At 56.3% G+C, this 132,270-nt stretch overlaps 12 protein-coding genes across 20 annotated transcripts in view; 6 read left to right on the forward strand and 6 right to left on the reverse strand.

Annotated features, from left to right (window-relative positions):
• Positions 1-4,234: 4,234 nt before the first annotated feature.
• DHX38 (DEAH-box helicase 38) lies at positions 4,235-18,037 on the reverse strand. Its single transcript, XM_048515489.1, is given in 27 exon segments — positions 4,235-4,396; positions 4,477-4,598; positions 5,369-5,464; positions 6,003-6,128; positions 7,002-7,136; positions 7,324-7,479; positions 7,562-7,716; positions 7,809-8,017; positions 8,268-8,380; positions 8,476-8,583; positions 9,164-9,280; positions 9,376-9,486; positions 9,603-9,743; positions 12,296-12,336; positions 12,339-12,480; positions 12,579-12,765; positions 12,993-13,130; positions 13,209-13,330; positions 14,350-14,457; positions 14,547-14,708; positions 14,852-15,001; positions 16,249-16,325; positions 16,408-16,526; positions 16,706-16,868; positions 16,990-17,103; positions 17,214-17,380; positions 17,537-18,037. Coding segments are annotated over 27 exon segments (3,717 nt in total). The 5' UTR covers positions 17,890-18,037; the 3' UTR covers positions 4,235-4,311.
• Positions 18,038-20,287: 2,250 nt separating this feature from the next.
• On the reverse strand, positions 20,288-24,751 carry DHODH (dihydroorotate dehydrogenase (quinone)). The gene is made up of 9 exons (XM_048515490.1): positions 24,662-24,751; positions 24,335-24,550; positions 24,029-24,228; positions 23,849-23,931; positions 23,564-23,751; positions 23,007-23,120; positions 22,707-22,860; positions 22,458-22,617; positions 20,288-20,915 (listed from the first exon to the last, which is right to left on the reverse strand). The coding sequence occupies exons 1-9, from the start codon at positions 24,677-24,679 to the stop codon at positions 20,861-20,863; spliced, it is 1,188 nt and encodes a 395-aa protein (XP_048371447.1). The 5' UTR covers positions 24,680-24,751; the 3' UTR covers positions 20,288-20,860.
• Positions 24,678-43,664, forward strand: PKD1L3 (polycystin 1 like 3, transient receptor potential channel interacting). Its single transcript, XM_048515329.1, has 33 exons — positions 24,678-24,823; positions 25,278-25,322; positions 27,805-27,875; positions 28,441-28,539; positions 28,767-28,807; positions 28,945-29,451; positions 29,700-29,831; positions 30,002-30,178; positions 30,372-30,496; positions 30,604-30,736; positions 30,883-31,008; positions 31,952-32,183; positions 32,356-32,540; positions 32,905-33,135; positions 33,233-33,334; positions 33,577-33,755; positions 34,530-34,676; positions 34,964-35,154; positions 35,381-35,586; positions 36,234-36,402; positions 36,595-36,778; positions 38,543-38,777; positions 38,868-38,967; positions 39,113-39,259; positions 39,952-40,137; positions 40,270-40,564; positions 41,453-41,586; positions 41,707-41,831; positions 41,973-42,133; positions 42,305-42,515; positions 42,980-43,081; positions 43,201-43,332; positions 43,430-43,664. Exons 1-33 carry the CDS (start codon positions 24,678-24,680, stop codon positions 43,541-43,543), a joined length of 5,370 nt encoding a protein of 1,789 aa, XP_048371286.1. The 3' UTR covers positions 43,544-43,664.
• A 2,009-nt stretch (positions 43,665-45,673) lies between these two features.
• On the reverse strand, positions 45,674-50,259 carry IST1 (IST1 factor associated with ESCRT-III). The gene is made up of 10 exons (XM_048515580.1): positions 50,033-50,259; positions 49,618-49,726; positions 49,124-49,304; positions 48,952-49,039; positions 48,629-48,712; positions 48,345-48,455; positions 48,041-48,241; positions 47,807-47,899; positions 47,133-47,181; positions 45,674-46,662 (listed from the first exon to the last, which is right to left on the reverse strand). The coding sequence occupies exons 2-10, from the start codon at positions 49,703-49,705 to the stop codon at positions 46,475-46,477; spliced, it is 1,083 nt and encodes a 360-aa protein (XP_048371537.1). The 5' UTR covers positions 49,706-49,726; positions 50,033-50,259; the 3' UTR covers positions 45,674-46,474.
• A 260-nt stretch (positions 50,260-50,519) lies between these two features.
• Positions 50,520-56,045, forward strand: ZNF821 (zinc finger protein 821). 2 transcript variants are annotated; one of them, XM_048515578.1, is made up of 7 exons: positions 50,520-50,717; positions 50,807-50,881; positions 51,665-51,781; positions 51,903-52,048; positions 52,417-52,521; positions 52,763-52,929; positions 53,183-56,045. In XM_048515578.1, exons 2-7 carry the CDS (start codon positions 50,842-50,844, stop codon positions 53,835-53,837), a joined length of 1,230 nt encoding a protein of 409 aa, XP_048371535.1. In that variant the 5' UTR covers positions 50,520-50,717; positions 50,807-50,841; the 3' UTR covers positions 53,838-56,045. The 2 variants fall into 2 exon arrangements, with proteins under 2 accessions (XP_048371535.1, XP_048371536.1); XM_048515579.1 differs by lacking the exons at positions 50,520-50,717; positions 50,807-50,881 and adding an exon at positions 51,463-51,587.
• A 48-nt stretch (positions 56,046-56,093) lies between these two features.
• Positions 56,094-60,617, reverse strand: ATXN1L (ataxin 1 like). 3 transcript variants are annotated; one of them, XM_048515575.1, is made up of 2 exons: positions 60,469-60,617; positions 56,094-60,377 (listed from the first exon to the last, which is right to left on the reverse strand). In XM_048515575.1, exon 2 carries the CDS (start codon positions 60,314-60,316, stop codon positions 58,364-58,366), a length of 1,953 nt encoding a protein of 650 aa, XP_048371532.1. In that variant the 5' UTR covers positions 60,317-60,377; positions 60,469-60,617; the 3' UTR covers positions 56,094-58,363. The 3 variants fall into 3 exon arrangements, with proteins under 3 accessions (XP_048371532.1, XP_048371533.1, XP_048371534.1); XM_048515576.1 differs by having other exon boundaries at positions 56,094-60,378; positions 60,476-60,598; XM_048515577.1 differs by having other exon boundaries at positions 56,094-60,378; positions 60,473-60,539.
• A 669-nt stretch (positions 60,618-61,286) lies between these two features.
• AP1G1 (adaptor related protein complex 1 subunit gamma 1) lies at positions 61,287-83,691 on the forward strand. Of its 3 annotated transcripts, none has more exons than XM_048515573.1 (24): positions 61,287-61,420; positions 66,366-66,569; positions 69,009-69,133; positions 69,722-69,863; positions 71,217-71,313; positions 72,064-72,140; positions 72,536-72,544; positions 74,063-74,158; positions 74,338-74,418; positions 74,526-74,624; positions 74,761-74,816; positions 75,665-75,778; positions 76,910-77,050; positions 77,748-77,802; positions 78,732-78,854; positions 78,987-79,076; positions 79,219-79,346; positions 79,787-79,891; positions 80,363-80,504; positions 80,738-80,864; positions 81,484-81,573; positions 81,687-81,847; positions 82,179-82,277; positions 82,657-83,691. In XM_048515573.1, exons 2-24 carry the CDS (start codon positions 66,369-66,371, stop codon positions 82,756-82,758), a joined length of 2,460 nt encoding a protein of 819 aa, XP_048371530.1. In that variant the 5' UTR covers positions 61,287-61,420; positions 66,366-66,368; the 3' UTR covers positions 82,759-83,691. The 3 variants fall into 3 exon arrangements, with proteins under 3 accessions (XP_048371530.1, XP_048371529.1, XP_048371531.1); XM_048515572.1 differs by lacking the exon at positions 61,287-61,420 and adding an exon at positions 61,587-61,724; XM_048515574.1 differs by lacking the exons at positions 61,287-61,420; positions 72,536-72,544 and adding an exon at positions 61,587-61,724.
• A 4,480-nt stretch (positions 83,692-88,171) lies between these two features.
• Positions 88,172-91,251, reverse strand: MARVELD3 (MARVEL domain containing 3). Its single transcript, XM_048515330.1, has 4 exons — positions 91,055-91,251; positions 89,396-89,512; positions 89,230-89,297; positions 88,172-88,918 (listed from the first exon to the last, which is right to left on the reverse strand). Exons 1-4 carry the CDS (start codon positions 91,249-91,251, stop codon positions 88,305-88,307), a joined length of 996 nt encoding a protein of 331 aa, XP_048371287.1. The 3' UTR covers positions 88,172-88,304.
• A 7,885-nt stretch (positions 91,252-99,136) lies between these two features.
• TAT (tyrosine aminotransferase) lies at positions 99,137-108,626 on the forward strand. Its single transcript, XM_048515936.1, has 12 exons — positions 99,137-99,245; positions 102,666-102,902; positions 102,996-103,100; positions 103,485-103,552; positions 103,808-103,966; positions 104,286-104,424; positions 104,800-104,852; positions 105,405-105,557; positions 105,900-106,028; positions 106,556-106,639; positions 107,491-107,589; positions 108,065-108,626. The coding sequence occupies exons 2-12, from the start codon at positions 102,668-102,670 to the stop codon at positions 108,206-108,208; spliced, it is 1,368 nt and encodes a 455-aa protein (XP_048371893.1). The 5' UTR covers positions 99,137-99,245; positions 102,666-102,667; the 3' UTR covers positions 108,209-108,626.
• A 7,453-nt stretch (positions 108,627-116,079) lies between these two features.
• Positions 116,080-122,243, forward strand: CHST4 (carbohydrate sulfotransferase 4). Its single transcript, XM_048515331.1, has 2 exons — positions 116,080-116,117; positions 121,071-122,243. The coding sequence occupies exon 2, from the start codon at positions 121,077-121,079 to the stop codon at positions 122,241-122,243; it is 1,167 nt and encodes a 388-aa protein (XP_048371288.1). The 5' UTR covers positions 116,080-116,117; positions 121,071-121,076.
• A 6,221-nt stretch (positions 122,244-128,464) lies between these two features.
• LOC125443658 (TERF2 interacting protein) lies at positions 128,465-130,580 on the reverse strand. Of its 2 annotated transcripts, none has more exons than XM_048515914.1 (3): positions 130,470-130,580; positions 129,665-129,786; positions 128,465-129,136 (listed from the first exon to the last, which is right to left on the reverse strand). In XM_048515914.1, the coding sequence occupies exons 1-3, from the start codon at positions 130,534-130,536 to the stop codon at positions 128,696-128,698; spliced, it is 630 nt and encodes a 209-aa protein (XP_048371871.1). In that variant the 5' UTR covers positions 130,537-130,580; the 3' UTR covers positions 128,465-128,695. The 2 variants fall into 2 exon arrangements, with proteins under 2 accessions (XP_048371871.1, XP_048371873.1); XM_048515916.1 differs by lacking the exon at positions 130,470-130,580 and adding an exon at positions 130,153-130,275.
• KARS1 (lysyl-tRNA synthetase 1) overlaps positions 130,563-132,270 on the forward strand; it is a 9,916-nt gene continuing 8,208 nt past the window's right edge. The window contains exons 1-3 of one of the 3 annotated variants that reach the window (XM_048515912.1): positions 130,563-130,727; positions 131,276-131,399; positions 131,660-131,825. In XM_048515912.1, coding sequence (XP_048371869.1) covers positions 130,654-130,727; positions 131,276-131,399; positions 131,660-131,825 — 364 coding nt within the window. In that variant the 5' untranslated portion in view covers positions 130,563-130,653. The other 2 variants (XM_048515911.1, XM_048515913.1) reach the window with 2 other exon arrangements.

The following is a 132,270-nucleotide window of genomic DNA, read 5'->3' on the forward strand; positions in this document are numbered from 1 at the left end:
GGCAGACAACCAGCCAGGCCACCTCACCGCAATCCCCCCCTCCTCCCCTGCTTCCTCGGCAGCTAGAAGAGAGAGGCCAGGAGGTCTCCCGCTTACAGGCCGACCTCCAGCTCAGCCGGCACAAGGAGGCCCGCCTGGAGGAAGAGCTGGCCGCCTGCCGCAAGCAGACCCAGCAGCTGCGGAGCCAGACCCAAGCCCTGCAGAGGCAGCGGGAGAAGGAGGTGAGCAGCCCCCACGGCGCCGTCTCCCAGCCCCCCGGCCCTGCGCCTGCGCTCATGGGCTGCTCTTCCGACAGGTCTGCCGCTCTGAGGAGAGGCTGAGGGAGCTCCAGGGCCACACGCAGCACTGGCAGGATAAGCACCGAGCAGCTGAGCGGGCCCGGGCGGACCGGGACGAGGAGCTGGTGGTGCTGAAGGTGGAGCTGGCCACCCTGGAAGACAAGTGGCACGCTGCCGAAGCGCTGGTGAGCAGGCCAGACACTGGCGGGAGGCCTGGATGGCCGGGAGCCGCCTCCGGCATGGCGGAACAGGCTCAGCCTCTCCCTTTCCTCTGGGGCTTCTTGGGCAGAAAGAGGAGCTGCAGCCAGAGTTTGCTGTTCCCAGCAGGGAGGTCAGTGCTCGTCCTGGGCACAGCTGCACCTAGGCCGGGGCACCCTTCTCTGACTCTGCTGCCCTCCACAAGCCAGCTCCAACCTCAGGGCAGAGGCTGGAGGGTGGGCATCCAGAGCGCCAGCATAGCGCGGTGGTCAGAGACACACAGTTAAATCCCCACTCTTGTGGAAGGGGCCGGGTGGCCATGGGCTCATTGTGGTTGACCTTTTCCTGAATCAGTCCAAGAGGACGGGGCTCGGATTCCACCAGGCCCTGCTGCTGCTTTGTCGCTGGCAGCATCCCGTCCTTTGGGGAGTGCTTGTAGAGCTCCCGGGGGGTGGGTGGGGGGGGAGAGCTCTGGGACCTCCTGAAGGACTCTGTGGTGTCCAGCGACTGACCCCGTCTTCTTCTTCTGTGCCAGGTGGAAACCCTGCAGACCACCGTGGAGAGGCAGCATGCTGACACACACCACCTGCACCGAGCGAGTGAGCTGATGGCAGCCAGCGTCAGCCAGTGGGCCAAGGAGCAGAAGTGAGTGGGAGCCCTTGAGGGCCAGCTGGGCCGTCTTTCTCTTGCCAGGGTGGTGAGTGGCGGAGAACCTGGCATGGCCTCCGTCGGACGGATCACAGGGGAAGGCTGCTCTCTGCCCAACAGCCACCCCGAGCAGGAGGAGAGAATACAGAGCGCACAACTTCCCTGGTTCTTTTCTGTGGACGGGGGGTGGGGGGCTCTCCTGGACAGCTTCCTCCCAATCCCCCAACTTTTTTGACAGGCAGGTGAAGGAGAAGTTGGGCCACAAGATCCAGGACCAGATCAAACAAATTGCTCGGCTGACTGGTGAACGAGAGTAAGTGGGGCAGTGCAGCTCGTGTGTGTGCGTGGAGCCAGCTGGCTTGGTGTTAGACCTGCGGCGGCTCACTGCTTTGGGCTGGCTACGTCTGGTTTCAAAGGGGGAGCAGGTGCTGACCCAGGGGAGCAAGTGTGGAGGTTTCCGCCCTATGACCTGCCTGGCCTCCTTCAGAACGCAAGATGATGGCAAGAAAACTGGTGCTGGCAAGCGGCTTCCGCCACATCAGCATGAGGACGGCCGCCTTGCCCCTCCCGCGTCTGGGCTGTGCTTTGAGGCCGGGCGGAACCTGCTGGGACCACCGGCCCTTTCTCCAGCCCATGCTCTGAGAGTCGGTGTTGGTCCGAATGCTGCAGCAAAGCGCTCTTGGCTGTCCTTCCTGCCCTCTGAAGCAGGGGCTTCCTTTCAGTGGACAGGCTGCCGTTGGGGCTCGCAGGCCTCACTCTTTCACTCGAGGTGGACAGTCCGCCAGTTTGAGCCACAGCAGATGCCTTCTCATTGCTCGTCACAGAGGGGAATGGGGGCTGGAGAGTTCTCCTGAGACCACCATGTCTGCTAAAAAAAATAATTCCTCACAAAAGCTTGGGAGCCACCCAGGGGGGCCATTTCCTCCCTTCTGCCTTCCCACTCACAGATCCCACTGCGCCACACCAACCCCCTGCGCCAGGGCACCTGGGCATAAGGGCACCACTGCTTCTGAAGGGCACCCTGCTCCGTTCCCTCTGCTTTGGCTGCAGAAACGTAGCCTCAATTGGGGGGGGGGGTGTAAGGAGATTGCCTTGGGCTGGGTCTGCCCTTTCTTTGCCTGAGGAGGGGGAGGAGGGGGAGATTCCCAGAAGGGCCCGGGGAAAATGAGGGGAGCGCCTGCTGCTGCCGCTGCTGCCACTGAGGGCCCCCGGAGGCAGGCGGCAGCTGCTGCTCCAGGGCCCTCGTCCAGCTGGGAAGAGCCCCCTGCGCGAAGGAAGGACCCCCCACCCACCCGGCCCGGGGTTCCTTTAACACGCTCTTCGCATCCTAAGTTGTGTCCGTTTCTGAAGGAAGCTTCCTCTGCAGCCATTTCCAGGAATTAACAGATCGGCTCCAGCAGGAGAATAAACGGTTGAAAAACGAAGCGGATGAATGGCGCATTGAGCAGGAACGCCTCCGGGTGAGAGCCCCACACCCCACGGGGCAGCTCCTCTGCCGGGGACTAGCAGGCAAAGACTGGAGGCAGGGCCAGCCCCAGAAAGAGGCAGCAGCCTCACCCCCCAGCCCCCTTTCTCGGGGCAAGGGCGGCACTCTGGCCAAGGAGGCCGGCAGAAGCCAGCCAGAGCTCAGCACGCATCAAGTGGAATCCAGCTGCGGAGGAGTCCAGCTATGCCAGGCTCTACCCAGAAGCAGTTTTGGGAGCCAATTGTGAGGCTCTGGTGGGGCTGATGAGGGGGGGATGACTGGAGCAGGGCCCCCACCCCTTCAGGGAGCCCCACTGCTCCCCCACACAGGCATGTCTCCACCGCACCCAACAAACCCTCTTGTCAAATAAGGGAGACAGGCAGGCAAGCGCTGTCTCCCTTGAAGTCTCTGGTTCGCCACAGAGTCCTTGCAAGCAGTGGGGCAGAGGTGGGCATGGGCTACTGAAGAGCAGGGTCACTTGACCCTGTGGAGGGGGGCAGGCAAGACAAAAAGTGCAGGAGGTGAGTGGTCAATTGGAAACACCCCCCCCCCCCCGAAAAGCTGCCAACCAACAAGCTATACCTTCCACCCCACTGCCTGCCAGGGAGGGGAGCAGCAACCCCCAGGCCGGCTGCACGGACTCTGCCAGACCCCTCACCACCCCCACCTTCCCACCTGCTGCAGGCCCTCCACAGCAATGCTCGGGACCCACGTATGGGGCACAGACAGCCTCGGCCTGCAGACGGGTGAGTGTTCCCCCCCCCCACACGCAGGCCAATGCTGCCTTGACGGGCATGGGAGAAGGTCGTGGGCAGCTCCCCCCCCTTACCCAGATCAAGGGCAGGGGGAGCATCTCTCTTCCCCGCTCCCCCCTCTTCCCTTCCAGCCTTCAGCCCTGCTCATCACAAGGGTTGCTTGCTCAGTGGCTGCTGTCACCAGAAACCGCCAGGTCCAGGGAGGCAGAGGGGGCTGGGAAACCCCTAGAGCCAGGTCCTCTCCTCGCCCCTCCGGGGTGAAGACTGAGTACAGCCATGCCCAAGGGAGTGGGGAGAGGGACCGTCCTGCCACTCACCCTGCCACAGGGTGCTCTGTCACACCACTCTCTGTAAACGCTCCTCCTTCCAAACCCCACCTGGGCTCAGCCTGCGCTGCGGCCCCCTCCCACACAGCCCGCCTCTTGCTTTTCTCCTTGCAGCCCCCAGTGGCCCTGTCAGAGACAAAGCGCAGCCTTCACTGCCAAGTGGCACCGACCGTAGGCTGCCGTGTGCTGCCAGCCACCGTTGGAGAGAGGACAGAGTGGCAGCTGCCGGCCGAAGGTCAGGCTGGGCGGCTACAATCATGTGACTTGCAAAAAGAACGGGCTTGTTCAAAATTCCAGGCCCATATGTGGGAAAGGCGCTCGACCACTTTTCTGCAAACACCAAATGGCGTAACTGGGCAGGAGTTGGCAGGAGGGGTGGAATCACGGGAGTGGCACAAGAGGCACCTGTGAGCTGCCACACAGAGCAAAGCAGCTGGCCTGGCACCGGGAAGCAGGCATGCCACCCTCCCCGCCCGCCCGCCCTGATGGCTCAAGGCAACAAAACCAGACTGTTCAAGAAGCAGCAACGTTTATATAAACAATAAAATTATTCTTTCTCAGTATTCCCCCCCCCCCGCTTTTTCCCACCCCCCAAGATGCGCCCTGCCCAGCTGAGCACACAAGAGAGTCTTCTGTACAGATCACAGGCCGAAGCGAGCGGGGGTGTGCCGAGGAGTCCCGGGCTGGCCCTGCTCCTTGCGCCCTGGGGTGTAGATCCTTGTAGACCTGCCGAGAGACAAGGAAGAAGAGTGAGTGGGAGCCAGGCGAGCTGCCACCCACCACCGCCCCGACATCAGGGCACCCACCTGATGCTGCCCACGGGGTGGCGGCGCTCCTTCTCCTCCCGGCGGGCACGCAGCTGCTCTTCGGCCAGCGCCATCTCTTCCTCCATGGCAGAGGCTTCCTCCTTGGCCCGCCGACGGCTCTCCTGCGGAAGAAAGAGGCAAGCAGCCCCAAGGCAGGCTTCAGAGCCAGGAGCGCTTCACTGTGAAGGAGCAGGTCCACCGTTCACCGGGACAGAACAGGGACACGCGTGGCTTGCTTCTCCAGGCCTGGCCTGCGCTGCCTTTCCCTGAGCACCCTGCTGCAGCTCCTAACTAGTGTGTGAGGAGCTGCCTGGGGGCTTCCTGTGGATCCTGCCCTGACCAGCAGGGTCACCAGCCAGCCCTGGCTGGAGGCCTGGGAGTCGTTGCCGGCCTTTTAGCCCACCGCGCACGGCAGCACAGACAAAGCGGGGGCAGAGCCAGCGCAAATCTGCTTCCCTTCACCCCACTCATTCATTGTGATCTCAAGAGTAATTCGGGGCCTGAAACAGGGGGAGCCAGTGACCCAAAAGCACTTAGATACATTAAACTGCTGACCTGAACACACATGGGCCAGGCGGCCCTCAAAGCCTTCCTGGGATAGCTGCCTTGCAGGGAAGTAGAAGCCCCAACCCCTCCTGGGGGCCACACCACAGACACGGGGCAGCCACTGGAAAAGGCCACGCTAGCATTACTGCAGAGCACAGCTTAGGCAAAGGAGGCCCTGACACTAAACCCCTGCAGGGCACAGTCGTTCCAAGAATGTGGACCCCACGGCAGCGTGGACACCGTCATGCCCCAGGTGACTAACAGGCACTTTGCTCTAGCTGGAGTTTCCAAGTAGCCTCCAGGGCAGGGCCACAGAATGAACATGACCTGCAGTGGCTTCCCTTACCTGCCGTGACTTGCCAGCATGTTTGATGCTGTAGAACATGGGTCCCAGCTCCGCCAGCCACTCGCCATCCACAGCTGTAACGCACTGCATGTACTCCTGGGAAGGAAGAGAAGTGGAGTCTTTGGCACTTCCAGCCACTGGCCGCCCAAGAGGAGGAGGCGGTAACCCCAGACTTGCTCAAAGACAGGAATCAGTACTTCAGAAGTAGAACTCTGATTTTATTGATGACAAGCACAGGAACAGTTGATGACTATATCGTTTGAACTAGACAGCAACAGGCAAAAGATTATATTCCCCCAGGAGAATATAATCCCTCTCCAAAGGTGAGAAAACATTACACACACACACACAAACATTTCCCAGAGGGGGGGAGGAGGAGGGAAGAAGGCCGAAGGAATATGGTCACACGCACCAACACACACATTCCTCAGACAGTGACAATGGCTAACAGGTTTCACTCCATCCCCCTACAGCCGCATGAGATAACGGAGCACTGGCAAACATTCCCATTCGAGCAGGAAGCTTTCAGGGCTAGAGACATGGCAAGACCCACGCTCAGACGTTAGAGGGTCATGACAGAAGCCACAGTCCTCAACAGACCACAGCTCACAAGCGCTGTTCCCTCCCCACATACCTTGGTGGTCATAACGAGCTCGTGGTAGACGATGTAGTCTGGCGTGTAGCCCATGCCAAAGAGCGAGCTGGTCGGGTGCAGGTGGCATGGCATACCCGTGCGGATGTTGACATATTCCCCAATGCCCTGTGGAGCAGAAGAGGTGGCGTCACCTACCTGCCCAGCGGTGGCATTTTACTGCACAGAGAAGTGGCTAACACATTGATGGAAAGGATTTAAAAATATGTTTATTAGGGAACTACATTTAGGACAGGATGCTCCTCTCTTGCTAGCTAAGAGGAGTCTCTCACCCTAATTCCCAAGAAGCAGAATATCAGACCTGAGAGTGTCAGTCTGAGGACAGACAAGAGGTGACACAATATGGCAGAACGGTCACTAACATTACAGCCTTCTCCAGCTGACCAGCTGTTGGGTTGTCTTCTCAGTTCCTTTGCACATTAGACATTGCTATTCCCAACAACCTTTCTGCACCTGGTGGGCACAAACAGTGCCTGTTGCCCCGTCAGGGCAAACAAGTGGCCAGGTGGCAAGGGCCGACCCTGAGACAGCTAGAGCAAGGGGAGGGGGGGAACTTGCAGGCACCAGAAAAGGAAAATGGCCACCACTGAAAAGACGTCATCCTGATTAGCTGGGCCAAATCCTGACCCTGGAAGCAGCCTGGACAAAAATGGAAGCGAACCAGAATGGTCACTGACCTCGCCAGGAGGCCCTGGGATGCCGGGACTGGCACCCAGCCATGAGGAAAACTGGCAGGCAGGCAGGCCGGACAAGAGGGAATGCCCGGGCCCTTGACCGAGGCTGCTGTGGGGCTTGAAAGCCCAGATGCCTGCGAGGCTGCTTCAGAGAAAGGAAGTGGACCGCTGGCCTTTGGTGGGAGAGGCGCTTCCCCCAGGCCCGGCCTCTCCTCCAACGAAGTCAAGGCAGGAAAGCGGTGCAGGAGAGCCAGAATGAGCTGGGCCCGCCCCCGCCAGGCAGCACGTCAAGCTGCCCTGCCCTCACCTTCAGTTTGGCAGCCTGGTGAAAGTAGGCGGCACAGATACACTTGCGGACGATGTCCCAGTCAGTGCCGCACGACGCCAGGCTCATGCGCTGCTGCACCATGATGTCCTTCAGCTGGGCCCGCACCTCCCGCACCTGGAAGCAGAGCGGCAGCTCAGTTCTGGGGCCTCCACCAGGGGGCCGCCCTGAGCCCTTCGGGGGAGGGCGGGGTATAAATCGAATGAATGAATGAATGAATGAATGAATGAATGAATGAATGAATGAATGAATGAATGAGGGGGCCTGGCCGCCTGCTGCAGCCCCTCCCTTCCCCGGCAAGCACCTTGCGCATGGCCTTGGCATGGATGAAGTGCTCGTTGCACCAGAGCGTGGAGTAGCCGTTGTTTTTCCACTGCAGGTAGACGTTCAGGTAAGTCAGGTGATCACTCTCAGGAACAGCAAATTTCTCCCGGACTTGGTCACTTTCTTCCTCCCGTCCCTGAAGGGCAGGAGCAACATTCAGCAACGACACAGAGCAGCCCTGTGGGCCACGGGGGTCCCAGGGAAGGCCAACAACACACCTTGGGCCGGTAGAAGATGGCTGGCACAGAGAGCATGGAGACAATCAGCAGGATCTCTGAGCTGCACCCCATGTCGCAGGAGACGATCAGCATCTTGGAAAGGGCGGGATCCAGGGGAAACTCCACCATCAAGCGCCCCGTTGAAGTCAGCCCACCTGCGGACGACGGCACACCGTCACGGAGGCCAGGCCAGCTTCCAGCCGCCCTCTCCTTCCCCCGTGGCAGTCAGCCGCTGCCTCTCACCCACCGGTGTTGTCCAGGGCCCCGAGGATCCACAGCTGGTACATGGAGTTGAGCATGTTGTCTTCTGGAGGCGGGTCCATGAAGTGAAACTGCAGGAGGTCCTGCACCCCCAGGGATTTCAGCAGGAGCACCACGTTGGCCAAGTTCGTGCGCTGGATCTCCGGCACGGTTGTGGTCAGCAGCTCGTTTTTGTACGCGCTCTGAGTGTACAGCCTGCCCGGGGAAGAAAGGTATGGATACTGTGGCCAGGAAATGTTGGGGCAGGGAGGGGGGCAGGTGGACACCCCTGCAGTGTCTGCCCTTCAACATCCCTGGATCTTGTGACCACCAAATGTGTTGATCTCCCTTTACTGTGCAGATTTTTAAGCAGGTGATCTGCCCTGAGTCTCACCAAGAGGCAGAGACCATGATGGACATGAGCAAAACAAAGGCAGACAGGAAGAACTTTAAAAATGGCCCCCACCTGAAACACTGACCGGGGCCCGTCCTTCCAGCTCTGCCCGAGCGCTGGTTTGCGTTGGCCTGGCTGATGGGGTAGATCTGCAGGGCATCCATGCCAATCCGGGGGTTAAAGACCTGGGCGCGAGGAAGAGAAGCAGCCAGGGTCTCCCTCAGCAGAGCTGCCAGGCAACGAGCCTCCTCCACCCCCCAGGTGGCCACACGGCCCTCACCTTCAACTTGCAGTAGCCAGAATCTATCACAAACATGATCCCATCCACCGTCAGGGATGTCTCTGCAATGTTCGTGGCCACGATGCACTTCCGGACTCCGTCTGGGGCCTGACATAAATGGGAGACTTCTGAGTGCTCCCGGCCACTCACACCCCTGGCCGCCCACACCACAAGAGGGCCTCCAGAAAACTCCAGCTGAGACGCCCCAGAGCGGCACTTAGCTTGGCAAAGGGAAAGCTTCTTTCCCTGCTTCTGCTGCTGAACATCAGTTCAGGATTTGGGACTAGGCTGCCCCTGGGGACACCACTGGCCACGTCTGGACTTATGCCTGGCAGTTATACTTTGCCTCCGTGCCCCTCTGCCCGGCCCCAGCTGTTCCTGTTGCCCCAGCCCCCAGCTTCAACTTTTCCATGCCCCTGTCACTATTCTTTCTTCTGAAAGGTTTTTCTGGAGTCAGTTGGCATGACAACTGGGCTGCCTTCCCTCCTCCGGCCAATCCAGAGCTCCAGGGCTGGGAAAAATCCATCAGCTGGGTACCTAGACCCCTCCCCCAAAATCTCTGCCCTCTGCTCCGTCTCCTAGGGCAGAAGTTAAACGGCTGCTCTTCCTGTCCTGTCCTGTGATGCAACCTCCAGACAGACAAGGGGTCAGAGAGCGGAGGAGCACGCCCACAGACCCCTTCACCCACCTTCTGGAAAATCTTGGCCTGCAGATCTGAGGGGAGTTGCGAGTAGATGGGCAGCACGGCCAGGGCAGGGGCGTTCTCCAGCTCCTCCAGGTGCTCCACAATTTGCTCTGAGGTGACCTGCCACAAGAGGGGGAAGGGACGAGAGGCCACCGTCATGCAGGGCAGAAGGCGGCAGGAGGGGGCCCCAGGGCCCAGGTCCCCACTTGGCTCACTTCAATATCCTCCTGGCCAGGCATGAAAATCAGGATATCTCCAGGGGCACTGGAGAGATGCACCTGCAGGGCCTGCTTCACGGCTGCCTCCACGTAGTCCTCCTGGGGGGTCTGGAAGGGAGAGAGGCCGTGAAACACCAGGGCCCTGCCAGTCACCACCCCCACCTCCTCCTCATGCAGGCTACGGCCCACAAAACCCGGCAACGCTTCAAAGCTCCCCCACGCACCTTACTGAAGAGGACGTCTACGGGGAAAGTGCGGCCGGGGATGTGGAAAATGGGGACGTTCCCAAAGAAAGCGGCAAATTTCTCTGCATCCATTGTGGCTGAGGTGACAATCAGCTTGAGGTCTGAGCGCCGAGCCACCACCTGGAGAGGAACCCCAACAGAAAGGTCACACGGGTGGCTCCTCAGTTCCCACTAAGCAACTGCGTGCGGCTGGCTTACTCTAGGGAGGATGCAGCCAAACCTTCCTCTTGCAAAGTCACCCCTCTTGTAACACACAAACCCCCAAAACAGAAACCACCACTTGTGAGAAAAAGGACTGTGAGATACCAGTGCCTTCAATTCTGCTCAACACTCGCAGAGTACTAAGAAAGGCCTCTGCTCACTTTGATTTTTACAGATGAATATAACAAAAAAGCGCTCTTTGTGGCTGCAACAGCCGTCTTCTTTACCCAACTCCACAAACCAAGCAGATGGGGCCTGACCAGTTACTCTTCATTAAGACCTTGGGTTGGTTTCCTCCAAACTTAACAAGGGAGAGGCTCCCTATACGACAGCAACGTCACCAAGAGCACACTTTTCGTTAAAACGTCAATATGCAGCACTTTCAGACATTTCTGCTTCCCTTGCCAGACCCTGAACAGCCTTGCACAAAGCAGAAGACTCTGCCAGTGATAGAGGCCTCCCCTATGGTAGTAGCAAGTGCCAGGTGAGACACAAAACTTTTCTCCATCACTGGAAGAAAGTAACCCAGAGGCCTTCTGATCCTCGGATGTCCACAGGCAGAGCCAGGAACACTCTGAGATTCCACCAGTCCACTGCCAGCACTACATGCATGGATTTAATGGGGATGGCCACACCCACACACAATCTGAGGCATGGGGACACTGAACACACCGTGCTATAACTAGTTTCCCCACCTACAGCATGCCAGAACATAGCCCCACTGAACGGGCCTTCCCACCAAAGGGATGCCAGCTGCTGCTTCCTTAGAAAATCCACGGCACCTACAGCCTTCGACACTGAAACGAACCCCTGGACCAAGCCCTGTCACCGCAGTAGCGGAACAGTTGCCTGGACAATGGCCAGCATTTCAGGCTGAGTGCTGCAGGCTACTGGAGCCTCCCAGGGTGGCCGGCGGCTACAGGGCACACGGAAGGCGATGAGTGGACCTCTGAAGACAAGCCTGGTCTTTGGTTTTAGTTGCAGACAGCAAGCAGCCTGCAGTTCCATCCAGAAATGCCTTCTTGGACAGTGCTCTTCCCAGAATGCCCTCTTCCTTTACAGTAAAAGAAAGAAGGGGAAACCCCCTTCTCCATCCTGACCCAAGGCCCAGCCAGCACACACAGCGGTCAAGGAATCCAGACACCGGCTCCCGAACAGAGCACGGCGTTCCTTCCCCCTGGCATCTCAGCACAGAGGCGTTCCTCCCATTGGGCAAAGTGGGCAGTTGCCCAGGGTGCTCCCTTGTGGGGGGACGCAAAAACTGCAGGTTCGTTTGTGGGGTTTTTTTTTGTATTTTCAGAGTTTTCCCATTTTTGGCCTGCAGAGGGCGCAGTTTTTAGGCTAGCAGTACCACAATTTCAGGGATGTTTCGGGAGACTCTCCTGATGCTATCACCCAGGTTTGATGAGTCCAAAGGGGGCGCCCCATCCCCCATTGTTTCCAATGGGAGCTAACAGAAGATGGGGGCTACACCTTTGAGGGTCGATAACTTTGGACACCCTGAACCAAACTTCACCAAACCTGGGTGGTACCCTGTTTCCCCGAATATAAGACATCCCCTGAAAATAAGACACAGTAGAGGTTTTGCTGAAGTGCGAAATATAAGGCATCCCCTGAAAGGAAGACAGCAAAGTTTTTGTTTGGAAGCATGCCCAACGAACAGAAAACAGAAAAATAAGACATCCCCTGAAAATAAGACATAGCGCATCTTAATTAATATAAGACACTGTCTTATTTTCGGGGAAACACGGTATCATTAGGAGAGTCTCCTAAAGATGCACTGAAAGTTTGGTGCTGCTAGCTTAACAATTGCACCCCTGACAGCAGACACCCCCCAAATTTTCCTTTTAAATCCCCCCCCCCCACTTTGGCATGGATTTAAAGGGAGAATCTGAGGTCCCCAGTTTAAACGTTGAAAGTGATGCTGTTTGGGGGTGCATTCCAGCATCACTTGTTTAAACTAGGGAGCCCAGATTCTCCTTTTAAATCCACCTTAAAGGGAGAATCTGGGGTTCCCAGTTTATATAACATTGAAAGTGATGCTGTTTCCCCCAATTGGGAGGACAGGATACAACACCATAAAATGTTTTCATAGCAGTAATAAAACATTTTGAAAGCATTTTGAAAATGTTTTCAAAAGAAACTATTTCTGCTGTGTGGCATGGCCTATTGCTGTGTTTAGATTTTCCTTTTAAATGTTCTATAATTTGATGGTGACTTTGAAACGACCTGGTGTAAAAAAATTATTGCTTAGTCACAGTGGGGGATGGCAGCTGCCCATGCGGGGGGCGCCAAACTCCAGTTTGCCTAGATACGCCACTGGGCGTAGCTACAAGGGGGCCAGGGGGTGCGCATTGCACTGGGCATGTGCCTGGGGGCATCAAACTCAGGCTTTGCCCAGGGCTCCAGTTTGCCTAGTTACGCCAACGCAGAGGCCTAACTGAGGCCCAACACTGCCAGCTAACACTGACCTCCCGCAAGAGGCCAAAAAGCACATCTGTGTTGAGGGAGCTTCGTGTGCCTCGTCCATGATGATGGCGCTATAGTGGTCAAGATCTGCTTCTCGCAAAGACTCGCGCAGCAGGATTCCATCAGTCATGTATTTGATCACAGTATTTTCTGAGGTGCAGTCCTCAAAACGGATCGCATAGCCCACCTGTGGGAAGCAGCAAACACACCAGCAAGGCACGCGTCAGCACAGGCAGTGCAGCGGCGACTGCCCCTCCCCATCCCAGATGGACGCGCTGTGCTCACCTCTTCACCTAAACTGACACCCATCTCCTCACTAACACGCTTGGCCACAGACATGGCAGCCACCCTACGGGGCTGCGTACAGCCAATCATGCCATAGTCAGTATAGGCGTCCTCGTGCAGGTACTGAGTCAGCTGGGTGGTTTTGCCGCTGCCGGTCTCTCCTACCACAATCACAATGCTGTTATCCCTGTAAGAATGGGGGAAAGGAATTATACTCTCCTCTGCCCCTCCCAGAAAACCCCAGGAGGCAAGCGGGGAGAGAGAAAGAAAGAAAGAAAGAAAGAAAGAAAGAAAGAAAGAAAGAAAGAAAGAAAGAAAGAAAGAAAGAAAGAAAGAAAGAAAGAAAGAAAGAAAGAAAGAAAGAAAGAAAGAAAGAAAGAAAGAAAGAAAGAAGAGGGACAGGAGCAGAGTTACCGGATAACTGTCAAAAGCTCCTGCTGAACCGCAAAGATGGGCAAGTACTGCCTCTGCTCAGCAATTGACTTCTTCTTTGCAAACTCACTGCTGGCTTCGCTCTTTTCTTTCATGTGATCAGCAAACTTCTGCTCTGTCCTAAGGGGAGACATGTGGCGTCAGCAGCCCCTCGAAACCACCACCGCTCTGCCACCCCCTCGCCTCCTCCCTCCCTACCTGTAATCCACTGTGCCATCCTCTGCCAGGACCTGGCTCGCCCCCTCCTCCTCCTCCTCCTTCTTGATGCCCATGATGTTCCCCAGTTTGGTGCCAGCCAACTCCCAGTGCTTGTGCTGAGCCTGTGAATGCCAAAGACAGCAAGTCACTCTACTACTGTGCCTTGAGTAGTGAGCAGCAACATCAGCAAGAGCTCACCCTTCCCCACACAGTCAGCCACTTCTTTCTCAAAGGGGCGGGAGCCATTATACAACAGCCCACCTGCTCAGTGCTGAACAGATTAGGCGAACAGGGCCTCAAGAAGATAAGCCTATGCAGCTTGCAGCCTCACCAGCCAGCAGTAGTTCTCCACCCCCCAGGCACAGATCAAATCCTGGCACTAAAATGATGCCAGGCTCCACTCCAGCATACACTTTTCTGCTAGGTAAGCAAGTCTCCATCACAAATAATAAGCAAGTGGCGGTCCGTGCAACATAAATGGAAATAAAGTAAATGCACTACACACAGCTAGCAGCAATCACTGGAGAAGCTGGGAATACTTACAAGGTAAAAAACCTTTACAGAGTGTTCAGAGCAACATCCAGAGATTCTTGGGTGTCAAATAATCTATTTACAAGCATATGAGCAAAAGCTCAAGTGCACCAACACCGCTGCATAAGAATAATAATCTTTCAGAAGAGCAGTTTAAAGAATTAAGTACACTGGAGAACATGAGAATTCATCGTTAAGGAAATTTTGTACGTCTGAGTTATCCGGACACCGGGTAGGGTTAATGGGTACTCTTACCAATAAAGACAAAACAATCCTTAAGAAGGATTTTTCATGTTCTTCAGCGTACTGAGGTCTTCAAACAGTTTGCTTGAAAGAGCGTTGATATTACGCAGCACTGTTGGTGAACTGTAGTTTTTGCACACATGTTTCTGAATAGATTAGTTGACATAAGAATCTCTGGATCTCAATGTGGATACTTTTTAATGATTCTTTACTTTATAAATATTCCTGACTTACAGATAGCTATTGCTGCTAGCCACACGTAGTGCACTTACTTTGTATTTGGGTAAGCAAGTTTGGCTAGACAAGGTAAGTCTTCTGGCTACTGGACTTGAGCCCCCAAAGCCCCCAAAAGGAGAAATCCACGCACCTTCCTGCGCTCCTTCTGCTCCCGATGCTTGCGCACCAGTTGACTGCCCTTGCGGGCAATAAGCGCCAGGTCCGAAGTGGCATCTTTGACAGGGATGACTGGTTCTGGCTAGAACAAACACGCGAGCAAGAGTGACTCACTGGAGAGCAGGAAGCGGCCCTCGCCGGCACCTCCCCCACCTCCACTTGCCCTCTCACCTGTTTGGTGAAGACGATTCGTCCGTCTAAGAAAGGCGGCACCAGGTTGTGGACCAGGAGGTGAACCTTGGCAGCGTTGTCTTCCTCAAAGTCCTCATCCACCTCCAGACGGTGCACCACACCACTGGTCAGCATACGATTAGTCTCCCAGCGCTCGTTGTCCTGCAGAGCAGAAGACCATGAAAGGACACACCATCTCTCCCTGCCTGCAACAGTGGTAGGGACCGCAAACTTCCTGGGGGGATGGTGGCTGCAGATTTCCCACTGGCCGCTAAGGAAAAAGAAGCACCCCCCCCCCCAAATACCTCGTTGATCTGCCTGCGCTGAGCGGAGATGCGCTTCTGCTTCTGCAAGTGCTGCTCCCGCTTCCTGACGTATTCTTCTGATGAGGAGGCCAGAGGATTGTGAAACTCATCGTAGCCCTCGTCCATCATGTACCAGTCCCGGTCAGCTTGCTGGGCAAACGGACAAGCCGTGAGCAGAGCTGGCCAGACCAGCAGGCTCACCCACCTGCCTACCTGCCTGCTCTCCACAGGGGGCAACCAGTGCGTTGGAACAAAAAGCAGATGGGAACTGGCTGGGGATGTTGCGATCCCACCCTTCCTCCAATGACCGTAAGACAGCACATCTCCAGCCCATTGTGCACTGGCAACCCTGTGAGTAAGGCGAGGCTCAAGATGTGGCAGGGAGTTGGGAACCTGGCGCTCGTGAATCTGGAACCTGGCATGCTAATCTCAGCACCACCGCAGTTCTCCAGATCCTGGCAAAACAGCAGCTGACAGCCTGGCCTCGTGGCCACTCCACCCAGTCAACGCTTTCGCAGAACAAGCTCAATGGGCAGGGTGCCTGCCACTTGCTTTGATCATACAGCTGGATTTAGCCTGCTTCCTTCAGGCACAGTGGCAAACACGGCCCAGTCAGCCACTGCTGCTCAAAGTACATCTGCTCTCCATGTTCAGAAACTAACCTGAGTTCTTGTTGGCCAAGATGTCACGCACAGCTGTCTCTTTTCAGAGGAGCCTTGCTGGATGAGACCAACAAACGTCCACCTAGTTCAGCATTCTGCTTCATGAAGTGGCCGGCAAACTGCCCTGGGGGACAAACGCCCAGGGCACAGAGGCCAAGGCTTTCTCCCAATGTTACCTGCTAGCACTGATTATTCGAAGACCAATCACTGCTAGATGCTGAGGTTCTCTTCACTACCTGGGACCACCAGCCATTCATAGGTTTTCTCTTTCCTGAATCTGCCCCTAACCCATCTGAAAGCCATCTATATGTTGATAGTTACCGCTACATGTACTGACAAAAAATATTCCAATCGAATTGAACTAGTATTTACTTTGGTCTATTCTGAACTTATCACTTATTAACTTTCATTCAGCATTCCAGTTAAGATACAGGATACTCTCCCCATTTAGGTAAATACTATAAATCTCCCTCCCCCAACACTACTTATAAAACTAAAAAGTCTTAAAATCCCATTCCCTCTTCTTAGACGAAAATCCTCTCATATGCTTTTGGCTGGTTTCTGCACATCGTTTACTTTTCTGTGATCCTTTCTGAGACGTGACATCCATAATCTCTTCTGACTCCTGCTACGTACTGCTCGGCTTGTAAATAAAAGTCCTCTTCAGAGGGATGGGGGTGGGGAGGGAAACAGACCTGCGGGGCACGGCAACTAAATGCATCCAGCCACACTCACCCGCTGGTCATCTTCCCACTGCTGCCGCTCTTCTTCTGTTTCAAAGGCAATGCTGTCCTCTCCTTCGTCACGCTTCCCTGGAAAAAGACATTGTTGGCAAGTGCCAGCTCTGGCCCCAGACTGCACATCCACACCCTGACAAGTTCCGCTGACCCTCACCTCTGCCCCGAGAAAGCCAGGGCGGGGCACCCAATGGCCGCTGGTTGTCTGCCCACTCGTTGTACTTGTAAGATGGAGTCGGCAAAGGGGTTTCCTCTGGATATTTACTTCTGATAGACCTGCCAAGGTTGTGCAGAGAGAATAGTTAGCTCCAAAGAAAATAGCCAATTACAGGAAACAAAGTTTAGCCTCGGCCCATCTCCATCTCCCGCCCTACCCACGCCCCCTGCTTTGGCCCTTCCCAGGAACCCTCGCCCCCTCCCTTTCAGCAGGCTCCGCTGACCCCATAACTACTTACCGGTCCCTCCTGTCGCTATCACGGGATGATGCTGACGCCCGGTGACTTCGTTCAGAATCCTGGCTGGAGGGCAAGGGAGACGGAGACTCCCATTGGGAGCGGCGGGAACTGCTGTAGCCGCTGTCCTCTTCTTCCCAACTGGAGCGGGAAGGTGTGGCTGCATCTGGATGCAGAGGGGAGAAAGGCAGCGCATCAGCTTGCAAAACTCCGCAGCAGCAGCAGCAGCTCTGGCCGAGCTTTTATGGGGTGCTGGGGATCTCCCCCCACAGGAAAGACAGGAGTACCTTTAGGACGGTGCCGAGGGCTCTCCGGCTCATTCTTCCGAGAGCTGCTGGACTCCGAGGAGGAACCATCCCTCTCCGACCGGCCGCTGCTTCTTCGCCGGCTCCTGTCGCGCTCTGCGTGGGAGAAAGGCTCCTGTCTGTCAGCCACCCTCCCGCAGAGAAGGCCAGGCGAGGCGAGGCGGAGCGGAGGGGTGCTGCTGCTGCTGCAGCAGAAAGGAGGCTACCTGCGTGGTCCCGGTCGCGGTCGACCCGGCGCTCCTTCTCCTCCTTGGACGAGGCGTAGACGCCCTGCTCCCGACGCTCCCTGGCCCGCTGCCGGCTGCGCTCCCAGAACTCCTCGCTCACCCCCCCGGGGTGCGATGGCGTCTCCACCCGGGCCGAGCGGTAGTGCCTGCGAGGAAAGGGGCAGCGCCACGACCGGCCGCGTCAGCTCGGCCGCTGGAAGACCCCCCCCTCTCCTCTACCCCCCGTGTGGCCGCCGGGCCCAGGCTAAGGAAGCCCCCGTCCGCTCCCCCAGGAAGCCTCGGGGCGGGGGGCGGAGGAGCACCTGTCTCGGCGGCTGCTGCTGCTGCTGCTGCTGCTGCGCCCGGAGTCGGCCTCGTCGTGCGGCGCGGGCGGCGGCGGCGGCTCCTGGGCGTCGGCGTCCGAAGAGGCGGCGGCGAGGCGGGGGCGGTTCCTGGCGCCGGCCTCCCGCTCCCTCTGGCGGCGCTTCTGGGCGGCCAGCAGGTCGAGGCCCAGCAGGGAGGCGCGCGGCGCGGGGCGCTTGAAGACGTGCTGCTCGGCCCCCGCCGCCGCCCCCGCGCCGCCCCGCTTCTTCAGCACCAGCCCGCCCTCCTGCGCGCCGGGCTCCAGCCCCGCCAGCCGGTGCAGCTCCGCCGCCGCCGCCGCCCCCTCGCCCATCGCCGGCCCCTGCCCGGACAGCGCTGCCCCGCGAGGCGGAGGAGGAGGAGGAGGAAGAGGAAGAGGCGCGCGGCCTTCCTGCCGGAGGCTTCAGGGCCCGGGCGCCGCCATGGCCCGCCCCACAATGCACTCCGCGCCGGCCGCTCTAGCCTCCGCCGCTCACCATGGAGGCGCCCCGCCTTGCGCTTGCGCGGAAGAAGGAGGAGCAGCAGCAGCCGCCGCGGAGCCGGCCCTGGACGGAGGCCTCCCCGCTGGGCCCCCGCTGCACACGGCCTAATCAGGAGGGGCGCCGCCGACATCCGGGCTCCTCCTTGCCGCCTCCGGCGAGTGGCTGCCCCTCGGCGCCCGCAAACGCGGAACAGGAGCCGCCCGTCTAGGACTCCGTACTCCATCGTGATCACATGACTGGCCTTCCTGGTTGCCATGGCAACAGGCCCCGTCCGGGCAGGAGGTCCCCCGTCTCCCAATTTCGGCGTCTGGAGGCGGGACGTCCTGCGTACGCCCCGCCTCTTCCCGGAAGCAGCCGAGCCCCCCACCCCATTCCACAGAGAGGCCTTCTCCACGAGCTCATCGCCCCTCCCGCGGAAAGCGACCTTCCTTTCTTCCGTGGTGCCCTCCGGGACCCCCCCTCTCCCGCCCCTGGCCCGCGCTGCTGTGGGGGCGCAGAAGCCCTCGGGGGGGGGGGGGTGGCTGGCGCCCCAGCACGCTCAGAGTTGCACCCGCGTTGCTGCGCCCTGGAGGGGCAAGAGGGCGGCGGCCTCCAGTTGGGCCGTGGGAGGCACCTGCCCCGCCTGCACCAGCCTGCCGCAGCCTCTTCCTCGCCTTCGGAGCCGATGTGAAGCGAGCCCAGCGAGAAGCCCGCAGGCGCCCACGCAAGGAAGAGGCAGCCCCCCCCCCCCCCCCCCGTGCTGGCAGAGTTTAGGAGATCAAGGGCAGGCAGGCAGGCCCACCCGGTCTGACCACACTCTGCCCGTGAGGCGCAGCCTGACTACAGCTACACAGCGGGCCCAGAGGACAGGTGTTAGGGGCGGACCCTCGAACTCCCATCTGCACAGAAGACATTAGATGCAAACAACTCTGACCAAAGTCAGGCAAAGCATTTGCCATCTAAGATCTCTGCTAAGATGTCAGGCCTAAAAAAACGACTGGCAGCACAGGTGGGGAAGAGGGGTGCTACACCAGTATATCTCTGGGGTCTGCCAGCTGGCCACACTGGAGCAACACCTGTGCCAGCTGCTGCTCCAGCAAGGATAGGGTAGAGTCCAGGGGACACTGCCTCATCCTGGGGGTATGAGGAGCATCTAGGACCTTCCCAGGTTCTGTCTGTCATGTCCCTGGGAGGAAACAACCACTGCTTCCTTGCATCTATCTGACATTTGAGAGGCATACTGACCTCGCGTTCCCTTGCTGCCTTGGGTTCAGAGCTTAGGAAGGCCCACAACCCCCTTTCAAGGTTCCTTGCTGCAGCTCAGGAGAACCAGGTGATCAGGCTAACTCTCTCTGCTTCCCTTCACCTTCCAGGTCAGGGGGAAGTCTGCCATGGTAGCACTTGCCAGCCAAGGAGCACAGGCTTCCCCATTCCAAAGTCATCACTACCAGCTACAGAGAGCTCAGGTGGCAGAGGAACAGACCTCAGTGCTGACAAACCTGTATCTTTTTTATCCTGTGACTTCCTCTTCCTCCCAGAGGTTATCCTAGCACCTCCCAAAGGTCGTCCCAACACCGCCCAGAGGTGGTTCTTTATCCTATAAATATCCTGCCCTCCAAAGTGCCATTGACACTTTTCCGTCTTTGTTACTGTGCTCAACGCATTGTCCCCTGAAACCAGACACTGGCTGCTTGGATCTGAACCCTGGATCTTTTTCACATCAAGATCAGGTCATATTACCCACCCACCCATATCCCGTACACCTTTCTATTCCAAACCTATTTATGCCTTAGGAACTCTGTGTGTGTATTTTTTATTGCATTGAATCAACTGCTTGTGAACCTCTTATCCCTACAATATAGTCAAATTTTCATTGTATTCCTCTCTGTGGATTTTCTTCCAAAAGCTGGTCTTTGTATACATTGGTATTAAAGATTCCCTACCCAGCCTCTTGCAATATCAATACACAGTCTTCTCTGAGCTAATTTTCCCCGCATTCTTGAGAGACTGCGTCGCCATCCTGGGTAGATGCAGGATGGAGCAGATGCAGTTAGTTCTTTTTGTTGAAAAGGGTGTAGCTGAAGGCCAGCAGTGCCTTGGAGACAAAGCAACTCTCCAGGCCAGTGAAAAGGGTGAGCAGAGTTCGAGGACTCTATCTGATAAGGTGAAACTTTTGTTGTTCGCCGCCAGAGCCCAACACCCCCCCTGTGTCAAATCCATGCCTGAACAATGATACTCCCACAGATGGTATAAACAACATGAAGCTTTATTACTGAAGCTGAGCCAAGTGGAACTTTGTGCAAGAGAGAAAAGACCCAACAATCTGCCAGTTCCCCCCTCCTTCCAATTGTGCCAACTGTCCCATTTGCCAGCCCTTCTCCCTCAGCACACACATCCGAAGCACTCAGGTATTGGGGGGGGGGGGGGGGTTTGAGCGTACTGAGCTGCTTTCTCAGGCTGCTTGCCAGGCCTTTCGCAAGAGGGCCCGTGAAGGGGAGCCCCTCACCTTTACGCCTGGCCTGACATTTCACACCAGGGCCTGGTTGTTCACAGTGTGGGGCGTGTGTGTGTTGTGGCTACTGCCTTGGAACCAGCACTGGCTGGGCTGTTGCTCATGTCAGCATTTGTTCCCTCATTGCCAAGGACAAAGGGTGCGCTGCCAGACCATCAGAACATACAGGCAGATCTGGGCTTCCTTTTGTTAGGGAGCGAAGGCACACAGTAGGGCTGGAAAAACACATTCTGGAAAGGGGGAGTGTTCCTGGATGTCATCAATCCTGCCCCCACCTTTCCGGAAAGAGGCGCCGCTGGTCAGGCTGGCTTTCAGGGACGATGATCGGCTCCCACGGCTTCTTTGACGCTTCGGAATCCTTGTTCCCTGAGCAAAGGGGGGAAATCACATGAGGTGGCCCCAGCCCTGCCTGAAGATGTCCCACTCTAAGGAGCATCTAGACATGCTGGGGACTCACCCTTCCCACTCAGCTCTTAGAAAGAACCACCAGAAGATGTGATTCAGGGGGAAAGAACGACCCTGTAACCTCGGATGGGTTGCATCAGTGGCCCCAAACCACTCTCAGCTTTTTTGTTGAATATGTTTTTGTTTTTAATTAGGCAGAAACAGACGGCCCATGACAAATACACAGATCCCACGCTGGAGGGGAGGGGGGGGGTCTAAAACAGTCGAAGACTGCCAGACAGAATAAAAGTGAGATGGGATTTTGGGGCAGCATCCAGGCATGTGCTGACAGCATGTATAGAATGACACAGAAGACTAAAGTGATGCGGAGGCAGCTGCAGAGAAGCCTGCAGTCTTCGTGGAGTTGGGCAGATCAATCCCCCTGCAGACCTGAGTAGCGCCATATGGCAACCCAAGGCAGGAAACTGGTCCAGAGATAGAAGGGAACTGGCCCAGTGGATCTTGTAACGACCACTAGCACGGGTGGCTTGGAAAGGGGATTGAAGCTGACTTATGGGGAAGAGGTCCATCATGGCTACCAGCCCAGGAGAGCAAAGGGAGCCTCCATGTGCAGAGACACTCTACACTTCTGAGTGCCTGGGGTGAGGAATGGCATCGGGGAAGGCCTCATCCTGGATGCCCTGCTCCGTGGCTCTCCTGGGCAGCTGGTGTGTGGCACTGTGTGTGAAACAGGAAACAGGATGTTGGACTAGACAGACGTGGCTGTCTGATCCAGTAGCTCTCTCTGGATCCTTATAACAGTTCTTGAGAGGCCTGGCAGCATGAAGCAAGACCAGGAAAGAGGCAGCACCAGGCGGGCTCTCTTACGTGGAGGACACGGAGTGAGAGAGCAGCGGGGTTTGTACCGTTGTTGCTTAATGTCGTGGAGGAGAATGTCGTGACTGGGGCTCCCTGTTGCCTCAGCCACGGTGCTCCCATCACCGAAGGGACTTCTCTCAGGTCTCAAGAGATCCTCAACCCCGTGAGGCTGATTGGCCTTACAGCAGGCAGCCACCAACTAGCCTCCTCCCCCTCCCTGCAGCTTTTATGGCTTCCTTCTGCCCTGCAGCCCCACCCACCCCTGAGCGCAGCCCCGCCTGGGAAGCTCGGCTGGCCCCCCCTTCCTCCGCTCTCTGGCTCCTGGGAGGAAAGCTGCCGGGTCCTGCTGGTCAGAGGCTCGTGGGCTGAGGCGGCTGGGGAGGCCTGGGCCCTGGACAGAGAGGCAGACGGAATCCCTCCTGTCCACTCCCCACTCAGGCAAACTAAGGGCTGATTCTCAAGGCCAGGTCTGACGAACAGACTCAGTCCTGCACTGCTGTCCTCTCAAAATTGCTTGTCTGGCAGAATCAGGGCCACCCTCAGCACATCTGGGTGGAGTCCTTGGCCGGGCCCTCCAGCCGCTGGCCAAGGCAAGGGGCCAGTAGAGCAAATCCACCCCACCCGACGCTCAACCTCTTCCCTCACCTCAGCAACGTCTCCAGCTCCTGCTTCACAGCACCCACAACAGGTGGGCCACGGTAGGTCAGGGCAGTGTACATCTGCACCAAGGAGGCCCCTGCGCGGATCTTCTCCAGGGCATCTCGGCCACTGCAGACCCCACCCACACCGATGATGGGTATTCGGCCTGGAGGCAAAGAGAGATTGGAGGGAAAGAGGGATTCGTGCCCCACGGGGCCCTGCAGCTGCCCCACAGGCACTCCTGCCCTGCGCTACCTTGGGTGAGAGAGTACATCTCGCTGACGGTCTGTGTGGAGAGCTGGCGCAGGGGTGCCCCGCTCAGCCCGCCCTCTTCATCAAGAAGAGTCCCACGGAGACTTGCAGGGCGGCTCACGGTGGTGTTTGTGACCACGAGCCCATCAACACCCACCTGGGGAAAGAGGCTACTATTAGTGGGAAACTTCCTCGACCTTCTGCTCAGCCCGCATGTGAACCTACTGCCCCGGAGGAACCAGGCGCCACCCCCCAATTATGCCCAGATACTGAGGCCGTGGCCCTCCTGCTCCGCCACCTCACCTCACAAATGACACTTGCGATGTCCCTCTTGTCTTGTGGGGTGAGGTCCGGCGCAATCTTCACCAGCACGGCCGGCTTTGGCTCAGACGTCAGAGCATCCCTCTCTTCCAGGACCTGTCGGGAAAGGCGTGTGGCTGGCTCAGACCCGGAGTAAGCACAGCCCTGCAGCACAGGCGGCATCAACTTGACGTAAGGTTTTTCATGCCACATGTTTTGAGCTTCGTGGCAGGAGTCTGGTAGCTTTTGTTCCTAATGTTTTGCCCGCATCTATGGCTGGCATCTTCAGAGGTATGAAGCCTCCGGAACACATATCACCGTGACGGACCTCTGAAGATGCTAACCATAGATGCGGGTGACACCTTAGGAGCAGAAACTACCAGACCCCAGCCACAGAGCATGGAAAACCCACAACAGCCAAACAATGTTTCACAGAGGGTTTGTGGACTGTGGGAATGTCCAGTTTCTCTGCTGGAAAAAGTACTTTATCGAGTGTCCTCCCCCACCAGCCAACCAGGCCTTGCCCAGAAGGGCACAGCCCGCCTCGGCCGGGCACTCACCCGTGTCAGCAGGAGGCGCAGCTGGCCCTTGCCCTGGAGTGCCCGCAGGCCGGGCGTGTTGGGGCTGGAGACGTTGACCACCAGGTAGTCGGCCAGGGGGCCCAGGGCGCGCACGCCGGCCGTGTAGTCGAGGGATGCGTCGGCAGAGTCCTTGTTCTTGCCCAGGTTGATGCCCAGCAGTCGCCCCTCTGGGAAGAGGCGGGCAGAGAGAGGCGAGGGGAGTGGTCGCCGCCGGCACCCCGAGTCGCCCCCCGCCAGTCCCATGGCCGGCCGCGGCCACCTTACCTGTGCCCAGCCGCCGCTGCGCCTCCCGCCGGGCCCAGAGCCTGCGCCGCACCGCCGCGTGCCCCTCGCTGTTGAAGCCGTACCTGCGGGACGCGCGGAGAGGAGAGGGGGGCGGGCTGTCAGGGGCCGACCGGGAGCGCCCCCTTCCCCCCGCCACGCGCCCCCCCCCCCCGCGCGCACCTGTTGATGACGGCCTGGTGCTCGGGCAGGCGGAAGACGCGGGGCGGCGGGTTGCCGTCCTGGGGCTGCGGGGTGACGCTGCCCACCTCCACGAAGCCGAAGCCCAGCCGGAAGAGCCCGTCCACCGCCTCGCCGTGCTTGTCGAAGCCCGCCGCCAGCCCCACCGGGTTGCGGAAGCGCCGCCCGAAGACCTCCACCTCCTGCGGGGAGAGGCGGGCGGCGGCGGCGGCACCGGGTGAGCCTCAGGGCCAGGAGGGACCCCCCCCGGGCGCCCCCCACCCCCCACCCCCCCGGCCCGGTCCTCACCAAGAGCGGCGAGTCCTCCTCCCGGCCGGGGGCGCGCGGCACCATCCCCAGGGCGGCCAGGCGCACGGCCAGCCGGTGGGCCGTCTCGGGCGCGGCCAGCCCCTGCAGCGCCGGCATCAGCAGCCGTGCGTAGAAGGCCTCGTCCCCCGCCGCCGCCAGGTAGGCCCCCAGCAGCAGCCCGCCGCCGCCCAGCACCGCCGCCGCCTCCCGCAGCCGCTGCCGGAGACAAGGAGGAGGAGGAGGAGGAGGAGGAGGAGGAGGAGGAGATGAAGAGCGCAAGAGCCGTCAGCCCCCCCCCCCGGGCGCCCCCCCGGGCCCCCTCCCTACCCGCAGCGCAGGGGCCATGGCTGGCCGGCACCAGGCGCACGTGGCTCCACCGCCTGGCCCCGCCCCCTCCGGCGCTTTCGGCTGCAGGAGGGCAGCGGGCGGGGCCACGCCCTCCCCAGCGGCTGCAGGAGCAGCCCCCTCCCCACACCTGGGCTGGGCTGGGTCCGTGCCAAGGGGCTGACCCTTTCCAGCCTGAACCCAGAGGGGCCGCTGCCGGCTGCCACAGAAGGCGCCCAGGGACACATCCGGGGGTGGGATTCAAATAATTTGACAACTGGTTGTTTGCAAGCATTTTAATAACCGGTTCTGCCGAAGGTGCGAACCTGCTGAATCCCACCACTGAACACAGCCCTCTTTGTAGCAGCATGCTGAGCACCCTGCTATGCTGCATGGGGGCCCCACCCCCACCCTCTCTGTCCTGGCAGAAGCATAGCTAGCCACTGCCAGGGCAATCATTCGCGTCTCCACCTAACCTCACCTGAAGTGGGCCATGGGTCTGGGCCAGAGCAGGGCATGGCAAAAGGGAAAACTCGGGCCCATTTTGGGTCCAACTCACTGCAGAGGTCAAGAGCATGCCGGGCAAGACCCAAAACCCATTTCCCTTTTGGCCGTGCAGAAGCAGGGCCAAGAACCCCCAGGACAGCAACAACCCCTGGAGCAGGTGATGGTCCTGAGATCTCTCTCTCTTTCTCTCTCTCACACACCACACATGCCCCAAAGCCAACAGCCATCGCAGCGGGAGGCCGGCTCCAGCTCGGAGTACTGTGTTCAGTTCTGGTCGCCACATCTCAAAAAGGATATTGAAGAGATAGAAAAAGTGCAGAGAAGGGCAACGAGGATGATTGAGGGACTGGAGCACCTTCCTTATGAGGAGAGGCTTCAGCGGCTTGGGACCTCTTTTAGCTTGGGAGAGGAGATCGCCTGAGGGGGATATGATTGAAGTCTATAAAATTATGCATGGGCAGAAAATGTTGACAGAGAGAAATTTTTCTCTTCTCACAATACTAGGAACCAGGGGGCATTCATTGAAAATGCTGGGGGGAAGAATTAGGACTAATAAAAAGAAACACTTCTTCACGCAACGTGTGATTGGTGTTTGGAATATGCTGCCACAGGAGGTGGTGATGGCCACTCACCTGGATAGCTTTAAAAGGGGCTTGGACAGATTGATGGAGGAGAAGTCAATTTATGGCTACCAATCTTGATCCTCCTTGATCTGAGATTGCAAATGCCTTAACAGTCCAGGTGCTCGGGAGCAACAGCCGCAGAAGGCCATTGCTTTCACATCCTACATGTGAACTCCCAAAGGCACCTGGTGGGCCACTGCGAGTAGCAGAGAGCTGGACTAGATGGACGCTGGTCTGATCCAGCTGGCTTGTTCTTATGTTCTTATGTTCTCTTCCACCACACCTAGCAGTTGAAGTCAGTGTTGAAATTATGGGGTACAGGACAGAATCCTGCAGGGCCTCAGAGCGCCCATGGAGGGGGGGGGAGGCAGGCAGGCAGGCTGACAAGGCCCTGTTGACGCCCATCCTGGCCAGAAGGAAGCCACGCACTGTCACACAGGAAATCCCCCAAGCGGGGCAGAAGAAGTGTGAGGGGACGTCTCCCTGTTTCCTCCCTGCTAATGGCAGCCTTACTGAGGTGTGGGAAAGGTGGCAGAACTATGCAGTCAGTTGCTACTGGATGAGGCATCTGCTGCGAGGGGAAGGGTGTGGCCCAACCCCTCCCCTGCGGGGTGGCCTGGCAGAGGCTGGATGGGCCATGCCTTCTCCCTCTGGCACTTGGCTGCTGTCACTGGGGAAGTCGGAGCCACCTGGATTTCAGGGTTTTGTTTAAGGCACGAAATAACGTCTCTTTGTACCATTAATGACTTCTGAGGTTTTTTAACATTTAAAAATAAACATTATTTAAAATATTTTTGGTTCAACTGTGATGCCCCCACTTAGTGTGGCTGTATGTTTTTCTTGTAAAGTTGGCCAGCCCTCCGGTCCTTTCCCTGCCTCTTTCCAAGTTCTGTGTGGTGGCTGGAGAGATGGGCTGATCACAGCTGTGAATTCATTTTCTCTCGGACTGTAATTCCACCGTCTGCTCTCTGACACCCATTCCAACCCCTGGTTTTCCATAATCGAAGAAAAAATGGCTTCTATTGGATGGTCAGTGGACTCACTTTGCCCTTTGTCCTACTCAGAAGCTTATAGAAAATTAAAAGGTCAACTATTGGATAGAGAGTTCTCTACCCTAATCACCGCAGCCAAGAAAACGTGCTCCCCCCTGTATTTTTCTCTCCCATTTGAACAGGGCCACTTGGCACACTACCTGTATTGCTTAATAAACCCTGCTCAAAGGAGAGTCATAATGCTCTCCAGGTTTAATGTTATGCCTTCTGCCTTGTTATGTGGCAGATTTAACAAGCAAGAAAAGGCCAAAAGATTGTGCCCGTGTAATGATGGCTCAGTTGAATCTCTGGCCCACCAATTACTACACTGTTTCAGATTCAAGGAAATCAGATCAAAGTATGTGAATCTTACTCCTTTACATTTACCTGATCTCCCCGATTTATTTAGATTACACTACTTGTTGGACAACCCTGATCCTTCTCTCTGTATGATAGTGGCATACTTTCTCCTGGAAATTACTAAAAGCTATGAATCGCACAGTGGCTCTAGTGGCCGTGGGACTCTTTCTGCTAGAGAGCTGCCGTCAGCAGAGGGCAGCCTTTTGCCTGTGCTCTTTGCAGAGATGGCCCTTCATTCAGAGAGCTGCACTGGAGGGCAGGAAGGCCTTGTGAGACCGTGCAAATCCTGGCACTTCCACAGGGGTCTACTTCAGGCTGAAGGTGGCATGGAGGGCTCCCCAAAATGCCACCGTTGGTGCGTGACTCAACCTCTCGCCATTCTTCTCCTTGGCAGCTCCACCCAGCCCCTTTCTTGAAAGGGCGCTCAGCCAAGAGTCTTGTTGCTAGCCCTAAAGCCAGTCTTTGGGGCAGCCCCACCCCAACTGACTCATAGCAGAAGCTCCTGGCAATCAGGTTGCCAGCAGCGTGACTGTCTGTCAAGCACGGTCCTGACAATAGCCCCCCAGCTGTGCAAACAAGGCCCCTCCCTCCCTCCCTCCCGAGCGCTGCAGCTGTGTCTACTCAGCTCGGCCACTTTTGTCCTGGGGGACGGCCCACCTCCCTGCTGCTCAGCTGGCGGGGCCAGGCTGTGCGTGGGTGAGCGTGGCGAGGTGGGAATATAAGCAGGCGGTTCAGGGCCCTCCTACGCAGAAGGGGGAGACCATGGGGCTCTGCCACCGAGAGCTGTGGCTGTGGCTGCTGTGGGCAGGGGTCCACGTGGCCGGCCTGCTGCCCCAGCCCCCGAGGGGAGAGGTCTGCTACCAGTTTGTCAGATGGCCCCAGGGCTTTCCAGCGGCGCAGGCCTGGTGCTGGCTGCACGGAGGGTCCCTCCTCCTCTCTTGGGATCAGCACGCCAGAGCCTTCCTGCAGCAGAGCCTGAATCGCGGGAGCAAGAGCTGGGTGGCCCCTCATGCAGAGGTGCCTCCGGAGCAGGACTGGGGGGCCAGAGGCCAGGGTGAGAGATGGAGGGGTGTGTGTGGCCCCACTTGGCTGGGGAGGAGGGCTGTTCCCTGGCCCACTCTGCCTCCCTGCTCCCTGCAGCCGAGGGAGGGGGGCCCTCTGTCCCAGCCACGACCCAAGGTCAGTTTCCCTCCACGGAAAAAGGGACCCCCCTCCTGGAGTGCTCACCCAGGCCAGCTCCAGCAACGTCTCCATCCCTCAGGACGTTCACCTGTGTGCCAGAGCATCGTCCGGATCGAGGACCAGTTCTGGGCCAGGAAGAGCGCCTGTTTTGAGAAGCTCCCCTTCGTCTGCCAGTATGGTGAGTCAGCGCCCCGCAGGGCTGCTGGGGGGAAGTAGCCAAGGCAGGGACAGCAACAGGTGGCAGCAGGGGGGATTCCTGCCCCGTGCCCCCACAGAAGGATGCCTGCTTGTGAGGAGGCCATCTGCGCAGGCAGGCAGGCAGGCACGCAGGTCCCCCTCCTGCCCCTGGGTGCGGGATGACAGGAGCCTTTCTGAGCTCAGTCTACCCCCCACCCCATCTCCCAGGCCCGCACAGGCTGCGCAGAGAGGCTCCCAGTCCGCAGCAGGTGAGTCTCAGGCATAATACCCGTTGCCCATCCTGTGGGGCGTGCAGCAGGGACCTGTGCTGGTGCTCACAGGGGCTGTGCCCGCCCAGCCATTCGCTGAGAAAGGGAGGCGTTTTCACCCTCTGCCTGCCTCCTAGCGACGCCATCCCTGCACGGTAAGGTGCAGCCCAAGACAGAGGGCCAGAGCGACTCCGGGGCCGACCAGAGAGCCCGTGGCTGCCTCCCAGAGCTTCCGGCCCGGAATTCCAAACCATCCACAAAGCGACGGGCCAACAGACACCAGCAGTGCCCCCTGGCGACCCACTGTCCAGCCAGCGACCGGCACGTGGCACAGCCCGGACCCTGGGTTGGAGCTCAGCCCCCAGACGTGGCCTGGCCACCACCAGGGAAGCCTCGACCAGCATCAGCCCAGCACCTCGGCAGCATCCAGAGCACACCTTCAGCCCAGCACGTGGCCTCCAGGCAGCCCCCAGCCCCTGCAGACCCCCTATGAGGGGCCCTCCACGCCAGACGCCTCCAGCAGCCCAGGGCCTGGCACCCAGCCACAGCCCACCACCAAGGGACTGGGAAGCCCCCAGACCCACTCCGCCGTGGGATCCAGCTCGCTCGGCCCCCAGGATGTCCCACCTGAGGTCAAGGGCCAGGTAGGCAGCATCCATGCCAGCGAGCACCAGCACCATGGTGCCCCAGCCAGCTTGGCTCCTCTACCCTGTGGCCCCTCAGCATGGTATTCCGAGCAGCCAGCAGGAAGGTGGGGGGGGGGGCTGACTGCCTTCTCAGCACTGGGGCCTGGCTGGGGGAGGGCTGCCTTTGGAGCCAGGGGGTCAGCTGGCTGCCCCCCTGCGTGCAACACCCCAGGAGCCTCTCCCAGCCCCCGACTCTGCTCCCGCAGGCCCTGGAGCGGCTGGTGTGTCAGTTCAACCAGAGCGTGGAGACCGTGGGCCACCCGCTGGCTGTGGAGAGGGCAAGCCAGGCCCTGCGGGATTTGACCAGCCCCTCTGCCTCGCTGTCTGAGGACGACCAGGTATTGACCTGCTGCCAGTGGGCGGGCCCAGGTCACCTAGCAGGGTCCACCCTGGGGCTTGACTGGGCCAAACTTCTCCCGCGCCCTTCTCGGCAGCTGCCAGCAGAGCCCCTGCAGCCAGCCAGCCAGCCAGCGCGGTGCCATTTGCAGCGGGAGTCTCATTCCTGCAGGTTCAGGCCAGCCGGACCCTCCAGTTTTTGAGTTCTCAGTTGCTGGTGGAGCCCCGGTCAAGCAACTGGTCCTACCCAGGCTTGGCAGCTGCAGCTTCATCGCTCTTCCAGTCTCTCGGCAACCTCCTCGTGGCCGTGGGCACCAACACCTCCAGCTCCAGCGGGAGCAAGCAGCAGGTGGGCGAGGGGAGGGCAGAGCCCTCTGGGGGTGCTGCATTCCTTCACCTCTGGCCAGGTGGCCAGGCCTTTCCCTCAGCTTCCACTCCCCTCAGGCTCTGGGCAGGGCACGGGAGCCCCCTGCGCCCAACTCTGGCAGTGCCCACAGCTCCGAGCCATGCCTTCCACCAACCCCACCTCCCTGTTGCAACAGAGGGCAGTTCTGGCACAGGCTCTGGTGGCGCTGCCCCTGATTCAGGCGGGACTTCTCCTGGGCAACTCCTCCGCAGAGGCCTGTGTGACTGTGGCGTCGCCAGCACTCAGCACCATCCTGAGCAGGTAGCCTTCTCCTCCCGCTCCTGCGCCAGCCCTGAGATAGGTGGGGTGGGGGTGTCAGGGCGAGCTCTCCTCCTCCTCCTCCTCTCTCCCCACCCCCTTCCTGACAGGCGCAGTGCGACTTCCCTGCCCCATAGCTCCTTCCACCTGGCTCAGCCCAAGCCCTTGACGGTCACCTTCCCAGCCGCCTCCTCGTTGGCCCCGATGCTCAGCCAGCACAGCCAAGCGCTGCTGCAGGTCCAGGTGGGTGGCGCAGAATAGCTGGGTTCCGCAGGGGTCGGGGTGTGTGTGTGTGTGTCTCCTTTGCTGGAAGCCTCTCTGTGCTCCTGGAGAGGATGCAAGGAGGGGGAGGGCACCAGCAGCTCAGCCCCTTCCCCGGCCCCTTGCAGGTGGCCTCTTTTGCAGGCGACCCCTTCCGGTCCCTCAGCGAGAAGGCCATGGCCAGTGTGGCCAGTGTTGCTCTCCGTGCCAGCGAGGGGCCCGTCAGCCTCCATGACCTCCCCGAGGAGATTGAGGTAGGAGGACTCAGGAATGAACGCCGTGCTCCCATCGTGCACTGAGGCCAAGGGGGAGGCCAGCTGAGGGCGCCTCACCACCAGTCGGGAAATGGTCACTCTCCTGGCCAGCGCTGGGTCTTGACTTTTGTAGCCCATGGAGGGAGGGGGTTGAATGTCGACCATTTCTGCAGCCACACAGAGCTCAGTGGGCGTCCCTCAGTCTCACGGCTCCAGCAGCCCACCCAATCATCGCACCCACACAAGCACACGAAGCGACTCAGCCCACTCATCTGCTGAATACAAGACAAGACTAACCCCCAAGCCAGTTTTTAAATAGTTTTTCTGCAGGTTTCCTGAGAAATCCTTCCCATCGGAGAACAAAGGCTGTCAGGCGATAGCGGCTCCAAGAGTTTTCAGCCTCTCCTAAACCAACCATGGATTTGAAGCACCCCTTGCCCCAAGAGTGGCCGGGAGGAGCCGGCGGCCCTAAGAATATTCCCGAGGAACCTTGAAGGGCTGTGTTGGGGGTTCACTTCCTCCCGGCCTGGCCTGGGGCCTTAAAGGGTCCAAAATCTCCCTCCCACTGGCTCTAAAATGTCTGGGAGGAGTCTGATCAGCGGACGCTGCAGCGTTTGGACAGAGCTGGGCCACAGGAGTGCTGAGGGTCACCGGCGGCTTCACGCTCCCCCTGCAAGAGTGCTGCCCCAGCTTCACGCTCCCCACCCCTCCTGCCTCCTGGTCTCCTCCTCCTCCACCCCTTGGCCAGCTGCCTCAAAGCCTGCTTGCCCTTTGGTGCGCCGCGGGGCAGCCGCGCCCTCAGACAGGGTCCTGCCGCGGGGAGAGCCCTCTGGCTTATCCTTTGGGACAGAGTCAAGCCGGCTGGGCTTCTGGAGCCGGGGGGCGGGCAAGGGGGCTGCTGCTGCTGCTGCTGAGTCTTGGCGGGTGACCCTTCTGCTTTCAGATTGCTCTCGGGGAAGAGGGTGAGGCAGAGGGCTCTGCCTGCTGGCTGAATGGCAGCAGAGGGCACTTCGAGGTGGAGGTGAATGTCACGTCTCTGGAGGATGCCCTGCTGGTCAGCGTGAGACCCGCTGCTCCTCCTCTCCAGATCACCTTGTGCCTGGCGCCCCTCTCCCGGGCCCACAGCAACAGCTGCCTCCTCAACACCACGCTGCCCAAGCACCGCTGGCAAGAGGGTGAGGAGCAGGAGGGGTGAGGCTGGGGGGGGGGGGGTCAAGGCAGGAGCCTGTGGGACAAGGAACAAGGACAGGCCTGGCGCTTTCAAGCCCAAGCGTGTGGGGAGGCCGGGATCCTGCTGCCTTCTGCCCTGCCGTTGGTCCCCTGCCCGACCCCCCACTGTTCCTGCAGAGGGAGCGTACGTGTGGGTCGTTCCCCCGGAGGACCTGCGGCTGCTTGGCCTGGGCCCCTGCTCCCTCTCCACCGAGGTGGCTCCACAGCCACGGGGCCCTGCCAACTTCTCCGTCACTGTCGCCAGAATGGGCTGCTACCACTGGGCCACCCAAGCCCAGGCCTGGACGAGCCACGGATGCCGGGTAGGGAAGGGGCCAGCAGCACCATGGGGAGGGGAGGGGCCAGCAGCACCATGGGGCAGAGAGAGCACTGGGGAGGCCTTGGTGGGCAGGTCTGGGATTCAGCCGCGGGCAGCCTCTTCAGTGGCCGCACCCCACGATCCAGGCAGGGAGGGTGGGCCTGGGAAGGACAGGATGCCCCTTCCTCCAAGGGCCTGCCCTCTCCTCGTCTCTGGGGACCCCAGGCTGGAGGATGCCGACCCTCAGACCAGATATGCCGGGAAACCCTTTCCTGCCTAGTGAGATATGGAGGGCGGGGGCGGGGTGGGGGAGCCCCAGGAGGCTCTGTTGGCCCAGGCGGGGCTCCAAGGCCACCCTCTCTTTCCAGGTGGGGCCCCAGAGCACCCTCCAGAGGACCCACTGCCTCTGCAGCCACCTCAGCTTCTTCGGCCGCCTCTTCCTGGTCGTGCCGCACGTGGTCGACCTCCGGCGTGTGGACCAGCTCCTGAGCCGAGTGGGCCAGAACCCAGCTGGGCTGGCCTTGCTGTGCAGCCTCTTGCTTGCCTACGGAGCCCTCCTGCTTTGGGCCCTCCGGCGGCAGAAGGTGGATGTGGGAAAGGTGAGGCGGAGGGCCAGGAGCTGCTGCTGCCCCCTGGCCGTCTCCAGCTTCCCCCTCTGCCCAGAGGTAGACTCTGTGGTGTGGTCTTCTGCCCCAGGTGAAGGTCACGGCCTTGGCGGACAATGCCTCCAGCGCTTGCTGCCGCTACCTGGTTCAAGTCTTCACTGGCTATCGCCGAGGAGCAGCCACCTCAGCTAAGGTAAGGAGAGGCTGAATGGCTGCAGGGAGCAAACAAAGGCAAGCTGCCGCCACACCCACACCCACACCCCCCTGCTTGGGATGAGTGCAGCTAACTGCTCTGCATGACTCCCTGGTCGCTGGGGATGTGGCCGCCCGGAGGCACCTCTGCTTGAGAAAGGCGCGTTTGGGTAAAGAGCAGAGGAAAGCTCGCCTGCGCTCCCTTCCTGGGAATCCTGGCTGACCACCCTCTCTGGGCCCCAGGTTGTCCTGACCCTGTATGGGGCAGAGGGGCGGAGTGAGCCACACCTGCTGCAGCACCCACAAGCCCCCAGCTTCCAGACGGGCGGCATGGACGCCTTCCTCCTGACCACCTGGAGGCCCCTGGGCACCCTGCACTCCGCCCGCCTCTGGCACGACAACAGCGGTGCAAGCCCCAGATGGTACGTCTGGGCCCCAGTTCAACCGGCGGGGGTGGGGAAAGCTGTGGGCTGGGAAATACCTGGAGATTTTTTGGGGGGGGGGGAGCTGAGCAGGGTGGGGTGGGGGGAGGGGCTTCCATGGCATAAAAGGCCGCAGAGTCCGCCCTCCCAAGCGGCCGTTTTCTCCAGGGTAACGGACCTCTGTTGCCTGGAGATCAGTTGCCATAGTGGGAGATCGCCAGTCACCAGCTGGCAGTTGGCAACCCAAGATAGGGGGCAGGTGGAGCTGAGACTAAGCTTAGCAGGTGCAACTCCCCCAGCCACCACCTCCCACGCCACAGCACCCACCAGCCCATCAACAGGGACTTGGGCCAGCTTCATAGCCCCTGTAAAGAGAGGGACATGATTGGCACCCCCCCCCCAGATACGCAAGGGTGTGGCTGTGGTGCACCTGTGCCAGGTACAGGACCACCTCCCGAACTGGCTCCTGGTGTCCCCCAATATGCTGTGAGGAGCAGGCACCACCGCTGCCCCAGTATGGTCGCAGCAGGCACCGCAAGAAGCAGCTGACGTATGCCCAGAGGCCAGGGATGGTGTGACTGCCTCTCTTGGCCTGACCTCGGCTGCTATCACCCCAGTCAGCAGCCCCCCTTCTTACCCCAAGCAAGCAGTGGCAGGCACTCGCCAGGGGAGGCAGTAGAAAGGCCCGGAAGCACCTGAGCTCAGTGGGGGGAGCAGTGGGGGGCGGGGGGGGGGGCGGATCTGTGGGCTGCTGTACCGGGCAACTGTCTGCAGGTTTGTGCGTCGGCTGGTTGTCAGTGACCTGGCTGCCCAAAAGAAGTGGTATTTCCTGTGCAACTGCTGGCTGGCCGTGGACCTGGAAGAGGGCCAAGTGGACAAGGTCTTCGTAGCAGCCTCTGAGAGGGAGCTGCGGTCCTTTGGGTATGCCCTGAGCCCTTCCCCAAGGGGTGTCCTGTCATGGCCGTGTGCCTGCCGTCTGAATGCATGCAGACTGGGGCCACTGGGGGCCAAACAGAAGCAGGCTGGAGCCCCGGAACCTGTTTGGGAGGGCCAAGCGCAGCCATGGCCCATTTGGAACATCCGCTGGGTGGGCAGGCGCAGAGCATCTCTCTCCCTTTGAATAGGAGGGGGCTTCCCAGAGCCCTCCTCCCCACCCCCTCTCAGCCCAGGCACACCCACAGTGTGCCCCATTCCCCCCTCCCCCACAGAAACCTCTTCTGGACAGGGCTAGTGGAGAAACTGAGCCAGGAGCACCTGTGGCTGTCGGTGGTGACGTGTTCGGCGTGGAGCCCCTTCACCCGGGTGCAGCGGCTCTCCTGCTGCCTGGCCCTCTTGCTGTGCTCCATGCTCATCAACATCATGTTCTGGAAGGGGCCAGTGGAGGAGATGCACCAGCCAGGTGAGGAGCTCCCCAACTCCTCCCACAGCGATGCCAGAGGAGGGTGGAGTGAGCGGCAGAGAGGCCTGCCCAAGCTGACTCGGGGTAGGGCGAGAACTCAGCCTTTCCTCTGCATCCAGTCTCCCCATCTCAGCATGATGGCTGGTCCCAGCTTTCGCCTTGGGGGTCTCAGGCCCCAGGAGCACCTGCACTAAACTGAGGGGCTGGTCTTTGCCGCCTGCTGCAGGTCCCTTTGTGGTGACGTGGCGGGACATGGTGGTGAGCCTGCAGGCAGCCGTCCTCCTGATGCCGTTCCACCTGCTGATTGTACACATCTTCCGGCTAGTCCGGCCTCCCGCCTTGCAGCTGCTGCCTCCTCCTGTGGACCCCCGACTCTCACACCCAGCAACGGTGCCCTCTAGGCCACTGCCCACAACCCTGTCCATTCAGCAGGTGAGTACACGGGAGCAGGCTGGGCAGTACCATGTTACTGGCCTAACAGGGGTAAGGGTTTTATTGAAGGGAATCTCCACCAGCTGCTAAAAGTGTAACAGCACACATATAGTTTTTAAAAGTAGCAAAGGGGAATGAACTCACATTGGCAGCAAGAGGGGCCAAGAGGAGATCTTTTAAACTGTATAATACGGGGAAGGAATTCTGGCAATGAATATTCCATGTTCAATGTCTTACTGGCGGGCACAGTGAGCCACCTCTCCTGCATACGCCCAGTGTGCCAGGTCGGAACGAGACAGATACGGGTACAGTAGCCGCTCTTGCCCCAAATGATGGAGAGCTACCCGGGCCGTTTGAGCGACCTGGCCCTCCAGCAATAGTGTGGAGTCCAAGGTCACGCCCAGGCTCTTGACAGACGAGGCTTTGGGGAGTGTACCAGGAGAGACTGCCCCTTAGATATGTGGGTCCCAGACCGTTTATGAAGACTTAATGCCTGGGTTTTCATGAAGGAAGTTCCTGCATGGAACCTGCAGAGATCCTGGAAGTAGCTGCCAACTGGCACAGCCCCAAATAGGGTGGACAGCAAGCCTTGCCCAGCCCCATGCTGCTGGAGTCCTGGGTAGCCATCCCACTGACTCCTTCCTCAGGAGCTGACGGAGACCGTGGGCTTCCTGTACAAGAACCCGCTGTGCTGCTGCCAAGAGCTGTCTGAGTTCCCTGGGACTTGGAAGCAAGTGCCAGAGCTGGTGGCAGGCCTCTGTGTGCTCGTCCGCTCCTCTCTGCAGCAGCTGCAGGAGCCAGAAACCCTCAAGCAAGGTGAGAAGGGCTGGGGGAGGCAACTCACACACACTCTGATCCTGCTCAGACAGACAGCAGCCGGGAATGGCCAAGGCTGCCCTCAAGCAGCTCCTCACCTGCTGCTCTCGTGCTTGAGCGGGCATTTCATAATCCCAGAGGAGTGGAGAGGGGGGCCTGCCCAGCCTGACACCCCTTTGCCCTCCCATTCAGAACGATCTGGCAGTCTCCACAGCTACCTGGGCCATGTGGTGTCTGATCTGGAGGCTCAGCTGTGCAGCCTGGATGGGGGGAACCTTCCAAATCCTGATGACTACCTGCAAGCCCGGAACCAGCTACACAGACTCCGGCAGCAGCTGGAGCAGCAGAGATGCCAGCTTGGTGCAGAACAGCTCAGGTACGCAGGCCCTGCTGCTCTTGGCCCGAGACGTGTGTAGAAACAGACAGGAAGGGCTGGGCCGCTCAGTCCCAGGCAGTGAAGAGATGGGTCGTTGGTCCTCATGCGAATGTGCATATTACATGGGCAGCACTGGCAAAAGTGTAGCTTTCCAGAAGAAGCCCACAGGCTGGGACCATGCCAGCCGCCCCACCCCCCACTCTTATTCCCTCGAGTGGCGAGGCCAAGAGAAAGAGAAGGGAAAAAGACCGTGTCCCAAAGGTGGCCGTTGGAGCCTGTCAGAGTTCAAGGGGGAGACTACGGTGGGGTCAAGGCACCAGCCCTCCCCCGTCCAGCCTTGAGACAGCAGCTCCATGTTGAGAACCCCGAGTCCAAGGGATGCTCAGGATGGGCCAGCAACCCACAAAATGACAAAACCCCGGCATTTGCAGCCACATACCTCATCCTTGGTAGCTGCCACCAGCTCCTTTTCACTGCCCAAGCAGCCAGAAGCCAAGCAGCAAGCTTCCAGGGATTAAAGTCAGGAAAGTCACTCCTGCAAGGTAGACCACTGCAACAAGAGTTTCACAAAACACTTAACCTGGAACGGGTAGTAGTCAAGTAGGCCTAGTCGCTGGAAGACAAAACACCACAAGGTAAATTAAAGCTATTTTAAATAATTGTGCAAAAATGTTTCTAAGAAGAATAGTGAGCAGTTATTAAAATAATAAAACTAAACCAAGAGGCCTAAATATGCAGCCGTAGCATTGGCTCAGTTTCCCCAGATGTCCCCCTTTCCAGTTAAAATCCTCCAGCAGTCAAAGCCCCTCTTTCCAAGAGCCAGCCTGTCGGACTGGCCGGTGATGTCCATTAAATATGTAACCTTGTTCCTAGCTATGCGACCCAAGGGTGTGTGTGGGGGGGGTGTCAGAGCAAGATGCAATTGGGGGGGCTCATTAGTCCCTCCCACTTCTCACAGGAGTCGAGCCTCATGATTCCACCTTCGCTAAGTGGCTGGAGGTGGCTCCACGGTTCTTGGGATAGCAGCTGCCTCGGCCCAGCCCCCGGACTCCTCTCTCAGTTGCAAAAGGTCACCCCTTGCTGAATCTCAAGCAACAGAGCAGCTGTTTCCCAAGTCAACTTTTCGATTGTAGGCCTAAAGCAGTGGGTAGCTGCATTGAGGGGGCTCAGTTCCTCGACACTCTGCACTGAACGCTGAAAGCCCGAGACGGCCTTGTGCCCACCACCCGCCACTGAGAGAGAGACCCACCAGAGGCTTCCTGGATGAAAGGAAGAGCTGCGGGGGAGAGGGCATTGCTTCTCTTCTGAGTTGTGGTTCTTGACACTCTGTGTAGGCACTGAGGAATGGGGCAAGGGCTGGAGGAGGAGGAGTGTGGGGGGGAATCCTAGCAGGGTGGTGAAAGTCAAAGGTGCTCGGGTGCCGTTGGGCCAGGGGTCAGGGCAGGGGTGTCCTTTCTGCACTGATGGTCCCTAGGGCCCCAGAGAAGGCACAGGCCTCCTCCTGCTGGATGGCTCAGTGTGGCCTGGAAGTTGCCACAGAAGTGGCGATGCTGCCTCTGGCTGTGGCCCAGTGGTCCCGTTGTGGCTCCTGCGAGTGGCAGCAGCTCTGCAGGGTCCAAGGCAGGGAAGGGGCATCTCCGGCGCTTCCAGCCAAGCTTTAGCAGGTCTCTGAAAAGGCAGCTCCTTTCCGCCAGCGCCACCGACAGTCCCCCCCCTCCCAGCCTGCCTGCTCGGACGATGGCTTCTCTTTCTTCCTCCTGGCAGCCAGCTCAGTAGCTTCCCGACGGAGGCCCCCGCGGAGCACAGAGCCCCCTGCTGCAGCGGCCTACCCAGGCGCCTCCGATTCCTCTGCTGGCTGGTGGTTGCTTCCGCAGGCCTGGGCGCAGGCTTCTTCACCGTGCTGTACAGTCTGCAGTTGAGCAGGGCCCAGGCCACCCACTGGGTCACCAGCATGGTCCTCTCCGTGCTGCAGAGCCTCTTCCTCATGCAGCCACTGAAGGTACGGCGCTCGGTGCCGCCGGGGGCACAGGGGGGCATCCCTCCTCCAGCAAAGGTGCTCCCTCACGCCCCTTCCTCTCCTGGCCCTCAGGTGCTGGCCATGACCGGGATCTTCTCACTGATGCAGAGAAGAGAGCTATGGCAGGACAAGGGTCAGGAGCAGATGCTACAGTGGGCGCTAGGCCTCACGGGTAATCCAAGCCCCAAACCCCAGCGACGTCTGGGCTCACGTGGGAGGAGGGATGCTGGCCATTTCCCCGAGCCCTGGCCCCCAAAGGCCTTTCTTTTCTTGGTGCTGACCCAGCAGCCCTCCCCCTCCCCTCCCCTCTCCCCCAGGAGGACCCCTGCCCCCTGCAAGCCCTGGGTCAAGAGACCGGATCTCCGACACCATCTACAGGCCGCCCGCTCTCCGGTCAGCAGTCCAGCCCAAGGAAAGAGCCGTGAAAGAAAAGATGCTATTCTCCTTGGTCCGAGAGATCGTGGGTGAGAGGAAAGAGCCCCCTCCCCCCCAAGATCTGGCCAAGATTGTTCTGGGAATCTGCATATGGAGGAAGGCTCCCTGGGTGGTGTAGAGGGGGGGTGGGTGACGGGGTTATTCCAAAGCGCTGCAGAAAGGGAACGTGTGGGGGGTCTTCACAAATGGTTTTATGGAAGAGGAAGCCCAGAAAAGGTGTCCTGCAGCAAATCCAGTTCTTGCCACTCTTGATTGCCTTTGCAGCCCCGTGTTTCTAAGCCCTTGGAAGTCAAACTGAGTGCTGTGAGAGACATGGTTGCTAGTGCATGCCCCCCTCCCCCCACATGCACAATGCGAGGGCCTTTTGCCAAGCTGAGGATGGGGAGCAGAGTCACGTGGCCAAACATCATATCACAAGAGGGCTTTGTTGGTCTCTTAAATGGCACATGAAAGGAAGGGGCCATCTCAGGTTGGCACCCTCTATGATCTGTGGACCGGTGCCTACCAAGGGTGCCTACTGACTGTGGGCACAGCCCTGGTGCATTTGTTCTGCATATGCCAGCAAAACGTGGAGGAGGGTGTGCGCCTGTTCCTGCCCCCCTGGCAGATTTGGCCCTTCTCCTGCAATGCAGAGTCAACTGGGCACATCGGCTCCCTCCAGACCCCTCCTCCCGTACCCCCCAGGGGAGGGCTCACGCCCGTTCCCTTCTCCCCCTCGCAGTGCAGCTCTTGTTCCTGGCCGCGCTGATGGTCCTGTGCTATGCTGAGCGGAGCCCCAGCGAGTTCTACCTGAACGACGCCCTTCAAAGAAGCTTCCTGAGCCAAGTGGGCGGCATCCTGACACTTGAGCATTTGCAGGACTGGGCCCGGCACACCCTCCTGCCCAGCATCTATCGGGACTCCGAAGGTGAGCCAAGCCAGCCCCGGTGGAGACCAGCAGCCTCCTCGTTGCTTCCCCTTCCCAGTTTTTCATGTCAGCATGAGTGACATCTTCTCTGTGGCTGCCCAAACTTCAGCCCGCTCCCTCTGGGTCTTCCAGGTTTTGCCACGATGGATGCAAACTCTTTCCTGGTGGGCAGCGTGCGCCTCCGGCAGATCCGGGCCCCAGAGAAGCTCGGGCCAGCTGTCCTCCTGCCCCCACAAGAGCTCAGTGCTGCCAGTCAGGAGGACAGCGGGTGTCCCAACTGGGGGTCTGGCGACAGAGCACAAGCGGCGGCCTGGGTCTACCAGAGTGAGACCACCCTTCAAGAGTACCCTACTTGGGGGAAGTTTGCCATCTATCCAGGAGGTGGCTATGTGGCAGATCTTGGCACAAATGCAAGCCACGCCAACAGGTAGGGGGACGTGCAGAGATACAAAGCAGGTTGCTCAGGGTCGCTTGTGTCTTTGCTGAGTGGCCTCGCGGGACTCTTGGTCTCCCAGGTCACCTGTGGCTTCTCATGTGCAGGTCCAAAGTGATACAGCCGGTGACTTTGGGGGAGGAGGAAGGGATTAGAAACATTTTGACTCTCTCATTTGGTCGGATGAACTGGCAGGTGGAGTTCCCTCCGCCGCACTTTGTAGACAGTCCTCTGGCGCCTTCATTTTACCAGGCAGTTTCAAGAAGTTCTCAATTCTCTGGTCACCTGATCCGCCTCGTGTCTAAGAGAACAGGGAAACTCAGCTGCACCGTTCTGATTTCCAGTCTGCACAGAGTTCAGAAAGGAGTGCAAGTGTGTAGCTGCCAGGACACGTTAAGCATTTATTGAAGAACTGACGTATATCCTCATTCCAAGCACAGAGTTCTCCTTGCAGCTGGGGCAAATCAGGTGCTTGGGGGCAGATAGTTCTCGGGGGCCTTTGGGCCTGGTATTTGGTATTCAGTCACCCACTCATCCTGGATTTGAAATCCACTTGGCTAATCTAGCTGATACCTCTCCCCAATTAATTTTTCTAATAAGGGCTCTACAAAACTAGCCCTTTGAGGCTTAGAGTTTGCCTATCAGTCTAGCATTTGTAGTCTAAAACTCATCAACAGAGGATTGTCATGGATGCCACTGAAGCTGACGTGGGGAGCTCCTACTGGCGAACTGCAGAGAGTTGTCCCACCTTGGCCTGTCAGCAGACAGTTGAGGCCTCTGTGCTCATAAATCTACTCAGCATCCCACTTCTACCCACCCACGCCAGCCCTGCAAAGAGGCCGCCAGTTCTCTTCTGTCTCCATGCTTCTGTGTCTCCTCTAGAACCCTCCGTGCTCTGGCGCGGGATAAGTGGCTGGACAGCTGCACACAAGCCGTCTTCGTGGAATTCACCGTCTACAATGCCAATGTCAACCTCTTCTGCGCAGTCACTGTGATGCTGGAGTCCAACGGGATAGGCAAGGGTGGACCTGTGGCTGGGGAGGGGAGGCACTCTGGTCCGGGGCTGGGTGAGGACAGAGGGGACACGTGACCAGCTTCCCTGCCAGGCCCTGACCTGAGTCTTGTTTCCCTGGCAGGGGCCTTTGCCAGCTCAACTGCTCTGCAGATCCTCCGGCTCTACCCCAACAGCCAGATGTTTGTTCCGCTGGCCTGCGCCCAACTAACTTTCTTGCTGCTGCTCTTGTACTACGTGGTGGTGCAGGTGAGCAGAGGGGGATTGGGCCAGGCCTGGTGTGCTGGGGGAGAAGCCAGGACTTTGCCCTGGGGGGTTTGGGGCGGGGGCAGAGTCACACACTTCTCTCCAGAGCGATGCTGCCTTTTGTCAAGTGCCTGGGTCATGCAGGGCCTGAGCTTGAAGCAGAAGAGATGGAACTACTGGCGCACCAAGGGCACCTTGCTGGATGCCTTCAGCGTCCTCATCAGTCTGACTGCCGTGGGCCTGTACGTGAGGAGGCAGCTGTTGGCGGCCAAGGTCCTGAGGGAGCATCGCCAGGACCGTACTAGGTTGGTGTGTAGCAAACACGCCATAGTGCTGGCCAGGTGTGGTGGCCCTGGCCCATCCCACAGCAAGGCTGTCCAGCCTGGCACTTCCTGGGGCACCTGCAGCTGACACCCCCCCCCCCCCCGGTCCTGCTGGCCTTGAGTGACCGCAAAGCCCTCGTGGTTCACTGGCAGGTTTGTCCGGATCTCAGAGATGGTGGAAGCAGATTCAGCGCTGACCTACTTGATTGCCTTCCTGGTGGCTTTGACCACAATCAAGTTGTGGAATCTGCTCCGCTTGAATCCCAGAATGCACCTCATCACCCGCACACTGCAGAAGGCCTGGGACCAGATCCTGGGGTTCCTGGTGACACTTCTGGTGCTCCTGACTGGCTATGCCTTTGCGGTAAGAGTGTATTGGCGGTTGCCGATGTTGGGGCAACACCCACTGGGGATGCGTTTTGACACCGGACAGCGTGCAGCCTCAGGAGCCGATGAGCGGGAATGCTGCCCCGCCAGCCTTGGCCTGACTGGATGCCTGCCTCCTGTGCCAGGGAGCGTTCCCACAGGGGAAAGAGCTGGCCTTCCTTCCCGCCCAACAAAGCCCAGCTTGTGAGAGGGGCCTGGGTGGGGGCAGAACAGGGAAGAGGAAGATCTTTGTGAAGGCAACAGTAGCTATAGCAGCACTGCTTATTTTTAGGACATCCCTGCAACCACAAGCATGTTCCATAGCATCAAAGGGCCACAGGTCACTAACTACATGGACGGTCATGGCAGACTGGGGCATAAATGTGATGGGAAACTCTTAAGCTGCCCCCCCTCCCACACACCCCCTTTGCCTTTTCATCTTCCTCTTTGTGCAACTTCCAGTGCAATCTCCTATTTGGATGGAGCATCTTCAACTTCAAGACCTTCTTGGACTCAGCAGTGACCATCGTGGGACTGTTGGCTGGGATATTCAATTATGAAACAGTGAGTGCTTGACAAACGCCCTCCAGAGGCCCTGCCCTGCCCTAGCACGCTGTCCAGCCTGGGCTCGCTGCTGGGCTAGCAAGGCTGAAGCCAACCCCCAGCCCTGTGCCTGGCCTTAGGTCCTCGCCTTGGATCCCGTCCTGGGCTCGCTCCTGCTGGCCACCAGCGTCCTCTCCATGGTCTTTGTGATCATCAACCTCCTGGTCTCTGTTCTCCTGACGATCTTCAGCAGCGAGATGAAGGCCCTGAAGGTAAGCGGGGCTCTCGGTGGCCCCTCCCCACTTTCCTGAAGGAGATGGTTCTTCTCACTCACCACTGAGCTCACCACGGCACTCCTCCTCCTTCCAGCAGGTCAGCAAAGAGGAGACCATGATGAAGCTGATTCAGCTAAAGATCTCCAGCTTGCTGGGAATCAGGCAATGGGCCCCAACATCAGCTGAAGAGGGAAACGCCCAGGACTGAAAACTGCCTCCCCCCCCCCACTCCAAAAAATCAGCAGAAACATGGCAAAGGGCAGGGACTGGCAGTGGTGGGATCCAAAAATTGTAGTAACAGGTTCCCATGGGGGTGGGATTCAAACTAGAGTAGCGCCAATGGGGCGGGGCAGGGCACAACGGGGGCGTGGCCGGGAATTCCTGGGCGGGGCTGTGGCAAGGACGCAGCCGCTGCGCCGGTCCTTGGGCGGGAAACGAATGCACGCAGGCGCAGGCTGCCACACACGCCGGTGCACCTCCTGCTAGACTGCTTCAAGTTCTGTGTGCTACTGCTGAGAGGAGGGGTGTAACTAAGGCAAAAATCAAGTGACAAAATCACCCATTAGTAACCCCCTCTCGGCACACACAAATAATTAGTAACCTGCTCTCAGGAACCTGTGAGAACCTGCTGGATCCCACCTCTGGCAGGGAGGTTGGCTTTCTAGGCTACGCTGAAATGGCAAGGTCTGGGTTCCATGCCTTATGAGGAGCTGGGGATGTTTAGTCTGGAGAGGCGTAGGTTGAGGGGGGACACGGCCGTTGAAGATGGGAGCAATGTTTTCTGCTGCTTCAGAGACTACTAGGGCGAGGAGTGGTGGATTCAAGGTGCAGGAAGAGAGTTCACCTAAACGTTACATAGAACTTTCTGACAGTAAAGGCTGTCCCACAGTGGCATCAGAGGTTGGTGGAGTCTCCTTCTTTGGAGATTTTTTAACGGAGGGTGGTCAGCTGTCAGGACTGCTTTGATTATGTGTCCCTGCAAGGTGGGGGGGGGGGGGGCTTGTTGTCTCTCCCAACTCTTATGGTTCATTTAAAAGAAGTTCTCTGCTGAACTCTTTCTCTCTAGGCAGCTCCACAACTTTTAGCACACTGCCTGGATTCTCTTTGCAATGCCGGGGGGGACAGGATGGACAACGCAAAATATTTCACTCCCCCAGTTCCAAGACTCCATGTCCAGAAACAACTGCTTGTGCCCTGGCCTTTGCAGAATGCAGCCAGATTCCGTTCCCAAAGGACAGCCACAGCATGAAAGGTCTCTCCTGACGTGTTCCTCCGAAGAGTGCTACGCTCTGCAAATGAAAATCTACTGGAGAGCCCGGCTGGCCTCAACCAGGGCTAGGGGTTTTCCAGCCTTGGCCCCAACTGGTGAAATGCTCTGTCCAGTGAGACCAGGGCCTGTAAGACAGAGCCGTTCCATGGGGCAGATGGTTAAGGTGGCTGCAGCTTTCCGTCAGTCTGGCCTTCCCTACTCCAATACTACTTTAGTATTTTTAAAATGTTTTAAATTATCTTTCTGTTTTAAAATGTATGTATATTGTTTTTAAATGTTTATATTGGTTATGTTTCAAAAGGACTTCATCATATACTAAGGAAATCTTGTGAGTCTCCCCGAGCCCATTAGACAAGGGCAGCACACAAAACCAACAAAATAAGCACACTAGTTTCCCCCCCCCCCCCCCCCGGTGGGAAAAGGAGGCACCAACCCCCACTCGGAGCGCTCTGAAACGTGGGAAACTGAAATGATTCCTTTCCTGTAGGAGCTCACCAAACACAGGAGTTCCTCTCCAACAAGATGGTCACGAAGCAGATTCCAGAGACCAGCCAGGCACTGAGTCAGCCTTAAAAGGAGTGGTGCTCATTTCCTCATGAAAGAAAAGACACCCTTTACAGCCGGGAATTGGGGTGACCAGACAAAAGGAGGAGAGGACAGACACCCTCTCTCAAACATTTCAGCTGATCAAGAGGTTCCATTCGATTGGTTTGCGCAGAAAAGAAACCGTGCAGTTACAGACCCTGCTAAACACTCTCTGGAATCCAAAATAAAAGGCTAACTTCTAGCTGTTTCGTTTCTGGGCTTTTCTCTCTCAGCAAGTATAACTGAAGTCATGCAAAGAAGCAAGCTGGAGGAGATGATCTCCCCCTCCCCTTTCTGTCAGGCAGGCTAAGAGGCACAAAAAACAGCAGATGCGCTGCTTGGCCCCAGCACCCACCGGGGGGGGGGGGTCCTAGTCTCTCCTCTGTACCACACTTCTTATTGCTGCCTGTTTCAGTGCCCCCCCCCCCCAACCCACTGAAATAGACCAGGACGGGGCACGTGGCCCCTGCAGAGACCCCAACATAGAGATGACTCCTCAAGTTTATTGAATTACAAGAGAAGGTAAAAACCCACCAACCAGTTCTAGGAAAAGTTGCAGAAAACCTAACAGACAGACGTGTTCCAGGGGAGGGAAAGAGGCGGCCTCCTGGTGCCAGGGCTGGTCCGTTGCAGGAGGGGGTGTGGCAGCGTCTGGCAGTGGCACTGGCCAGTAAGGCGGGTGAGTGAGTGAACAACAGAGGATGGCGCAAAAGGCAAAAGGTGCCAGCTCCAAGCCCAGCAGCTGTGGGGTCTGGATCTGCATCAAAGCAGACCCAGAGGAAAGAGACTGCAGGGAGAGAGGCCACTGAGCCAGCAAGAGCCTTGCAACACCCCCCCCCCCACTTCCATGCCAGTCATACACCTGGTGTCACCCTCCCTAAAAAGAAAAGGAATTAAGGCCCCAGAGGGCTCCCTGAGAATGCAGCAGGCAAAAAACAGAGCTGTTGAGAACCAGGCCCAGCACAGAGCTGGCTTTTGTCCCACAACCTCGGAGGTGTGTGTTCCGCTAACTTTTGTCCAGAATGCGGAGAGGCTACACATATTTTCTCCCTCCAATACTCAGGAAGCACAGCTCCTGTAGGACTTCCCCAGGTGCTCCCATTGCAAACAGCTTAGCAGTTTCTCCTGCAGAGCAGAGGGCATCAGAAAAGCAGCAGCAGCAGCAGCGGCACTCAGTTGTCAGTACAGTGGGAAGAAAGGTCAGGAGCAGCAGGAGGAAGAGGAGAGAGCGCCTCTGGCCACACCAAGCCAGGCCAACCAGCCTACCCCTTCCCAGCTCCCACATTAGGTCTTCTTCTTCAACTCCTCAAACCTTCGCGAGAGATCATCAAAGTCAATGTCTTCTGACGCTGATGTACTGGCGCCAGCGGAGCTAGCAGGCAGCGTGTCTGGAACAGAGGGCAACTCCGGCAGCACAAAGGCATCGTGCGAGCTGGGCTGTGCTGCTGCCACGTCCGGCTTCAGTCCAGGCCCTGTAACAAAGAATGTGCCGTGACCACGGAGTCTTTGGCAGGGCAGGCCACCCAAGACACAAACAGCCACAGAAAAAGAAAACGCGAGACTCAGATTGGAGAGCACAGCCCCCCAAAGGGCAAGTTAAGGGGCCCTACCAATGGACAGACACAGCGAGCTGAGAAGGAGGAACTAGCTAGCTCTACTTTCACAAAGCAAACAAGCAACTGAGACTCTCCCTCTCTGGAGGTCCTCTGGATAGAGGCCAGCCCTACACTCATGATTCCCCCCACTGACCAAAGGATCCAGCAAAAGACCTACTAGGAATTCTGTGACTGTTTGGAAAAAAGGAACCACCATGCCCAACTCACAGCCTTTTGGCAGCAGATTATGGGCACCGCCAGCACAGGACCCAGAGACAGAAGCACCCAAACCAACCCCAATCGCTTGGAGCTGACACTGACTCCGCAGCTCATCACAAGGGACTCACCAGCCAGGTGGGAGGAGGGCACGTCCTTGTTGGTGCTGATGTCATCAATCTGAAACAGGGCAAAAGCTGGGTTGGTACAGAATCGCCCCTTCAGCCTGGCAGAAAACTCCCCTGCAGCACGTCACAGCAGTGCGGGCAAAAGACACCCACGATGCCCAGTCGCTAGGCCCCCTGTGGCTGCTGAAAGGGGGGGGGGCACTTCCTCTATAGATCATGGAACAGGGGGGCACACTCATTTTATCTCAATACACCCCTACCTGACTGCTTTGGGAGGGTTCTGGCCAGCATCACTGGAGGGAAAGGGACCAGGGAAGTAGTCCTTTTGGATGGTAGCAGGGTTGTTGGGTGAAGCTATTACCAGCCAGCTAAGTTGTACACAACCTACCTCCCCAAAACTGGCTCAGAGTCATAAGATATAGAACCTGGAGCCGCAGGGGCACCGGCAGAAGGTGTGTCACTGCTCCTCTCCAGAGACCAGGCACAGCCTCCCTTCCCAAAACTGAACTTGTTATCCCAAACCGAACACAGCAGATGCAAACAAACACAGCTTCTCAATCTGCCACGGCTGAGGATGGGCCAGGCTTCACCCGGCCCTGCGTGACTGAGCTGGGATGCTGGGCAGGGCCACAGCGGCAGTGATCTGCTCAGACTCCAGGGATCCCTCAGGCCCTTACCGACTCGTATGTTGGAGGAGTTGCTGGAATCTGAGGGGGGTGAAGGTTGGAGAAAGGCTGGTATGTACCCATGGGTAGGCCGTTGAAGTTCTCCTGCAGGTGAGAAAGGAAAAGAACATACCTGGGGCAAGGATGCCTGGAACCCTGCCTCAGCCTCCCCTTCCTGACCCTCTCTTCCCCAAGCTCAATACAACTAAGCTCCCTTCCTTCCCTTGTGAGAAAGCAGGGACTTACCGGTCCTTTAGGAACTGGGTAAGAGAAAGGAGGGGTAGGGGATGGCATTGGCATTGGCATTGGCACAACCCCATCAGGGCCACTCAAGGGGGTCACGAAGCCACCGCCGCCGCCGCCACCCCCACCACGCCCACCTTTCTTCACATCATCCACAAATCCCACATCAATCAGATCTGCTTCCACGCCAGCTGGCGCCTCGGCCTGGGAAGGGAGGAGGAGAAGCACGAACAGGCAGACGTTACAAGCCAGGAGCCACCAGAGACGCCCTCCCACGGCAGCAGTGGATCCCGTCCACCCCACCTACCATGACGACGGAGTCTGGCTCGTAGGGCACGTTGTAGTTCTTGGCAATCTCAATGAGGTACCTCTCCACCAGGATCTTGGGAGGGGCTTCTACACTCAGCTTGTGCATCAGCTAGACGTGGGAAAGTGTTAGGAATCACTTTGGGCTGGGGCAGGACAGGACTTCAAAGCCAGAAGCGCCCAGGTGTCTAGAGGAGAGCCTCGGCCCCCTCCCGTGGGCAATGCCCAGGACAGCGAAGGTCTTCCTGAAAGCACTCTCCGGAACATTCCCCTCGCCCAACTCACCCGGTCGTTGACGGTGCCGATCTGGTTGCTCCGGCACAGCTTGCCATATTCCTTGCTGTACTTGGCACACAGTTGATCAGCAACCTGGCGAAGAAAAAGGATGTTGGTGCGACAGAGAACAGAGAGCACCAGGCAGGGAAGCGCCAAGCTGGGACAGAGGAGAACTCAGCTGAACTCCCAGGGCCTTCTCGACACGTCCCGGAAGCGGAGCGCCCTCCCTGCAAGCTGTGCCAGGCCCTTGGGGTGCTGCTGGTAGCGCCAGGCGCAACAACTGGCAGCAAGACGCCCTTTGCTTTCCTAAGACCCAGGCAGCCATTACTCACAATTTTCAACTCAGCCACTTCCGACTGCAGTCGGGGGGCGGCCCAAATGAGGGTGGAAACAGCTTCCGCCAGTCCAGAGTCCAGCTCCCTGTAGGGGGGACAGCACAAGGCTTAACTCCTGGGGGCTCTGCTGCTCCCGCCTCAGAAGCCACAGAGAGGGCAGGACTCTTACTTCATCGACTGGATGAGGCCGAAGCGGGCCAGGAGCAGGTCGCAGTACAGCTCCAGGATCTCCATGGCCTCCACCAGGTAGTCCTCCCGGATGATGTGCTCCACGCGGATGCGAGCCCGCTCATCCTTGCCCGCGGCCAGGTAATCGGCAATCTCCTTCCTCGCCTTCTGGGCCAGCTCGGCTGCAAGGCAGAGGCAGAGCAGGAGACCTCAAACCTCTGTGGCTCAGGCCTCCCGGGGCGGAGCGGCCGCAAAACCCTCCACCGGCCGCCACCATCTCCCAGCGGAGGCCCAGCTGGCCTTCGCAGCGGCTGAGCCACGCCTGGCGGGGGCAGGCTGCAAGCGGGCATCTCTGCTGGGCCAACCACAGCAGCAGAGGGCGAGAGGCCCAGAGGCCCTTCCGGGCGCAAGGGACCCCCCCCCCTCCGGCTGGGGGGGCTTTTCTGGGGGGAGGAGAGGGGGCAGCAGCAGCCCCCCCCCCCGAGGCAGACTCACTTTTCTTCTTCTCCAGCAGCTTCAGGCGGTTGATGACCAAGCGCAGGTTGACTCGGAGCCGCTCCGCTTTGAACCCGGAGCCCAACATGACCAGGCGCGGATCCTGCGGCTGCCGGACCGGCGAGGGAGGGAGGGAGGGAGGAACAGCCGCTGACCCTTCGGCTCCTGCTCCCCCCGCAGCCGCCCCCCCCCAAGAAAGACCCGGCGGCGGCAGCAGCAGCAGCAGCAGCAGCGCCCCCTCCTCCCCGAGCACGGGAGGGCCGCCCCACCCCCCGCCCCGGGCCCGCTGCCAACCCGGAAGAAGGCCGCCGCCGCCGCGCTCAACCCCTCCCCCGCCCCCGGCCCCGCTAGCAGCCGGAACCAGCGCCCCGCCCGGCAGCAGAGGCGCCCCCCCCCCCCGGGCCCCAGGACTGACCCTCTCGGCGGGCGGGCGGGCGGAGTCCCCGTCGGGCCGTCCGAGCAGCCAAGATGGCGTCAGCAGCAGCAGCAGCAGCAGCGGCGGCGGCGTCGCAGCCGAGACAGGCCCGGCAGGCGGAGGGATACGCGGCGTCAGCGCAGGACTCCGCCCGGGAGCGGCAGCGGCAGCAGCGGCAGCGCCCCCTGGCGGGCGGAGGGAGGGAGGGAGGGGCGGGGAGCGCCGCCAGACTGCTGGGCCGGCGCAGGGATCCGCTGTCTGCCTCTGCCGCCGCGTGAGGGTTCCGGGGGCCGACGAGTGCGCGCGCGCGGCCCCTCTGCCGGGGGGGGGGGGGGGGGCCGGGCCCCCCTCTTCGCGGTCCCGCGGCTCTGCCTCGCCGCCGCCCGCCGTTCCGGCCTCAGCCGGTTCCGCGCTCCGGAGCGGCGGCGGCGGCGAGAGAACCCCCTCCCCGGCGGCGGCGGCGGCGGCCCACCAGGCGGCAGTGGGGCGGGGCGGGGCCCGAGGGGGGCCGGGGCGGCCGTCCAGGAGGGCGGGGAGGCTGCGGCTCAGCGCGCCCCCGCCTGTTGGCCTGTCGGTCCCGCCGTGCACGAGCCGGGCGCTCCCGCCGCGCCGCCATCTTCCGTCTGTCCGCCCTCTCGCCCTTTGTCCGTCTGCTGGAGCCCGGGCCGAGGAACCCCGGACGCCGGTAAGGGCGGTGGGCGGTGGGCCAGGGGGCCGCGGGGGAGGGGCTGCCGCCCCCGCAGCCGGCCCCTGACGGGGCTTCTCTCTTCTCAGGTGTGCACCCCCTCCGGCGGCGGGGGGGGGGAGTGATGTCCCGGCGGAAACAGACCAGCCCCAATAAAGTGCGCTGTGAGTAGTGGGAGGGAGGGAGGGAGGGAAGGGCTGGGAGGATGGGCGGGGGCGGGGACCCCCCCCCATGCCTGGGCAACGAGTCGCGGGGACGCACGCACGCACGCACGCACGCACGCTCTTGCTTTGGCCCCGGGGAGCCCTGCCTGCCTGCCCTCCCGCCCTGGAGCTGGGAACCAGCCAGCACGGCTCAGGAAGCGAGACCAACGCAGGCAGTTCCACGCCAGCAGCGCCCCAGACAGGGCGGCTCAGGCCCAAGGGGGCCCCCAGGCAGCGCCCCCACCCAGGCAGCGCCCCTTGCCCAACCAGGGGCAGGCCAGGGGGAAGAAACGGGGGACGGAGGGAAGGTCGCTTGTCCGGCCTGGAGCTGCTCTTTCCAGCTATGAGCCACAAGATCAGCCCAGGAAGGTGGGTGGATGCAGGGCAAGGCCTTCCCCTAACCCAGGTGGGCCAGCCAGCCAGCCAGCCAGCCAGCCAGCCAGCCAGCGGGCACTACAGGCGCCCAGTTGCGAGGCAGACCCAGGTTCGTGACGGAGCCCTCCCTGTGGACTCAATGCAGCTGAAGACATTTGTATTTCCAGGTCATGCTGGAAAGGATGCGAAGGGACAGATGGGTCAGGCCACCGTTGCTTTGCAGGAAGGGTTTGGGGAAAGCTGTTTTGGGGAATGCATCCCAGGCATTAGTCCCGTTCGGGGCCACCTTCAGGTAGGGGAGACTTTTGCTGGGCAACAAGGGGCCGAAGGCGGCCAACAGCCCTCTGACGCGTGCCCTTCTGCTTCCAGGGAGACGCGTCTTTGCCGGCTTGGAGGAGCGCACTCGGCAGGCCATGAGGAGGAAGGACTTCCCCGGGCTGCCCGGGGAGCAACCGCTGCAGCTCCAAGAACAGGACTCCAGCAGCAGTACGTCCAGCCCCTTCCTGGAATGGCGTGGGGGGCAGCTCTGGGGCACCCCCAGGATTAGTGCTGGTGTGGCCCACTGCTGGGACACAGGGCCCCAACAAGCCACCCCTCTGCCTTCCAGGTGACAGCGAGGGGGACGAAGAAACGACCCAAGATGAGGTTTCTTCTCCTGCATCTGAGGAAGAGGGCACGCTGGCACACGTGAAGCAGGAGCTGGAGCCCGATGAGCCGTTTGGCCCCTCCGAGCAGGGGACTCCAGAGCGGGAGGCAAGTGTGCCTCAGAGAGGAGCACCCCCCCCCCCCGGCAGCACCAAGGGGCTGGGGGTCCCAGCTGGGAGCTGGGGGCAGGGTGGGGAGCAGCCTGGGTCTCAGCTGGTACTGTGGGGGGTCCAGGAGTGCCCACAAGGCCTTGCCGCCATCCACTGCTAAGTCACTCCAACCTCAGTCCCTGCCACGCTAGTCAATCTGATGAGGGAGAAAAGACACTTGAACTGTTGTGGATGCTGAGCGGGGGCTGCAGCTGCTAAAATCTTGCTGTGGAGGCACACCGAATCTCTAGCAGGTTCCTAGGGGGTGGGGATGAGTGAGCAACTTGCGTCCCTGGCCTTTGTGACCGGGTGTCTTGTTACCTCTAGCTGGATTTGCCCGTGAGCCCAGACACCCTGACAGGACTCTCCCGCTGTCCTCTCTGTCAGCTGGAATGTGGTAGCAGGGAGCACCTCGTCACTCACGTCTACCAGGTAACGGGAGGGAGGGGGAGACAGGAGAGGCCCCACTGCAAGCGCTCACTCTTTGTTTAGAGCACGTCCACGTTTCTCCAGAGTGCCTGTTTGTAGACAACCCCGTTCCCCTCCCTCCCTTTCACTCTTGGTGGGCTGCCCTTGTGGGCCTCTTCCCTTCTTCCCCCAAGGGAAGAGGAAGCTGCTTGGCTTGGGAATGGGATGGTGGAGCCCTTGCCTCACATTCCGGACTCCATTGCAGCACACAGCAGCCGTGGTCAGTGCTAAGAGCTACCTGTGTCCCGTCTGTGGCCGAGCACTCAGCTCCCCGGGCTCCCTGGGCAGGCATCTTCTCATCCATTCTGAGGACCAGCTGTCAAACTGCGCAGTGTGCGGGGCACGTTTTACTAGCCACGCCACTTTCAACAGGTGAGAAACTCCTGGCATTTGCCTAGGTGGCTGGCAGTCCATTGTGTTGCTAGGACCTGGCCGGCAAGGGGCTAGTGTGACAGTAGAAAACTGAAGGGACTGAAAGTATGTGTGTGGAAAGGCTGTGCTCGGGCTGCTCTGGTAAGTCACGGAGGACTGAGTGTTGACGCGCGCATAGTGAGACAAGGCACATCTGAAGATCCCCTGCAACCACACTCTCTCAGATCACATTTTTGCTCTTTGCCTTCTGCAGTGAGAAGGTTCCAGAGGTGTTGTGTGCGGATGCTCTGCCCATTGCTCTCTCCAAAGAGTCTTCTGGGGCTGAAGAGGAGACCCCTGCGAGTAGCTCCCCGGTATATCCTGCTGGTATCCTCCTGGTATGCAACAGCTGCGTGGCCTACCGCAAACTCCTGGAGGCCCAATCCCCGGGTGTGCGCAAGTGGGCCTTGCGACGGCAGAACGAGCCCGTGGAGGTGAAGCTGCAGCGACTGGAACGAGAGCGTACGGCCAAGAAGAGTCGCCGGGACAGCGAGACGCCTGAGGAGCGAGAGGTGCGGCGCATGAGGGACCGTGAGGCCAAGCGTCTGCAGCGCATGCAAGAGACAGATGAGCAGCGCGCACGCCGGCTGCAACGAGACCGCGAAGCTATGCGTCTGAAACGTGCCAACGAGACCCCAGAGAAACGGCAGGCTCGGCTCATCCGTGAGCGAGAAGCCAAGAGGCTGAAGCGCCGGCTGGAGAAAATGGACATGATGTTGCGCGCTCAGTTTGGTCAGGATCCCTCCGCAATGGCTGCACTGGCAGCAGAAATCAACTTCTTTCCGCTGCCCGTGGGTGGTGTGGAACTGGACAGCCAGCTGCTCAGCAAAATGGCCTTTGAGGAGCCCAGCCCCAGTACCCCGCACTGAGCTGCTCCCTTGGCAAGATCGCAGGCAGCCTTTGAGCGCCCTGGAACCCCGTAGCCCAGAAGCAGAGGGAAAAGAAATCTGTTGCCTGTGCCTTGCGGGGTCGGCTGCAGCCTGCGGTGTCTGTCCTTCCCTGTGAGCGCTCTGTTCAGGTCTAGGCTGTTTGTATTCAGACCTTCCTCTGCGGCAAGGGCCACGTGACTCCAGTGTCCCTCTTTTGAAGAGGCCGGGGGTGGGGGGGGGGGGGAGAGAAACTGGCAGCCAGCAGCACAAGGGCAGGTGGCTAGAAGCCCTTGTCTCCCGTTCAGCCAGCTTCTCGTGAGTTCTGCCTCGCTAAAGGAAATCAGCGAAGGCTTGTGCCCTTGGACAGAGCCAGCTGCCTCGGAACGAACAGTCTTTCTCTTGCTAGCAATGCCTGTTTTGGATTTGCCAGGTCAGGGCAAGAAAAGATTCTGTTCTGCTCCTCATCCCCAGTTTCACAAGGTTTATTTGTGGTGTCCAGTGAGAGCTGGAGGCCCTTGGAGACAGTCCAGGAACTTTGCCCCACGTTGGTGAAGACGGGGAACTCACTCCTAGACCCTGGTGGGAATCGGTGGCTGGTTGGAAGTGGGTTTTTTTGTCATGTGTACAAATTCCCCTTAAAAGAGAAGAACTGGGTTTCAGTGGATTTGATAGTGAACTTCCAGCCTTAAAACTCACCCTGCGCCTGTTTTAGGAATAAGTCAGACACAACGCCCCCCCCCCTCCCCCGCACTTTGCTTGCTGGGCAATTGGTATCTATATATCAAATAGCAACTTGTGAGCCCCGTTTGTGGGCACCTAAACTCGCAGGCTGGGACCACATGGATGCCATACAGATTTTTCTGCAAACCTAGGGTACTCCCCAATTTTTAAAAAAGTATTGGGGGGGGGGGGGGTTTAAATTCCCTGATTTTTTTAAAAAAGTGTTCTCTGCGCATGCACAGATAACACTCTTATCTGCTGTAGTAGCAGTGGCTGCAGGGATCCATGCTGGACCCAGCCATGGGGGATGCTACGAGCCCAGCCACGGCAGCAGTAGACCACAGGAGCTGCTCTGGGCTCGGAGTGGTTCCCAGACGCTGCCACTGTTGGAGAATGGGATCCCCCACATGGGTTTTGCAGCCTCCCCTGTAATTCTTAAATCGTTCTTGGGATATCTTTTTGCCGGCTGATGCCAAACGCAGCAGAATCATGATCAACTGAATCCATCTAGCTGAAAAATAAGATTAGCAAGTTGTCTTGAGCTTTTCTCCTCTCTATGGGCATGTGGGTGGGGGTGAGATTCCTGCCAGGTCTGTGGGCAGCAGGACACAAGGGGAAGCTGTCCCCACCCTCCCATCCTTGTCAACGCCCTGTGGCCACCTCTACATCTTGAGTTGCTATAGCAACACAAAACACTGCTGAAATGCCAGGGGGTTGGGGAGGAGAACACCTGGAAAAGACAAGATTAACTGTTGCTTTTTTTTTTGTAAACCCTGGGGGAAGTCCTGTGTCATAACTCTTGGGAGGCCTGTGGCGCAGATTTGCCAGGCCTGCTAGCGGGAGCTCATGCCTAATAGACATAGCAATATATAATTATCTGTATTCAGAGAGCGTGCGATGCGCATGCTGTGTGGTGTAGTGGCAGAGGGCAAGCTGTTCTCCAGCCTTCATTCGGCCATGGAAAAAGGGCACTGAGCCATACCATCCCTGTCACCCTCAGCCCAGCCTACCCCACAGGTCTGCTGCGAGGCTAAAGTGGAAGAGCTCCCTGAGGTTGGAGGACGTGCCTCTTCTCCGTACTTGGATGGGGCAAAAACAGCCTGAAAGGGCAGTGAAATAGCGAAGAGTCCTATTGAGAGGCCAGACAAACTACCCTGGTCAAGCTGAGGGACTCCACCCAACATTATGCACATGAAGGCCCCACAAGGCCCCATGCAAGAGGCACCTCCCAATATTTCCCGCATGTGGCCCCCAGTCAATACCATGCCCCCCCCCCCCCGAATAGTTCCAGTGACTGCCCTGAGCTGTTGCTGCAGCCAGCATGCGCTGCCAGGAGAAACAAGAGGCAGACACGGCCACGGAAAAGCTATTGATTTATAATTATATAGATATATGTGTATATATATGCATATATACTGTGTTTACATTGTCAACAAATTAAATGCAGTATTAAGAGCATTAACAATAAAAATACAATCTGTGTTGAAAGACTTTAAATGGTAAAACAGGAAAAAGATCTCACAGAAAGTACAAATATACAGTACAAATTGATTTATTCCAAACAGATACAAAAACACAACAAAATAGATTATCCTTAGACTCATAATATGCTTCCTTAAAGACCAGATAGGAGAGAAGGGGCTGGGCTAATTCTAAGGCTTTAGATATAACGTAGTTGGTCACAGAAGAAGAAGACGACGATACTCATGAATGGCAGGGTCACTCACAAGGTCCCCCTTGCCAGTCTGCCACGCCAGCTGCCCACCCCAATTAAGGTGCTGTGCAGGGATTTTCCTGGTCCCAGAACCAGCCTCTGAAACTCCCAGCCACCGGAAAAACCTCTGGCTAGTCAAAAACAGCCATGGGGATGCTATCAAAGAAAGGCCCGTGTGTTCTTGCAGTAAGCAGCCAGCAACAAAGGAAAGGGCCAAATGTGAGGCAGAGAGGATGTCTGGGGGGTTGGCTGGAGCTCCATGGCATAGCAGTGGCGGGAAGCAAGCCCCACGGTATTGCACATCAGGGAACCGTCCAGTAATATCCACCAGAACCAGGCAGACAAGAGGCCTCTCTGTAGTGTTCACCAAAAGAAGCAGCTTATTGCTCTAGGAAGCCAGCCCCAAGTCTCCAGCAAGCCTAATGGGCCTGTGCTCGCCATCCTTCTCTGCCTGGACACCTGTACCCCAGATCCTAGTCGTTGGCTGCCTTCAAAGAAGCAGTGCTTTGGGGACTAGCTTGGCATATCTGTGTGTGTTGCTCGCTCCTGTCCAAGACAGATGCCACCCCCCTGGCTCAGCCGACCATCCTGCACAGCAGAGACAAAGCAAAGATCAAAAAGCCAGGAAACTGGAGAAGAACGCCCCGAGGGCACAGGGGTGGCCAGCCATAGGCCTCATCTGTCTCTCCCCACCCCCCAAGCCTGCCCTGGGGTGGGGGAAAGGAGCATGGCAACCCTGCAATCATTTCTTGGAGGGTTCACAGCAATCAGGGCAAGACTGAGGCACGCAGCTGCGAGGTGGGGGTGGGGGGCAGAGGCTGAGGGACTTAGTGGAGAAAGCGACTGGCAGGTAGCTGGGAATAGTGCAAAGTGCTGGAAGAAGACAGCGAAAAGGGACAGTGAGAGGCAGATGGAAGAGTAAATGCTGCTGTTTTTCATACCTTGAGAGCTGTGAGAGAACCACTGTTTCAAACCAGGAGGGGAGGCAGGTTCTAGCAGCTGCACTGGACAGCGGGCTTGGAAGCCCCCCGTCTCAAAGTCAAGAACAATCAACAGAACTTTCCCCACTTTTCCACAGCAGCCAGAAGGCACCAAGCCAGGAGAGATTCTCTAATGGGAGACGGCTCCACTAGCATACAATTGTAAACACTAGTGCACCAGATGCGAAAATGAAACTGCTATTTCATTCTTCTGGAGGCACCAGCGTCCAACTGCTATCTTGTCTAAAGAACCCAAAACACATTTTGTTAAAATGCCGAGTGTCACTCATATGCGTTGGACTTTGAAAAGTCCCTTCAAAGAGCCAAGAAATGATTGCAGCAGCCGGAGCATACTCAGTTCCACAAGCCCTCCAAGAAAGTCTTGATGCAGGCCCCTAATTAACGAGCGTGCAGACTGTTAGCAACTCCCAGAGAAACCCTCCTTCCCTCAAGCAAGTCCATCACCTACAGCACATCTATGACAAGTGCATGCTGAGAAGGACCTCTTTGCTCAATGCTGAACTTTTGGCCCAGGTTGAGCCACAAACATTTCAGGCAGCAGCATGGTGGAGACCCCAGGGAGGGAGGAGGCCGAAGAGCCTCTTTGCAGACAGAGCTCCAGTTCTTCAGAACTAGCTGTCTCTTTTGACCACAGCCATTGCCTATAAATACCCTGAGAAGAAGCCCAAACTAGAAGGCCAATCCTGCTCGCCTCGCCTCCCTTCGCTCCTTGCTTGAGATCTGCTGCACTGTCCAGAGTGGGCTTGGCACCTCCCAAAAGCAGAGAAGCGGAGAAAAGCTGTTCCCCTTCAACCCCCTTCTTGGTGTGCCCCCTCTGAAAGCACCCTGCCGTGTTTCAGCAGGTGACCTGCTATTAAAGTGCTTGTGCAAAGAAAGGGATTTTGGGCTCCCAATCCCTGCTTCACAGCAGAAGAGCTGCTACATCAGAGCTCGCCCTGCAGCCAGCCAACTGCTCTGGGGTGGGGGCGGGGAGAGAAGCCTCTGCCAGTGGAATGATTTCAGGCACACAGCCGGGGGGGAGTCAGGCACCTCTCAGGAGCAGAGCAGAAGCCCAGTTCTGCATAGCCAACTGTCTTCTCACCAGGAGTGCTTCACTTCCCTGAATTTGAGCGACCCTCAATTGACAGCTTGACCTCCTGGGGAATAAACGAGGGGCGAATTAGGGGCAACCGAGGCTCCTCCCCAAACCTTTGGAAGCCAGGGCCAGCCCAGCTATGCTGAGAAGTGGGTTCAAGAAGGGAGAGCTCGGGGGAGTGGTCGAGGGACAGAGCCCCCTTCTGCACGGGGCTTTCTCCTCCAGCTCTAGTCTGCGGCTCTTGGAGGCCCCGGCTGGCTCTCCTGAGTGTCTCTTTAGGAGCTCCCTGAGGGCTGGTCTGAGGAGCTAGCCTTCCATTCAGACTTTGTAAACTGATGGAGATACAAACATCACCTACCTGCAGCCTATGGCAACGGAGTGCAAAGAGTCGAGCCGTCCGCTCTGGGCTGCAAGAAGACCAACCCTGTCCATACACAAAAAAAGGGTGCTCTGGGGGGACATCAATGCTCACTTTACTCTGCTGCTCCCCAACCACAAAATGGAGCGTGACAAAACCGTGCCAGGGGCTCTCCTGGATGTCGACCACCGTACTGGAGTCGATCTTCAGGCCCCCGCTCACCTCTGCGCTGCGCACAAAGTCTTGAGTCTGAAGATCCTCCACCCGCTTCAGCTCCCCTGTTGCCAGCTGGATAATGGCTCCTTTCATGAAGTGAGAGGGCAGGTGCCCCAGGGAATGAGCGCGGTCCAGATCAGGCGGCCCGCCCTGGGCCGGTGCCTCTGGAGTGCCTTGCCTCAGGCCACCTGGAGCTGCCGGCAGGAGAGAGCCCGAGACAGCCTTGCCGTTGGCCACCGCCAGGCTGCTCAGCGCTGCTTCTTCTTCTTGGTGGAGCTGGTCCTCTGGAGACCCGGCAGGCTGCCTCGGTGAGAAGCTTTTCTCAGCAGCAGCAGCCGCCTGATTTGTCCCTGATCCCTCTCCCGGCTCGGAGAGATCACGATGAGAAAGGTTCAAAGGGCTCGAGCTGTCCTTCTGCTGACTAGAGCAAGCAGGGTAGTCCTGAGAAGCAAACCCCACCACCCTCTGCACTTCCAAGTCTGTATCTGGGGTGCTTCGCTGAGAGGTCATGGGAACTTCTCTCACCAGCTGGCAGCTTGCTAGAAACTGACTGTCGGCGGCAGTTGCCACCATCCGCCTCGGCAGCTGCCCTTCAGCATTATCACCGTCCGCACCCAGAACCTTGTTTAACTTAGACGCTGCAGCCGGCCTTTCCACCCCGTTAGCGGTGATGCTTTGTGGATCCTGCAGCGGCAGGTCCACGTTCGGACCAGCAACAGGAACCCCAAATGCTGAATAGCTCATTGGCAGCTGATAATGAACAGGAAACCTGCTCTGCCCCACGTCGAGTGGCTGACCCCCGCCATGGGGCTGCACAGGACCCGGTGGGGAGAGCGGGGCTGCGGTTTTGCCAAAGCTGTGAGAAGCTGTCACAGCTTCTTCCAGCAGCAGAGACGTGTATGGCACAAAGTGGGGGATGCGGGAGGCAGCCAGACCAGCAGACGTCGGCAGGAGGTGGCCAGGCAAGAAGCCGGGGGGCACCGCGTAGGGCACCGAGTAGTGCGAGCCCACGAAGTGCAGCGGGCCGGGGGGCAGCTGGGCATAGTGGACGGGCGAGTAGGGCAGGCCCGGCGCGTGCTGCAGAAGCGGAGAGGCCACGCTGAAGGTGGGCGGCAGCGGGCTGACACTCACCACCGGTGGCACCGCAACCTTGTACAGCAGGCCGTACTGGTCCACCGTCAGGCCGGCCACCCCCTCCGACGCCCCGCCACCAGCGAAGCGCGAGGCCGCGCCCCCCGCCGCCCCGGACCCCCGCGCCCACTCGGCCGCGGAAGTCTCGCCGCTAGGCCCTGCGGCCCGCTCGGGCTCCTGCCCCGCCTCTTCGCCGGCGGCAGCGGGCAGGTCGCGCTTCTTGGGCGGCAGGCGGTCTTGGCTGCGCTCCTGGGCCGCTCGCATGGCTGCCCCGTGCCGGCGCCGTCGAGGGCGGAGGCTCCTTCCCGCGGAGCGGCCTCCTCACCTGCAGGGAGACAGCGGAAGGGGGTGGGGTCAGCACGGCGACAGGGCGCTCCCCCCCGCCCACCGATCCGCCCACCGATCCGCTCGCTCACCCGCCGCCGCCGCCGCCGCCGTCATGGCCCAGCTCCATCCCGCCGACTCCCGCAGCTCCGGCCTGACTCCGCCTCGTCAGGCGCGCCGGAATGCCGCGCTCATGACGTCACGGTGCCGCGCACGGCTCGCACTGATGACGCCCACAGCCCTCGCCACGCACGCCCCTCACGGTTGCCACGGCGACCGGAGGCCACAACAGCCCCGCCGGCAGCACGCGTCTTATCGCCATGGGCACAGTCCCGCCCCAGAAGGAACGAGCCCGCGGCCCCCGGAAACGGCCCCTGGCCTGGGGGCGACTGGGCTTCCCTGCCCGGCCCTCGTGTGCAACGGGACGGCAGATGGGCGGGGCCTGGCTCCAGCCAATCGCAGGCTCTCCTCTGGCCTCCCTCGCAGGACTGTTGTGGGCCACCTGGGCTTCCCCTCGGGGCGGCGGCCAGGGCAGAGCCGTGCCTCCCGCCCGCAGTCTGTCGTCCGAAGGGGCACCCCCCGCCCCCCCTCGGAGCACGCGCCCCTCCCCAGCTGGCCAGCCGCGGCAGGCGGAACCTTCGTGGCAGGCGCGGGAGCCCAGCCGGACGGGCCTGCGGAAGCACAGCCGCTGCGGTGACTCGGCAGGCGTCTTGCGTCATCAGTGCCTGCCGTGGCGCGGCATAGGCGCTGCAGCGGCTGGAGGGGCGTCGCGGGTGCTTCCGCGAGGAAAAGGAGTCCGGGGCTTTGTGGGCGACGGCGTCGAGCGGCGCGGCTTTGCGGGGCCGCGGTCGGCGGGGCTAACAGGGTTCGTGCCGGCGGCGGCGCTCTGCAGCCCGGGCCCTGCGGGAGGGAAGCCGGCCATTCCCCGGGCGCGGATACTTCCGCCTGCGGTGTCGGTGCTGCGGCCGCGCCGCCGCCATTTTGGATGCCTGGCCCCCGCCGCCGCCTTCGCTGCCGCCGCCTTCGCCGCAGGGACCCGGCCCGGTGAGTCGGGGGGAAGGAAGGAAGGGAGGGGGGCGCGGCGGCGGCGGCGGCGGCAGCTCTGGCCGGGCCTGCAGGCGGGAGGCGGGGCCGCAACAGGGCCGCCTTCCCTCTCCGCGGGGCGCCGGCGGGGGGGGTCCTTGCCCGCCCTCCCTCGCGCGTGCCGCCGCCGCCGCCGCCCGCCCCAGACTGGCCTTCGGGGGCCCCGCCCCGCCCCCTGCCCGGCGGCCGAGGGCGCCCCTGGTCTCCCCCTGTGGAGGTGCCGCCGCCGCCGCCGCCGCCCCCTGGCTTGACCGCCCGAGCGAAGGTCTCCGGCCAGGAGCGGGGCGGGGGCGGGGGCGGGGGCGGGGAGGGAGGCCTAGCCTGGCGGCGAAGGTCGAGCTCTTGGTCGGGGCGGGGGCGAACGGGGCTGCCGGTCTGCTTCGGAGGAGGCCGCTCTGGCGCCTTCGTGGGGCGGGGGGCGGCCGTGAAGCCGGAAACTGCTCTGCCCGGCGCGGACCGGGGCTGCAGAGGAGGTCCAGTCGCTCCTTCTCCTCCGGCTGCGGCGGAGCCCCCCTTCCCCTCGCAGAGCCCCGCAGGCAGGCAGGCAGGCAGGCAGGCAGGAGCCGTTGGGAACGCGGGCGTTCTGCTTGGGCCCGGCAACGTCCCCTCCGTGCAGTCGGGGCTCGGTGGGGACCATTTCGCGGCCTCCGTTTGTGTCTTCTGGGGAAGCGGGAGCCCCAGCCGCTGCTCACTCCCTCCTTGTTCTGAGGGGAAGCCACCGGGTGGCGGCTGGACCGAAGGGGGCCTGGCAGTGCTGGTGTGGGCAGGTTGCAGGGCATGCTGGTGGGAGTGTTGGACCAGGATCTGGGTTCACCCCCCCACCCCGCTTCCATGAAGCTTGCTGGGCAGACTTGGTCTAGTCTCTTTTTATCTGTTCTGAGGGTAAGAGAGACTTTAAATCAGTGGTTCTCAACCTTCTTAATGCCACGACCCTTTAATACAGTCCCTCATGTTGTGGTGACCCCCAACCCTAACATTTGTCCATTTTACAGATGGAGAACGCTGATGCAGAGAGTCTTAGGTGACCCCTGTGAAATGGGTCCTGACCCGCAGGTTGAGAACCACTGCTTTAAATGGTGAAACAGAAAAAGGATCTCACCTAGCACATTTTAGCCTGCCCTTTCTCCTGATGCTGACAGCTGCGCGCATGACTCTGCAATGAAGGGAATGTCTCATCCTTTCATTGGCCCCCATCATTCTCCACAGTGGTCATATCCTGCTCCTTGTGGTCCCTTTATCTCCCTCCTCTTGTTCATTCTGTAATTTTGGACAAAACATTGGTTGTAAAGCTCTCATCAGATTTGGTTGACGTTTTAAATTTGTGTTGCAGTGACTGCAGGAGTACATGCATCCCTTCTTCAGTTTAGTTTTTAAAATGGCTTGGATTTTCCTGTGACCCTAGAGGTTCTCTTGTTTTTGTACAAAAATCCCCTCCTAGTGTTTATGCAGCCCCATTGCATGGATTTCTTCATCGTCATTCTGTGCCCAAGTTCAGATTCAATGTCACAATTGTTTGGGGGAGGAGGGTGTTGATTCCTTTGCCCAGGGAGCTGTTGTGGAAGTTCGTGGTTGTCCAGGAGCATCAGTTTCATTCTTGCCAAGTTAGAAAGGACAACACAGCTACTGAATTCCTCCAACACACTTAAAATCTGCATTTAATTTTTGACAAACACGTATTTGTTCATGAGCTTTGCTGTATTGGCCTTCTTAAGAGACTGTTTAGTCTGTCTCACTCCAACTCCCACCCCAAAGCTCACTTTTTCTCCATGCTCTTTGTTAAACCTTTTGGTCCCCATCATGAACAGAAACAAAACCTAAATGTGCATCACATACATACACAACTGTATTTATTGAGAACCACATCTTGTTCCCTTTTCTCTCTCAGTCTGCCTGCTGCTGTCACAGTCTAGGTGACAGTCTGGGCATGGGCAGTTGACAAAACTGATGACTTGGGGACCATCAGTCCTGGTCCTCTGAATCTGATTGAGGCCCATGCATATTTGAAGTATTTGTTTTGTGCATCCTGACAGTTTCTTTGGAGCAAATTTGAAGGCATGACAAAACAGTTACATTTAATAGATGTCTGTTTAGTTCAGATGGGCATTTGATATTTATAATCGGTTTTTTTGTTTTAATTGTGTACTTTTTTAGGCTTATAATTATTGGTGTGTGCTTTTAAGGTACGTAATTTTCTCTTGAAAAAAGGTCCCTTTAGATGGCCATATCTCAACTTTGTTGCTGATGTCTATTCTGTTTCATCTGAGTAGTCTTTCTTATTTATTACTTATTTAACATTTGTTTTCAGGTAGTTCTTTATTTTAGAGTTTCTGTAGTCTAGCATTTGTTGTTTTTGGGGTCACCTAAAAAGATATTAAAGTGAGGGTGTGTTCTTTTGTCAAACCATGCTTGGTTGAACATTGGTTGATGGATGTCAGTGCTTGAAGTTCAGAATTCTGTGTTTCATATCACACCATCCAGAAACGCCAGTGATCCTGTAACAATTTATTTATTTATTATTAATTTTATATACCGCCCTACTCCCAAAGGGCTCTGGTAGAGGGTGTAGGTGTATAACATGCCATTACTGCTAAGATAGCTGAGCTATAACCTGTGAGCCCTGACCTCTTGAAAGCTCAGTGCATGGCAGTTGGGTTAGTATAGCTCTGATATAACTCTCCTATGTATGCTAGTCATCATAGGGTGGTTATGTTAACCCACCCCTTTCATGTGCCAGTGAAGAAGTATTCAGGTAGCATTTTCCCATTTGTTTGTTGGACTGTGTGGTTGAGTCTAATTTTATTGTTTAGAAAGTGCTTGTGGTATTAAGTGTTTTTTACTGTCAATTTCTAAAGCAGTGCTTCTGTAGCATTTAGCTACTGATGTTCATGATACTATGCCATTAAGGAATAGGGAAAGTCAGAAAGTGCAAAGGTACCTGGAAATTGCATTTTAGTTGTGTCTGATACCTGTTGAATGTTCAGAGAAGTTATGGGGTTTGTCAGAATCAGCTCAGCTTATGTTTCAGAAGTTCCATGCAAAGTGTAAACGTTTGAAAGAAAGACTATTTATTTACATGGCCAGGCAAAAGTTGTTTAGTGTAGAAGAAGAGGGGTGAGGTCAGTTTAAATATTGAAGAATAAGCCGTGGGTTTCCAATGTGTGCAAATTTATTCAACTGTGTTTTGCGTGAAACGCTGAGACCTCACTAGCGAGATGAGGGAATAGTTGTTTCTGTCAGCTACCACTGCTGTTCACTTATCTTACTTACATTTTGGCTGTATGCAAAAGTGCAAATAGATGTCTTGCATTTCATTGCCTTTTCAATCAACTGTTCATGGCGCAGGGGTGGCGGTTTCTTCTGTGGCCATGACCTCTGCATGTCCGCAGACTGAAAGCTCATTTTTGCAACTTGTTCAATAAATTTAAGCTCACAATAGTTGTAGCTACAATAAACCCTAATGTGTCAACCTGTTTTTCTTTGCTGTGTTAAACTGACACAACTACCCCTGTAGAATCTGACTTACATGTGGGGCTGGTTGTGGTCCTGGTGGACTCGCAGTCCTCTGCCTGCACAGGTGTCTGGATTCCCTGCTCACCAATCTGCAACTGTGTGCAGTTCCAAGGGGGAGGGCAAGCTTGCCCCAGTACAGGCAGGATTTTACCGTCTGTGGCTGTGGACTGCGCCTCCACCCTGTCGCAGTGGAAAGGTTGAGGAGTGGCCTGAGGCAAGGAGGGTGTCTCCAGGGGCACCTTGCCCAGAGGCAGGTGCAGGGGACTTTGTGGCTCTGCCAGCAGGTGATACAACAGCTCAGCCCTGCCAGGCAGCCAGGCAGTGGACTTCTGAGCAGAAACAGCAGCCCCCCCTCCCGTTTAGGTCCACTTCTCCATATGACTGACTGGCTGCCCAACAAAAGCCTTTAATGTCCCGGGCAGAAAACTCTTATTACCTGACATGCTCTACCTGGTGATGCTGAGGTTTTATCAAGAGACCTCCTGCATACAAAACGAATGCTCACCACTCAGCCTTATGGAGGGAATGCAGGTGGGCGGGTAGAGAGACATGTGATCCACAACATTAGGAGAACAGCATGGAGCAGGAAACTTTATTTTTTGAAAAGGGTAAATATACTGGAATCGAGGCGAGCTGCGATAAGGGTAATCTGTGTTGTCAGTGGGCAGCATAGCAGTGACATGGCTACATGGTGTAGCTGTGTTGCGTGCCATGATCCTGCAGCCCAGCAGGGATAGCAGAACTGCAGCCTCTGGGCATGAGTGGCTGTTAATTATGAAAAACAGAACCACCCCTTATCCAGTACCCCAGGTGGTAAACCTTTCAAGACTAAAATGCCTACATGTGTCTCTGGACTGAAAGTAGAATTGTATGGCGCTTGGGTGCAGTGGCGTAGCGCCAAGGGGGAAAAGGGGTGCGCGACGCACCGGGCACACGCCCCTGCAGGGGCATTGAAGGCAGGACAGGGGCACGGCAGGGGCGCAGGGTGTGAGCGTGCACTGGGTGCAGTTCCCCCTCGCTCTGCACCTGCTTGGGTGCTATTTTGTTGCAGGTTAAATATTCCAATTATTGACTTGGGGGAGCTCTGAATTAACTGTACTAAGCCTAGATTTTTTTAGCTGAACCTGGTAAGGAGACCCTGCCAACATCACTCTGTAAACTCCCAAGGAACACATATGCATCACACCTGACTTAACACACCTCCATACCTGAGTTAACACACCCACCCATATGCATTACACCTGACTTAACACACCTCCATACCTGAGTTAATACTTTATTGGGTTTATTGGGTGCAAAAATCTAGACCGACCATGGCTTGTTTTATACCTGTGGCAGCCACAGTATTGTTGGCATAGACCAGTTAACCCTTTCTCCCCTGTCCCTCTTTTCACAGAACATGCCAGCCCCTATCAGACTCCGGGAGCTGATTCGGACCATCCGGACAGCACGGACACAGGCAGAAGAACGGGAGATGATCCAGAAAGAATGTGCTGCTATCCGGTCTTCTTTCCGAGAAGAGGACAACACGTACCGCTGCCGGAATGTAGCAAAGTTACTTTACATGCATATGCTGGGCTACCCTGCACACTTTGGACAGGTGGGCCCTGTTCCCTTGAAGCCGCATCTGGGACTGAGCTTTGGTGGCGGCTTCTAGGCGAAGCAGAGCCTTCATCCTCCCCACAGAACCCACAAGGCCTTCCAGTGCTGGGTGTGAGCACCTGAACCTCTTGGTCACAGCTGTAGTGAACGAGCAGAGATGGATATTAAAAAGTTGCCTTAAGGGCGAAGGGGAGTTTGGGGCAGATGAATGCACTGCTGTGCTCTGGATGAGCAGGGCTTGGCTGTCGATGGCTTTGTAGGAGTTGCTGGGTTTCCAGGAGAACTGGGGGATTCTCGGGCTGCCCAGGGAAAGACCCTACTGAGCCCCGAGCAGCAAGGCCCTCAAGAGCACGGCGCCAGGTGCCTGTAGGTTACTGTTGCTCCCCTGCCTTGTTTCTTTCTCTTTGGGTGAAAGGGATATTCTGGTGTCAGGGGCTCTCTTCCTTAACCAGAAGGCTTCAGCCTGTTCAAGTGACTTTGAGTCTCAGAGTGGCAGTTTGATAGCAGTGTAGGCTGGTTGGGGGAGTGGCATTTCCTCCCCAAGTCATGGAAGCCTCTTTGCCGTTTTCTCCTGGCAGACAGTTTGTTCCACAGGCTGCTGGAAAGGGGGGTGGGGTGGCCTGTAGGAGTCACTGCAGGTTGGTAACATGATTTGAGCCAGTGTTGTGCAGTGGTCAGATTAGGGTCTGAGAGACCCAAAGCCAAAACCCCCACTCATTGGTGAAACCTGCTGGGTGACCTCGGGCCCCTCACTCCTTCTCTACCTTCCAGGATCAGCTGGGGCGAATCAGTGCATGCCACCCTGAGCTCCAAATGTGCTAAATAATTGGCATATCCTTTCCCCCAGCATGGTGAGCATCAGGCATTTCCATGGTGTTTCTAGATCTAACTTAAAAGGATAAACTCAGAGTTCTTATCACTTTGAACTGACTGGACTTAGAAGAGATAATAAATGCTGGGTTCTGTTCTTGCACCTGATCACTGAACAGTTCTGCCATCTCTTGATTCCAAGAGTGTTCAGGCTCTCAGGTTGGAGTGGGAATTCTGCTCACCTTGTTCAGCTGCAGTCATGGGGAAGCCCTGGGCCACCATTGATATTACCCCCAGCTATGGCCCAATTTGGGATAAAATTGAAAGAATTCCTTGTGAAATACTTCGTTGTTTAGAATTTTGAGTGAGATAGGTTTTCGAGGTAAGGTTTTAAATATACTCTCCCAATATCTTTTTATAACAACTAAAGGAGTTGGGAATTAGAGTTTCTGGTGTACATTTCCCTCAGATCCAGGAACAAGCTAATCGCTGAAAGTTAGAAAAAGCCGCTCAAGCCGTCACTCTTCCCTGCTTCAGCTTTCCCTTCAGGCAGCCCCGTATCCTCCCTCCTTTCCCTGTTTTCTTCTCTCCTTCCTGTCCGTCCCCTTCCCTCCCCTCCCCCACCCTGCTCTGTCATCAGCTTTATATATTGACTTCATTTATTTCCCACTGTTTTCCCCAGTTTCCCGGGAGAAAGTGGTTGCTTTGGAGGTTAGGCTTTATGGCATTGTACCCTGAGGATGCCCTTTCCCTCCTTAAGCCCTGCCCTACCTAGCCTCCACACACACCTATTTCCAGGTGCTGGAGCTGGCAACTCTGGTGGGACCCATGATGAGGGCATCCTGTTCTCTCCTTCCCCATCCCACCCCCCAGCCCTCAGCTCCATGTCTTCCAGAGGCCTGGCTGGCGTGGAAGTGGCAGCTGGGGCTCCCATTCCTCCCACCCAAAGGCACACACACAAGGGGGAGGGGGTCTTGCCCCCCCCCCTCTTCTCCTCTGTCTGGCGGCTCCCTGTTTCCCCCTGTCCTAGTGGTCACTCAGCACACATCTTGTTTCTCTTTCTGCCTGTTCCCCTCCTCTCTACCCCTATTCCTGATATTCTGCAGAAAGTGTCAGTGGGGAGGGGCCTCTTGCTGTCCCCCTCCCAACTGGGCTCAAGAATGCCTCCTCAATTTTCCAACATCTTCCACATTGCAGGAGGAGGGGGTAGATGCTGAAGTGGGGACGGTTTGGGAAATTTAATCCACCTTTTTTTTTAATTGTATTTTTCCTTCAAAGTTCTATTCGTTAAATTGAACTATACATAATTAATTTATTTTCATAAAAGGAAAGCGGGGTATAAATATTTCTGAGTGAAATTCAGATGAGCAGTGGCATAGGAAAGGTCTTTGGCCAAATACCCATTTTTTCCTGGTTGGGTCCCTCTGGCTGCTCCGCTGGGCACATTCTCAGAGTCTGGGCACATCAGGGATGCCGGAGGCAGATCGCTTCCCCCCGTACACCCCCTAGACTTGAAAGTCCAGCAGGCCTTGCAGCTCTAGGCCAGAGGTGTGTGCCTCTGTTTCACAGAAGGGTTCTCTGGGATGGAGGTTGCTGTAGTTCACCATTTCTCTGTCGCTTCTTGCAGTTGGAGTGCCTCAAACTGATTGCCTCTCAGAAATTTACGGACAAGCGGATTGGGTACCTTGGAGCCATGCTTCTGCTGGATGAGAGGCAGGATGTCCACTTGCTCATGACCAACTGCATCAAGAAGTAAAGCCCGTCTCTGTCCCTCTCCTGGGCTTTTGGGTCTCGTGGGAGTTGGGTAGAGGCCTGACTCAGCTGGCAGTACTCAGAATGGCCTCGAGGGATTTTGCAGTTCTTTGTCTGACATCACCTGCAAAGACTGTGGCTATAACTTGCATTGAAAGCCAGGATGGTGGCAGGTCACTGGTGTGGTCTTGCTCTGTACAGTTTCTTTTGGGATCCATGGAGGTTTGGCCTTTGCGAGGCTGTGATATAGCAAATGCATGTTCCGCTGTCTGCTGGATTTGCAGAGATGTGCGCATCCAAAGCTGTTGTGCACTGAGTAGGATCACTGATCCGCCCTGCTCAGTGCTGTGTGCTGCGACTGGCAGCGGCTGGCCAGGACCTCAGGAGTTCAAGCTTTCCTGACAGCTCCTTTTCAGGGAGGAGTCATGTGCTGAACTTACACGGAGGCCAGAGCCGGCAGAGCAACCCCACCTCTTGCTCGATCCCTTTTCCACTTGTCTGAAGAGCAGTTGGCCTCTTTGGCCCAGAGTCTGGTCCTGTGTATTCCTTGCCTTGGTGTCCAATTGGGCTGCTCTCTTTCTCTCCTAGTGATCTTAACCACAGTACGCAGTATGTGCAGGGCCTTGCACTGTGTACCCTGGGCTGCATGGGCTCTTCCGAGATGTGCCGTGACCTTGCCGGGGAGGTGGAGAAGCTCCTGAAAACATCTAATTCTTACCTGAGGAAAAAGGTATCCAGCTGGTGGATGTAGACTTGGAGGGTCCTCACTCAAAGCCCACGTGAGGATAAGGGAAGTGCAAAGACCTATCAAAGGACTTGGGTTTTTCCCTTAGCGCTGGGGAAACTTGAGCCGTTCGCTCTCTGCTCAGATTTGTCTTTGCACGCTCCCTCACCAGCGTTACCTGGAACAGCCAGCATCTGTGCTCTCTTAATTTTGCAAAGTGCTTCCGACTGGCGCTCGGGAGACAGCGGTGCCTCCTGCCTCCGTGGACTCCCTCCGTGGACTCAGTTCTGAGTGGGAGCAGGAGAGCTGCCGCTGTGGAGCAGGTCTGCCAGTGACCTCAGGAGCAAGTGTGAAGCTGCTGGCTCCAGCTCTGCCTTCTGAGTGTCCCTGAATGGAGCTGAAAGACTTGGGAGCGGGGGGGGCTTGCAGCTGACATGGCTGGGCCTATAGGCAGAAAGAATCACAGGGGGAATTATATCTTGGGGTGGGGGTGAGGATGGAGCAGGAGTAGTAGAGTCAACAGGGAAAGTGGACTGAAGTAGCTGTTAGGTCCTGAACCTGATTGCAATAAACGGACTCTCTATTGATAATCAGCAGCGTTTATGGATAGGCGCCGAAGCACCCACCTTGCCAGAGCCAGTTCTGGCGAACCTGGCTTTTGCTACCCTCTTTATTCAGATGTTAATCTCTCTTCCCCCCCCCTCCCATTTCCCCAAAGAATGTGAGAAAGACTTATTTCGGAGCTGAGGCACCCCAAAGTCGGCAATAGATACAAATAAAGCCACCTGGCCTCCTGCCCCCCCCCCCCCGACAATGGAAACATACCGTTTCCCATGAGACCAAAAGTGTCAGGGGTAAGTCCAGTTATCTCCTCAGCATGTGGAGACACAAAGCAAAGATCAAGGAAAGAATGCCCCAATACAAAAGTGGTAACAAATAGCAGGCTGGTTACGTATATCTTGTAGTGATTACCTTGAGTTAGGAATGCCTCTCACTCAACTAGAGACAATCCCCCTGACAGTAGCTGCATTTCTGGGAGAAGGTGCTAGTGAGGTGGGCTGGCTGGAAAGAGGAGGAGGAGGAGCTCCAGTCTGGACGGGGCTAGCCTTGAGCTGCTGGAGAGGTCACCTGTGGGCCTGTCCAGCCACTGGCAGCCTCTCCTGCCTTGGACTCATCTTTGGGAGAGAGGCCAGAGTGCCCTCCCCAACCCACCTGAGGCCCCCATTGGCCTGTGCTTAGAGTTCCCAAAATGTGGGGGGAGGCGTTTTGCTGGTGCTGTTGAAGGCGGGGGGGAGGATGAGGGGAGGCTGCCTGGACAGCACTAAAGTACAACAACCTCCCGCCCTTGTTCTTCTGCAGGCAGCCCTGTGTGCTGTTCACGTCATCCGGAAGGTGCCTGAGCTCATGGAGATGTTCCTCCCTGCCACAAAAAATTTGCTGAACGAGAAGAATCATGGTAATGCCTGCAGCCAAGAGTGGCCTCCCCCGGCCCCCATTGCTTTTTTTAAAGTGGGCAGGGAAGAAAGGCAAGGGGGCTTATAGCGGAGAAGCAGAACACCACAGCTCCTGCGCGTGGCTTGGAAATCCTCTATGCCCGTGTATGCCAGGGAGCCTTGTGCCGCCTGGTGTTCCCATGCTGACGGCCCATTTGGCTTCGCTCTGGGCTGGCGGTGTGGCTCTTTTCCTGGCCAGCAGTTCAGCCTTGGGATTGGCAGGCCTCTCTAGGAGCTGGCCAGTGCTTGTGCTTCTGGTCGGCTGTGGCGTGCATGTGGGGGGCAAGACAGAGCCCAGCCTATGTTGTGAGAGGCGGATGCTGGAGACGGAGGCTGCTTTGGTGCATGAACTTTGCTTTGGGGTCCTGCAGTAGAAGGAAGTGGATCGTGTGCTTCCACGGCCTTGGGGTCCAAAGCACCTCTTCTGTCCACCCTGCTGAGAGCTTTCCACTTGGTCATCGCAGAAGAAAGATGCTTTCCTGGCCTGGGAGGGGCATCGCCCTGCATGGACTGCGTCAAGTGCCTTTGGTGTTCATGCAGGGGGTGCCTGTGGAGTGCAGGGTGGAGTAGGTGCAGAGAGCTCCTGGCCAGGCAGTGCTGATGCAGAGTGGAGGATCCTGTCTCCTGTGGCTTGCCTGTTTGTAGCCCTGTCGGGCCCCTGGGGCTTTGCTGTATCAAGAGCTGGGCTCCATGTTCTCTTGTTTTCCTGGCAGGTGTGCTCCACACCTCTGTTGTCCTCCTCACTGAAATGTGTGAGAGAAGTCCAGACATGCTTGCCCACTTTAGAAAGGTAAGCCCTGATCCTGCTGCTGTGTTCTTGTGGGCAGCACACAGGGATTGCAGAACATCCGCAAAGGCTCTATCCAAGCAGAGGGCAAAACTGGCAGGAACGGGAGCCTCTCGTGTGTCCTGAGATGCTTCTCTGCCGTCTTGGCCCAGCAACCCAAGGGGAGGGGCCTTCGTGTCCTCCCATCTGAACCAGTTGCCTGGCCTTGAAGGGCCTCCTGCACCCAGACGTGATGCCATCACTCCCCGCCCCCGCCCCCGGTGTTGCCCCAGTTGCCCTTCCCGCCCGTTGCCCTGGTGGTGGTGGTGGTGGTGGATGCTGTGAGCCATCTCCTTGGCCTAATGCCTGCTTCGTCTCTTTTGTCCCTTTTCTCTGTTGGGAATCCTGCTGTGTGTTAGAATGAGAAGGTAAGAGGCGCTAACTCTCCCCCTCCCTCCCCCCCCCCACGCGCATGCTTGCCTCGGGCCTGTCCAGGGGTTTCTGCTAAGGGCCCTCATGCAGTAGCTTGTCTCAGGTGCTTGCAGTCAACGCCACTAACATCATAACGAAGGCTCATGTTCAGAGCAGTCGTGGATCTCCTTTTCCGTCTGTTCTCTTGTTGGATGGCCTTTGTAGGGGTGCCCCGGGGGTCTCTGGCATCTCTTGCGTGGGTAGGGGAAGCTGCATGCAGCGCTGTAGGAGATGGGCATACAAAGTCTCTCGGGAGTGAGGCCTCGGGAGTGGACTCTGGTCTGATCCAGCAGGCTAGTTCTTATGTTCTCTTGCCCCTTGGAAAGTCTGCCTGCAAGGTGTGCTGCGTACCCTTCTGACCCACCTGCTTTTGCAATTGGTCCCTTGAGAGAAGGCCGTCTGCCAGCTCAGAGGGTAGTTGGCTGCCAGATTTTAGCATAATATGCCTCTTTCCTCTGCCATTACAGTTTGTCTCTTTTGTACAGTACTGAAAGGAGAGCAGGAGGCATTACAGTTTTTGTCCCCCAGCAAGCGGGTTTTCTGTGCAGGCAGAGAGTGGCCCTTGCCTGGGTGGGCCAGCTTAGCCCAGTCGCCAAAGGTCCTGGAAGCTCTGCAGGGTCAGCTGGTCACCATTTGGATGGGAGACCATCAGGGGATGTCAGGGCTGCTGTGCAGAGGCAGGCAATGGCCGACCACCTCCAAGCATCGTTCGCCTTGAAGGCCTTACTGGGTTACCACAAGTTGGCTGCAACTTGATGGCCCTTTACACACAGGCAAGGTGACTCCCTTAAGGCACCCTTCAGTGACGTCAGGGTTTGGCTGGGACTTTCTGCCAGGCTCTGCCTGCCTGCCTGCCTGCCTGCCTGCTGACTGGCATTTTATTTAATAAGTAAGGTATTTGTACAGCAGTGAAAAATCATAGTTCAAAAATTAAAATCAAGGTAAAATAACATCCCCTAACAGTGAAAATGAAAATTGTTGATAACCCAGCAAAACTGAAAGGCAACATGGAGCATGTCTTTTAAATGTAGCTGTGAGTAGCTGTGACTTGGAAAGAGTCTGCCTGCTTCTCTGCCAGTGGTGCACCAGCCATGCCCAAGCGTGCAGGGGACGGGCCATTCCTCGCCTGGCACCGTTTTCCCTGGCCAGGAGAAGCAGGCGAAGGAAAGCACGTGCCGGGTTCCCAGAGTTTTGTGACAGGGTCCAGCTCCAGCCAAGCAGTTCAGTCTCCTGTGAAGGGGTTCCTCCATGCCAGTTCCCCACCAGGCTGTCATGAACTCTCGCCAGAGAGTCTTTCGGACTTAGCTGTCTGCTCTGGAAAGAGATGTTGGGGTGAGGGAGGTGAGCCGTGAGAGTGCCTCTGTAGCTGGGCACAGACCTTTGCTTGATGAGGCCTCATTCTGGGGCACCTCCCTCAATCTAAGGGAAGAGCAGCGCCACAAAATAGATTCCTGACAGTACTGCGTTCTTTACAGCTAGTCCCTCAGCTAGTTCGAATCCTAAAGAACCTCATCATGTCGGGCTACTCCCCTGAGCACGACGTCTCTGGGATCAGTGATCCTTTTTTACAGGTAAGGATTCCAGTGGTCAGGCCCAAGTTCCACTGCTGCTTGCGGAGAAAAGCTCCTAGCAAGCCTGGTGGAGGGGGCGGGGGCGGGGGGGGGCGACGCCCTCTTCTTGAAATGACAGAGGGATCCTGCGTGCAGAGCGATGTGTCTTTGTGGCTTCAAGGTGAGCTTGGTCCTTTCAGGTGCGAATCCTCCGGTTGCTGAGAATTCTGGGGCGGAATGATGACGACTCCAGTGAAGCCATGAATGACATTCTTGCCCAGGTGAGTGAGTCTGGGGGCTGTGACCCGCCCAGCCGACGCAGCAGGAAGGTGGGCGGCTCGTGGCTGAGGCTGCAAAACAAGGTGGGCTCTCTTCCTCTGTGTTCCAGGTGGCTACCAATACCGAAACCAGTAAAAATGTGGGCAATGCCATTCTGTATGAAACAGTCTTAACCATTATGGATATCAAGTCTGAGAGTGGCCTGCGGGTACGTACTCTTCCCCTGCAAGACGTTCTTCCGTGTTTGTGGATCAGGAAGTTCTGTGCTCTTTTGGTTGTTTGGCTGCAAAGATCATAAAGCCACATGAACACGCACATCTTTATCTCTCTCTCTGTCTCTCTAGGTCTTGGCCATTAACATCCTTGGCCGGTTTTTACTCAATAATGACAAAAATATTAGGTGAGTCCAAGAGCTTGTTGAAACCCCTGTAGCTCGGCGAGGCCAGGGGCCCTGAGAGACACTCCAGTTCCCCAGGTACAATCCAAGCAATGTCTGACTGCCTTCTAGAAGAGGCAGCCTAATTGGGTGCAGATTATTTGAACCTGGACCTTTTCCGGCCTTGGCCTCAGCCTGGTCAAATTCTCTGTTCAGTGAGACCAGCCCCGACAGGGCTCGGCTGAGTTCCTCAGGGCCTGTAAGACAGAGATGTTCTCCCAGGCCGATGGCTGAGGACAGCCACAGTTTTCTTAGCTGCCTTCGACTCCCCCTTTTCCTTTCCCTACCTGGTTTTTCCCTCGTCCTGCCTTCTGCCCACCCACCAGCATCTGGTGCCTCCCCATGCTGGGCAAACGCGGTTTCTCTGATCCTGGGAACGATAACAGAATATGAGACCTGTGACCAGGGACCGTGATTTTGGTTACTCTTTAGGGTGTTAATTATTCATATGGTGTTTATGAGTTTAATTATAGTGATTTTATATTAGCTGCCCTGAAACTGGCTTTAGTTGGGAAGGGCGGGATAAAAATATACTGACTACCTACATAACAACTGGTCTGGCAAAGTTTGCTACATGGGAACCTGGGCCACATTCCTTCAGAGGCTGTCCAGGGTGCTCGGCTCAGTTCTTCTTGGGTTGAAATGAAGTTCTAGTTTCCTATGTGCTCACCTGTTGATGCAGAGGGTTGGAAGGTAGCTCACGGTAGCTGTTTTTGCAAACTCCACCCTCTGCCCCCACCCCCCAAAGTTGGGAAGCCAAATCTTCACTCCCGTGGTGACACAGGGACAGCTGCCATGCTCCTCTCTCATAGGTATGTAGCTTTGACTTCCTTGTTGAAGACTGTGCAGACTGACCACAACGCAGTCCAGCGGCACAGAAGCACCATCGTGGACTGCCTGAAGGACCTGGACGTCTCCATTAAGCGGTGAGGCGACTGGGATTGTGGGTGTGCACCTGTCTCTTGCACCCAGTCTGACTTGCCCAGGGAGTTGCAGCTGCTGCAGACACATTGCATCTCCCTGTGGAAGACCTCTCCAGAAGCAGTCTAGTTTTAAATTCATCCATCTTTCAGGATAATCATCACCACATGGCATGTCCTCGGCTTCATGGCTACTTGGCAGTATTCTTCCCCCCACCAGCAGAGAGCCAGCCTGCCTCTTGTGGGAGGTGGCCTGCTTGGCAGTGGGCGAGGGGGGAGGAGGCTTCCTTGTCTCGGAACTTGAGAGGCTTTTCTGTAGCCAGCCCCCCCCCCCCTCTGCAGGAGTGTCACCCTTTCCTGTGACGCACCCTCTCCCTGCTTCTCACTCCGCCTTGCACTGAAGCCTGGTGCTCCTGTCTGCTTCTTCGTTCCTGTGGCCTTCCCTGCTGGCTCTCCTGGCCTTGCAGCCGCGTCCCAGCCTGACGTGGTTCTTTACGAAGAGAAGGGAAGAAGGTTTTGCATTCAGAATAACTTTTACAAATGTTCCAATTCATGTGACTTTATTCTGGATGCAACATTTGCTGTGAAATTCGGCATTTTAGTTGTCAGGGGGGGGGGGGGCATTACACAAGATATAGACGAGACAGCATGGAGAAGGGATGACCAGTTGACAGGGAAAGGGGCCGGTGGCTCAGACCTGCCTGCAGTGGCTCCTAAGGGGCATGAAATGCCGCTCTTTGTAGCTGCCAGAGGCTGTAAGGGATTGTCAGCACGGATAGCAGGACCTGTTTTCTCCCCAGGGGCACATGTGAAATCTCCCGCCAGCCAGCCACTCTTTCCCGCATGCTTTTTGGTAGTAAAGAGATTCCACAAGGGCAGTGGGCGTCCCAAGTTCCCTGGGGCCTTCCTGCGGCTGTCAGGATCCCAGACTGCAGAAGGGTGCAGGAAATGTCTCTCCCAGCTGGCTGTCTGGATGCTCCATGGCCTCCTGGAGGGGAAGAGGCTGGTGTGTTGTCAGAGGAGGTGCCTGGCACAGTTGCTGCGCTGGAGCAGCTGACCCCAGAGAGGCTGTGGCTGCTGCAGACTGAGTTGGCAGATGGCTGCGGCTGAAAAATGTCTTCCTCTCCCCTTCCTCAGGCGGGCGATGGAGCTCAGCTTTGCTCTTGTGAATGGGAACAACATCCGGGGAATGATGAAGGAGCTCCTGTATTTCCTGGATTCCTGTGAGCCAGAGTTCAAAGCAGACTGTGCATCAGGAATATTCCTGGCGGCAGAGAAGTAAGAGGGCCCCCGGAGGGGGCGGGGGGGAGTGCTGTTGCACTGCTGGCGAGCCTGTTTGCTTGCTGCAGCTCAGCATCAGGTCTCTGGGGCTGGCCTGTTTCCCCTCAGTCCTGCTCCAAGGCATGGGCTGTTGGGCCAGGACTCTGTTGCAGCCTGGGCTGGCTGCTGCTTTGGCTCCAGCAGCTTTTGTGGGCTTCCTTGTGGTAAATGCTGCTGGTGCTGTTTCCAGGGCGTTTGCAGTTTTAAGTGTCTCAGCGAAGGATCTGAGTGAGAAGGAAGCTGCCGGTGCCCTTCCCGCCTGCTCAGCTCGCATCCTTGTGGCTGCACGGGAGCCTCTGGTCTTTACGAGGCAGGCAGATGAGAGGGGTCCTGCACTTCCTCTTGCCCAGTAGAATTTAGGAATTTGCTTCATTTTTCTGCCTGCATAGCAGTTATTGACTTTAGTGTAGTACTGTTTAGTGTAGTACCTTGGAAGTACCTTAAAATTGCCTTCTGTTGAAGTTATTAAAATTCATGCATGCCTTTAGAATAAGTGCAAATGTAGCCAGAGCATGTCGTGCTTTGCCTTGCATTAGTTTAAATCAAAGGGCTACAGTGTGGCCTTCCGCAGCTAGAGGAAAGGATGTCTTGACCTTGTGGCTGCCTAAGGTGTGAGGACCTCCTCACGCACCTGTGCCTGTCTGTGCTTTTCCAGATATGCTCCTTCCAAGCGCTGGCACATAGACACCATCATGAGAGTCTTGACAACGGTAAGTGTTCCCATCTGCCAAAGGATCACTTTTATGTGCAAGAGACCCTGTGAAGACCAGCATCTTTCCTGGGCTGGGTGGATTGTCGTCTTTGATGCTTTTTCCAGTGCTTGGATTAGATCAGATGTCTTGGCCCACCAAGGAAAGAATCCAGTTGAGGAAGAGAAGGGTTTGGTGTAACATAGTTCCATGAATGTTTAGGTCTTTGCTTTTCTGGAATCTCAGACTTGGTTCCCAAGATGTTTGGCAGCACAGCTGGATTATTCCTACTCTGCCTTGAGGCGTGAGTAGCTGCCACCCCTCAGGCTATGGAGCATTGAGTATAAGGTAGCTGCCCATGTTTGTTTTCGCAGCCCTGGCTGGTCTAGTAAGCGGGGATGTCTCTTGCTTCCTCTGCCACCATCGCGGTGGGAATTTCTAGCTGGGTGGGCTACCCTTCAGCTGCACATACCAACAGAGTGTGCGCCTTTGTCATGTGACTTAAGCAGCTGCAGCCTCAAAAGCAGAGTGGAATGGACTGTTTATTTTCTGCCCTCCATTGGAAACTGGTTCTCTAGCAGTCAGTAGGGGGAAAGGAGAAAAATACGAAGCCAGTATAGTAATAACCACCAAAATCTAAACATCTTAAAACAAAGGTGTAACAAAATACACAGCTTTCACACTTTAAAAGTCCTGTTGAGCCAGAAAGGCAGGACATTGGCTTTAAGGAGTGGTGTGGGCAGCATGATTCTCCAGGGCAGAGCGAGCAAAGTGTCGGGGCAGAGGGAAGACAGAACCCTCCTCAGCCAGTGGGTTGGAGGCCCGGGCTGGTTTGGTTCTGGCACCCGTGTCCGTGAGGAGCTAAGGCAGCTGCTGTTGTTTCCCGTTCCACATCAGATTGTGATGCCTTTCCCTTGACAACCCTCCTTGCGTATGTGGTCTCCTTCCAGGCAGGGAGTTATGTTCGTGATGATGCTGTCCCTAACCTTATCCAGCTGATCACCAATAGTATGGAGATGCATGCCTACACTGTGCAGAGACTCTACAAAGCCATCCTGGGTGACTACTCCCAAGTAAGTAGTCCTGCTGCCTGCGTTGCCAAAGAGAGTGTGGTATGAATTCTGTGGTTGCAAAGATGGGACGGACTGTTTGAGCTGCTTGTTGACATGGACGGTCACCTGAGATCTGTCTCTCATCTCTGCCAGCAACCTCTGGTGCAGGTGGCTTCCTGGTGCATTGGAGAGTATGGAGACCTTTTGGTGTCTGGCCAATGTGAGGAAGAGGAGCCAATCCAGGTATTCCTTCAGGAGGAGGAATGGGGCGCGTCTGGCAGGGTTTTGCACCTGAGAAAAGCTGTCTGCTGGGCCCTGGGCCTGCAGCCCTTTTCCTGGGCCGTGGGGGATGTGCCAAACCACAGCGTGGCCTTTGCTTGCTCAGGTCACGGAGGATGAAGTCCTTGATGTTTTGGAAAACGTCCTCATCTCCAACATGACGGCGTCTGTCACACGAGGCTACGCCCTCACTGCCATCATGAAGCTGTCCACACGGTTTGCTTGCACTGTCAAGTGAGTACTTTCTGGTGAGCGTGCCCTGGTCTTGATCCAGTACTGCTAAAGGTTACCTGCAGAGGCATGAAACCACATGTGTTTCCCTGTTTCTCAAGAATCCTCCTCAGTTTGCATGTGCAGATGAGACCCAGCACAGCCCCCAAAGTGCATGAGGACAGCACATTTTGTGTCCAAGAGGAAGAGCCAAGTCAGCTCCCTGTTTCCAAGCAGCAGTGATTGGAAGGAGTGTGTGCTGCTGCTGTGCTTTGGCTAGACTGCGCCTACTCTTCATGCTTATGAGAAAAGAGGGGGTTGTGGCCACTTCACTGGCATCCCCCTAGCGTGGAAGGACCAGTGGTTGCAGGTCAAGCTCCAAGGAGTGCCAGAGATCCGTTCGGACTGTGACGTTTCTGTGTGCAGCTCAGAGGCTGAGCAGGGCTGTCTTTCTTCCTTACCAGCCGCATTAAGAAGGTGGTGTCCGTCTACGGCAGCAGCATTGATGTGGAGCTCCAGCAGAGGGCGGTGGAGTACAATGCCTTATTCAAGAAGTATGATCATATGAGGTGAGTCTGGAGGGGCCACCCCTTGGCAGACCCAGCTGGGAGCAGCCTGCAGCTGAATCTGCTCGTGTGGGTGTGGTCCAAGATTTCCGTTTTCCAACGCATGCCTTAAAGTGTCAGTAAATCCTGTGTAAGATGTAGTCAAATGCTGCCAGAATGTATTGGTGACCTGTGGAGGGGTCTCTAGTATTCAGGCCTCTTGCCTCTCAGAAAGAGACGCCCCACCTGCAGAGGAACAGGACCTCCTGCTGGGAGCTGGCTTGGGAGCCCTGTGAGGAGGGGTCTGCAGCAAGCAGCTTTTGGCTCAACGGAGCTGTGCCCCAGTGTGGTATCTTGATGGGGTATATTCACTGAGTAGAAATACTGCAAGGCTTGGAACTAGCGAGGCAGCTGCGGGAGTCGACCTGCGGAGTCCAGGGTCCTCATAGGCAGTGAGTTGGCCGGATGGCTACATCTGTGGTGTCTGTCTTGCAGGTCAGCACTACTGGAAAGAATGCCAGTGATGGAAAAACTTACCACCAATGGCCCCACAGATGTTACTCAGCCCAATGGGGAGGCGGAGCCAGCAGTCTTGGAGACGAAGCCGTCCTCCTCAACCCTGCAGCCAACCAGCCAGGTGATTGAAGTGGCAAATCCTACTCCCTGCAAGCAGAGGAGGATTGGCGCTGCTGTGGGGACCTTGGAAAGGGAGACAGGATGAGTGCCATGCTGGGACTTGCAGGCGATGAATTCTTGCGGAACCTCTCCTGTCATCAGAGCCTTCTGGTGCCTGGGCAGGGCGGAAGGGCACAGGCTCCACAGGCTACGAGCAGGGTGCTTGACGTGGCTTGGCTGGCTGTCTCTCCTCAGGCAAATGATCTGCTGGACCTTTTGGGAAGCAACGATGTCACGCCTGTGATCTCAACAGCCCCTCCGCACAAGCCGGCTTCTGCTGGTGGGGAGTTGCTGGACCTCCTGGGGGATCTCAACCCGACAGGTAAGGGCTGGGTTGGGAAGGGGGCCTGTGGGGAGAGCAGCATCCTCTCGACTCTTCCGCCTGGCCTTCGTCTGTGGCCAGTGGCGGGGGGGGTGCGTCGTGTACTGGGCGCACGCCTGGGGGGTGCAAAATTGCCCCCTGGCTCCTTCCCCGTGACCCCTCCACGGCGCCCCCCCCCCCAACGGCACACACACACACCGCCCCCCTTCCCACACTTACCTACGTTCCTTTTCTTTTTGTAGTACTTTTTGAGGCTGAAAAAAGCGGCCTAGTTACATTTCTGGGGGAAAACTGCCTGAGGAACTACAGTTCCCAGGAGACCTTGGGGCTCACAAGGTCTCCTGGGAAGTATAGTTCATCAGGCAGCTTTCTCCTTGAACTGTAAATAGGCTGCGTTTTTCAGCCTCAAAAAGTACTACAAAAAGAAAAGGAACATAGGTAAGTGTGGGAAGGGGTGTTTGTGTGTGTATGCCATGGGGGGGGGGGGGGCAGAAAAAACACTCTGTGCACCGGGCGCAGTTGGGCCCAGCTACGCCTCTGTCTGTGGCTGGAAGGAGAATGCTGCCTTGTGGGGCTCTGGCTGAATGTGACCCTTGTTCTCATCTGTCTGCTTCTGTAGGCACTCCAGCCCCTGCCCCACAGATCCCGCACCCCACCTTTCTGCTGGATGGACTATCCACACAGCCTATCTTTAATGACATCACTGCTGGTAGGAACTTGGACATTGCAGCTGCTGCTTGGGAAGAGGGGCAGAGGTGGCCACTTGGGGCCAGGGGCAGAGGTGTGGCGGCTCCAGCTCTGAGCGGTCCTCTCTCCCAACAGGCATCCCCACAATCACAGCCTACAGCAAGAACGGGCTGAAAATCGACTTTGCCTTTGAGCGCTCCAACACCAACCCCATCATCACCGTGATCACAATCCAGGCTGCGAACAGCACGGAGCTGGACATGACAGACTTTGTTTTCCAGGCTGCGGTACCAAAGGCACGTTGGTTCTGTGGCTGGGGTGGAGGGGGTGGGCCGGTGCTGTAGCCGTTGCGTCCTTCAGCGCTGCAGCCAGCAAGGGCTCCTCGCAAGTGTGGTGGGAGGCGGAAGGTCCCTCCAAACTGGGTGTTCAGAAGAATGCCACAGGAGCCCTCCCTACGCCACCCTTGATGTGATTTGGTGTTCAGTTGGGCCAGAAAAAGAGGACAGTGTTCCAACCAGAGCCAAACCTGTTGCCTGCTGTAGGCTTGAGGCAGAGGGGTGTTGTGTGAGCCCTGGGGCCGCCTTCTAGAAGGAATCCCAGTGAGAATGTCACTCTCTTCTCCTCTAGACATTCCAGCTGCAGCTTCTATCACCCAGCAGCAGCAGCATCCCTGCATTTAACACGGGGACCCTCACACAGGTCATCAAAGTCCTGAACCCACAGAAGGTGAGTGGCTGGCTACTCTGGGGGAAGTTTGACCCAGCTTATTTTGCCCGGCAGCAGCAGGGTTCTGAGCCCCTCAGGCTGAAAAGACTGCTTGCATTGAGAAACCCTTTGCATGCAGCCCTTGGGCACACCAGAGGCCGGGGTGAAGCCCCCCCTCCCCTTCCCTGGCCAGCTGTCAGAATAAAAGATGTTTTAGGATGGTTCATTTCGAGCTCTGTCGTCCTCTTGGGAGGATTGGTAGCGCCTTAGCTGCTGGGCTTGCGGGAAGAAACTGCTGATTGTCTTCACAGATCAGGGGCATGTCTGGGAGGGACCTTTCCTCTCTGGGAGTATTCAGGGGGTCTTCAGCTCACCACTCCTCGTTCCATTCTCATTACAGCAACAGCTCCGCATGCGGATCAAGCTGACGTATAACCACAAGGGGGCTGCGATGCAGGACCTGGCTGAAGTCAACAACTTCCCTCCCCAGTCCTGGCAATGAGCTCTGGCCCCACCCTCCTCACACCCCGCCTGTTTGATCGAAGGGACTCTGGGCAGGGCACTGTGACTCTGGGCCTCCCCCCTTCCCACTGCCCCACGCTGTGGGGAGCTGACGAGAGCCGCTGCTGCAGAGCAGGAGGACTTGCCTTTCTCACCTGGAAGCGTCACTCTTCAGACACCGGCTCTCTTTTCTGTTTTCACTGGGCTGCGGGGCCGTCCCTGCCTCTGAAGCCACGGAGAGGGAGAGGAGGGGCACGTGGCACCAGGGAGCAGCTGTCTTCTCTCCAGTGGGTGGGGTGGGGTGTGTGTGTGAGGTGGGCCTCGGGTTGGTTGGCTCCTTGCTAGCTGGGTTACTGTCTTCAGGCACTTTCATGTTGGAAACTTATTCCGAGGATGCTGATGATCCTTTTTCTTTGGGTCCCCTGATGTTGGGGGCCTTTTCTACGCTTGACTGCACACCCCACTAGGTAGGGTAGTGGCTTGGATCTCAGAAGGGGGCGAGTGTGGGTCGGCGGGGTCTGCTCTTCTGGACAAATCCTCCTTGGAGAAGTTGGGGCTGAAGGTGAGCAGGACCCCCCGAGCCTTGGCTGCTGTCCCACTCCCAACGGACCAGGGTGGACAAGATGGACGATTCCAGCCAATGGTTCTTCAGCGCGTCCCACTCCTGGAGTCTGGCCCTTCGTTGCCAGCTGTGGTAGGTGGGTGGGATGGAAATGCTTGTTGCTAGGTGAGGTGCTTAGAGATGGCGAGGGGGCACACCCTTTGCCTGCAGGAAGACTCATCGCCAGATTTCGCTGCACAGTCGCTTCCCCCCTTGGCCCTTTTCATTTCCTGTCTGAGTCCTGGATTCCATTTGAATTCGTTCTCCTCCTGGGACGTTTGTGTTGTATCTGTAATATTGGCACTGAAATAAAGACCATGCGGTTGAACAAGACATCCTGCTTCCGGACTTGCAGGCCTGGGGTGCCCAAACTGCCCTTTCTGTGGGAGAGTGATCAGTGTCAGGGTGTGTGGGATGGCACCCTCCCACTCTCACAACAACCCTTTGAGGTAGGTTAGAATGAGAGAGGGGAACTGGCCTACCACAGTCCCCCAGTGAACGTGATGGCTGAGTGCACAACCTTTGCCCCCCCCCCACCTAAAAAATGGCTATGAATCCCTGAGGAAGGGAGACATTTTTACCACGGAGGGTTCGGTTCTTGAGGCCCGCATGGGATCACTTCCAGGGGCTGACTGGATGGCAGGGTTGGGTGTGTGAGAGAGCTCTTGCTTCTTAAAACAGTTGCCTTAAAATGAGGGCAGCTGGCTGGCTGAAGGGTCTGGGATTTTCCTGGGTTGGGCCTTCTCCAAGGCAGGGGCACCCCAACGGCAGGTGTTGGGCATGGCCTTACTTTCAGTGGAGGCATTTGGTAAAGAAGTCTTCACAGGGGAGGGTCAATTCCTGGCAATATCTCAGTAAGGAAAAAAAAGATCAGGTGGTTGGCCTGAAAAAGGCCTTTCTGTGCTTGAGACACTACTGGGGAGCCTAAGCCACTTGGCCGCGTTGGGTTCTGGTTGCTGCATTTTTAAAAAATCCCACATAGTTGGGAAAAGTCCAGGAGGTTAGAGCATCTTCCCTTTTTCTCTTTCCTAAAATTCCATAACTCCGGGGTTAAAACCTCGCGAAGTTTCACGAGCAGCAGATTCCAGATGGACAAAAGGACAGGACTTCCTTATTCAAGGCATGATTAAATCATGAAATTCACTGCCAATGGATATAGTGATGACCACAAGTGAAGATGACATTAAATAGGGATTTTAAGAGATGGTTGGAAGACTGTGGTGACTTAGAGGGAGCCTGTATATCTTGAGGAGGTCTCTGTGAAGCCCAGTGCTTGGAGGAAGCCCTGGGGAAGGCCTGGGCACCTGGGCAGACGGTCAGCTGCTGCGTGAAACAGACAGGAGCTGGCGGGGCTCCTCTGATCTTACTTGCGTTAGTCCTTCTCTTTTGCCTTTCTCCTAGGGTGGTTTGCATGCTGTGAATTGTAAAGTCTCCATAGGAGTGAAAAGAATCCATCCCATGGTTGAATTAAAAATTCAGACAGAGCTAAAGAAGAGCACAGGGGAGGGAGCTCGAGGGCAACCATCTGCACAGTTCTGGCTGGATCAGGCTGAGCATGCTCAGACCCCTCCGGCTCTGAGGCATCCCAGCCCTGCAGGGCCTGCCCACATCTCACCTGGGCTCCACGTCAAAGGAGATGAGCTCACTCAGATAATTTAGGAGGGGGGGGGGAGTACAGGCTTTGCCTGTAGCTGCCACAGCCCTTTCCGTTGCTCTCGCTGCCTGAACTGGAAAGTGGTGCTGAGCACTGCACTTGTGGAACTTTGGCCTCGGAGTGTCCCTTTCCCTCGGTGCCTCTGGGTGCAGACGTTGTTGGCACTGGGCCTGCAGGGCTGCTTTTTAAGGGTCGCAAATATTTTGAGGGCCCAGGCTGCAGCCTTCTGAAAGGCAGGGTGGAATCCTCTGCCAGCTCGTTCTCCTGCTGCATCAATTACCGGGTATCGTCATGGCATTCATGTAGCTTTTCTACAGGACGTGGGAGCTCCGAAGAATCTGACTCAGGGAAGGGCAGAACAGGGGACGGCAGGCAGAACTTTCCTGGGATTTATTTTTGTCACTGTCGGCCTCAGGTGCCATACCTTTTTCAGGGAAATGATGATTGATGTGGGACTCAATATGCCACTTCCTCCTGGATCTTTTTTTGTAGAGGGAGGCTTCACCGGGGACTTCGTGATTGCCGCGCCCCCCCCCCCCCTTCTGATTCCTTTTAGGGCGCAACAATAGTCTCTAAGCACCAGCTTTGCCAAAAACACTGACGGTTGCAATGTTAGACACAGCACTTTGATCGAAGAGCACTGATAGTGCTCTGGAAGGCTATCGGCAGCACTTTCGCTTTTGGGGGGGGGGGCAAAAGCATAAGTGCCACTGATAGCCTTCCAGAGCACTATCAGTGCTCTTCGATCAAAGTGCTGTGTCTAACATTGCAACCGTCAGTGTTTTTGGCAAAGCTGGTGCTTAGAGACGATCCTCGTGCCCTTGGAGAAGCAGGTCCTCTTTGGCACAGAGAGTCACGCACGACTGGCTTCTGGCGGAGTGCACCAGCCCACACTCTTCCCCCCACCCTCAAAAAAAGGCATAAGCAGGGCTGCCTCTGGCCAGAGTGCTGTACTAGGATCCAGAAGGCCCAGGATCAGATCCCCACTGGGCCCTGGAAGCTTGCTAGGTGACCTTGAGCCAGGCACACAGACTCAATCTAATCTACCTCCCAGGTCTGTTGTGGAGGAGAGAACCATGCGAGCCACTGTGGGCCTTCATTGTGAGGGGGGAGGAAGGTGGAAAGTATAAGTGAAATAAATATGTTGGGCTTTTTTTTAAAAAAAGGTGTGTAAACACCAGGGTTTTCCTGTTGGGGGAGCTTCTGTGGACAACAAACAGCCCACTGATCCAAGTGGTGGATGCACAGAACAAGGTGACGAAGGTAAAAAGCGTTCTCAGCAGCATACTGGATCAGGCAAGAATGCTATTTGACACAGTGGCTGACAAGATGCTCTGGGGAGGCCGTGAAGTCCAGTGTGAGCTGTTGGATGGAAATGTTGTTGTTCAGGCTCTACTGTTGATGTTTTCTTCACCACCTAGAGGAAACCCACATACACACAGTGCATCTGCAGAAGTAGGCTCTGGTCCACAAAAGCGCCTGCTGGCATGAAAACTTTTTAGCCTGTAACATGTCCCAAGGTGGGAGGATGCTGCTTTCCCTCTGGCAAAGTGCCACCAGCCTTGGTGTTTGCGTGCTGGAAAAGATTGGCAGTTGTCCTCTTCTGCTGGGATTTGCAGACTTTTGTATGCGGGATTGAGGAGGCAGCTTGTTAAGCTTTTGGGGCAACTTTTTAAGCCCCTGTGGCATTACAGTGGCCCGCCCACCAGCATGTCAGGTTGTGAAAACTTTCCCAGTTCAATGTGTTGTTTGAGATGTTGCAGGCCTTTTGTGGTTTTACAGATGCTGGAAGAGGAGTGGTTTTTCTTTGGCTGCAAGGAGTGGTGACTTTTCACATGTTAAATAATTGCACGGAGATATTTACTGTGTCCCCTCTCAGTCTGCTGTGCCTTTTGTGCCTGCTCTGTGCATTCACCCTGCAGAAGAAATCCTCCTGCACGTGACCACTAAGGCTGAATTAGATCCTCTCTTCCAATCTGCCTAAATCACCTGCTCAAGAAAGGTAACCTGAGGAGACAGCCAGGGGACCCAGAGGAAGCAGTGCTTTTTCTCCCCCAAATGGCAATGTCCCATTCTCTCCCCTCCCAGCCCCTTGAGCTGGCACTCGGAAGAAAAAGGCCCGCACAGAAACAACAGGAGGGGCCTCTTGCCAGTGATGGGCAGGGCTGGGCCTTTATTTAGGTGTGTGTGCTTTGCTTTTCTCCCCGGCCACTGGCATCACACTGCCTCTTTCTGTCGTCTGGCCTTTGAGTCACTGCAGCACAAGGCCTTGTGAGCCTCTCCAAACACACCCTTTGGTGTGTGGTGACCCTCAAGGGTCCTCGTGCCTTTCCCTAAGCGGTTGGTCTTGTGCACACTCACAGCTGTTCTCTAAGGGCCAAGGAGATGGACAAAGGAGATTGGAGAAAACAGGGGGCACTCCTTCAGCGAGCGAGTCCGAAATCCGGACTGTCCGTGCAGGAGCTCTTCTCCATGTCCTGTTTCTGTGGCTCCAGAGGCGTGCGTTCCCTACCGAAGATGGCCGTCTCTGTGGAACCACCCTTGTCTTGGAAGGGGAACTCAGCAGCAGCCTGTGAGCGGACTGGAGTGGGGGTTCGAAATCAAGTCACTCACCTGTGGAGCTAGACCAGACCTGGGCATTATACGGCCCGCGGGCCACATGCGGCCCGCCGGATGACCCTGACTGGCCCCCCTGCTGTGCTGGGAAGCGAGACACCTTTGAAAGCCCCGCAGAAGCCAGTTGCCTTGGCTGCCGGCTTCTGCGGGGCTTTCAAAAGCGCCTCGCCCCCCTGCCTTTTGGCCTGGCCCTCCACAATATTTTCTGTTTCTTATGCGGCCCCATGGAAAAAATAATTGCCCACCCCTGAGCTGGACAGTAGTTGGCTAATTGGCTGGTTTTGAGCACACTGTCTGCCAAGAACCTGGCTGAGATAGTAATTTTATTGCTAGGCGCAATGCAGAGTACTGTATTTTTCCGTACAGGTATATATGATGTACAGAGGAAAGCTGCGTGATGCCCGTTACCTCGCCCCCCTGGCAGGGTTGAGGCGATGTGCCTCCCCTGCCCCCCACAAAACCGTCGGCAGCCGGAAAGGGAGGGGCGTTTCCCTATAAATGGGCCTTCCGCCTGGAAGCAGGGCCAGCAGGACGCCGCCACAGGCGCTGGCATCGCGAGTCCAAAGCAGGGAGCTCGACGCCAGGACAGCGCAATGCTCTGCGGGGGGCGGGGGCCGTCCCGTCCAGCTGACCGCACGTGCTCCCTCCCTCCCTCCCGCCCCGCCGCAGGCCGGCGCTAGAGGTCGTCGAGGCGCTTGGCTGGGAGCCGCTGCTGCGCGACCAGGGCGCGGAAGGCGCGGAGGGCCAGGACGGCGCTGGCGCAGCAGGCGAGGGCGGCCCCTCCGGCGAGCAGCCCCGCCGCCACCTCGGCCCCGTGCAGGCGGCAGTCGAAGCCGGCGTGGCCCTTGCTGCGGTAGAGGCGCTGGCGCTCCTGGCACAGCGGGGAGGCGTAGGCCTCGCCCAGGTGCCCGTAGTAGAAGAGCAGGGCCGGCACCAGGGCCAGCGCGGCGGCCGCGTCCAGGCAGGCTTCGGGCAGCAGCAGCCAGGCCGGGCAGCGCCCCAGGAGCCCCGCCGCTGCCAGACCCAGGCCGGCCCAGGCCAGCAGCGCGCCGCCCACCGCCATGGCGCCCTGGGCCGGGGGCCGCTGCAGCCGGTGGAGCTCGGCGTCCAGCCGCTGCGCCTTGGCCCCGTCCGCCCCGTCGGCGAAGCCGCTGTAGGCGCCTCCGTAGGGGTAGTAGTACGCGCTGCCCAGGCTGAAGAGGCCCGTGTAGCCGCCGGGCCCGCCGAAGGAGACGGAGCCGCAGGCGATCAGCAGCACGCCCAGCAGGCCCTGGATCAGCCGGCAGCACCCTGGGGGGAGGGGGAGGGGGCCGTCAGTCGAGCCCTTCTTCGGTGCGCGGCCCGGCCAGGAGGGCTCCCGCTCAGCCCCCTCCCGCAGGCTGGCGGTCCGGAGGGCCCAGCTCCAACCCCCGCCCGGCCACCGCAGGTCCGGCTGGCAGTCACCCAGCAGCCGGAGCGCCTGGCCAGCCGGCCTCTGCCCTTTCCGAGACCGGCGAGGGGCGGGAGCAAAGGCCACCCCGGTTCCCCGCCGGCCCCCGCGAGCTGGAACCGCCCCCTGGCCGCAGCCGTCCACCCTCGGTCGTCGCCCCGCCGCCTCTCACCTCGGGCCGTGCACAGCCAGCCGCAGCGCGCACGGCTCAGGAGCGGCTCGTCCGAAGGGGCGGCCCGACTGCAAGGAACGAGAAGTGCGCGGGTCAAGGCCGGGCCAGGCGAAGGGGGCCGCGCGTGGCCGCCCCCCAATCCTCCCCCCAACCCAACCCAACCCACCTGACCGCCCGGGCCTCGGCCATGAGGGGCGCCCTTCGAGCGGCGGAAGGGCCGGGGCGGAGTCGCACTTCGTACCTGCTTCCCGGGGCGTCATCCGCCCGAGCTTGCGCCGGCCACCTGGGCTGGGAGGAGGGCTGGGAAGGCGGCGCCCGTCTCACTCAAGGTCCGTCTGGGGGGTGCGCGGCGGCTGCGAGGCCGTGGACCCGTATTTTGTCAAAACAGTGGGATCAGAGGGCCTTAAACCTTATAACTGCTCTGTCCAGGATCTTGAGATGTATTCAGCAAAAAAATCTGTTCAAGATATACTAGACACCTCTCCAAATTTTTAGCAAAGGAATGAGTACAGTTTCTAAAGTGTACCAAAGCAGCACCCCCTGGTTCTTTGAAGTACCTTTTCCATTACTGATCCTCTCCCTGTCCTAATTCTTCTCTCCCCTCCCTCCCCCCCCCAAAAAAAAGGCCAGTTTTCACAATTCTTCCCCGTTATTGGCAAAGAAAAGCCTGTGGAGGTTGGGGTTTTATTTGAGATCAAATAATAGTGGTAATAATATTATTATGTTCTGGGAAAGACACGAGCTGCAATTCCAACTAGGGAAGAGAAAGGGGAGAAAAAAGAGAGAGTGAAGGATGAAAAGAAAGAAAGAGATAAATGAAAAGAGAAAAGGAAGATAAATTAAAAAGTGGAGGGAAATCAACTGTGCAAAACATCAGGGCAACCAACAGCAAAACCAGCCAACTGCCTTCAAGGGGCCCCTCAAAGAAACAAGGAATCTATCATCCTTTCCCTGCACACAATCAGCCAGCTTTAAGTAAACTTATCACACCATTAAGAAAGAGGCAGTGCTCTGGGCCACCTTTTGCGTCAGGGATGGGGATTAACTCAAAAGGTCAGCAACTGAATCTCGGAATTGTATCACAAGCTACACCCGTTCTCACACAGCTGCAAACTGATCAGCCAAGGGTTCAACAGAACCCTCTTCCCCATTCGTGTGCATGTACCTCACCCTTGCACATTTCCTTTGTGTTAATCTCTGACCAGATGCGTGGACTTGGAACTTGAGTACTGGATGAAAGGGATAGTCCACACGCATTGGCCTCTCGTGTACGTGTGCGCACAGGAGGAGAGAGGGACAGGGCTCTGTTAACCTCAAGCAAAGCCATCTGTATGTGTTTATGTGACGGGTGGATGGATCATGCTACTAACATGCACACACCTCCAAGATCCTTTCGTTAAAATTCTGTTTTAATGGACTTCAACCCTCATTAACATCGGAAGACAAACACATGAGACATCATAGCACTTACAAGGCCATGTGACAGGCCTCACACCAGTAATTATGTCAACATGGGGTGCCACAATGCAACATACATTGTGTGATCAACGTCCAAAGCAAAATGACACCCTTTGAAGGCGTCAGGGTGTAATTCTGCTTAGAATTGCCCTGTCAGTGATTCTCCAGCAGGAAGGAGAGGAAGAAAGAGGGATTGGTAAAAAGAGAGAAAGAGGGAGAGAAAGACCCCAGCAGAGACACACTCAGTCCTGCCCCTACGCAGAGGAGAACTGGCGCTTTCCTTCTCCCCCAGCCCCCACTCACCAGCTCTGCCCTCACCCAGCAGGGGGCTGACTCTCAGCAGGAGGAGGAGGAGGTGCCCCCTGACCACTTGCCAGAATCCCGCCTCAGCACCAGACTGCACCATCCCATGCCTCCATCAGCCAGGCCGGCAGCATCTGACAGAGTATGCCCTTGCTCCCTTGCCCAACACAAGGGCCGTGCTCCTGCCACCTTCTTGGCCTGTGGAAAGGGACGGTCTGTGGCCCAGTGCACCTCGTACATCCCTGGGGGGTTGCCACCCATGGGCATAAGGAGAGGGCAGGTGCTCAAACACACTCCCCATGTGATCAAGCCAAGTGGCGCCAGGGGCTCAAGCACCCTCTGCCCCCCTTCACTACTCATTTAAATTTTGTATCATTGTATTGCCGAAGACTTTCACGGCTGGATTCAACTGGTTGTGGTGGGTTTTCCGAGCTGTGTGGCCGTGGTCTGGTGGATCTTGTTCCTAACTGCAGGGAATGCAAATGCGAATCACTCCCTGGGCTGAAAAGCCCCACCTGCGATACTATTCTATCAACCACACCTTTGCATAGCCAGTTCCACCCAAATTTACTGATTGGTTCCCCACTTGGGGACATGACAACTTTATACCCCACTAAAACATTCCCATTCTCACTGGACACCGTGTGTAGCAGACTTCCCTCTGTGATACACCTCTGAAGAGGCCAGCCACAGATGCAGGCGAAACGTTAGGAACAAGATCCACTAGACCACGGCCCCACAGCCTGGAAAACCCACCACAACCAGTTGAATCATTGATTTTTGAGGATGCTTATTTTAAACTCCGTCTCTCTCTGAGGCTAACCAGTGGTCAATTAAAATGGACCCTCCGTGCCATTACCAGAGTGAAAAGACTTGCATACAGCACTGGAAGATAAAATCCCAGCTCTTACCTCAATTAATTGAGGACTTTAGAACTCTATCAGTATTTGAATAAATAGAATATAGATTGCACATAGACTTGCTTTTAGACATTTGGAAACCATTTATAGGAATTTATATCTAGATCCATTACCACTGTTATTCTATTTTTGGTTTACGTATATTCTTCTTAAGTTTCTTCTTTGTTTCCTTTCTGTTCTTTTTTGAAAGAAACAAAAATTTTTAAAGAAGTCTTGCAAACTGAGGGTCATGACTTGCTTGACTGATTCAGTCCATCTTATTTTCTACTGCCTTCTAATTTTCCCGTGTATTATTCTCCCATTATTGTCTTCTCATCATGTGACCAAGTACTGACAGCCTCAATTGAGTCCGTGTAGCTTCTAGAGAGAGTTCAGACTTGAGCTTTGCAGGAACCACACCTAGTGTATCCCTGACAAGCAGGTATCCTGCCGTTACATGAAGAAACCGCTGCTTCCCCAGTGTTGAGCACACCTCTCTGTTAGGAAGTTCTTCCTCAAATTTAGTCAAAACCTCCTTTGCTGTAGTTTATACTAGGCTGATCAGCCGTCCCGCTTTTGGTGGGACCGGCCCGCCTTTGGACAATTTGTCCCGCGTCCCGCGGGTTCTACAAATTGTCCCGATTGTGGGGAGGCTGCTGCACTGCCTTGGGGGCACAAGGCAGTGCGGCAGCCTCCCGTGCGCCCGGCCGCAGGAGCGCATGGCCTTCTGGGGCTTGCGGTTTGCCACTCTGTCACAGGGCGGCAAACAGCGAGCCCCAGAAGCCTGTGCGCTGCTGTGGCCGCCTCCCCGTCCCGGATCACAAAGGTGACCATCTGGTCACCTTAGTTTATACCCATCAGCCCAAATTGTCCCATCCAACACAACTGGAAGCATCTGCCACATTTTCCACAAGCCGCCCCTTCAGGTGTCCAGAAAGGACTATCGTGCCTTTACTCAGAGGAGTTAAAAGGGTTTTTCTGCCAAAGTGAAAGTTTTCCTACAGCTAAATTGGTGGGACTCTGTGCATCCGTACAATGTTAACCACCCGTTCTTTTTTCCTTTGAACACAGATGTTGTTGGACTTGCCAGAATCTTTGAAACAGCTGCTGGAGAGAACCTTAATGGAGCCCAGCCCCTGGCTCTGCAGACGTGGCACGATCCCCACACAAGCATGTCGTCATGTTTTAACACAAGCGCTGCTTTGGGAGTGTTGTCTCTTTTACTTAGAAGAATGTTATGGGGCCTCTGCCTAAGGCAGCTTACAATTTTTGAAAAATTAAATACATTAATTAAAATCCAGAATTACCAAAGCAAAACAAAAAACTCCAGCCTAACGTAAAAGCACAGACCATGAAAGCACAGACCATGGCCCATGTCTATGCTGATGGCATTGCTGCAAATTTTATACTGGAAATTAGTAATTTTAACTGTATTTCTTAACCTTGTTTTGTTTTAAAATTTTGTCCTGTTTTATATGCCAATAAAGGCTTGTGTGTGTGTGAACACACAAGGGAAGGTGCTGATGGCATTGCTGCTATCCACTTGGTAAAATAAGGTTTGCAAGTAAGAGCCAAAATTGGGGTGACACAGAGGACCGAGCTCTGGAAGCCTATAATACTGATGGGAACAGAAAAAGTTTACTGGGGGTGGGAGATAGGTGGGTTTTTTGGAGCGGGTGGGTGGGTGGGTGGACTCATCAAGGCTGTGGTGCCATACTGTTCTGTGGGGTAACAGACGGTCATCGTTTGGAGATCTGCTGTAATTCCAGCAGAAGTCCAGGTCCCACCTGGGCCCTGACCATTGTAACTGAGTGGCAGTACTGGATGGGTCCCTCCAGGCTGGTTCTCTCTAAGGTCTGGGCCCCTCTGGTTTATTGAGGAGGGAGTCAGAAAGGAAAGCCTTATTTCTCTTGCCTTCAGTTCTAGTCTTGGCAAGCCCTGGGGCCCAGCTGCTCTTCCCCTCCCCTCCCCTCCCCTCCCCTCCCCTCCCCTCCCCTCCCGCTCACCGCCTGTTGTTTGCAGAGCACTCTGTGGCATCAAGGCCGTAGAGGCGGTAGAGAGGGCAGAGGCCAAGTGCAGCAGAACATGCAAGAGGTTGAGTTTATGAAGTCACACATCAAACATCAGTGATGCAACAACCCAATATTGACTTTGGCTTTAAATGGGGGGGGGGGGAGCATTCCTCAAATGAGGGGAAGAGGCAGTGGTGCGATTCAGCAGGTTTGCACCACTTTGGCAGAACCAGTTGTTAAAGTGGTGCTTGTAAACAACCACTTGTTAAATTATTCGAGTCCCACCACTGGGAAGAGGCCTCTTGCCTGCCTGTCTTCATCACTGCACAACATGCCCTGGGGAATGTCCTGAAATGCAAAGGTTGTCCAGCAGGAAGCAAGGATGGCGCTCTCTCTCTCTCTCTCTCTCTCTGCCAGACAAGACAGCAAGTGTGTCTTGGATGAGGACCAGAAGGTAGACCTCCACCTTGCCTGTTATCAGTGCCCCGTGACGGCTGCCAGGGAGAGTGGGCCAGGATGTCTTGTGGCATCACAGAGGCAGAAGCGAGAGGGAGATGCCAGGAGCGAGCATTGCACAGACGATAGAAAGCCACGAAGGCAGCAGGCCAGGGTCCTTCAGGATCACAGGGCTGGGAGAAGCACCAAGGAGCTCTGGAGTATGCCGCCCGGCTCTTTCCCAAAGGCTGCAGGCACCAGCTAGGAAGGCAAAGAATTGCAGCTTGAGGACCTGCTCTCTGGTGCCAGGCAGGGCCTGCCTCGCTGCCCCTGCCCCCCCCCCCGCACCCCCTCTGCTCTTCCGGTATTGGCAGCAGCACAATGAAGCCTGGGTCAGAGGCAGCCTCTCCACTGGGCCTGGCAGAGGGAAGTACACCGACTGCACCAGGCCCTGCCAGAAGGTGCTGTGCTTGGACAGGGCCTGGCGGCTCCAGAGGTGCACCAGAGGGCAATGTTTCTGGGCAGGTGGACAATGGTTCTGGGGAGCAGGGTCAGAGGAGGAAGCAGGCGCTGAAGTCTGTCAGGCGCTGGGAGTCCCCTCTTCTTACCTATTTCCCTATAGCCTGTGTGGTTAAGAGCAGTGGGCTCTAATCTGGAGAACTGGATTTGATTTCCTGGTCCACCACATGAGTGGAGAACTCTACTCTGGTGAACTAGGTTTGTTTCCTTTGGCCTTCCACATTAAGCCTGCTGGGTGACCTTGGACCACTTCTCTTGGAACTCTCTCAGCCCCATCTACCTCACAGGGTGTCTGTTGTGCGGAGAGGAAGGGCAGGAGTTTCCAAGCTGCTTTGAGACTCTTTACAGTTGAGAAAAGCGGGTTATAAATCCAGACCCCTCCTCTACAGGGGCTGGGGGGGCCTGATTCCAACCAGGCGGCATTGCAAGGGAGGGGGCCTCGTCTTCCCACTCTGAAATGCCCTTGTTACCGCTGTTTCTCAGGTAACAATATGTGATTTCAGCTCAGCAATGTAATGAGGCGCAGGAAGCCGGCGTTCTTCAAAGCAAAGGATTTTATTTGGAGGTGAGGGTCACAGCTCAGGCAGGAGAAATCGCACCTTGCAAACAAGCGCAAGAACTTTTATTTACAAACATCAAAGGGGGCAAAGGGGCAGGTGAAAGGGGCAGGTAAGGGGGCAAGTCCCTTACCGAACACCAATAAGGAAACATCAATACAAAAGAAAGATACAATTACAACTTTTGTGAATGGGATTACGAAATCCCACTGTCAAGCGTCTTCCCACGAAATCCTGCAATGGTGCTGAAGGGAGAGCGGATAAGGTCCATTCAGAGAATCTGGGTGGGCCTGCTAACGCACCCAGCTATCTGCGTTATCAGATGGCTGTTTCCTTCAGTTGTGACCTGAGGCTCCCGCGCCTCAGCTCCACAACAAAAGGGGAGTTCAAACTGTCCAATGGTGGTCTCGACACGTTCTCCAACGGCTGGAACCTCTGGGTGCTGCTATCAGTTTTCATTTGCAAAACCAAAGGGGGTCTTTGTCTTTGCTAAGGAGTCAGCTGGGTATTGGTCTAAGCTGCATTCCAGGGCTAACTTCCTTGTCCCTTCATATCAGCTTCTACAGGCTACTGCTTTTACTAACAAACACAAATGTCCAAAATAACATTTCTAAACTTAAACATTAGGGAAACCTTAAAGAAAAAACACATATACTTATAGGTGAAAATCTCCTAAATTAACAATAACAAAAACCTTAAACTAGCTGGAGACACTAGTTAAAATATAATCTTAAACAGCAGGCAAATCATAAATTCAACACAAAAGGGGCTTTATATCCAAGAAGGGGCAAAGGCAAGATGGAAATCATATGATACTGGCACAATCACATATATACATTCTTTGTGAGCCTCGTGGAGGCTTCTGAACCACACAAGTCTCTGCGTCCTGACATGGAGCCGGTGTAGCCATGTAACTTGACTCAAGAAAATATTTTGGCTATTTTCTTGGGCGGTAACACCCTCAGGGAGTTTGCATTTCCCAGTGACAGCGTACAGGTAGCTGCATCAGTGGGTATGTCTGCCCCACGTGGAGGAAGCCGTCGTGGCCCCCAGCTTGTTCAGTGGCCTCGAGGTCTCTCCAACAAGCAGCCAAAGGATCTAGGACTGGGCCAGCAACCTGAGGGCCAAAATGGGACACCCAGCAACACCACCCAGGGGATGGCTATCACAGTGTCCTTCAGCATACAGGTGTGTGTGCGTGTGCATGCATGCGTGTGTGTGAGAGAGAGACCTGTAGATACAGGCAGGCAAGATTGAGTTGTCAGTAGAAGAGACCAGAGAAGCCACAGATGGACATAGCACGGCTAGGACAAAAACGATCCATGGAAGGGGTGGGGGAGAGAGAGCCTCCTTCCCTTGACTGCTCTGCCAGCCTCCTTTGCCTGTTGCGGCCTTCTCAGAAGCTGGGGTAGCCCCAATCAGAGCCCCAGAAACACATCTGGACATTCAAGGCAGATGTTTGCACCTGCAGACAGGCCTCCCTGCCTCCCCCCCCCCGTGTTATGTAACACATGCTGCCACTTGACCCAGAGTCCCACCTGCGCCTGTTGGAAGCACCCCTCCCTGGGGGAGAGGCAAAGGCATGTGATTGCATCACCTGAGCAGACGGGGAGGGGATGACGTGTTGCCAGGTGGACTGCGAAGTGGGGCGGGGCGGGGGATGTGCTCAAGGCCATGTCCCTTCTGTCGGGGTCGCAGGGCCTCGTGCCTGCCAGGCCGTTCTGGCACCAGCATGAGGTGTCCCTGCTGAGGAAAGATATGGCGAGGAGGCCTGGGCCGGGGGCGGGGAGGTCGGCATGTAGCCATGGGGTTTGTGAGGCACTGAAGAAGAGCAGGCTTTTATGCCTGGCTTTTCTCAACTGTAATGAATCTCAAAGAGGCTTACAACTTCTTCCCTTACCCCCTGCCAATAGGCACCCTGTGAGGTAGGCAGCGCTGAGAGAGTTCAGAGAGAACCGTCACTAGCCCAAGGTCACCCAGTAGGTTTTGTGGGGAGGAGCAGGGAATCAACCTGGTTCACCAGATGAGAATTCGCCGGCCACGTGGAGCAGTGGGGAATGAAACCCAGTTCTCCGGATTGGAGTCAGCCTCTCTTAATCTCTACACTACCTGAGGCCCTGGGGAACCGCCTGAGGCTCTCCGAGCACCTCACGGGCAAAATCAGGCCGACCACAAAGCAGACAGTCATCCTATGGCCTTGGTTCATGGGTCAGTTCTCTGTGCCAAGATGCTACGGTGCCACAAAGGGCGGCAGCAGCAGCCTCAGCCGAAGTCTATCTGCACTGGGCACCAGGGCCACATGCCTCCGGCTGTGCATCGGCTGTGATGGCTGCTTAGTCCTCCCTCCATGCTGGGAAGGATCCTGCCCAGTGGCAGGGCTGGGGAAGGGTAGGCTGATTGACAGCTGAAGCAAGGCCCCGCCCCTTCTGGCTGGGATGCGCCTGTGCGCTTGTATGCAGAGGAGAGGACGTTTGGAACTTTGCTGTGTGGACTTGCGGGTGACGACTGGGTGCAGGGATTGCGTCAGGAGTGACCACTGGGCCCTGTGAGGTTTCTGTTGTAGCCCACTGGAACCTACACAGAAGGGCATTGCGCACCTTTCTGGAGAACAGCCAAGGGCAGGGTTGGAGCTGCCTTTTTAAGAAGGGGGCAAAAGTACAAACTTTTAAAACCGGGACCCGTGTCATGCTTGGCTTTGTCAAAGGCCACAACCAGACTTGCCCCCTCATCTGAGAGGCTTTGCCTTCTCCAAAGAGACGGATTTTACACACTGGGAAAGGGGGCGGGCCGGGGGGGCAACGGGTGTGTGGTGTGCCATCAAGTCACTTCTGCTTCATGACCCCCAAAACAGCCTCTTGTGACCAGCCTTGCTCAGGTCATGCAAACTGAATCCATCCATCTCATGGTGGTTTTCCTGTTTACCTTCTTCTGTCTTCAACCTTTCCAAGTATCACTGCTTTTTCCAGAGAGTCTTTTTCAGTGACTGTAGCTTCAGTCTAGTGATTTTAGCTCCTAGCAGCATTGCTACCAGACAAAGCTTTCCTTGGACTGTACTTTATCAGAAGGATGCGAAGAAGCAAGAGATGCGTTTCCAATGTCAACAGTATAAGCGCTATATTTTTTTAAAAATGTCCAGGAAAAGACTAGGTCAAAAAACATTCTCCTTGGGTTGGGTCTTTGTGTGTGCTGCAGGAACAGTCAAACATTATAGATGGATAAAAGAATGTAGAAGTGTAATTAACATCATTTTATTCTACCACTTAAAAGAGCTGTTGAATACATGTGTATGATATACGGGGGGGGGGGTCATTTTGCCCTTCTGCTCTTCAAAGTAATCCAGATCTGGCTCTGGCCAAGGGTTCTGCTGAGGTTGCTGGAAGAGATTTATTGCTGCTCGGGGTACCGGAAGCCTGGCTGGCCCTGGAGACGCTCACCCCTGGGGGCTTCCAGGCAATGGGGGGCTTCCAGGGCCCAGCCAGGGGTGACGCAGAGCCTTTTTCTGAGAGAGTTAATGTGCAAGCAGGATTTGCCCCAGATGTTTGGAGGCAGTCCTGGCTCGGGCTGGGAGCGCAGCCCTCCCCATCAGCCAATGGCTAAAGGCCACCAGCAAACACCCAGTTCTTGGCTGGAACCCGGTGGGGGGATGCTGCCAGCTGCTGTCTGCCTGTCAGGCATAAAAGGCTTCCAGACAGCATCTGGGCTCTCCGCTGTTCCACGTGTGGAATACCTCCTCCGCATCACAGGGACGACTGCAGAAGCGGGCAGGCCAACAGGCGTGCCAGAGCCTCCGTCTCCCTTGTGCTGGGCAGCATCTACTGTTCGAGTTTTATCAGGTAAGGCGCTTGGTGTGCTGAGAAGTCAACATGGGTGAAACGGGACCACACGGGTTGCCCTGAGCTCTTGATGAAGGAAGGGAAGGGCAGATGTGAGGGATGCATGGAGTGAGGAGGTACGTGGGGGGGGGGGGGTTGCGCATCTCAGCTTTTGCAGACTCCTGGCGTGTGAGCATCTGATGGATCCCTGGGAGGGGGGAACAAATGCACAGTCAGTCCAGGAGCTCCGGGTGGTACACTGCTCACAGAACCACAGAGCTGGAAGGGACCCCAAGGGCCATCAAGTTCAACCCCCAGCCACGCAGGAATGCATAATCAAGGCTCATTTGTGGCAGATGCACATGGCATGCCTTTTTCTGGGTCTCCCACCTGTAGTATAGGCAATGCCAGGTGGGGGAAAGCATTTGCAGCTGCCTCTTCCAGAGGATTGCCCAGGGTAGGGGATCAGTCTTGTCCCTTCCAAGTGGCAGGAGTGCTCCAGAGTCGGGGGCCGAGCAAAGACTTGGCCAGTTCCTGCTCAGCCTGAGATTCCATCTCACTAGAGTTGCCCCAGCCCAGCCCAGCCGGTAGGTGCTCTGCTACTGAGCTGCAGCCCCTCCTCAGCACTGGGGCGTGGGGGTGGGGTGGGGGAGGCTGCTTTGAGCTCCCAGAACAAGGGGCTGTGACTCAGCTGCCTGTGGCAGAGTGGAGATGTTGCCGGGGCTGGAACTTGCGACTCCAAGGCAGCCATACCTGCAGTGGCCCGGAGCGGCCAATGACGGTGGGCAGGGCTGGCCCTAGAGGCAGAGGTGGTGCTTTGGAGCCTGGAGGAACTGAGATGCCAGTGGATGGATGGGGACATGTTTAGAGACTCATCTTTGAACCCACACTGTGCTGTGGAAGCTGGCTGGGTGACCCAGGGCCAGTCACATGCTCTCATCCTATCCTACCTTACAAGGTTGTTGTGAGGCTAAAAGGGAAGGCAGGAGAACAATGTAAGCCGCCCTGGGTCCCCAAAGCAGAGAAAAGGCAGAAAAGGAATAAACACATATTTTGAGTCCAGCACCACCACGTTGGAGGACAAGGAAATTCTCAGGATAGAAGCTTCTGAGAAGGGAGCTCGGACTCTTGAGAGTTTGGACCTTGCAGATCTTGCTGGCCTTCGAGGTACTTCTGGACTTGAGCTCCTCTACTGCAGGGCAGCATCGCATGGCTTCCCTCTGGCACAAAATCCACACGAGAGCTCTGGTTCCCCGTGGGCTGCAGACGGCTCTTGTTCTGAGCCCTTTGCTTTCTCCATTCACTTTGCCCTGCAGGTTTCCCCCGGCTGCTTCCCACGCTGTTTGCTCTGCCTGTGTTGAGAGATGAAACATTGTGTGTGTGTGTGTGTGCGTGCGCACATGCACATCTGGCGACCAAGTGCTTGCAGGCTGCACACATGTCTCTGTTCAGTGCTGTTTTCCTGATATGCACACCAAAAATGGAGGCTACTGATTAAAGCCAGTTATCTGTCCTGAGTCACACTGTCCCAGGCGTCCAAAGAACAACCAGAATAATATGATTCTTTGACACTCCAAACCCTGACAATGTCTGGTACATTAAAGGGTTTCAAAAACAGTATTTATTTTGTCAAATTATTTTCCTTTGTTCTGAACTGTTCTGAACAAGTTAATGTTATGTTTAAAGGTAAAATACTTTTAAAAATTGCTTTAAGGAATTATCTCAATCTCTTTGAGGCTCTTCTTCTAGGGGTTCAAAGTACAGTTTAATATGTTATCTCAGTTTCATAGGGTAGTCATGATGGCCTGCAGTGGAAGGCCTACGTTCAAACCCAGTACCAGGGATCTGCAACCTGTGGCTCTCCAGATGTTCATGAACTACAATTCCCATCAGCCTGGCAAGGACTAATGGGAATTGTAGTTCATGAACATCTGGAGAGCCGCAGGTTGCAGATCCTTGCAGTAGCCCCTTAAAGACCAACAAGGTTTTGGGGCTATGAGCAGAGTGATCAAAAAGTACCACAGAGGGCAACCAAGATGATGAGGGGGCTGGAGCCCCTTCGGGCCCTATCAGGGAAGGCGGAAGAGTCTGGAACTTTTCTGGTTAGAAAAGGGGCCACTAGAGGAGGACATGATGGAGGTTTATAAATTATGCCCAGGGCAGAGAGAACCGTCAGACAGAACTTTTTCTCCCTTTCCCAAAATGCTGGCACTCAAGCACCGTAGATTCAGGACAGCCAAAAAGAAGTACTTCTGTATAGACCGAGTAATTAAAATGTGAAATTTGCTGACAGGGGATGTAATGATGGCCCCAGGGCGTAGATGGTTTAGACAGATTCACAGAGGACAGGGCTATCAGTGGCAGCAGCCGTGGTGACTAAAGGGAACCTCCACATTCAGGGGCAGTCAACCTTTGAACCCCAGTGCCAGGAGGCAACGTCAGGGAAAGGCCTCAGCCTCGATGCTCTGCTGTTGGTCCCCAGGAGCTGGTTTGCCACTGTGTGTGCAAGAGACAGGATGCTGGACTCGATGGACTTGGTTAATCCAGCAGGACCCTTATGGTGTTCGTAGGAATAGGGATGGAGATGGCAGTCAGAAGGTGGGAGGGGTGTTGTAAAGAGCGCCCGTAAAGGATGCAAAGGTACAGGTGCTCACTGCAATCAGCTTGGGCAGTGCAAAGGGGGAACGTTTGTGTGGCAGAAAATTAGCATCAGTAGTGAGGTAAGAAACCTACATCCGTATTCAGCCCTGGATTAGTGAATGAACTCAAGCTTCAAGGGGAGATTGCAAGTTCAGGTGACTGCTGAACTTGAGTTCATTCACAAATTCAGAACATTGGACTCAGGGATCTGGCTTCCCCCTTGTGTCTGCCGAAGGGAGCTTTGGCTCTCGTGGGGGGGACGGCGGGTGGGGGGGCCCTCTGCGGCTGAGCATCGGCTTGGTGTGCAGAAAGGCCCAGATTCTCCCCTCTTGCTTGCAAATGTGCTCTTGCCATGCCCGCCCCCCCCCTCATCTGACTGCAGCCACCTGCAGAAATACAGCAGCTGCAAGAGAACCGCAGCTGGGGGAAGATGGGCCTCAGCACTCCTGTGGCCTTCCTTCCACCCTGTGGGCTCCAGTATGAGAACCACATGACTTCATGGGGCAGTCAACCGCAGCGTTATGGGGCGATTTGAAGACATGGAGGCTGTGGGGGAGGGGAGGGTGCAGGTGGCCACTCCCTGGGCACTGAGGTGGCAAACAGAAAAAGGGGCGGGTAGATACCACCCATCATGCCTGATACAAAGTTCTTGTGTCATCCTCACCTGAGGACTTCATTGTGTGTAAATGGATCCTCGTACGGGACCGTGCCTCCGGAGCTGTGGGCAGGTGCTTGCTGGAGGATCTCTGCCCACCTTCTGTTGGCACTTCTAGCTCAGGTGCATCTGCTTTGCCTTTCCAGAGATGGACTCGTACCTGATCCAGGTGAAGGGGAAGCCCTCCCTCCCCTCCCTCCGGGATGTCCACCTCAGCCTCCAGGGGAAGAGCCCATCCTCAGGCCCAGTGAAAGGCCGCAAACCCCACTGGGCAGTCAGGGCCTCCGAAATGTCTAAAAGGACCTTCAACCCCATCCGTGCCATTGTGGACAGCATGAAAGTGGCTCCCAATCCCGAGAAACCCCTCATCTCCCTCTCCATAGGTAAGCTGGGTGGAGGCCAGGGTGCGCAGTAGGGGCTGAGCGGCTCTCCCACCACCGCTGAGACCTCCCTTCCCCTTCCTCGTTTCTCCACAGGGGACCCGACGGTGTTTGGAAACCTCCCTACAGATGAGGAGGTTGTGCAGGCGATGAAGGATGCCCTCGACACAGGAAACTACAATGGCTACGCCCCTTCTGTGGGTACGTGAGCCTCTTGACAGAGCACAGGGCCCCTTCCTGCGTCCTCCTGCTGGGCAGGTGGGCTTCTGCCCCCGGCTTCAGAGAGAGAAGCAGTGTGGGCCAGTCTCAGTGGCAGGATTGTGCCCTCGTGTGCTCAAGAGGGCCACGTGCCCAAAGCATCACTGCCCCCCACCTCAAGCTCTGCCCAAAGGAAAAGGGAGTCAGACCAGTCACAAGACCCAGAGGAAGGCCGGGCAGAGCCTGCGGGCTGCCAGTGGAGGAGGGCAGGGAGGGAGTCACCTGATCTTAGTTGGAATTTGGCAGCCTCCAGGACAGAGCTCCGGAGAGTTGAGCAAGGGCCCAAATGCACCCTGTTCACCCTCCTCTCATCCTCCCCCCGCCCAGGTTACCAGTCTTGCCGGGACGTGGTTGCCAAGTATTACAGCTGCCCAGAAGCTCCTCTAGAAGCTCAGGTAACAGAGCCTGTTGTCGTTGCTGTGTGTCTGTGAGGAACCCTCCCACAGACAAATCTGCCTGCCTGCTCCTATTCTTTTCCAGGGCACCAAAGCTCAGCAGGGGGCTTCGGGCAGCCTTTGCTGTTGCCAGCCTTTGCAGTCTGCCCCCCCCCCCCACTCCAAATGTGACAGCGCAGCAGATGCCTGCCTGCTTGCTTGCTTGCCTGCTGCTGGCGTCACTGAGTTCACAGTTGCCTGCTCTCTTCTTGGCAGGATGTCATTCTGACCAGCGGCTGCAGCCAAGCCATTGAACTGGCCCTTGCTGTGCTGGCCAACCCCGGGCAGAACATCCTGGTGCCGCGCCCTGGCTTCTCCCTGTACAAAACCCTGGCTCTGTCCCTGGGCATCGAGGTGAAGTTCTACAACCTCTTGGTAAGATGTGGCACGGCTAGGTTCAGAAAGCATCCCCCCTCCCCTGCTGCCCCCCCCCCACAGGCAGGCTCTTTCCCCTCTTCTCCAGGAGATAGTTAGAAGGACAGACAGACAGACGGGGGAGTGGCAGAGGCCATGCAGGCACTACCCAGGGGCTGGTTTGCAAAGCCTGGGAAAGTGTGTTCCGCTCACCAGGACCTCTCTTGAGCCCCAGGGCGATGCCCAGTCTCAAATTCAGTCGATTCAGGCAGTTTCCTGTGGCAGGCCCAAGCAGAGCGCCCTCCTGACCCTCCCCTGACCTTCTTCTTCCTCATGCCAGCCAGAGAAGTCCTGGGAAGCCGACCTCAAGCAGATGGAGTCATTGGTGGATGACAAGACGGCGTGCCTGATTGTGAACAACCCCTCCAACCCTTGCGGCTCCATCTTCAGCAAAAGCCACCTCCAGAAGATTGTGGCAGGTGGGCCCCACAGGCTGGTCGGGTGGGTGGGTGGGTCGCTGCCTGGCTCAGCTTTGAGAAGCAAGACAGAGACGCTGCGCCCCCAGCCATGGCTCTGCGAGTGGAGACCTCTTCGATCTTGCTCTGCCGCGGGGGTTTTGGACAGCCCCACTTCTCCTGGGGGGCCACAGGACAGTTCTGCGCATTCCCCAGGAGCTGCCCCAGAGAGGGCATGAGGGAGAGTGCCTCCTCGTGCCCTTCGCTCAGGTGTTTGTGGTCCTGAGGCTGAGGGGCAGCTGTGAGGGGAACTCGGGGGGCGGGGGGGGGGGCTGAAGGTGGTCTCCTCCTCCTGGCTCAGGCCACTGAACGGGTTCCTGCTTTGTCTGTCTTGCCCAGTGGCCTCCAGGCAGTGCATCCCCATCTTGGCCGATGAGATCTATGCAGAGATGGTGAGTGACACTCGCCGGAGGCCGCGAGGTCTTCCGATGTGTTCTATGGTGGCTGGGGGAGGGCCGTCTCCTGGGGCGTGAGTGTGAGGTGGCTGGCGTCACCCTAGCCTGGCCTTGAGGAGCACGCCGAACGCCGGCTGCTGCAGAGCCTTTCAGATGCAGGGTTTGGCCTTGGAAGGGAACTTGTTTGTCACACTTTCTGCTTTACAGTTCGGAGAAAGCTGGTTATTTTATTTATTTCATTTCATTTGTAGGCTGCCCTTCCCCTTGCAGGCTCAGGGTGGCTTCCGGCATCCAATAAATACAATAAATTAAACATGATAAAACCAAAAATGTGCTCTAACCATAAAACACATCTAGATGGCAGCTAAAATTCTCATAAGCTAAATACAAGATGTTCCTATTATCATATAGAGGGAAATAGGAGGGGAAGAGGGGTGGGTCGGAGGGGTGGCAAGACGTCGCTTCCTCTGTCTGGCAGGCCCTGAAGAATTGCACCGAGTCCCACCTTTCCCCTGGTACTGAGTGAGCTCCCTCGGTCTCTGTTTCCAGGTGTTTGAGGACTGCAAGTATGAGGCCCTGGCCACAGTCAGCCCCCAGGTGCCTGTCCTCTCCTGCGGAGGCCTGGCCAAGCGGTGGCTGGTGCCAGGCTGGAGGATGGGCTGGATCCTCATTCATGATCGCAGAGATATCTTTGGGAAAGAGGTGAGTGTGTGGGAAATGCACCAGCGGGGGTGCGGTGGGGGAAGCAACAGGCAGGCTGCTTTGGGCCCAGGCCAAGAAGCCCTGTCATGTGGATGGGAGCCTTGCACCTGAGTGTGGTCCTTGAAGCTCTTGAGGCTGTTCCCAAAGTAGGCCTCCCCAAACCAGCAGCCATGCTGAGGTCCTCTTTTAGCTCCCTGCCAGCAGGTAGGAAAGTGTTTCCTGTCCGTCTTCTGGGTACTGGGGACAAAGGCTCTTCCTGGGACCCTTGGAGGGCAAGGGATGGGCTACTCTCACCTGCCCTTTGCTCCCTCCCCACTGACCAGTCACCTGTGTCTGGTTCAGATCCGAGATGGGCTGCTCAGGCTGAGCCAAAGGATCCTGGGACCGTGCACTGTTGTGCAGGGAGCCCTCGGAGGCATCCTCCGCCGGACATCCTCTGAATTCTACCACAACACCCTCAGCTTCCTCAAGGTACGTCCCGTCACTTTTCAAGGCCCAGGAGTGGTCTCTGTCCACAAAGTGCTTCTTGCTTGCATTGCTTGGTCTCTGCAGGCTGGAAGAGAGGTGAGAAAGTGAGAAATTCAGGCCCTAGTTACAGTGTTGTGGGGCTGGCCGAAGAATGCCCGTGGCTGCCTGCAGGGCACCATGCTCTTCCGTGGCAGTTCTGCTCATGAATAAGCACGGAGAGTGTCTGTTTGGGCTGTGGTTCATGACAGGAGCCATCAATAGACATGTGATGTGGAAAGTCAACAAAGTCTACACAGCGATTCCGCCACTGGTGCTTCGGCAGGCTAGGGCAGAAGGCCCAAGTAGTTCAGTAGTTCATTGCAATGGCAGGTGGCCAGGCTTGGGTTCCCCCATCCACTGATGAGTGGGGTGACTCGTGGTCAATGAATGCCGGCACCCTTTCCTTGCCCTGCTTCCACCAGGTTGGAGTTTCCTCAGGGGAGTGGCTGGGCGTCCAATCTGAGCCGTTCTGCTTTATCTTCTCTTTTCAGTCCAATGCTGACCTCTGTTATACTGCGCTGTCTGCTGTGTGTGGCCTGAACCCCGTCCAGCCCTCGGGGGCCATGTATCTCATGGTGAGTGGAGGACCAGATCTTGGTGGGGCCCTCCCCCTGCTCGCAGGCTTCCCCACTCACCCCTTGTACCTTCCACACCTAAGGAGTCCCTGTGGGTTCATTCCTTGCCCATGGGATGCCTGTAGAACAAGCCCTTCCCTCCTGCAGATGGTGGGAGCTCCCTAAGCCAATCACAAGTCACCATTTGAGTGAGACTCAATCCTTTACTCAAAAGTAATCTTATTATATCTTAACAGAGACTCTCAATCAAAGCACTTTGTGCATCAGAACACTTAACAGTGACCACAATTGTAACAATTCTAACTCTAGACACTTTCCCAATATATAATGGGTTACGTTCACATTTCATCACGTATACAACATCTGCTGAGTTACAGCTAGAGAAATGTATAATGTCTCTTTATATGCTTTTTTAATATTCAAAACCTTTCCTTTTCACAGTAAACTTACAGATAGAACAGGAACCACATTTAAACATCTACATCCATTAAAGTTAGAATTCTGGAGCACTTATCATGCATCAGAAATCACATGTTAGAGGCTCCATTAGTACCACATTAGTACCATTATTAGAAATATTATGATAGAGTAACAGCATTGTTGTAAATGTTAAGTGTTTTGATGTTAAAAGTGCATGGTGTGAGAGACTGTACTGTTAAGAGACAATAAGATTACTTTTGAGTAAAGGATTGAGTTTCACTTAAATGGATATTTGATTTGTTTTGAGTGTTTGGTAGAGCTGGTGATTTGAGATCACACGTTGGGGGTGCCTTTGTGGATGTAGGACATTTTTCGCAACTGTTCCTGGCTTGTGTAGTGCCGAGCTCAACCTGTCCTCTGTGCTGCTGCAGGTGGGGATTCAGATGGAGCATTTCCCTGAGTTTGAGAATGACGTGGAGTTCACCGAGCGCCTGATTGCTGAACAATCCGTCTTCTGCCTGCCTGCTGCGGTGAGTTGCTTTCCGAGAGCCCAGGAGGGCAAACAGTGCAGCTCGCTGCCTCCTGTCTGAGTCCTGCTTCAGCTCTCTAACCCACAGGGCCCTTCAGCCCATTTTGCTGCCACCTGAGGAGAATGGGAGGGGGGCAAGCACCGCCCTTGCAGCTTCCACCGCAGACCCCATCCCAGTCTTTTTTTCAGTCAGCTTCCCTGTTCCAGACCTTTGCTGGGCACCAGCAGGCACAGTGAGCCGGCCGGCCAGCCCTGTCACACTGAAAGGAACTACAAAGACATTTTAGAACAAGGCTGGAATTGCCCCCCCCCCTCCCAGAAGGCTGGGGTGCAGCTGCCTGCCCATCAGCAACAAATGTGACAGGAACTCCAGCAGCCACGTGGCCACACTGTGCTGTGGTCCCACAGTCTGCTGCTCTGGTTCTTGGGCCTGCACGAGCAGAAGCTCAACTCTTCCCTCCTGCTTCTCCCCGCAGTGCTTTGAGTATCCCAGTTTCTTCCGGGTGGTGCTCAGTGTTCCCGAGGACATGATGGCAGAGGCTTGCCAACGCATCCGGCAGTTTTGTGAGCAGCATTATCAGGATGGAGAGGGGTGCCAGGAGCCGGAATGTGACAAGTAGGCACGGGCGCCTCCGCCCCTCCACCTGCAGTCGAGTCGTGCAACAGAGGGGGCAGCCGCCGCCCCACACTCAGCCTAGCTTATCCAGCTGCAGCTTCAGAGGGCCTGTGGGGCCCCCCGTCCAGACCGAGCCCTGGACACAACACAGAGCTGGAGCAAAACCCTCAGAGACACTCCTTCCCCCCGGCGGGCCGCTTGGCAGGGCTCCAGGCATGCCGGAGGGCAGTGGCAGGGGGCCTTCTTGGCATTCTCTGCAGGGGTGTGACGGCTGCCTGATCGGCCCTGGCCACTGGCGTGCAAATGAGTGCCACAGCAGGTCTAATACCTGGCTTGAGAGGCAGCCTGTTCCTTCCTGTGCCTGTTTGCGGTTCCTAAGTTATTGTTCCTTTTGTATGAGTAAATGGCAGACCTTGTGCTGAGATTTGACTCTGTTTCCTTGGGGGGGGGGGAGAGAGTACAGGGGAGGTCCTGAGAACTTGCAAACGAGGGCCCCCCACACACATTTGCTATCCTCAGTAAGAGAAGCCCCGGCCTGAGAGAGCGCCCCAGGACGCTCCATTTGAGTGGGAAGAATCCCCGCAGGAGGAAAGGCAGCCCCTCCACCTCACGTGCCAGCCAGGCACAGTGGACATCCAAGACCTCTGCTGAATCAGGTCCATTTAGACTGGCACTCTGTTTTATGTAGGAATGCCAGGGTGCTGATATGTCGGGCGATGCCACTTCTGCCCCCACTGGTCTCCCACCAGCCATGGAGGCGAGGGCGGGCGGGCGGGAAGCCCAGCAGCAGAGTGCTCACCTGAAGTGGGCAGAAGGTTTGCCTAATGTGGCCAACCAGAAGATGCCCTGCAGTGCCCACTGCCAGGACACAGAGGGTAAAGGGGAGACCAAGTCCGCGGCCTCCTCCCCTTTAGTATTTTGGTAAGCTTCTGCCATCTTCTCTCTAAACTATCACCCCACCCCACACACGCAGTCACAGAGGGAAAGTGCTCCAGGCCCTTGAGCACTTGGGTGGTCCATTTCCATACCATTTCTCAGCTCTGCGATGGCCCTTTTGAGAAGGTAATCACTGTTCTTGGACCGAAAGGGACCTCCCCCTCCCTTCAGACCTGTGGGTGTTATCATATAAATAATTCCAATCAGGAGGGGGGTGGGCAGTTTCACTGCCCCTTCAGGGGCCTGAAGGAACATGGTTAGCCTTCTAGCTGTTTTCAGTATTTACTTGCTGCCTTCCGCCTGTCAAGGTGGCATCCCACATACTTTAAAACATAGCACAGTAAAATACCAACAGTGCTATATCACCCGATGAAACAGCAACAGAAGAGACTAATTAGGCACAGGAAAATTGGAACTTTTCCTTCAACAGGGCATCCCACCAGAGGCCATCTGGATAGCTATGGGGAGGGAAGCCCACAGATGAGGCGTCACCCACTTAATCTCTGACAGTGGGAGCATCTTGAGAGCACCTCTGCCGGGGGGTTTCTCAAGACAGCAGACCCTTCCGGGACACTCTGATCCAAACTAGGTCCAAACTGGCAGTCTGCCCAGTGCCTGGAAACAAACCGGCACTCACCTGGAGTGTTCCTGATCCAGGGACCCTCTGACTTGTTCCACGGGGTCGTCTGCTTGTTCTGAACAGCCATGTCTCAAGTGCACGCCTTTCCCAGTGGGGAGGCTGATGCTGAACAAACGACAGGAACTTCATGAACCAACGGCTGGGCCTCATCCACAGAGGGGAGAGCGAGGCCACGCAGCAGTGGCCCAACGTTAGTCTCTTGGTTGATGATACGTTCACCAGTCTTGTCTTGTCTGAGTTCCAGTGTCTCTCTCTCTCCTATTCCGGAGTCCAGCCTTCATAGACCGGACCATAACAGGCAATCCGTTACCCAGAATGCTGGTGGCTGCGCTTTTGAGAGTGGGGAGAATTGCTTAATGAGAGGCTGGATGACCTTACAAGATCTTTTCCACCTATGTATAAGTTAAGTTTTTCTCCTCCGAAATCGGAAGGAGGCAGGAGTAGAAGTTTTAACAAGTTTTGTTAAGAAAAGCAAATTAATAAAAATACAAGCACACAAATGGTTAAAGCACACAAAGAAATCACACAGTTTTAGGGTACTGATAGTGTTGGGGACAAATCTGGAATAGATTAGGGTTTTGTGGGGGAAGGCTATAATTACCCTATCCTGACGAATGGCTCCAGAAAGCAGAGTTCAATGCCTGCACTGAGCTTCAAGGAGACAGGGTGGAGGCAGGTGGCCTGCAGCGGGATGGATGCATTGAACACTGACTGCAGAGTGGATGGCTATTTTATAGGGAAGACAGACCCTCTGGACATGCTAAGAGAGCTTAATCTTTCTGGACAAAGGAGGGACACTTAATACGCTGGCACTTGGCTTAATGTTCTAATCCTGGGGGTGCCCATAGTTAGCCTTTTGGCTTGAAGCTGATTTAATTACAACTTTGGGACAATGCCAAACGTAAATGATGATGGTCTTGGAAGAAGTTAGAAACTAGAAGATGAGATTAGTATTTTGAGCAGGAACTCTTGGTGAAATCCTTGCTTCCTTTGTCTCACGGAGGCACGCGAGTCAGGGCTGAACTGCTTTGTAGGCTGAAAGCGACTGCCTTTTCCTAATCTCTTTAAGCAAGTTATTTTGCAAAGCTTGTGTTGGCGAGGACAAGTCCAGGCAGGTGTTTTTGTCCTTATGGGTGACACTGAGCTAATGCAGAGTATGGCATCCATCTTGGCACTGTATTGCTAGGCCACCCTACTAGGTTGGCAGGAAAAGCAGACCCCCCCCCCCCCCCCGTGTCTGCCTGGTAACAAAAGGACCAAGAAGTGAAGTTCAATTCAAGGGGACAGAATTCTTACCTGCCTCCTCTTTGCAAAGCAGGTTCAAATGGACTGGGGGAAGAGGCGACGTTCAGCTGATTTTCCTGGCAGCAAAGTGCTTGGTGACTCCATGAATATTGCAAGAGGGATCTGGTTCTTTCATGGGGACAGTGGACACTGGGATGCTTGCAAGAGAGCCACATCTTGCTGGGAGCCTGGTGGCTCTTTGCCTACAGCCCCCTTGCCTGACTGATGCTTTTCAGCTCAGCAGGAGAGAGGGTTACACTATGATTAGCCCAAGGCGAGGATGCCGTTTAAGGAAACCTCTGTTGTTTGGGATCAGAGAGAATGGAGACTGCACCGGCATGAAGAAGGGGAGGGGGAGAGCACAGTGAGCACAGAGACGCCTCCATGCATGTGGGCCCGAGCAGGCCGATGTCTGACCTGGCCGTCTCTCTCTCTCTCTCTCTCTAGGGCAGGCAGGACAGGCACAAAATGGGGTGGACGTTGGTTTTGCTCCATTCAGGGTTTCCCTCCATTACAGTCAAAGCATCAGAATGCTTGAAAGACACGATGTTACAAACATTACCAACAAAAACACCAAGTTGTTGCCCCAGCGACTGGAGCGGCTGGGGAGCATCATGACAGTAGCATGCTTGTGGGTGTTGCACTCTGCATCCATTCGTTATTAAAGTGAGCTGAGCTCAGCTCACCCTTTCGGGGATGTGGGTGTCAGGACCCGTCTTTCGCATCAGAGGAAGGAAGGCTGTTTGGGTGAAAAGGAGCCCCTGAGGGATCCCCATTACATCCAAGGCTGCTTGCAGCCCAGGATCTCCAGGGGAAGGCCTTGCCCTGGCCTGCCCTCTCTGCCACTCAAAAGCCAAGGGTACGGGCGCATCAGGAACCCCTCCGGAAGGTCCTTTCCTTCTGCCTCAACCTTCCCCTCTGCCCCCGGCCCCCAGGAACCAAGGTGGCAGAAAGTCAGAGCCAAATCCTGCACCAAAAAGAGCAGCAGGGCCATGCCTGGCAGCCCAAGGCATTCTACCTGCCCCCTGGATTGAGGAGGAAGGCTCAGCTCTCTGGATCGGATATCTGAAGGGATGCCATTTTGGTGAGGGAGCAGGCTTCTTTTCTGCTGCCTCAGAAACTAGGACATGGAACAATGGATTCAAGGTGCAGGAAAAGAGATTCCACCTAACCGTCAGGGGGCTGTTCAACAGTGGAATTCGCTGCCTCGTCGTGTGGTGGAGTCTCCTTTGAAGGTTTTTAAGCAGAAGCTGGCTGGCCATCTGTCAAGGGTGCTTTGATTGTGTCTGGCAGGGGGTTGGATTTGATGACCCTTGTGGTGTCTTCCCACTCTATGATTCTAGGATCAGCTCCTAACTTTGGCCCCACAATAGGGTGTAACCGTCATCTCCTTTGAGCCAGAGCTTGAGCAGTAGCAGGTCAGACAGGACCCCGAACAGGGGCTTTGCCAGAGCTCCAGGCTCTGCTCCCATCTTGCGGGGCTCCCATTCTGTCTGGGCTCCAGCTCTGGAGAAGATTTCAGCTTGCTCAGGTTGGCTGCCGCCATGTGACCCTCATGCCCCCATAGCTGGCTGGATATGCAGAGAGCAAGTGAAGGAAGCCCAGCGTCCTCTCGGGCTCCTTGAAGAGTCCGGTCCAAGCAGCTCCTGGAACAATGTGACCAACGCACCAATTCTTCTTGTACAAAATGAGTACTGGCCACAGCTCTCCTAAACATCCTGGAGGATTCTGGTTCAGCTTAAGCAGTTCAGGAGGAGGCAACATTACAGGGGTGAGGGAAGGGGAGTCAGATTTGTGCCAGAACTCCCTCCCTCATCACGCAGAACTACAGCAGGGTGGAGGAATGTCTGGAAAGGCCACCTCAGGTCTGGATGAGTCGCATGTGACTTCACCTGAGAATGAGGCTACAGTCGAGTTGGGACCAGAGGCAGGGAGTTTAGCGGGGGGGGGGGGGGCTGATGGCCACCAAACCCCTGATGCACTTGAGAAACAGACAAGACCAGCTTTCCCTGAACAGACAAGGCAGAGGGTCACTATCCACTCACCATAAGCCGCGGGGTCACCTCTTTAAAAGCCACGGGGGTCCTGGACGCTCCCCACATCTCCGGCGCTCACTGCGCGGCTGCCAGGGATTTACCTCTCTCCCGCCTCCTGGCTGCGCGGCAAATTAGCTCCGCTAAAAAGAGCAACTTTTTAAAAAAACCCGCGGGTGCCGCGGGGTTGTGGGGAACCTCGGCTGTTTGCGCGCGGCTGATTCGCTGTGACGCGCAGCTCACGGCCAATCAGGGAACAGGGAGCGCCATCTTGTTAAGTGGGGGTGTCCCCGTCTAAAAGTGCGCGTAGTGATGACGTAGACACGTGTCGACATCCAGTCGAAGTCACGTCTTCACGTCTCAACTTGTTCAAAGCCCGTGCCGAGCAAATGGAAAATGTCGGCGCCGAGCGAATGAGGAAGTACAAGAGGCGTGCGTGCGAGCTGGCTTCTGCTTTCACTTCCAAACACTGCTGATGACGTGTCTCCACAGAAAGCGCAGCCAACGATTTACTGCTGACGTCAGCATGTGCCGACGTCTTAATAGAGGGCTGTTAGCGCCTCTTTGATGACGTTCGCACTCACGCTCGTGCGAACCTATCATAAACAACCTCTTCCCAGCCAATCACACTGGAGACCCGCCCTCGGCTGGCCGCCACTTTCTCGTAACTCATGACGCACACGTTCGACGGCCAATCGGAGCGCTCCATTCCCCTCATTGCAACGGAACTCCCGCTCTTTGCTGCCCGCGTTATTTCAAGAATTGCAAACGTGTGGGGAACAAATGTCTCCGTGGTCAGAAGCCACGGAGGCTTTTCATTGCGGGGTCGCAGCGGCGTTGCAGTTTAGTGAGGTAAGTGGGTAGTGGCCCTCTACAAGCCTGAAAAAAGGTTCAGGTTTGCTGCAGATATACTTGAAATCTTGTTTCTCAACATTGGGCTGGGCTGGAGGCTTGAAATGCTCCAAAACTGTAGAAGCAGCACCAGAAATGACTTTAAGAAATGAATGCCCCAAGTGGCCATGGCTAGGCGCCACTACGCTACTTTCAGGGAAAGGCGGAAGGAAGGAGGGTCCTTCTCCAAGGCTGTTTGGGCTTTTGAGGGAGACCAGGGCCAGGCCTGGCAGCAGCCACGAAGTGATTCACCCGACTCCCTCAGTCCTGGCTGCTTTCTACTTTGCAGCAGCGTCCACCTTATGAAAGCCGGAGGTTCAGAATGGGATCTGGAAATCCCAGGAGCATATCACCACTGATCCACGGAAGTTCACGGGATCCCTCTGGACCAGCCACATGACCTGGCTAACCTTCCCCACACGATAAAACAGAGGAAAGGAGACTAATGCAAAAACATTTTGACACCCCATTGTGGAGAAATAGAATGGATAAATGAAGATCAACGTAGCCAAAGAGGAAACAGGTAAAAGTTAGGTTGCTTGGTGGGTGAGAAGGAGAGAAAGACACACAGAAAGCTGGTCATTTGGAGATTGCCAGGAAAGAGAAAATAGTTTGGAAAGGGATACGGCCCAGGGAAAGGTAGGTTTACTGGTGGTTGGGAAGGAGAGAAGAAAGCAGGAAGGAGAGAGAGGCTATCGCGACTGCAAAGGAAGGGAAAGAGAAATAGTGGGAAAGGGGAAAATGAGATGCCCTCCACTAATTCTTGCAAGCCCCCCCCCCCCCCCCGCTCAAACACTCTGGCCTCCCCCTGCCCTCCCCCTCCACTCGGAGAAAGGCAGCCCAGGAGTCCAGCCTTGCAGGAGCCATGCTGTGCTGGCACTCGATCCTCCTGGGTGGGGTCTGGCTGCTCTCCAGGCTCACAGCAGGAGGATGGTGTTTGAGAGAGACGGATGTTTCCCAAGTGGGCAGGACAGACAGAAAGACAGATGGACAGCTAGATGCTCCCAGGACAAAATTATGCCCAGACTTGCTGTCTGCAGGTGCCTCGCTGGGTGGTGCTCTCAGCCTCAGGGGCTGCCAGTTAGGACCCTGGGGGATACTAGCCCCCGCCCCCGTCTTCCAAATCACCAGCTGCTACCCAGGAGGTCTCCCACGGTGCCACAGACATGCTCCAGAGCAGCAGTGGCGTAGTGGCTAAGAGCAGGTGCACTCTGATTTGGAGGAACGGGGTTTGATTCCCATCTCTGCCACTTGAGTTGCAGAGGCTTATCTGGGGAATTCAGATTAACCTGCGCACACCCACACAGGCCAGCTGGGTGACCTTGGGCTAGTCACAGCTTCTCGGAGCTCTCTCAGCCCCACCCACCTCACAGGTGTTTGTTGTGAGGGGGGAGGGGCAAGGAGATTGTAAGCCCCTTTGAGTCTTCTACAGGAGAGAAAGGGGGGGATATAAATCCAAACTCTTCTTCTCTTCTTCCATAGGCCAATGGTGGTGCAGCTGGGTGGAATGGGGAAAGAGAAGCTTAGACTGTGGACCTGCCTCCTTTCTCAGGGCACAGCTGTCCCCACTCCAAGGTGCTGCCATCCCCAAGGAGCAAGAAGGACCATGCCAACCAGACCCGTTCAGTGGTGTGTGTTTCTGCACCAGCTCAGAGCCACAATGAGCATTTACAAATCATCTGGCAGCAACTTGAGGAGAAAGAGCCCCACGAGCGAAGCAGGCGGGAACTCTGCCCACCCACTCGACTTTCTGGGCCTCCTGAGCAGCACCCGCTCTTGGCTGTGCTTCTGGCATCCCTCCGTCCACCCAACCCTGAGCACCTCGCCACTGTGTTCCTCTGGACTGGCGGACTGGCCAGCGTGGGCTTCAGGGTCTTGCTGGTGCTGCTTGGCTCACGGCCATTCTTCCTCAAGGCCACTGACTGGCTCTTCCTCAAGGGGGAGTCTTGTCCAGCTCACCCGTCCCTCCCCGCCTCCCACGGGGCCCTGGCTGGAGCTCAGGGAAGGCTGCCTTTCCTCCTGGCAGTAGCCTCAGCACTCCCATCTGCCACTCCCATCCCAGCTCCCAGCAGGACAGGCTCTTGTGGGCCGAGGCAGGCAGTCCAAGGGGGTAGAGCTGAACACAGCAGGTAAGGCTGGGGTGTGTGTGTGTGTGTGAGAGAGAGAGACTGTCATACCTGCACCTGAATTTGCTGCTGGAAGGAGACAGTGAATCACATTACCGGGCAGAAACTGCCCACCCCACAGAGGAAGTGGATAGCCGTGCTAGAGCTTGCCGTCTGTTCTGTGTTGGGGGCTGGGAAGGCATGGCACAGCTTGTGATCTTTGCTTTGGCATTACTTGTGCTGGGTTTCCTGGAGGGGAGGGAGCATTATTTAGTGTGGGCTGAAACAGGGTTTCTTTTCTGCCCCCTCAGAAGGAGAAGGGCAGTTTCTAAGAGCAGGCTGTGCGTGGTCGCAGATGCAGCTCCCAGTGAGGGAGGGGTCCCAGGTGAACTTCATGGCTACCTGGGAACTGGAACCCTTGTTTCCAGCATTCTAACCATTACATCACACTCTCCAATTCGGCTTGTGCTGGCACATAAAGTCCTAGATTTCTCTGTCCCTCACAACAGTGACCTCATTACCTGGAACCAAACATGACAGAAAGGACTTGGCTGGTGCCCAGTGTGCGCAGTGGGCCCCCAGAAGGAATGCCAAAGGCCAGTGTGTTGCATGCAATCCTCCTAAATGTACCCATATAAAAGTTGCCTCACCTGGACTGTGAAAGTGACGTCTTCATTTTTTTGCCCAGGGGTGGGGGGCACCAACTGACACAGCAGCGGCCCGTGACCCTTGACCTGGCAGCTCCCCCCAGGCCAGGTCCTGCTCTCCTAATTGAAAGAGGTTGGCGTGGTTGCGACTTACAATGAATGGAGAGGACCTCCGAATCGGACAGCATTTGGGGCAACAGGAACCAGGTTTTGAGCCCTGCCTGGAGGGCCAGTATCGGCTTCTGGGAGGCAGCCTGGGAAACCTAGGCTGTTTTTTGGGCCACCTACATTTCTGATTTCCCTTTATAATAAAATTTCGAACGTTTTTTTGAATATACGCTTGTATGACATCACCCGCTGCCTACTTGTTCCCATGTTCACTCAAGCTTTTCATCTGTTGCTCCTTATAGCAGAAAATTACCAAAAGCTGCCCAGCCATCCAGAGAGGCAGAAAGACGTGGCCACGGCTCCTGGAAGCCCAGTGGATGGCAGCAGAGGGTCACCTGAGCCCTCGGCTAGGTCAGGCGAGGTAGCCTGAGTGGGAGTAAAAACACTCTGCACAGCCACTCACCCTATCCCAACGGGGAGGCACCAGGGCCATGCCTTGACCAGCTGAACAACACTGCAGGGTGTTCTAGGCACTAGGGCGCTCCCTGTGAGGGAGAGCCCCAGTTTCTTGCTGGCATTTCTTGGGATGGACTGTGCATGTGTTGAGCGGCCTTCTGTCCACGTGTCCAGGAGTTTTGGCTTGGGGGACACTTTTATATTGCTGCTGCAATATAAAGGCTGCGAGCTTCCTGGCCTCCCTTTTCATTTGCACTTTTGGAACTGAGAGCAAGGCCTCAGTGAAGAGGCTTTCCTGTCTTCCAAGAAGTTTACTATTGGTCTGACTTACTGCCCAAGGAGCTCCATGCGCTGAATTTCATCCCAGTCATCCAGTGAACTTACATTTGGCACTTGGCAAGATCTAGCACCTCTGCCAAGATGGCCTCCTTTCCATCATGGCACTCCCAAGGGTTCTGTTGCGTTGCAGTTGAAGGGAAGCTGCGTGCTCAGGCTGGCTCCTCCGGGGCCCACTGCAGGCCGTCCTGAGGCTTCCGCATCGCTTGCAATGTCAGAAGGGATGAAGCCGGTTTCTTGCTGTGAGGTGTGGCACAGGAGAATCAACAAGAGGAATAAATCCTCCCTTGAATGATCTCATCTTAAAGACAGGGCCAGTTAGAAGGAGACAGTTCTCCGACAAATGCAGCTGATAGGCTACTGCATGACCAGACGTTTGGCACTAGCAAAGCGGCCCCACCTGGAAAAAGAGGCTTAGAAATGCAAACATCTTGGGGGACACTGGGGCATTCTGCCAGATCTGTATCTCGTAGCAGAAGAGGGAGCACTTTTTTAGAATTACACAGAACTCTTCACCAGCCTTGAATGGAAAGATACGAATGACTGCAACAGAGGTTCATGGTTGAGTTCTTCTTTTGCAGAGAAAGTCTGTGGTGGCTGGATGGGAGCTTTAGGGGGAACAGAGCAATAAGCTTTAAAGGCAAGAGCCTCGGGGACTCCCAGAGGAGAGACCCAGAGAAGGAGGGGCACGGGCAATGGACTTTGCCCTTCCTTGTGGCACATGAGAGGAGCAAACGAAAAGCTCTCGCCATTAGCTGCTCCCCAAGTCTGGCAGGCAGTGCCTTCTTCCACCCCCACCCCCGACTCTGCTGTTGGCTCCCATCAGGCACCAGAATGGGGGGGCGGGAGAGCTGGCAGAGCCAGAAGCACCTGCGAATGAGGAGCAGCAGCAGCAGCAGCTGAGCGCTCTCAAACACAGAAGTTGTTGAGCAAGATGGCACTCTGTGCTGCTAGAACTCAGGAATCAATTCCAGGGCTTGTGGTAGCAGCAGAGATGGAAGCCCTGACAGCAGAAGAATCTCAAATGCAAGAAAGACAGAGTGGGGAGGAGGACAGCGGGATAAAAAGAAATGGCACTGGAAGGAAAAGGAAAGGGCCAGTCATCTGGGTCTCCTGCTGAGTCATCAGTCCGGGCCTGACTCCTTGGCCTCAGAGGCGTGTTGCTTGCCAGGGAAGAAAACCAAAGATGTGGTAAACCAGATCCCAGAACTGGTCAACTCTACAGATCGTTGTCTATTTGTGATGGTCCACGTGGGAACCAACGACACAACTGTGGATGCGTTCGCAAGCATTAAGAACACAAGAACAAGCCAGCTGGATCAGTCCAGAATCCCTCTAGTCCAGCTCTCTGCTACTCACAGTGGCCCACCAGGTGCCTTTGGGAGCTCATTAAGGCTGCTAGGAATGTCTCAAGAGGAAGCTGAGGGGACTGGGGGCATGGGTGGGGGGGTCCCCCGGAGGACGGGGAATGCAAGGGGGTCAGAAGATGCTGGGGGTGAACTGCTGGCTGTGCCGGCAGAAGGAATTTGGATTCTGAGACTACGGACACAGTTATGACAACCTATCTGCACGCGATGAACTATCAAAGTCAGGGAAGCAATGGTGCATTTATGGGGTGGGACACAGAGGGCTGTCACCCTAGGCACCAGTTACATGTATCACATGGGTATGCATTTGGCTGCCCCCCCCCCCCCCCCCCGGAGCAAAGAGCTGCATTTGGCTGCCTGCCGTGCTGCCCCCTCCTCCTGGGCGAGTGTCCTCGCTCACCAGCCTCAGCTGCCATCCGGGCTGCCTGCCTCTGCCGGCCACTAGCCAGCCGCTTCTTCACTGAACTCAGAGGCAGACCACACCCCTGCCAAGCTGCTACGGTTCGTGGCAGAAGCCCTCCTCACCTGTGCATCCAACTCACCGTTATGCTGCACCCCACCTGTGAGCCCAGCCTCCAGCCAGCAGCCCCCAAGCTCAGGGGAGAGGCACGCAGGCAGACACCAGAGCCCCCACCCCCACCCCCTCAGCTGGATGCAGGATAACACTGCTTGGAAGCAGGCTGCAAAACCCATTGAAGTCTACATGGTGGATCAGGCTGCCTCCTTCCCCGGGAAGCAGAAAGATTTCTGGCAGCAGTTCACAGACTCTGCTTGCAACTCTCCCCACCCCCAGCAGGTCCACATGTGAACTCCCCCCCTCAGTCCAGAGGAGCCTCCCTGCCCACTTTATCTCCCCTGTAGACCCACTTTTCATCGACCTTTAGATCCCACCACTCTTTGTTCTCTCCACTGAATGAAAGAAGCCTCCATCCCACCCCCGGCCGGCACTCCCTTTCCAGCAGTTGAAGAAAGCTTTAAAGAAACACCTCCCCTTTTAGACCAAGGAAACACATGATGAGGGCAGGAAGGAAGATGGGGGGTAGGAGGGAAGAATATCTCTAACCCCCCCTCCCAGCGTTGCACATCACCCCGGTGTAAATTCTGCCTCCTCGCAAGAAGGCGTGGGGGACTGGTTGGAGAACCCCACCGAAAGGGGAAGTTGTCAGTAGCATTTTATGTGAATGGGGGGCTCATTTCTGGGTCTGGTACTTTTCAATATGTTATCAATGATCTGCATGAGGGTGTCAAATTTAATTTGCTAACTAAATTTGCAACTGATACCAAATTGGAAAGAACACTCCAGAAGATATAGAATTCAATGTGATCTCGACACATGGTAAGATGTGAACAGGATGCAATCCAATGAAGTGTTCTACATGTGCGTAACAAAAATGAGGAACATGGATACTAGTTGGGGGTCACACTGCTGAGAAGCAGTACGGCGCATGAGATTTTGGGGGTAAGGGTGGATAGTTAAAGATGAGCAGCCAGTGTGATGCAGCGACAAAAACGGCTAACCAGATCTTGGGGTGTATCCGCAGAGGCATAATGTGTCATAGATCCATTGAACACTGCATTGGGCAGGCTGTACGTGGAGTCGTGTGTACAGTTCTGGAGGCCTCGCTTTGAAAAGGATGTGGACAGAATGGAGCAGGTGCAGAGGAGAGCCACGGGGATGCTCAGGGGCCTGCAGACCAAGCTCTGTGGGGAAAGGCTGAGGGACTTGGAAGTGTCTAGTCTGAAGCGAAGTGGGGACAGGATCACATCCTTTAAGTATTTGAAGAGTTGTCACTGAGAGGAGGGCAGGGAGCTGTTCCTGTTGGCAATGAAGGATAGAATTCACAATAAATTGCGGGCAGAAAGGCACAGCTTTGATATCAGGGGGAAAATTACAGTAAGAGTTGACTACCTGGAGAGTAGTCAATCTTTTAGCAGCAGCTCGACAAACACTTGTCAGAGGTGCTGTAGCAGACCAATCCTGCATTGAGCAGGTGATTGGACTAGACCGCCTGCATGGGCCCTTCCAACTCTATGGCTCTGTTCTCTTCCTCTTCCCCTCCCAGGCTGCCATGCTGAAGCTACATCGGCTGAAAATCCCTGTGATCCTGGCACTGCAAGCAGCTGCTCTCATCTACTTCTTTCAGCTCCACACCTGGAACAGCGCCCAGAAGGAGCCGCCAGCCCAGACGCATGTCCTCCTCGTCTCCTCCTGGAGGTCTGGGTCCTCCTTTGTGGGCCAGCTCTTCAGCCAGCATCCAGACGTCTTCTACTTGATGGAGCCGGCCTGGCACGTGTGGGCAGCTATGCACCAGAGTAATGCCAAGGTGCTACAGATGGCGGTTCGGGACCTCATCCGGTCCGTCTTCAAGTGCGACATGTCAGTGTTCGATGCTTACATGTCTGAGCAGAGGAACCAGACAGGGCTCTTCCAGTGGGAGGCCAGCCGGGCCCTGTGCTCCCCTCCGGCCTGTGACCTTTTCCAGCGCAGTGACATCATCTCCAAACGCGCCTGCAAGACCCTCTGTGGCAAGTACCCTTTCCTCAAGGTCGCCGTGGCTTGCAAGACATACAGCCACGTGGTCCTGAAGGAGGTCCGGCTCTTTAACCTTCGGGCACTCTACCCTCTCTTTGCTGACCCCTCCTTGAACCTGAAGGTCATCCACTTGGTCCGGGACCCCAGGGCTGTCTTCCGCTCCCGGGAGCACACAGCAGGCGAGCTGGCCCAGGACAGCGCCATTGTGGTGGGGCACCACAGTCAGCTGCCGGAAACGAAGCCTTACGCTGTGATGCGCGAAATCTGCAAAAGCCACATCGAGATCTACACTCAGGGCAGCTGTGCCCTTTCCGGCCTCCTCGAGGGCCGCTACCTGTTAGTGCGTTACGAAGATATCGTCCGGGATCCTCTGGCCACGGTTGTCCAACTGTACAGATTTGCCGGGCTCCGCTTCACTCGCCGCCTCAAGACCTGGGTGCACAACATCACCCACGGGGAGGGTCTTGGTACACAGGCCTTTGACGTTGGGTCCCGGGATGCAGTGAATGTGTCCCAGGCCTGGAGGAAGACCCTTCCTTACCCCAAAGTGGCAAAGCTGCAGGAGGCATGCAAGGACGCCATGGAGGTATTGGGCTACAGGCTGGTAAGTTCTAAGGAAGAACAGAGCAATATATCACTGAACCTCTTACATGCTCAGAAGTCCCTTACCAGGCTGGGGGAAAAGCTGAGCCAATGCAGATAGAGGTCTCAGAGCCAGGATATGCCATGCAGGGCTCTTCTGTGGGCAAGAATCAAGTAGATCATGAACTCAGTCCACACACTGTTCCTGTGCTGAAAATATTGTGGGATGCCACTCCTGGGCCAGTCAGCCTCAACCCTGTAAAACTGAGGTGTGTGATTCCCTCAGCTGAACACAACCGTTACTGTCTGTTTGGCAAACAAGGTGGTTTGCGTCACATCTAACCTACAGATCAAACAAGGACATTTAGTGCACATACTCTGTGTTTAATTCTGTAATTACTTTGAACTGCCCTGGGCACTCTTCAGGAGGGAAAAGAGGATAAAATGAGTTTAAACCACGATGAACAAGCTTGAGGCAAAGCTCCTCACTTGCAAGTCAGGAAGACTGTCGTTCCTGGTGACGATGTGCAGGTGACAGACAGGTCCTCTGAAATTGCCTGCACAAGGCAAACAAAGTGGTTTCATTCATTAGCTGAGACTAAGGTGGGAGAGCCAGGCTCCTGACACCGGTCACTGACAGGGTCCTGGCAACAGAACCCCCCAGCAACAAATACGTTGCTTGCCTACCCCAAGTTGACCCTCCCACACAAGGAAGTGCATCGGGGCACCCCATGCCAAGATGGCTACTATGCCTTGTCTTCAAAGCCTGAACGCAATCGGGGGGAGGGCAGGGATGCTGGGTCTTTAGTTCCCTGAACTATTGCTTGATGCTGCTGAAAAGTACAAGAGTGCAAACATGCTGATCAGAGTTGTGCGGGAGGATATCTCAACACATAATAACTTCAAAGGGTTCTCATGATCCGCGATATGACTGGAACACATCTTTGCATTAACCAGGGCGACTGGATGGCTACTGTGTGATGTCTCAATGGACTAGATAGTCTGATCCAGCAGGAGTGCTCTTCTGCTCTTCACTAGACTTCACAAGGGCAGGCTCTCTTGTTCCCTACATCCTACAAAAGTAGAAGAGTTATTTTTGTCCCGAGATGCACTCCCTTCCCCTCGACATCTATAGTACCTGAGAGGAACTCACTGGGGAATATGTGAGAGCCGTCACTGAACGAGCACAGTGTAGGTCCTGCCACTCCTAAGCCAGGCTCCAGTGTACACCCGGTTCTGTCACACAGAAATTCTCACCAGGTTGGCTAATTCCCAACCCTGTGAGGCACAGGGAAGGAAGCAGGGCTAACCCGCCTGCTCACCCAGCCTCAGCTAAGGAAGTCCCACCGGGACCCTCTCACACAAGGATGCAGGACTCTTTAATTTGGAGAGGAGACGTCTGAGCGGGGATATGATCGAAGTCTATAAAATTATGCATGGGGTAGAAAATGTTGACAGAGAGAAATTTCTCTCTCTCACAATACTAGAACCAGGGGGCATTCATTGAAAATGCTGGGGGGAAGAATTAGGACTAATAAAAGGAAACACTTCTCTTCACGCAACGTGTGATTGGTGTTTGGAATATGCTGCCACAGGAGGTGGTGATGGCCACTCACCTGGACAGCTTTAAAAGGGGCTTGGACAGATTTATGGAGGAGAAGTCGATTTATGGCTACCAATCTTGATCCTCTTTGATCTGAGATTGCAAATGCCTTAACAGTCCAGGTGCTTGGGAGCAGCAGCAGCAGAAGGCCATTGCTTTCCCATCCTGCCTGTGAGCTCCCCAAGGCACCTGGTGGGCCACTGCGAGTAGCAGAGAGCTGGACTAGATGGACTCTGGTCTGATCCAGCTGGCTTGTTCTTATGTTCTTATGAAGAAACACCCTGAGAAATGGGGCAAGAGGACACACACACTTGGATAAGAGAAAAACATACAGCAAATGTTCCAGGCATTTTCCCAACCGCTTACTGGGGGAACGTACTCAGTAGGACACAGAATGGAGGCAGGTTTAAACCCTGCTAAGGGGGAGGGATTTTATGCACGTGTGCTCAATTAAGTAGCTTGTGTCTGGCCCTGCCACACCTGGGCAGGGTGATTTGAATCTGGGTTTCTCCAGACCAACATTCCACCAATAGAAGACACCAGCTTTATAGGACAGAAAGAATCCACAGGCAGGAGCAGAATCCATTTGTGGCAGGAGGAAAGATATTATAAAAACAGATACCCCACCTTTGCTCATCAGTATAGAAGTGTTCCCTCCACCCCCGTCCCTCACACAAAATAGTCCTTCCCCCCACTCCTGCCTGTATACGTCCTGCTGACTGAGACTTTCATCACACAATAGGCGAAATGAGCTCCATTTTAAAATTAAATAAATCTGCTAGTTTTTTGGATGCACGTTACTTCTTTTTGCATAAACTATCTGAGCAAATGAATTCCTCTTCTTTTCAACAAAGGAGCTCCTGATCCTGCCTTAATCTGTTTATGCATGAACTATCATGTGTAAGAGCCCAAGACAATTAACCTGCTTTGGCAGATACAGCTCCCATTCATCTCAAAAGTCTAAGTCTCTTTAATCCACCTACAGCGAACTGGCCAGATCAAATAGTCAGAATCCCTGGATAAGAGATCATATTTCAAACAAAGCTTGAAAAACCTGTACAAACAAATCCTCACCCCTAGCACCCAGTAATGTTTCTTCTTCCATAATCTTCCTACAGCATTGCTAGGAGGGAACTATGAGGATGCTGAGATACACCAGAATGGAGGCTAATTCTGAACTCTCGTAAATAGTTGTTTCGATTTTTGTTTCGGTTGTTCTCTTGCAAATGTTTTTTTCCCAGTTTTTTGATTTGGTCAAGGAAGAGCAGTTATTGTTATAAGCAGAGTGTCCACCAAGTGATATGAGGAAAGGATGCCTTGTCCTCAGCTGGCGTTGGTGGTCAATAAAACACTTGTGGATAAAATTGTACCATGGAAGTTGGACAGATCCTAATTTGCAGTGTGATGTAGACAAGCACACATCATCAGGGTGACGACACATTCAACGTCAGCAGCATTTTGATATCCAACTCTGTTTACAACTTCATTAATCTCCCCCCCCCCACCCCCCAGCATCTATACTTAACTTCCTCAGATAGCCTCTGTCTTTTCATCATAGTTGTTCCAAATCAACTCCGGGGTGACATTCAGCTCCTTTTTGCCCGGCCTGAGCAGAGCTGCAACCTCAGCCGAGGAGTAGCTGAAGTCATTCATTCGCTGAGCAAGAGAACGCAACACTGGCCATGAGGCTCAATTGCCTGCCTGTTCTTGCCGGGGAGGACTCCCCCCCTTGTCACCCAAGCTGGATCCAGGCAGGCTTAATTAGCTGTTATGAGGTTCCAGGAGGGTAACCCCGATATCTTGTAGCCTGTGTATACCAGGATGAGTCTCAGTAAGGATATCCCAAAATAAAAGGAGCACGGCAGAAGCTATTGTAAACAGATACAAACAACTTTAGCGTATCCAAATTAAGATAAAAATGTAAAAAACATGCACTATACACCCTAGAACCAATGATCCCAAGAGCACACATGCACTTGTGAGGGATCAGGCCTTATGAGATGTGGAAGGGAAGATGCTGGGAGGTTTCAGGGAGGGGGCAGACAACCTTCGCTCCAAGGGCTTGAGGTGGATGTCTGAGCAGCAGAGTGAGGAGCTGGCAAAGCAAGCAGAAAAGCTCAGTGAACTGGAGTGGGGGTTCTCAGAGGGAAACTAGAGCTCTGACCACCAGAGATCTGGACTGGAGGTCTGAGGAACAGTTTGCTGAGTGAGTGAGTGAGTGGGGAGGTCTTTGTTTAGGGACGCAAGGTTCCAGTGGGGATCTGACCATCCAGACTTTGGGCTGGGCCAAGAGACAAAGCTTGAATCCTACGGGCAGTTTTAAAGTTCCTTGCTGTCACACTGGTGGGGAAATAACCTGACTATTGTAAGCCAGATCTGCACAAAGACCTGGATGAAGCAAAAATGACCAGTGAGATCAAGGGGGGAGGGCAACGGGCAGCACAATCCGGAGTGCTGCCGGCTGCCTCATGGCTGACCACTGGTGGAGCTAATGCAGCCCTCGGCTGCTCCATGCAGGGTTTCGTTAGTGCGTGACTGACAGGAACTGTGCCAGAGTCCTCAGCAACTGTGCTGCTGCATCCCAGCTGGGTGTTGCACTGGCTGAGCCGTGACTGACACGACAGGCAGGACTTCTCAGGGGCTGGCAAGAGCAGAGACCCCACCCCCACACTTGCCAGAGCCAAGGGAAAGGGAAGGGCAGGGCCAGGGGTCCAGGTTCCATGTCTGTGATGTACCTCCCCCCGCCCCCTGAAAGGAACTGGGCTGGATCAACAGTCGCTGGACAGCTGGCAGAGTGGCCGAGGGCCCGGCAAGCCCTTCTGTGGAGATCCCAAGCAGGCCCTCGGCTGAAGGGGCACAAAGGCTGCCCTCCCCTTGGCAGGGGCTCAGGGTCACAGCAGGGAGGGTCTGTCCAGTGACAGTGTCCTCTGCTCACCAGCGGGAGCATCTAGCAGCAGCTCAGCCACGCGGCCGAGGGGACTGCTGGCCACTCCTACCAGCAGTGGGGCAGGAGCCATTGGAGGGCTTAAGATGTGGGGGGGATGCAGAGATGCCCTCAGCTGCCCGAGGACTGCAATGAGTTTCCTTCCGCTCCTGGCACTCTCACTCCACTTCTGGAGCAACTCCTCCACGCCCAGAGTCTGTCCTCTGAAAGCCATTACGCACTCATTGCAACTTCTGGGTGCAGTTATGAATGGCCACGGCATCCAACACAGCCCTTTTGCATTCCAGGCTGCCAGTACATCCGATGGGCATTCCAGCTTCCCCCATCGCTCCCAGCAGACGAGGCTGTCAGTCGTTCACCCCGGTTGTCCTTTGTGACATCTGTGGGGGCCCCTGGTGCCTCCACAGCAAACCTCTAGCCACCCTCACTCAGTTGCCACCCCAGGTTCCCTGCAAAGGCTCTGAGCCACCCCCACCCCCACACACCGGCTGCAGCATCTCACCCAGCTATCCACCCCTTCCAAAGACATCAAGTTTGCCTGCTGCACTGACTCCTCCCCAAAGCTAGGTGTTGACTCCAGTGACCCCCCTGGCCCCTCAGTGGCCCCTTCCTGGATGTCTCCCCTCGGTGGCAGAGCCCTTCTTACTCCATTAAAAGCCCACCTTTCTCCCTTGAGGGGGCCAGCATGGCGGACACCCTTCCCCTGTCCTGCTTCATGCTCACAGCCAGCCCGAGGGGCAGGCCAGGCTGAGAGTCGGCAAATGGCCCAAGGCCAACCAGCCACCTTTCATGGGACAAGCAGGGATCTGGGTCTGAGTTCTGCACTGTAACCACCACAGTGTCTCATTCACCTGCTAGACCACCCCAGGTTGGCCCACCCCTTCTCCACCCAGCAGCTAGTCAGGTGAGTGGCGGGGGGTGTCAGGTGGGAGGTCAGCCTCGGAGGTGGCTGCTGGGCCCTGCTATGTTTGGCAGACGACCGTGATGGGGGGCTTGCGGCACCTGCACCGTCCCCCGTGAGCCCTTGGCAGCCCTCAGCGGGAGTCACAGATGTGGTGGGATGGCGCTTCTGATGTGACAGACAGACAATTGTGGCACAAGGCAGACTTTATTGAATGGCAAACCTTGGAGAGGTCTGAAGACTCTGTCACCTCCCAGTAGCCACGGGGCAAAAACCACCTGGAAAGGTGTGGTCCACCTGGCAAGGTGTGCGCGCAAGTGAACTGGAGACACGGGTGAAATTTGGAGAGGCTGGTGGGATAACAGCCAGAGGCAGGCTGGGATAACAGACTGAGCGGCATGTGTGTGTACATGTGTGTGGCGGAGAAAATAGTTTGGCAGATCACGACACCTTGCCCGTTTCTCCTGCAAGGAGTCTAAAAACGGCTTACAAACTCCTCCCCTTCCCCACAAGAGACACCTTGTGAGGTAGGCATGGCTGAGAGAGTTCTGTGAGAACTGTGGCTAGCCCAAGGTCACCCAGCAAGCTGCATGTGGAGGAGCTGGGAAGTATCCAAATGTGGGCATCAAACCATGTGCCAATGCTGTAAATTTAATGTTCACCAAGAGTTCAGCCAGCCACAGTTGGCTGACTACTGAGTTGAACGAATGGGAAACATCACATTCTAGATTCTGGGGCATGTATAATCGAGAGCCCCTAGGCCAGTGGTGGCGAACCAATTGGCCATGCTGGCAGGGGGTGATGGGAATTGTAGTCCATGAACATCTGGAGTGCTATAGGTTTGCCACCATGGCCCTAGGCTGTAGAGATTGAAAACCAGCTGTGACTCAGTTCTGGGAACAGACTTGAGCAGTTTATTGCCAATTCAAAAATCACCAAACTGCTACAACCGTGATTTCAGTCAGCAGTACTATCTGCCACAACAGTCATTTCAGGCAAAACAGAGATTAGGATGCAAGTCCTTGGCCTTGGCATCAGGCGTGGCGTGCCTCTGTTACCGCAAACTGCCCACGGCCTCCACAAAGGAAAATGTGCACCAAAAAGGAGCGCTGAACACAACACAAACTAATTCTTCCTGAAAGCCACCCGCCTGTTCACGTTCTCTTTTCCATACTTGGCTATAAGCTGGCTTCTGAGTTGATTGTCACCTGTCAGCAAGTCTAAGTCATCCTGTCTGGTCCAAAGAGGGGGCCGGTCCTTGGAATGTGGGCCACTCCGCAGGCAACGGGCCACTGCTGCGACCTCCCCGCTGGTTTTCAAAAAAGCTTGAGCCACAGTTTCCAGGTCCACCCCACACTCTTCCATGAAGCGCTTCATGTCTTCCAGGGCCGCCTGCTCAGAAGAGGGCGCTGCAGGCGGGTCTCCTCCCAGGGGCTCATTCTGAAGTGCAGCAGGACCTTCTGGAGACATCAGCTTTGCCCCCTGGGTTCTGGAACTGGGGAACGTTTCTTCAGACGTTGCAGGCGATTTCAGCAGTGTCTCTCCCGAAGGGCTCTCACTTTCCCACTAGAAGCGGCCAGAGGAAGAACATTGCAGGATGAGCATCTCCAACAGGCTGATGTATTGTCGAAGGCTTTCACAGCCGGATTCAACCGGTTGTTGTGGGCTTTCCGGGCTGTGTGGCCGTGGTCTGGTAGATCTTGTTCCTAATGTTTTGCCTGCCTCTGTGGCTGGCATCTTCAGAGGGGTATCATGGAGAGGTCCCACACAGCCCGGAAAACCCTCAACAACCAGTCCAACAGGCTGCTTCTTGATGGGGTTCAGAACGGTTCTCCCTAGAACATGCTGTGCAGAGAACCACATTCGCAATGGCCAAAACAGACACCTAGCTACCATGGCCAGGCTCTAAAAGGGAAGATCTGGCCAGCACTCACTTTTCTTTGGACAGCCGGCTCGCTTGGCCAGGCCAGGAGCTGCAGGAACAGGAACAGCAGGGCTTTTAAGCATACCAAAGAGGTCTATAATGGACGCTCACTCAAACATCAAACACAAAAGCAGAACAAGCAAACTGATTACGCACTCAGGCGTCAGTACCTCATTGCTCTCAAATTCTTGATTTGCCAGCTGGAAAATGCTGGGAGCCTTTGATCCTTTTGTCATGTGCCTTGAGTCCTTTTGCTGGGGTTCACCCATTGCTTTCTTTCTCTGTGATGCCGCTTTAAAGAGAGAAAAAGACGTCGAGCTTCAGTCACCACTCTCATGTCTTGGACAGTAACTGTTAAGAGCTGAGTCCGGTAGCACCAAAAATCCCTGCCGGTCCCTAAGACTCTGATCTAACCACTCTCGTGCTGCAATTAAACAACCTTATGCCTTGCAACAGTGGAGCAGAAGTCACCAGGTGCTCTGGAAACCTTGCCCAGCGGATGGACTCCTGCACAGCTAAACGAATTGGCTGTGGCATTCTCTATATGACAACCATGGTTGGCGGTATGTCAGACTAACTGTGGGAGACACAAACTGCCAGCCCGTAAGCTTACAGGCTGACCTTGTGCCATTCGCAGTCTCAGACTAAACCAGCTTACAGGGTTGTTGTCAGGATGATGGGCAGCATTTGGGTCCCCAGTGGGCCGAGTACACACGAAGTAGCTACATAAATGCATTTCTTGCAATGACACGTGCAATGGGACAGGCTGGCCTGGCTGGGGAAGCTCCTCGCACGAACCCCGCGAATGGGCGTTTCGCCAGAAAGAACGAGCGTCGGAAAGAAACGACAGGAGGCACAACACTGCAGGGCGGGGCGGGCAGCGGAGGAAGGGACGGCCGGGAAGAAAAGGAGCCGAGGACGGGGGCCCAGCGCTGCAGCCGGAGGGAAGGAGGCGGGGAGGCGGGCCGGGCTTACGGGGACGACGCTCCCGCCGCAGGACGTCCAGCGCCGGCCACGCGGAACAGAGAGCCGCTGCGCGCATGCTCAGAGCTCCTCCCGCCCGCGGCTCGCGCTCCAGCGGCGACAGCTACTGCTGCGCAGGCGCAGTGATGGGGAGCGGAACACGCTTCCGCTTCCGGAACTGTCTGCGGCCGGCAAGATGGCGGCGTCCGCGGCGACGGGGCTCCCGGCGGGGGAAGCGGCGCCGGCGGCCGAGGCCCGCCTCAGCAAGAAGTGAGTTCGATGCTGGGCTGGGCCCGGAGGCTGCGGCGGCTGCTGCTGCTGCTGCCTCCGCCACCGCCGTCGTCAGCCCGGGCCCTCCCGCCTCTGCGCAGCTGCAGCCGCCCTCCTCCTCCTCCTGGGGGCCCGCCGAGGTCGGTCACTCTCCGGCAGCAGCGGGCTGGTCGGGCGGGCGGACAGGGCCCCTGACGCCGCCGGGTCTTCTCTTCTCTTCTCTTCACTGCTGCTCTTCTCCGGAGCAGCAGTGGCGTAGGAGGTTGAGAGCTCGTGTATCTAATCTGGAGGAACCGGGTTTGATTCCCAGCTCTGCCGCTTGAGTTGTGGAGGCTTATCTGGGGGATTCAGGTTAGCCTGTACACTCCCACACACGCCAGCTGGGTGACCTTGGGCTAGTCACAGCTTCTCGGAGCTCTCTCAGCCCCACCTACCTCACAGGGTGTTTGTTGTGAGGGGGGAAGGGCAAGGAGATTGTCAGCCCCTTTGAGTCTCCTACAGGAGAGAAAGGGGGGATATAAATCCAAACTCTTCTTCTACTCTTGCAGTGAGCTGAAGAGGCGCCTGAAGGCCGAGAGGAAAGTGGCGGAGAAGGAGGCCAAGCACAAGGAGGATGGCGAGAAGCCGCCGGCCCCGCCAGCCCCCGACGAGGATGCCCTGCTGGACCCCACCGTGAGCCGCCAGGGAGGGGGGGCTGCGGGAGTGCGTGCCCGGCCCCGGCTCGGCCGGCCGCGGAGGCCCCTAGCGCTGCTGGAGCAGAGTGGGGGGTTGGGGGAGCTTTGCTCCTCCTTGTGCGGTTTCTCCCGCAAAGCGGCCGAGAGTCTCTGGCCAGGCGGTGGAGGCTTTCCTGGTGTGCGCGCGCGACTTGACTGCCTTTGCGATGTGTGCAGCGTGTAGCTGGGATTTTGAGGCATCCCCCCTCTCCCCTGCAGCAATACTACAAGATCCGCAGCCAAGCCATCCAGCTGTTGAAGGGCACACCTGAAGATCCCTATCCGCACAAGTTCCACGTGGATCTGTCGCTTATGGATTTCATAGAGAAGTACAGCCATCTAAAGGCAGGGGAGCACTTGACTGACATCACGGTGAGAGTTGCAGGTAAAGGCTTAGCACTGACCTTTCATGACGAGAGTGATGGTAGAGTTATAAGGTGTTGTTGGTGGAACTGTACAGGCAAGCGCAGCCAGCCTCATAATTGACATGGTGGTCCCGGGGGAGGGCAGTGGAACTTCAGTACCTTGTGGAGTCCTTCAGGCAGGTCCCGTGGGAAGCTGTCCTGTCCCATGTGGAGGTCTCATGCTCTAGCCATTTGTGTGCCACCACTCTGTGAGATTGGCCTGTGGTGAAGGTTTAACAGAGAAGCTGTGAGGCTCCATGCTGCCAGTCTGAGCAAGGACGTCACTGCTGCTTATTTATCTGCTTACTTTTTATTTACTAAGGATCGGCCTGATCTGGGAAGCTAAGGAGGGTCACTACTTGTATGGGAGACCACCAAGCAAGGGCAGGGTTGCTATGCAGAGTCAGGCAATTGCAAACCACCTCT

The sequence above is a fragment of the Sphaerodactylus townsendi genome, linkage group LG14 (assembly GCF_021028975.2).
Source record: "Sphaerodactylus townsendi isolate TG3544 linkage group LG14, MPM_Stown_v2.3, whole genome shotgun sequence".
Taxonomy (NCBI): Eukaryota; Metazoa; Chordata; class Lepidosauria; order Squamata; family Sphaerodactylidae; genus Sphaerodactylus; species Sphaerodactylus townsendi.

Excerpts from the sequence above, each read along its gene's own strand:
- ATXN1L (XM_048515575.1), bottom strand. The coding sequence starts at position 60,316 with ATGCGAGCGGCCCAGGAGCGCAGCCAAGACCGCCTGCCGCCCAAGAAG.
- PKD1L3 (XM_048515329.1), top strand. The coding sequence starts at position 24,678 with ATGGCTGGCCGGCACCAGGCGCACGTGGCTCCACCGCCTGGCCCCGCC. Across the intron at positions 31,009-31,951 it reads ACCTCCCCGAGGAGATTGAG|ATTGCTCTCGGGGAAGAGGG; the intron begins GTAGGAGGACTC and ends TTCTGCTTTCAG. Across the intron at positions 43,082-43,200 it reads GGATATTCAATTATGAAACA|GTCCTCGCCTTGGATCCCGT; the intron begins GTGAGTGCTTGA and ends GCCTGGCCTTAG.
- MARVELD3 (XM_048515330.1), bottom strand. The coding sequence starts at position 91,251 with ATGGGTGGCAACCCCCCAGGGATGTACGAGGTGCACTGGGCCACAGAC. Across the intron at positions 89,298-89,395 it reads GCCGAGGCCCGGGCGGTCAG|TCGGGCCGCCCCTTCGGACG; the intron begins GTGGGTTGGGTT and ends CGTTCCTTGCAG. Across the intron at positions 88,919-89,229 it reads CTGGCTGTGCACGGCCCGAG|GGTGCTGCCGGCTGATCCAG; the intron begins GTGAGAGGCGGC and ends CCCTCCCCCCAG.
- IST1 (XM_048515580.1), bottom strand. The coding sequence starts at position 49,705 with ATGTTGGGCTCCGGGTTCAAAGCGGAGCGGCTCCGAGTCAACCTGCGC. Across the intron at positions 48,242-48,344 it reads AGCCAGACTCCGTCGTCATG|GCCGAGGCGCCAGCTGGCGT; the intron begins GTAGGTGGGGTG and ends CTCCCTTCCCAG. Across the intron at positions 47,900-48,040 it reads ACCCAGTTCCTAAAGGACCG|GAGAACTTCAACGGCCTACC; the intron begins GTAAGTCCCTGC and ends TCTCACCTGCAG.
- DHODH (XM_048515490.1), bottom strand. Across the intron at positions 24,229-24,334 it reads AGGAGGACTCGCCGCTCTTG|GAGGTGGAGGTCTTCGGGCG; the intron begins GTGAGGACCGGG and ends CTCTCCCCGCAG. Across the intron at positions 23,121-23,563 it reads TGCGCCTCCTGCTGACACGG|GTCCTGGAAGAGAGGGATGC; the intron begins GTGAGTGCCCGG and ends CTTTCCCGACAG.
- LOC125443658 (XM_048515914.1), bottom strand. The coding sequence starts at position 130,536 with ATGCGCGCAGCGGCTCTCTGTTCCGCGTGGCCGGCGCTGGACGTCCTG. Across the intron at positions 129,787-130,469 it reads GCGGCGGGAGCGTCGTCCCC|CGGCATCACAGAGAAAGAAA; the intron begins GTAAGCCCGGCC and ends CTCTCTTTAAAG. Across the intron at positions 129,137-129,664 it reads AAGAATTTGAGAGCAATGAG|TGGGAAAGTGAGAGCCCTTC; the intron begins GTACTGACGCCT and ends GGCCGCTTCTAG.
- CHST4 (XM_048515331.1), top strand. The coding sequence starts at position 121,077 with ATGCTGAAGCTACATCGGCTGAAAATCCCTGTGATCCTGGCACTGCAA.
- ZNF821 (XM_048515578.1), top strand. The coding sequence starts at position 50,842 with ATGTCCCGGCGGAAACAGACCAGCCCCAATAAAGTGCGCT. Across the intron at positions 51,782-51,902 it reads AGAACAGGACTCCAGCAGCA|GTGACAGCGAGGGGGACGAA; the intron begins GTACGTCCAGCC and ends TCTGCCTTCCAG. Across the intron at positions 52,930-53,182 it reads AGCCACGCCACTTTCAACAG|TGAGAAGGTTCCAGAGGTGT; the intron begins GTGAGAAACTCC and ends TGCCTTCTGCAG.
- TAT (XM_048515936.1), top strand. The coding sequence starts at position 102,668 with ATGGACTCGTACCTGATCCAGGTGAAGGGGAAGCCCTCCCTCCCCTCC. Across the intron at positions 104,425-104,799 it reads CCTCCAGAAGATTGTGGCAG|TGGCCTCCAGGCAGTGCATC; the intron begins GTGGGCCCCACA and ends TGTCTTGCCCAG. Across the intron at positions 106,029-106,555 it reads ACACCCTCAGCTTCCTCAAG|TCCAATGCTGACCTCTGTTA; the intron begins GTACGTCCCGTC and ends TTCTCTTTTCAG.
- AP1G1 (XM_048515573.1), top strand. The coding sequence starts at position 66,369 with ATGCCAGCCCCTATCAGACTCCGGGAGCTGATTCGGACCATCCGGACA. Across the intron at positions 77,803-78,731 it reads TCATGAGAGTCTTGACAACG|GCAGGGAGTTATGTTCGTGA; the intron begins GTAAGTGTTCCC and ends GTCTCCTTCCAG. Across the intron at positions 82,278-82,656 it reads AAGTCCTGAACCCACAGAAG|CAACAGCTCCGCATGCGGAT; the intron begins GTGAGTGGCTGG and ends TTCTCATTACAG.